This window comes from Mustela nigripes, chromosome 14 (genome assembly GCF_022355385.1).
Source record: "Mustela nigripes isolate SB6536 chromosome 14, MUSNIG.SB6536, whole genome shotgun sequence".
Lineage (NCBI taxonomy): Eukaryota > Metazoa > Chordata > Mammalia > Carnivora > Mustelidae > Mustela > Mustela nigripes.
The window spans coordinates 7,655,592-7,793,586 of NC_081570.1; the positions used below are offsets into that span (position 1 = coordinate 7,655,592).

Genomic DNA, 137,995 nt, shown 5'->3' on the forward strand with positions numbered 1-137,995 from the left:
GCAAGAGTACTGAACGGTTGGGAAGAACCCAAGAAGGGCCTCCAAAGAGCGAATCTTTTATTTCTTGTCCTGGGTGGTGGTCCTCAGAGCAGTGACTTGAATTGTTCAATAAAATGTACAATGAATTGTACAATTGCACAAAATTGTACAGAACTTGTGCAACTGTACAAAAATGTTCCGTTGAACTGTACAATGAAATGAATTCAGCAACCACAGAGCTGAAGAGAAAAAATGTGAAATTCTTAGGAGTGGAACCCTCAAGTGCACGGTTTCTTCAGCAGAAAACTGGGTGTTGTCTAGCGCCCCCTTCAGGATTGTTTTAGTCTATGCACTTTTCATCATCTGAGCTATTTTACAATTAAAAAAAAGACAACTCTCTACATTGTTGAGCTTTGGAAATTATGCAAATGACTTTTGTCCCAAAAAATACATATGGCGTCTAGCAGAGTCGCAGTTGGCTGCAGACCTCTGGACATCGACCAATGTTGTATCTACAAAGCTATTCCATTCCAGCGTTCCTGGCTGCCTGCCACCCCCACAGTAACATGGCACCGGCTCCCTCTTTAGAGAATGAGGCCAATAAAATCCCTGAAACACTTTCATTTTATATGTGCAGGAAAGTCGTGCTGATGCTCTTTGAAAAACTTTCTCCTTTCACAAAATCTGTGTTTTCCTGTGTGAACGTTAGACTTCCGTTTAAAAAAAGTTAATTAAAAAAGTTAAATTCAGGAGTGTCTGGAAGGCTCAGTCCATTAAGCACCTGCCTTAGGCTCAGTCATGATCCCAGAGCCCTGGGATCGAGTCCCACATTGGGCTCCCTGCTCAGTGGGGAGGGCTGCTTCTCCCTCTGCCTGCCTTTCTCTTTCTCTCTCTCTCTGACAAATAAATAAATAAAATCTTTAAAAAAAAAAAAAGTTACATTCAAGGGGTGCCTGGGTGGCTCAGTGGGTTAAAGCCTCTGCCTTCAGCTCAGGTCATGATCCCAGGGTCCTGAGATCGAGGCCCACACCGGGCTCTCTGCTCAGCAGGGAGCCTGCTTCCCTTCCTCTCTCTGCCTGACTGTCTGCCTACTTGTGATCTCTGTCTGTCAAATAAATAAAAACTTTTTTTAAAAAGTTACATTCAAAAGGGCAGGAAAGGTCACCCCAGTTCTATGTGAGGCTGCTATCATCAGGCCCTTCAGTACTTGGGTGGGACAGGGCCAGGCCAACTGCCAAGAGTGGGTTGGCAAAGAATGACAGGGGCATGCCCCCGGGCTGGAATCTGAGCTAGAGGAGCCAAAGGCTAGGCTTCCGGCAGCCTAATGTCATTCATTGAACTCAAAAGTGTGGAGCCCGTCTTCTAGAAGGTGGGCTCCCCCCACCACCAGGCCATTCTGCTGGCTGGCCTGAGGATGCTGGGGGAAGTGCTATTATTATTTGATTAGTTCACAAAACAAAGACCTGGTTGGAGCAACTGGAAGCTCCAACCGAGGACCAGCTTGAAGCAAAGTCCTCAGAGGGCGAGTAAATCTGAAACTGGAGCAGAGAAATAAACCAGGGAAGGAGAAGAGGCTGTCCCTGACATATAGCACCATCCTCGCGGGGACATTCCCACGTCTGGCTTCACATTAAGGAAAGCTGCATAAAATCCGACCTTGCAAGAGGCCAGGGACACGGGTGAAGTGGCAGAAGGCCACCCCTCCTTCTGTAGCTTCTCCAAAACTCCTCCTGGAGCTTCTGACCCTGGTGAAGATTGACATGTGGTTGGGAGAAAGATGTGGGTTTGGGGTTTTGCCCCCTCGCTTCTGCCACCCAGCTGAGGCAGCCCCATGAAGTTGCCCGACCCAGCCTTGGGGTGGGGACCACACTCCATCCCAAAGCTGAACCCCCTTGTTGGGCATCCTTGAGGAGTGGGAAGGAAGGAAGGGGACCGCACGCAGGCTACCTCTGAACTTCCCCCGCCCCCCCCCCCAGCGGTGGGAGACAGATATTGTTGACATTCAAGTCTTTGGAGGCCTCCCTCCCGAGTCCCTGGAAGGAGCCATTCCAAGTCTTGCTTCAAAGTGGCTGTCCACTGGAGAGGACAGGCAGTAGTCCTGATGCAAAGAAGAATGAGATTGTCTCTGTACCCTCGCCATTCAGTAGCCCATGACCACAACCCCGTCATTTGAAACCTCCTTGAAATCAAGCATCTTTTGGTCAGCTTGAGCCTTCATTTGTCTTAAGAACCCCTCCAAGAAACACAAAGAGGGTTCTGTTTCTTCTGTGTTCTGGAGAACTCGAGATCTGGGAAGCAGGCGCCGCAAGAAAGCCCGCCCCCTCAAGGCAGCCCCAGACCCGGTCCAGCCTCACACATTTGGGCCCCCCCTTCCCACTATGAGAAAGGAGACCACAGACCCCAGGTAGAGCCATTTGTGTGACGCCCCGTAGCAGCAAAGCAAGACGTAACGCCTCTCCTGACTCCAGGCACAACCTCCCTCAGAAGAGCGACCTTCAACCAGCCAGCCCGGAGTTTCCTGGCCAGCCCTCGGAAATGACCCGCAGACCCTCCGTTCCCCTCAAGACGTGGGCCTTGCCTAAGTGCGTTCCCTGCTAATGATTTCCTCTTTTCTGTTCCCTCTTGGCCTTACAAGCTTTTCCATTCCTTCTGTTCCATGGCGCTCCCTTCCATTCGCCAGATGGGTGCTGCAGACTCGCGAACCCCCACATGAAGCCAATTTGACCTTCAGATTTATGAGGATGAATTTTTTTTTTTTTTAACACCACAGAGATGTGAGGTTTCGGGCTTCCAATGGAAAATATCTGGTCTCAGCTCCCAAGTGTGTGTGGGGAGGTGCAGAGCTCCACAGGGTTCTCCCAACTCCACAGTGACCAGGTAAGGCCTTTCTGGATGGCTTAGGTAAGGGACCCTTAGCAGACAGCTGCTGGGGACCCCCACATCCTTGAGCTTGGCTGCTCTCTCCTGCCCCGGACAAATGTATCTAGAAGCATGTATCTAGAGCACAAAGGAAAGGTCAGCCTCTTTCCTTCCCCTCCAGCGCAGGTCTCAAGGGGCACTGTGGTGCCAGAAAGCACAGGTGGATACCACCATTTCTCAGCAGCCCCCCCCCCAGTGGTCCCCTACTCTTGTGAGATTAGCTGCTTCAGTCCTGGGAGCTCCAAGGAAGAACGGATGCCCAGGAGGGTGACAAGAGACAGACGCCCTGGAAAGGCAAGGCCCCTCCCTCAGCTTGAAGGAGAAAGTTCTGTAGGGAAGAGAAAAAGTTCCTCCACTTCTTAGGGTCCCTGGCAACACTAGGGTCTGCAAATCAACCCAACAAAGACAGATTATAGGAGATAAACACACACATTAATTTAATATGAGTTTTATGAGATGTGGGAGCCTTCCTAAAGAAATAGAGACCTGGGGGCACCTGGGTGGCTCAGTGGATTAAGCCTCTGCCTTCGGCTCAGGTCATAATCCCACGGTCCTGGGATCGAGCCCTGCATCGGGCTCTCTGCTCAACAGGGAGCCTGCTTCCCCCTCTCTCCCTCTGCCTGCCTCTTTGCCTACTTGTGATCTCTGTCTGTCAAATAAATAAATAAAATCTTTAAAAAAATGGAGACCTGAAAAAATGGCTAAACCTGACTGTTTTCATGCTAGTTTGACAAAGAGTGGACAGATATGACAGGGCAAAGGGGTGCACGCGCAGGGTAGCGAACTCGGGGAGACCTGGCAAGGCCTGTTGCTTGGATCCCTCCCAGTGTCCCTCAGTCCTGAGGATAAGGATGCTCCTTTCCTCCAAGTCTAGGAGGACCTCCTTCTCCCAGGAAGTTTCTGTGACCTGCTTTAGGGAAGATGGAAGGGCCACCTGTACTTGCCATGTTCTCAAACTCCTTCAGCTTTACAATTTTAATATACCAAAGTGCACCGTTTTAAGGGAGCGTGTCCTGACCCTGTGGGCTGTGTCTGAGCCAGAAAAAGAAGCTCAAAAGCCAAGTTTAACTTGAGGAACAGTCATGTTCTCTTGACCCAACTTCCCAAAAACCTCCCCGGGGACCCTCCTGGTGGAGGTTGCTGAGAGCAGCCACATCAGCCAGCTGAGGCTTGGAGGGTTTCTGGGAGAATGAATGGAGAATTTCTGAATGAAGCAGCCGTGGTGAGAGACATCACGAACACAGGAGGGAAATGAACAGACTTGAGGTTTTTGAAGGGTCACTGTGGCTGCTGGGTTGAGAATGGCTTGGAAGGGGTGAAGGAAGAGGTCAGGAAAGCAGCTGAGAGCCGGCTCCCTCCATCCATCCAGGAGACACGTGTCTCCTGCACGTACATGGCCCCTCCAGCCTTCCAGGCCTGCCTTGTGCAGTCTGCCCCCCGCTCCCCCACCCGACCTTCCCTACACATGGCAAGACTCCACGTGAGCATTCTCGGAGCTTTCCAGGACTAACAATGTGTGTGCCTGGATCTTCTTGGGGGATATTTTTAAGCATGTGGTGCTTTAGTCCCACAAAGCCAAGCTCCCAATAAGACTGGGAAGAAGAACCAGACCAGAAGCTGGGAGACCCATCCTGACCTTTATGGAGATAATTGGGTCCTGAGCTAGTCTGACCAGTGTCCTTATAAGAGGAGTTAGGATCCAAACACATGCCAACAGAAGTTGTAGGGACATGGAGAAGACAACCATCCACAAGCCCAGGAGACGGGCCTCAGAGGAAATGTACCCTGCAGACACCTTGATCTTGGACTTCCAGCCTCTAGACTGTGAGACCATAAATTTCTGTGGTTTAGGCCGCCTGGTCTGTGGTCCTTGGTTACAGTCCTTTGAATTCACAACCCTGAGATCAAGCATCATGTGCTCTACAGACTAAGCCAGCCAGGCACCTGGAGCTCCTTTTTCAAATGAGCCAGAAGAACATCATCCTGGCTACATCAAAACGGGGGTGGGGGGTGCTTGGGATAATACATTTAAAAAAAAAATTGGATCTCTCCCCTTACCCAGAATTTCCTTATGCTAATTTTTTTTTAATTGTTCCTGTACACCATTTTTTTTTAAAGATTTTATTTATTTATTTGTCAGAGAGAGAGCGAGCGAGAGCAAGCACAGGCAGACAGAGTGGAAGGCAGAGTCAGAAGGAGAAGCAGGCTCCCTGCGGAGCAAGGAGCCCGATGCGGGACTCGATCCCAGGACGCTGGGATCACGACCTGAGCCGAAGACAGCTGCCCAACCAACTGAGCCACCCAGGCGTCCCCCTTATGCTAATTTTTAAAAAGATTTTATTTATTCATTTGACAGACAGTAGGCAGAGAGGCAGCAGGAAGAGAGGGGGAAGCAGGCTCCCCACTGAGCAGAGAGCCCAATGCAGGGTTTGATTCCCAGGACCCTGAGATCATGACCTGAGCCGAAGGCAGAGGCTTAACCCACTGAGCCACCCAGGCACCCCTCCTTATGCTAATTTTTAACATACAGGAAAGTCAATGTGTCCAATGAACTCTCGTCCGTATCCCTACTACCTAGATTCCCCTTGGATTGTTGACCTGCTGCTCCATCCGTGTTGGATTCTCTCTCCTTTTAACGCAGCTCTCTGTTCACCACCATTCCTGAATCCCACGGTGCTGCGGACTTATCAAGAGCCTCCTGAGCAGACCCAGTGTGCTGTGTGGAGCCTGGGTGCTGACTGGGTCTGTCCACGCACAGACGACATTCAGCAGAAGCAAACTAGGGCAGAACCCACAGCGACTTAAACCTTCCCAGGGACTGGAAGGCCCAGAAGGCCCCACTCAGGAATGCCAAGGCCAAGTACACAACTCGCTGGGAGACGCTACAGGGGACCACCCCTGAGGGCTTGTGGAAGCTTTAAAAAGAGATGAAGAGATGGGAATTGAAAAGCAGATTTTCTTGCCAATATTGACAACTTAAACCCCATTCCTCCTATACACACCCCCCTCCACACACCCTTCCACACACCCGGACACTAGGGCTTCACACGCACCCTGACCCACACAAACACACAGGAAGGGCTCCTGTCCTGGATATTCTTGGAGGACACAGTTTCACTCTGATCTTTCAGCTGGGCTCAAATTTCCTCTCTCTATTCAGGGAAAAAAATCACACTTTCAAAACTGCTTTTGCTCCACAGATTGGAAGCCCCAGGAACTGGCTGATCCCAAGGCTCTGCGCGGCTTCACCGTGGTTTTATTTATGAACACCCTCCCTCTCTTGCAAATGAGAAATTGCGAAATCCTTTTTAAACTGAGGGCTCTTCTACCGACTGAGCCGGTTTTTCCAAAAAGCAGAAACCACTGACCCACTGACGGGTTTCTTTTGATATTTAGAGGTCAAGGATTAATAAAATAGACTTAACTCCATTGCCAAGCTTCCAAGGCATTTTAAACATGCCCATCTCGGTGAGATCTGGCACCATCATTACCACTTTATAGATGTGGAAACCAACATTTAACCAGACGATGATCAGGCCTGCTGAAAAACTCCCCAGTGAGTCAATTATAAAACACACACAGGCTGGGAACCAAGAAATGAATAGTCAACTAGTTGTGATATAGAAACATGACTTTCTTCTTTGCTTTGTGATGAGCAATTTAATTGATTCTAGGGACCAGTTCCTTGACCCCCTGGAACAGAATGCAAATCTTTGACTCTCCTTGCCTCCGAGAGGGGAGCCTGGCTCTGGTGTGCCTCTAGAGCCAGACCCAGTTCCAGGGCTCAGAGCATCTCATCTGGAGATCCTGACCTAGGGTCCACCCCAAGGCCTGAATAGAATCTGGGGGTCCTTGAATTTGGATGGGGGGAAAAATTTCCACTAACTTCTTTTTTTTTTTAATTTTATTTATTTATTTGACGGAGAGATAATCAGAGAAGGAACAAAAGCAGAGGGAGCATCAGGGAGAGGGAGAAACAGGCTCCTTACTGAGCAGGGAACCCGATGTGAGACTTGATCCCAGGACCCTGAGCCAAAGGCAGAAGCTTAACCAACTGAGCCACCCAGGCACCTTATGACATGCTTCTTAAAACGTTATTTAGAGAAGGGGGTCCATAGGCTTCTTCAACCACCATGAATAACACACAAAAGATGAAGAAACCCGGTGAGACAGACATTAGAAAGATGGGCTCAGAGAAGTTAAAACACTTGCCTGAGGTTGCCCAGCTAGGATTCACGCCCTGCTCAGTCAGGCTCCAGAGCCCACCTGCATGGTATGACTTCCCTTTCTCTGTGATGACTTAGACTCTGATTTTAATGGGCATCCAGTGCCTTCCCAGAGAGGCCGTGCAGGGAATGAAGACATCTTATAACCCAGCAGTGACTCCTAAATGTGATTTTCTCTGCGAAAACTTCTTTATTCCTCCTTGTTTGGAAAATGGGCTAGTTAGATTTCAAGAAGCAAATTAAGAGTCAAGAGCCCAGATTCTAGAAATGCTCAAATTCACTAGAGATCGGAGCAATGCAAATTACAACCACATCAGGAGAGAGCATTTTACACTCATCAAAATGGCAAAAATTAAGAAGGTGGAGAAGAGAGGGTAGAGTGGTGGCAACACAGCAGACAGGCAGGAGAGATCGAGATGCTGAGAATCCAGAAGCCACAACAGGTTGGGGGGAGCTCACACACACACACACACACACACGCACACACACCCCTGCCTTCCCGAGCTGGTCTTCTCTGGCAAACGGAGATGACATTACCTACTTCGCAGGATCGTTGTGAGGGTTCCAACCGCAGCTGACACTAGGTACTGGGAAGGACACCCGAGTTCAGCAAGGGTTCCATGAACACAGCACCGCCCCCTGGAAGCTCCCAGCGGGCAAAGACTTTTCTCTGCTCATTGGTTGTGTCCCCCCGTGCCCAGGATAATCGACCTCTCTGTAAGTCAAGTGCTCGATCAATATTTGTTGAATAAATGATGCGTTTGCGAATGGTACACGGAGAGGAAAGCTCTCAGCGCCTGCTGGATAGAATATTCAAATAGTGGGGAAAAAAAATGGGGGGGAAATCTCGGAAATGGTGACCACACAGAAGGAAGGAAAGTCAAGCGTGTTTCCGCTGCCTGAGCCAGCTGTCTCACTACGATGTGGCTCAGAGAGGTCCTTCCTCTGGTTCATAATAGGTAAACCGGGGGCAAGCTGGATATTTGCAGGGGAATGAGCGGTTAAAACGAGGGAGTCACACAATAGCACATCACCGTAGTCAGATGCGGTCACGCAGGGATGCCTGGGTGGCGCAGTCAGTTGGGTGTCGGACGATTGATGTTTGGTTCGGGTCAGGAGCGTGGGGTGGCGAGACCAAGCCCTGCCTCAGGGTCCGCACGCCTGTGGAGTCTGCTTGAGATTCTCTCTCTCCCTCTCCATCTCCCTCTGCCCCTCCACCCGCCATCCCCCTGCCGCCGCAAACACACACTCTCTCAAATAAATAAATAATCTTTTAAAAAAATTATTTAAGGGGCGCCTGGGTGGCTCAGTGGGTTGGGCCTCTGCCTTTGGCTCAGGTCATGGTCTCGAGGTCCTGGGATCGAGCCCCACATCAGGTTCTCTGCTCTGCAGGGAGCCTGCTTCCCCGCCTCTGCCTGCCTCTCTGCCTACTTGTGATCTCTGTCAAATAAATAAATAAAATCTTTAAAAAAAAAACACAAAATTATTTAAAAAAAGGAAGCCGTCACCCAGAGCACCGCTCAGCACACCTTTTTATAAAAGGCCAGATAGTGGGGTGCCGGAAGGTGACACAATCAGTAAATGTCTGCCGTCAGCTCAGGTCATGATTTCAGAGTTCTGGGATAGAGCCCCAGGTCAGGCTCCCTGCTCCATGGGGAGTCTGCTTCTCCCTCTGCCTCTGCCTCTCCGCCTGGCTTGGGCTCACTCCCTCTCTCTCTCAGAGAAATAAATACAATCTTTCAAGAAAGAAAGAAAGTAATAAAAAATAAAAGGCCAGATAGTATGGGATACCTCGGTGGCTCAGTCAGTTAAGCATCCGACTCTTGATTTCAGCTCAGGTCATGATCTCAGGGTTGTGGGATCGAGCCCCACATCAGGCTCTGAGCTCAGCACGAGTCTATTTCAGATTCTCTCTCCCTTCCCATCTGCTCATCACCCCGCACTCACCTACACTCTCTCTAAAATGAATTAAAACATATAATCTTTAAAAAAAAAAAAAACAGAGAGTAAATATTTTAGACTTTTGGGACTATAGGGTCTCTGTGGCAGCCTTAGATGATATGCAAATGAGTGGGCGGGGCTGTTTTAATGAAACTATGGACGTTGAAATTTGAATTTCATATGATTTGCATGTGTCACAAAATATTATTCTTCTTTTGATCTTTTTTCTCCCCAAACATTTGAAAATCTTTGATTCCACAGAAACTGTACAACTTGGCTGTACAGAAACTGTGGTGGCCCAGATCTGGCCCTAGTGGGTTGAGCCCTGTTCTAGATGTGTGTTCATGACATGAAAAATTCTAAAAACACGACAAACAAAGCTGGTGATCTCAGGCAGGATGACAATTCAGAGTCGACTACATATCCTAGTTTTCCAGGGACAGACAGACAGTTTGCACTAAGCTGTCCCACGTCTCTTTCATTCTCAAAAGTCCCAGATGGGGGGACACCTGGGTGGCTCAGTTGGTTGGGCCACTGCCTTCGGCTAGGATCATGATCCCAGAGTCCTGGGATCGAGTCCCACATCAGGCTCCTTGCTCCGAGGGGAGCCTGCTTCTCTCTCTGCCTCTGCCTGCCACTCTGCCTGCTTGTGTGCGCGCGCGCTCTCTCTCTCTCTGACAAATAAATAAATAAAATCTTTAAAAAAAAAAAAAGTCCCAGATGGGGTGATGAATATATGCACCCCTCCACCCCATTAGACCGTCACTTTTTTATATATAAATTTAAAACATATGCTCACTACTGTACTCCAACATCTAGAGCAGGGCTCAGAAATCATTTTCCTGTAAAGGACCAGATAGTAAACATTTCGGGTCTCATGCCATAAAGCCGATGCGGCATGAGGACAATATATAAATGGGTGAACATGACCGTGTGCCCCTAAACCTGATGGACGCTGAAATTCGAATTTCACATATCACGAAATATTCTTCTTTTGATTTTGTTTCAACTAAGTATGTAAAAACCAATTTTAGCTTGTGTGTCGTACAAAATCGGGCAACGGGCTGTTGTTTGTTGATCCTTGGTCGGGAATACCACCTGGCACATGGCAAGCACGGCATAAATGTCTGGTTTTGCTGAGTACATGCACTGAACAACCGCGCCTGCTTTGCAAAGCCAGGGGCAAACTTAAGGAAAGATAGCAAATACCTGTGTGAGGGTCCGGGGGAAGATGGAAGTGGATAGGGATTAGGAATAAGTGGGGGAAATAGTGAAATAAGAGAGACTTGGCTCAAATGGAAGAGGATAGTGGGTCATGATGTGCGGGGGGCGATAAACTCAACACCATTTCCAAGGCCCAGAAAGGAAAAGACAAAGACAAAGACAGAGTCCAAGAAAGGAAGGTCCTGACGCTGGAAAGCCTTGATTTGAAATCCCGGTGCTGTCCTCACTATCTGCGGATCTTGAGCAAGTTAACCTCTCAAAGGGTCTTTGTACAATGCAACCAAACACAGTACCTACTTTATAGAGCCATTGTGAGAATTACACGAACGCATCCATGTAAAGTGCTTGGAACAGTGTCTGGCACTTAGTAAATGGTCAATAAATCTGAAAATGTTGTGATTGTTTTCTATAAAGAATAGAAAAAGAGGGGCGCCTGGGTGGCTCAGTGGGTTAAGCCTCTGCCTTCAGCTCAGGTCATGATCTCAGGGTCCTGGGATGGAGTCCCGCATCGGGCTCTCTGCTCAGTGGGGAGCCTGCTTCCCCCCTCTCTCTGCCTGCCTCTCTGCCTACTTGTGATCTCTGTCAAATAAATAGATAAAATATTAAAAAAAAAAAAGAATAGAAAAAGACATGTTTGGGGAGCGGGTGGGCGAATGGGTGAAGGGGAGTGGGAGACACAGGCTTCCAGTGATGGAATGAATAAGTCATGGGGATGAAAAGCGCAGCATAGAGAATATAGTCAATGGTGTTTAATAGTGCTACATGGTGTCAGATGGTAGTCACACTCGTGGTGAGCACAGGAAAATGCAGAGTTGTTGAATCACTATGCTGTATACCTGAAACTCAGGTAACATTTTGTGTCAGCTAAATGCAAATAAAAGCAGTTTTTCCCCAGGGTTCCAAATAAGGCAGGATGATTGATTGATTGATTAGACCAATTGATTGATTAGAAGTGATTAAGAGGACAGGTTCTGGAGTCAAGAACACCAGCTCTGCCATGTACAAGCTGTGTGACCTTGGCCAGGTTACATGGTCTCTCTGTGCTTCAGTTTCCTTAGCTGGGAAGTGCTAATAATAGTCCTGCTTGCCTCATAGGTTTGAGGTAAGAATTATTCAAAACAGAGCCTTGTATATAACTACTCAAATAAATTAGTATGTTACCACTCTGGACCCACAATTTCTGCCCCAGGAAAAGTAACAAAAGGAGTCAGAACAAAAACCCCCTGCGGAATACTCCGAAAAGTCCCAGGAGGTGGGCTGTGGATTCTGAGCAAAAATTCTGTTCAGAAAACCTCTAAGATGAAAGACAAAACCACAATAAACAAACAGAAAATAATTATCCTGATGGAACAGACATAATGTTGTGTGCAAAAAAAATCAAGGAAACTATCATTAATGTCCTCAGAGAGTTAAATAAAATATTACTCCTGTGCAAAAAGAACCGTGGCTATAATTGAGGAGAAATCAACAAATAAGAAAGATCTCTGGGAAAATAAAAACATAGATTTTTTTTAAAAGCCAATAAAAAGATTGAGGGTAAAGTTGGAGAAGTTCCACAGAAAGTAGAATGAAAAGGAAAATTTGCACAACAGAAGAGAGTTGGTTTTTTCTCTTTAATGGTGGCTCACGGCAGCAACAGCTAGCTAATAAAAAGAAAACACTAGAGAAGCGATTGTTAAAGTAATACTACAACAAACTTTTCCAGAGCTGAAGAACAAGGACATCTAGAGTGAAAAGATTATCATATGCCTGGGACAATGAACAACAACAAAAAAGATCTTCAGGAAAACGAAATCATCATCTTTAATTTCAGGCTGCGAGTGATAAGGTGATCATAAATGTTTCAGGAATAACACGCAGATTATACAAATGACCAAGAAAGCAATTAGGCTTCCCAAAAGCAGCAAGAGAAGCTAGAGGGTAATGGGAAAATATCTTCAAAGTGTTGAGAAAAAAATGATTTTCAACCTAAAATTCTATATGCAACCAGACTGTCAGTCAAGTGTGATCATTGAATAAAGCCTTTTTCTTTTTTTTTTTTTTTTTTTTTTTTTTTAAAGATTTTATTTATTTATCAGAGAGAGAGAGGGGGAGAGAGCGAGCACAGGCAGACAGAATGGCAGGCAGAGGCAGAGGGAGAAGCAGGCTCCCCGCCGAGCAAGGAGCCCGATGCGGGACTCGATCCCAGGACGCTGGGATCATGACCTGAGCCGAAGGCAGCTGCTTAACCAACTGAGCCACCCAGGCGTCCCGAATAAAGCCTTTTTCAAACATGAAGGATATCGACTGTTGACAGAGTTGACTATAAGGAAAACTTTGAGAGGTTCATACAGCTTTTTGAGGATGTAGATTTGGATGTTCAAGGAGAAAAAACAAGGGGAAAAAACAAGGCAATTATTAACTCCAGGAAAAAGAAAAAGTTGCACAAGAAAGGATATTTCTTGGGTCAGTATTGAATAAAATTTATTTAGTTATAATAATGAAAACATTGAGGAGTGCCTGGGTGACTCTGCGGGTTAAAGCCTCTGCTTTCGGCTCAGGTCATGATCCCGGGATCCTGGAGGACATGATACAGGAATGTTTGAGATGAAAGCCTTCACTTATAATATGTCATCAACAGATAATCTCTAAAATGAATGAATCAAAATTTTGCAGAATAGATTTATTATTTAAATATATGTAAGTATATATATGAGGAGAATAAGGGACTGCAGTTTTTTGTTGTTGGTATTTTTGCACTAATTGGTTGTTTAAAAAGATAATTTAAAAAAAAGAAGACCTAGACCAAACCGGGAAGCGTATCGTAACTTTGGCAGGTTCTGAGGAACTTAAATTAAAAGAAAGTAAATTGTGATGAGATAAAAATACCTTGCCTTGGTATTATGTGCTTTTACTTTTCAAAAATGCTGTGATAACCCTACAGTAGCAATGAGGACAACTAACGCCCAAATTCTTGTTTGTAAATGCCTTCCCTGACTAAAAGGAATCAGAGCTCTTTAGAGGAATGGCAGATTCCAGGGCTGGTGCAGGGAATGTATAAGGTGAACTTTTTGTGCCAGAAAGCAAGAACATGGTCAGAAACTAATAGGGACACATTAAAATGAGCCAAAGCTAGTTTAAAGGGCTCCCCAGGCCACCATTAGGACAATTTGATCATTAAAAACACTAATGACTGTAACCTATTGTAAAACATTGAATAAATAAAATCCAAGAGTTCATGACTATCAAAAAAAGAGAGGGGATTGGTGTCTGGCTAACTCAGTCAGTGAAGCATCCAACTCTCTCTCTCTCTTTTTTAAAGATTTTATTTATTTATTTATTTATTTGAGAAGGAGAGAAAGAGTAAGAGGAAACATGAGAGGGGAGAAGGTCAGAGGGAGAAGCAGACTCACCGCGGAGCTGGGAGCCCGATGCGGGACTCGATCCCAGCACTCTGGGATCATGACCTGAGCCAAAGGCAGTGGCTTAACCAACTGAGCCATCCAACTCTTGACCTCAGGATTGTAAGTTCAAGCCCCATGTTGGGTGTAGAGATTACTTAAATAAAATCTTTGGGGTACCTGGGTGGCTCAGTCAGTTAAGCATCTGACTCTTGATCTCGGCTCAGGTCTGGGTATCAGGGTCATGAGTTCAAGCCCCATGTTAGGCTCCATACTGGGTTTGGAGCCTACTTGAAAAAATTTTTTTTTAATTTAAAAAAAAAGGAGAGAGAGAAAACAAAATTCTTGTGTTAACACTGGAGGTAATTATTACATCAACCTATTCTGAAAATTGATAAAAAGTAAGTATTTAGAAGGCATTGTAGTTCATCCCCAGCTGGTGAAGGAAAGTTCTTCTTTACAAAGGAATGTAGAGGGAATGATAGCATTTTAAAATTTGCCATTTTGCAACCCCGTGAAGTTACTGAACCAGGCAAATATCATCAGTGGATGCCAAATCCATTAAGGGAAAGGTTGTAGGTCAATGGGATATTGGCCTGTGCCCAAGTATCACCCAGAGATTACTTGCAAATTGCAGAGAGGGAAAATACGCTTTTTCTGGAGAGATCTGGTGGTCACAGTCATTTTTTTTTTTTTAAGATTTTATTTATTTATTTGACAGACAGAGAACTCAAGTAGGCAGAGAGGCAGGCAGAGAGAGGAAGGGAAGCAGACTCCCCACTGAGCAGAGAGCCCGATGTGGGGCTCAATCCCAGGACCCCAAGATCATGACCCCAGGTGAAGGCAGAGGCTTTAAGCCACTGAGCCACCCAGGCACCCCTGGTGGTCACAGTCTTAACCAAAAATCTAACTTAGCATCACTGAGAGTTAGACAACCAGGCATTATGTGTTCCTGACCGGATGCAATGAAACAGACATGCCTTTACTCACAAAATATTCTCGCCATTCTAAATGTGATCATGTCTTTAAACCTAACTTCCTGTATGCAGGAAAAATAGGGGAGAGAGGAATGAGCTAAATAATGCCAGGAGGAACCAACCAAATGAATCTAAAATGTACAACATTTTAAATATTTTAAAAATATCTTTATTTTAAAGTCAGATGTCTTTAAAAAGTCAGTATCCTGGAGGGGGAGATTCTTCTAGATTTAAAATGACTAAGGGAGGGGCGCCTGGGTGGCTCAGTAGGTTAAAGCCTCTGCTTTGGCTCAGGTCATGATTTCAGGCTCCTAGGATTGAGCCCCACATCTGGCTCTCTGCTCAGCGGGGAGCCTGCTTCCCTTCCTCTCTCTGCCTGCCTCTCTGCCTACTTGTGGTCTCTGTCTGTCAAATAAATAAACAAAATCTTTAAAAAAAATTTTTAGAGAAATCTAAGTCAAACCTAGACCAGTTGGAGAGGCAGTTTCTAATGTCGGTGGAACCAAAAAACACTGAGACTAAGAGAAAAGTAAATCTTGAAGTTACTCTTATTTAATTTAGAGTTCCATTCTGTACACTTTCTGAAGCTGGCAGAGCTGGGAATCTGAGGGGGGACGGGGAGGTGAGGCGGCGTGGACTAGTAACTGGAGTGAGAACTGAGGCCCGTTCCCAGGTACTCTGGTTCTCTGCCCAGTGTCCTTTCCTTCCAGTTGAGAATCCTCATCCTTATACGGGAAGCCACCACCCCAAAAGAGCTATTAGGGAGACCCTTAGTCCCTCAGCATCTTCCTAGCACTGGCATCCATGTGCTTTAGGTCTCCCGGGATCATCTTCTAATTAACTCTCTGTCCCTGGATTCTAGACCACTCCATGCCCACAGTGGCTGGCCTTCATTTTTCTTTTCTTTTCTTTTTTTTTTTTTTTAAGATTTTTAAATTATTTATTTGACAGAGAGAGAGAGATCACAAGTAGGCAGAGAGGCAGGCGTCGGTGGCGGGGAGGGGCGGGGAAGCAGGCTCCCCACTGAGCACAGAGCCTGATGAGGGGCTAGACTCCAGGATCCTGGATCATGACCTGAGCCGAAGGCAGAGGCTTTAACCCACTGAGCCACCCAGGCGCTCCTGGCCTTCATTTTTCTTGTGTGTCTTTTACACTGTAGTTTTGACACAATGCTAGATGAGGCATGAGAGCTCCGTCTATCTTTTCTGACCTATCGTCTTCAGAAAGCACTTAATAAATGCTCAGAAGAGGGGCGTCTGGGTGACTCAGTGGGTTAAGCCTCTGCCTTTGGCTCAGGTCAGGATCTCAGAGTCCTGGCATCAAGCCCCACATCCGGCTCTCTGCTCCGCAGGGGGCCTGCTCCCCCCTCTCTCTCTGCCTGCCTCTCTGCCTACTTGTGATCTCTTTCTCTGTGTCAAATAAATAAATAAATAAATGCTCAGAAGAGAAGGGATGGGTAGGAACAGACACATTTGGCTTTCTAACAATCCTCAAGCTTAACGTCTAAGAGCTATGAACAAAGAAACAAACAAACCCGGAGAACTTACAAAACACATTTTAAGCAAGCAGAACGTTTACCAATCATGACTGCAGGGCTGAAACCCAGAGATGAGCTCCAGCTAGAGCAGGAGGACTCCATTGTTCAGCCTCCCTCTGACCTTATCATTGATTCTCTTCCCGAAGGAGTGTTTGTTCTCTTCAAGACTGTGTTTGCTGGCCTGAAACTTCTGGGGGAAGGGACAGCTTTTGTGGTTTTGTCCTGTTTGATTTTTCTCCAGTTTCTACATACCCTGCTCCTCCCACCTATGGCTGGCCTCCAAGGCCCACAGAGCTGCCCACAGAGCTGCCCACACCGAATGCCTCAGTCTCAATCATGGCGCAGAGAACATGTGGCCCAGGAACACAGCTTCAGGGACAGATAGACCTGGGAGAGGAAATTATAGCTGGGTGACGCATTTGGGGATCTGTTTGACCTCAGGCGAATCTCACAGCCTCTGAGCCTCAGTTTTTTGTGCAGAGCGGAGAGATAATAAAATGAACTTCTTTTTTATATATATATATATTTTTTTCTTTTTTTTCTTTTGTTTTTAAAGATTTTATTTATTTGATAGACAGAGATCACAGGTAGGCAGAGGCAGGCAGAGAGAAAGTAAGGGAAGCAGGCTCCCTGCGGAGCGGAGAGCCAGATAAGGGCTCAATCCCAGGAGCCTGGGATCAGGACCTGAGCCAAAGGCAGAGGCTTCAACCCACTGAGCCACACAGGTGCCCCATAAAACGAATTTCTCCCCCCAAAATGGTTGAGTGGATTAGTTCAGATGACCGAAGCCTCCATGCTTCATCCGGTGCTTCAAAATGTTACTGACCATAGGGGCCCATGTGCCCAAACTCTGCCATCCTCTGTGTGCTGAGGTGCCCCCAAAGCCCGTAAAAGATCCGCAATCTGTCTTCCTCCAAGCTCTCTTCCCTTATCTCTGCAAATTGACTCAGCCGCTATCTGGTTAGCAGAAACAGCACCCACCAGGACTTAGCCTTGCCCGTCTTAGTGTTTATTCCCTAGGAGGCTGTCCGGGAGGCCGTGGAGCTCCTCCACTCCGGAGTCAGACTGCCTGGGTTCAAATCCCAGTCCCACCATTGACTGGCCCTGTGAGGTTGGGCAGGGCCTGTCCTATTACAGGAAAAGCACAGTGTTATTATTAGAGGCCTGGAGCTGGAGTATGTTACCATTAGAGTTAGGGTTCGAATCCCAGGTCCGCCATTTACTGCCTGGGTGACCTCATGCAAGATGCTTAACCTCTGTGTGCCTCGGTTTCCTCCTCACCTGTACATGAGAATTTTATCAATAGTACCTTCCGTACACGAGGCTATCGAGGTAGATGGTAGGCGCTATCATTTGTTTATTTGAAATAAAGTCATTCTTTCCAGGTGTGGAGCTTGCCTAGGGGAGTGGGGAGAGGATGCACCCGGCTGGCTTTTTAACCAAAGGTTGCTTGACTTCCCTGCTCTCTCCAGCTTCTCGAAAGTCAGGAAGACCCGGGACCCGGCTCCCCGCCCCCGTCTGGCCCCGCCCCCGTCTGGCCCCGCCCCTCCCCGCCCCACCTCACCTGGCCCCGCCCTGTCTCTCCTAGCCCTGCCCCTGAGCTAATCTCGCGCACTTTCAGAGTGCGCGAGCTCGGGCCGGGACCGGGGGCCGACGGTTGGTCCGGCGAAGCCATCTGTTACGCTACGTGGGGGGAGCCAACAGTCTAGGCTTTCTTGTTTTTTCAATTTTGGGGTTTTCTCCTCCAGATTTTTGGCCATATTCTAGCGTTTAAGTCCGCCCCGTTTGCTCAGCCTCTCAGCAGGGAGCGCTGCCTCTCTGGGGAGAAGGTCATCGTGCCTCCGTGCGGCGTCCTTCCCCTCCTGACGCGGAGCCGGTGGGAGAGGACGACGGCCGGCCGGGGGAGGAGGCGGCCCTAGCGCCATTTTGTGGGAGCGAAGCGGTAGCTGGGCTGCTCCTGGATCCCTCGCTGCTTCGGTTTCCCTGTCGGGCTTCCTAGCAGCGGCCTAGCGGGTGAGTCGCGAACGCTTCTCACTGAGGACACCCGGGGCGTCTCGGCTCCGGCGCGGCCCGAGGCGGACGCAGCGGGTTTCGCCCTCGCCCCGGGAAGGGAGCCGTGGGGCCGGGCCTGCCTCGTCCTGCCTGAGCGGCCTCGCGCGGGCGCGTCGTTAGGGCCCGGCGCGGGGTGGCAGCCGGCGCCGGAGCAGGGACAATTGGCCCGCGGTGCCGTGCAGCCCGAGGCGGAGCTTTGGCCTAGCCTCGGGCCCGAGCCGTGCCCTGGGCCTCCAGCACCCGGCCCGCCGGGGGACCCCGGCAGCCTAGGCCCTGGTTCCCCGCCTCTGTACCTCGGGCCGCGCTTAAAAACTTCTCCCTCGGCCCCCACGCACTGGCTTCTGGGAGGTGGCGGCCCGCGTCGCTAAGGACCTGTCGTCGCTGTCCTTGGCTCAAGTTTGGGGAGCTCCCCCCGGAAGTCCCCCAGTGAGGAACAGGGACGAACTTTTTTCCTGTCCTCTCCCCCTGCTCACTGCTCGCGTGCCTCCTCGACACGGCTTCTGCATCGTGTTCTCAGGGACATGTGCCCTGATCCCCCACACACGGCTCAGCCGTAGGTTCTCCTCGGCCCCCCAGGATGATTGACTTCTTTCTGGTGGCGTATAGCACAGCTGTAATAAATGAATAGCTTGTTTGCTGTCATCTCTGCGTCCCCTTCCTCCCCGCCACGCCCCTTGTCACCAGCGTGCTCCGGGGGACTGACGGGTTCCCGGTGCTGCATCTGATGCGTAGCGGGCCCTGGGCACGTGTCTATGGCAGGAATGAACTCACAAGGCACTGTCCTTGCCTTGGCCTCGTTTCAGTGATCACCGACACGTATAAGAACCCAAACCCTAAAGTTCTTCTAGAAGTCCTAGAACGTTGGGGTGGTAGTGTGTGTTCGGGTGATTTTTAAGGAAACAGTTTCTTCCACCTGAGTGAGTGTCATTAACATGTCTTTTCCCTTTAAGAAAGATAAGAAAAGATGTCCGAGTATATTCGGGTGACTGAAGATGAGAATGACGAGCCCATTGAAATACCATCAGAAGACGACGGGACAGTGCTGCTGTCCACAGTTACAGCCCAGTTTCCCGGCGCCTGTGGACTGCGCTACAGGAATCCAGTGTCGCAGTGTATGAGAGGTGTCCGGCTGGTGGAAGGAATTCTGCATGCCCCCGATGCTGGCTGGGGGAACCTGGTGTATGTTGTCAACTATCCCAAAGGTTTGTTGCCATTTGCTTTTGCAATTCTAAACTGTGGTGTTTGTATCTCCTCTGAGTTGGTGCAGCGCCTCATGTCACGGTGAAACCTCTCCTGTAACCCCAGTATTTATTTAAACTTTACTAATAGACTAGACTGGTTTGGAGCGTCTCTAGTCTAAATTAGTGAAAATTGGAGATAGAGAATGTTTTTCTAAAGAGAAAGCTATGTATTTAATTATCTGGACAAGTATGCCAAGTTAATGCTGAATTTAAAGGAAACTAAGACTGTTTTGTCAGAATCTTTCAAAGTGCCCTGATACTTAGTTCTGGTTTTTGTTCTTGCAAGCTTGTATTATTGGTTCAGTTAATCTGATTTTTCCCTCCTTAAATGATAATCAGTTGCAGGAACCCAAATCTTGAATTAGTGCACTTATAATTTGGGGTTTTGGTCTTATTCTCACTGCCACTTATCACTGGTGTTCTAAATCTTTAAAAAAAAAAAAAAGGCATTAAGTTTGTGGAGGAAACAGGTACATTTTAGTGGTAAGAATTTGCTTTAGTTACTTTTGCTTTGTTACTTTTATTATAACTTGATGTTGCAAAAAGTATCCTGTTTGGTTAGTATACAAGACTTTGCCTTCCACTTTGAGAACATTTTTAACAGTATCAAGTTAGTTTTTCTTAATATGCTGTTACCCAAATCTGAAATGTTGTTTAGATCGAGATAGGTCCCTGTGGGTTCATCAGTCCTAACAAATGTACCGTCTTGGATGGGGCAGGTATATGATAGCGGGGGAAGTTGTGCACCTGTGGAGGTAAGAGGGGAGATGTGGGAGATCTCTGCCTTCCTCTCCACTTTGCTGTGGACTTAAACCTGCTCTAAAAAATAAAGTCTAGGGTTGCCTGGATGGCTCAATCTGTTGGGTGTCTGTCTTCAGCTCAAGTTGTGATCTTGGGGTCCTGGGATGGAGCCCAGCATCATGCTCTGTGGTCACTGGGGAATCTGCTTCTCCCTCTCACTCACCAGTGTGCGCGTGTGCACTCGCTCACTCTCAAAATAAATAAAAATGAAAAATTTGTAAAATTAAAGATAGTTGTTTCTTAAAATTCATTCAGTTCTTCCACTTCCCTTCTGAATACTGTTTTCTTTAAAAATAACCCAAGACTTTTCTATTATGAAATCAACATGAGTTCATGGTTGAACGTTTAGAAAAGAAAGAAAAAGAAAATTGAAGTCACTCTTGAATATACAGCTGGAGATAAAAGTTGGATTGTTTTTTGGTATACAACTTTTTAAAGTTACAGGCATTAAATTAAGCAACTCCATTTAATAGGCACAAAGTGTAGCGTGCCTTTTTAGCCTGTTTTTTTCCCCCTTACTATATTTTTTTTAGAGTCAGAGTGAAGTAGGATTATTTTTGTTTCGCTGTGCCTTTTGAGTGGGGAGAACAAACCATCATAATCTTCAGATCACCCGAAACCAGAGGTGGGAGTTCTTGCCTTCACACCAGCAGAGCCCCTCAGCCGCTTCTCTACTCCCTCCGTCTGTCTGTGAGAGCTGACCTCACTCTGCGAAAAGTTTTCAATATCTTATTCTTAGAATCTTTTTGCTTATTGTTGTTAGGTGTAGGAGCTGATGTGTTTTAAGACATGTTAAGTGAGGAGTTCTGAAAGGTTTCTGCTCATTTTGTTTAGATAACAAAAGAAAAATGGATGAGACAGATGCTTCATCAGCAGTGAAAGTGAAAAGAGCTGTCCAGAAAACGTCTGATTTAATAGTGTTGGGTCTTCCATGGAAAACGACTGAACAAGATCTAAAAGAATATTTTAGTACCTTTGGAGAAGTTCTCATGGTTCAGGTAAACTTTGATTTCATAGAACGATTTTTCTCTTCCCATGAATGAACATCCAGAATTCCTGTAGTTTGGTGACACTGTTGGCCCTTCATGCCCAGCAGACGGTATTTTTGTGTTTATTACATGCATACATAAGGGAGGCCGAAAAGAGATATGGGTTGGGGTGCCTGGCGGGCTCAGTGGGTAGAGTACGCAACTCTTGATCTCAGGGTTGTGAGTTCAAGCCCCATGTTGGGCCTAGAGCCTACTTAAACAAAAACCAAACTTGGGTTATACGATTTCCCATTATGCATATAGCCTATATTTTTGCCTTTGATGTTATAAAATCCAGCTGCATAAAGGCTTAAGGGCCTGTTTTTCTTTTTTTAAGATTTTATTTTTTTGAGACAGAGCATGCGCAAGAGTGGGGGTAGCAGCAAGGGGAGAGGGAGAAGCAGACTCCCCACTGAGCAGGGAGCCCAGTGCGGGGCTTGATCCCACAACCCTGAAATTATAACCTGGGCTGAAGACAGGTGCTTAACTGACTGAGCCAACCCAGGTGTCCATAGCCTATTTCTTTGTAACTTACATTGCTGGGAGATCAAAAAGCACTTATTTTTAAAGGTGGGGGGACTTGGCTGGTTCATTTGGGGGTGCATGGGACTCTTGACCTCAAGGTTGTGAGATGGAAGCCCACATTGTAGAGAGATTACTAAAATAAACTCTAAAAAGAAAAATACTTTTTTTCTGCTTTTCCCACTTAGGATTTGTAAATATTAGATCTAATATATCTTTGCATTCTAAAACATTTTGTTAAAATTCTGTTTTGCGACATGATTATTTTTTTTTTAAGATTTTATTTATTTATTTGACAGAGATCACAAGTAGGTGGAGAGGCAGGTAGAGAGAGAGGAGGAAGCCGCTCCCTGCTGAGCAGAGAGCCCGATGTGGGACTCCATCCCAGGACCCTGGGATCATGACCTGAGCCAGAGGCAGAGGCTTTAACCCACTGAGCCACCCAGGTGCCCCCATGTTTAACTATTAACATGGTCTAGATCAATGTTTACCCTCCTCTTTTTTACCTCAAGAATAATTTGGTGTAAGTTTTACTTTGTTTTATTTATTTATTATTATTATTTTTTTAAGATTTTTATTTAGTCATTTGATAGGAGGGAACACAAGCAGGGGGAGTGGGAGAGAGAGAAACAGGCCTCCTGCTGAGTAGGGAGCCCAACCTGGGGCTCAGTTCCATCATGACCTGAGCTGAAGGCAGACACTTGAACGACTTGGTTTAAATTTTAATTGAGCAACTCCAGTCAAAGTGAATGCATTCAAATTACCAAGGACCTGATTTTGGGGTGGGGGGGTGTCTAGTAAATTTCATTGGTTTTTGTTTTTGTTTTTGTTTTTTTTCTCCCTAGGTCAAGAAGGATATTAAAACTGGTCATTCAAAGGGGTTTGGCTTTGTTCGTTTTACGGAATATGAAACCCAGGTTAAAGTAATGTCACAGCGGCATATGATAGATGGACGGTGGTGTGACTGTAAACTTCCTAATTCTAAGGTACTTTGCTCTTTTTTCCTGTGCTTTGGGACTTTTTGCTGACAAACTCCCTTAGAAGACATTGTAAAATGACACATAAAATGCACTTGGAAAAGGTGGTGGCTGGTGGATTCCTGAAACCTTTTGCCTTGTTAAAGCCTTAGTACCTGCATGTGTGCTGAATATTTTTGTTTGAAATCTTTAGTTTATTACCCCTCTAAAAGTTTTTTTGTTTTATTCTTGTTATTTTTAGTGCGTGAACAGTTTCTTACGTAGATACTCAGTAAAATGCAAGGGCGGTCAGAATACATGAATCTTATCACAAGGGCCTGACTAGGTTTCAGGCAAGCAGGACTGACTCGGAGAGTTAGCGTCTTTGCCAGGGCATTTCTGTCATTGGCTTTCCTTAATCCAAATAGCTAGTCGTGAACTTTAAACTTTAAAATGTGGGGGCCACTGGCAGGCTCAGTTGGTAGAGTGTGTGTGACTCTTGATCTCAAGAGTTGTGAATTCAGGTCCCGTGCTGGGTGCAGAGAAAACTTAAAAATTCGGTTTTTTAAAAAATGAAATGTTTTTCCTCACCGAAGTTTTCAAAAGACGTGCTGGTGCAGAAAACTAAGAATGTACCTACTTCGTAATGACTAAGAGGAAAGGCAGGTAACTTTTGTTCGATCCTCTTTTCTTGGCTCGTAGAATATTTCTCATAGTTCTCTTTTCTTTTGACTTGCCCAGCAAAGCCCGGACGAGCCTCTGAGAAGCAGGAAGGTGTTCGTCGGGCGCTGCACGGAGGACATGACCGCTGACGAGCTGCGCCAGTTCTTCTGCCAGTACGGGGAAGTGGTAGACGTCTTCATTCCCAAACCGTTCAGGGCCTTTGCCTTTGTTACGTTTGCGGACGATCAGGTATTTTTCTCTTTAACAATTTTGTCCCGGCTCTGTTAGGGAATTGTCTTGAACTTCTCCTGCGCCGCTAGTTGCCGTCCTTAGCTGAGCTGTGGGCTAGGTGGGTCTAGATGGTCATGGTAAACCCTTGCGATACGTTTTCAGTGTGAGGCAGTTAACTCAGAGAACTCTGTTTGTTGAGAATAAGCTGGCAGATCCCTGCTGCCTTCCAGGAGGTAAAGGCGGTTTTATGGCTTCGAAAGAAATGAGCGGTCGTTGCCTATTTGTCCTCCAGCTTAGACCGTGGCTTGACATCGGAGTGTTATCGCTACCTTGACGCGTGACACAGTGGTTTAATCTCCCTTATCTACGCCTCTTATTTCTTACAGGTTGCCCAGTCTCTTTGTGGAGAGGACTTGATCATTAAAGGAATCAGCGTCCACATATCCAATGCTGAACCTAAGCACAATAGCAATAGACAGTTAGAAAGAAGTGGAAGATTCGGTGGTAATCCAGGTGGCTTTGGGAATCAGGGTGGGTTTGGTAACAGTAGAGGGGGTGGGGCTGGCCTGGGGAACAATCAAGGAAGTAATATGGGCGGAGGGATGAACTTTGGTGCTTTCAGCATTAATCCAGCGATGATGGCCGCGGCCCAGGCCGCGCTGCAGAGCAGCTGGGGCATGATGGGAATGCTGGCCAGTCAGCAGAACCAGTCGGGCCCGTCAGGTAACAACCAAAGCCAAGGCAACATGCAGCGGGAGCCAAATCAGGCCTTTGGTTCTGGAAATAACTCCTATAGCGGTTCTAATTCAGGTGCAGCCATTGGTTGGGGATCCGCATCGAATGCAGGGTCAGGCAGCGGCTTTAATGGAGGCTTTGGCTCAAGCATGGATTCTAAGTCTTCTGGCTGGGGGATGTAGAGAGTGGGCGTGGTAGAGACTGGTGGGAATTCACATTTTTCTAAACACATGGTAAGTATATTGTAAGATACATATGTACTAAGAATTTTCAAAATTGGTTTGTTCAGTGTGGAGTATATTCAGCAGTATTTTTGACATTTTTCTTTAGAAAAAGAGGAAAAGCTAAAGGAATTTTATAAGTTTTGTTACATAAAGGGTTGAAATATTGAGTGTTTGAAAGTGAACTGCTGTTTGCCTGATGGGTAAAAACCAACACACTACAACTGATATCAAAAGGTTTCTCCTGTACTCTTTTATCCCTGGACTTGTCAAGTGAATTCTTTGCATGTTCAAATGGAAACCATTGGTTAGGACTACATTCTTTTCTCCTTGTTTTAATTTGAACCCCACCATATGGATTTTTCTCTTAGGAAGATCTCCTTCTCGGAGATGACGGTGTCACAGTGTTTGGTTCTTTCTGGTTTTGTTCTTGTTTTTTTAACGCTTGTCTCCCTTCACATGCACAAGTACAATACGAAGCCTTCATTTAATCTCTGCAGTTCATCTCATTTCAAATGTTTATGGAAGAAGCACTTCATTGAAAGTAGTGCTGTAAATGTTCTGCCATAGGAATACTTCTGTCTGCACGCTTTCTCATTCAAGAACTCGTCAGCACGCTGCACAGGCTGCGTCTTTGACGGTGGGTGTCCCATTTTTATCCGCTACTCTTTATTTCATGGAGTCGTATCAACGCTGTGAACGCAAGGCTGTGATATGGATCCAGAAGGCTGTTTGAACTTTGAAACCTTGTGTGGGATTGATGGTGGTGCCGAGGCATGAAAGGCTAGTATGAGCGAGGCCAGGAGAGAGCGCGTGCAGAGACTTGGTGGTGCATAATGGATATTTTTTAACTTGGCGAGATGTGTCTCTCAATCCTGTGGCTTTGGTGAGAGAGTGTGCAGAGAGCAATGATAGCAAATAATGTACGAATGTTTTTTGCATTCAAAGGACATCCACATCTGTTGGAAGACTAAGTGAGTTTTGTTCCTAGATAACCCACGTTAGCTGAATGTGTTAAGTGAAACGATGACTTGTACCCCCCGCCCCTTTGTCAACTGCTGTGAATGCTGTATGGTGTGTGTTCTCTTCTGTTACTGATCTGTAAGTGTGGTCACGTGAACTGAAGCTGGTGGGGTGAGAACATGGACGAGCTTGTGGTGTGCTTTGCGGGAGTACTTGGAAGCAGAGTTCACCAGTGAGCTCGGGGTGTCGCAAAGAAGGGTGGAAGTTCTCATGTCTGTTAGCTACCCATAAGAATGCTGTTTGATGCAGTTCTGTGTCCTGTGCTTGGATGCTTTTTATAAGAGTTGTCAATGTTGGAAATTCTTAAATAAAACTGATTTAAATAATATGTGTCTTTGTTTTGCAGCCCTGAATGCAAAGAATTCATAGCAGTTAATTCCCCTTTTTTGACCCTTTTGAGATGGAACTTTCATAAAGTTTCTTGGCAGTAGTTTATTTTGCTTCAAATAAACTTATTTGAAAAGTTGTCTCAAGTCAGATGGATTCCTCACCTGTCATGCATTGACACCTGATACCCAGACTTAATTGCTATTTGTTCTTGCATTGTCCAAAGTGAAAGTTTTTTGTTTTTTTGTTTTTTTGTTTTTTCTTTTTAAATCTAGTTTTTAATAAGTCTGGGTGACCGCACCTAAAATGGTAAGCAGCGCCCTCCGGCTTTTTACTAGTGCCTCTGTGCGTTTGGGTGATGTTCTATTTACATGGCCTGTATAAATCTCCATTGGGACTCTTGCCTTCTAAAACTATTCTTATTTGGGGGAGTGGGAAGAACTCTGTTAATTATTTTCAAATGCTTTGTAGCAAAGCATAGCAGTCGAAAAGAAGGGCATATCAGCACCTTCCTAGCTTGGGATTTGAAAAGTGGAATTAATTGCAGTAGGGATAAAGTAGAAGAAACCACAAATTATCTTGTGCCTGAAATCCATTACAGAGCCTGATAGCTTTAAGAACTAGCAGGGTGGGGTGTCTGTCTGGAAGTGTTAAGTGAAATGGGCTTTGTCCCCCACAAGTGGGGGACTAGAGTAACGTTGAATAAAATCGTTTACAAACTCAGATTAGACTCTCACAATGCATTGTGAAGTATGTAAAAGCAATAATTACTGATTCTCTGTTGTACTTTTTATGTAACTGCTGTGAGAGTCGAGCTTGTTTTCTGATGGAAGAATGTGAACGGGTTTGTGTCGGTAGTTCTACCTGATGCCCTTACCTGGTAGATGATGGTAAATAGGTTTGTCATTTTGCACGTTGCGTGTTTGAAACTTTTAGAAATGAAGTCGTCCTTTAGACTTGTGATCGCCACGTTGTTTCGTTATTCAGTTTCCTCTGTAAAAGGATCTTGCGTTGTTTGAATTTTTTTTTCTGCATCTAAATTGCATGATTTCCAAACCCTGTACCATCTGAATTTTGCATTTTAGCACTTGCACTATTACTCAGCAGCAGTAACATGGTAACACTTAAAATGGTATTCGGGGACCTCCAAAGACTAAACTGACAAGCCTCCAAGGAGCCCAGGGGTAAGTTCACTTGTCAATGGCATGGTTTTAATCCCTTTTTTACACTTGTTGTAAATCTAGTTGCCAGTCTTAGAAGGCTTTCAATGTGGAGCAGCCTTCTGTTAACATGTTTGTGGTACCAGTAGCTGTGGGTATTTAATTCTACCCTAGAAAAAAGAGAAAAAAAGAAAATGAAGTCTAGAAGTAAACTATTTGGCAAAGATTTGTTTTTAAAAGTCTATTTGGTCATCTCAATGCATTCATTCTCAAAACTTTTTGAACCAGTTGAATAAAAAATTTGTTGTCACCACAGTTTAGTGTCTGGAGTCTTACTGGAAAAATACAGTTTCTTTTTTATATGTGACAAAGGCGATGGAAAGTTACCATTCAAAAGTGAGTCTCAAGAAGTCCCCCCCCCCCCCCTTTAATGAGCACAAGAGAAATTGGGCCAAAAGTCAACAGTGAATTTTTACATGAGTGGTAGTTATTTGGCTAGAATGAAACCCTTTGTTAAATGTTAACCTATTAGAACTTCTTAAGGAGGAACAGCCAGTGAAAACGGCATTAGATCTTTAAGGTTAAATCGGCTTAAATTGTGTCCTTTGGAAAAAGAAGATGTACATGATAATTAGAATAATTTGTTGTTGAGTACTAGGTGAGTAGCTCTTAATTGTGTATGAGTTCTATACTTAGCTATTGTATGGTATGTGATCTGTTGTTTGTTAAGCATGCCCAAGTATTTCCATGTTCATTGTAAGAAGGAAAAAACCAACTATAGATTTATCTGTTAAACCACCACTTGATTCTGACGTATTTCTTCTTAAGGAAATGCCACATTTGATTCAGCTGTTTTCTATATGTGAATATTATATTCAGGTTATTTCCAAGTGCCAGAACATCCTCACAGCTAAATTAAATTCTTAACATTGGAATTACTAGATCAAAGACTATATGCATGCTGTCAGGGCTTTTCAGATATTTCCAAATTGTCCTTTAGAAAATGTATATTGTCTTCAACAGTGTGAAATAGTGCTATTCCATGTTCCTTTTTGTCTGCCAATTTGAATAAGTGAAAAATTCTATCTCATCATTTGTGCTGTTGGTTTTTAAACACGGGAGTCAGCATCTAAGCCAAAGTATCCATGTGTCCAGTTTATTTACAAAAAAAAAAAAAAAAAATCATGATTCAAGGCTATCCGTGAACCAGCTTTGCTATAATATATAAAGCTCTGTTAGAAATCAATAAGAACAAGCCCCCAAACGGTAGAAAATTAGAGAACATGAACAGGCAATCTGTAGAATGTGGATAAACCGTACAAAAGATACTAGACTTGTAAGTAATTAAATGCATATTTAACCAGTGAGTTTCTGTTGGATTGGCAAAGGTGATCCCACCTAATCATCTGTGTCCCCTTGAATCAAAGAGTAAGGGGTGAAAAACTGGCGAGTGAGAAGTGCCGGGAAGAGCGGGCTGATCCGGGGTGTGGCAGTGGTTTGGGGTTACGGCGACAACTGCCGCGTTCATGGCTCTCGGGCCACGTGGCTACTAAGAGCTTTTGCAGGGGAATCGTTGAAGACCTACAAATTAAAAATTACTAATTATGTTCTTGATCCAGGGAATGTAGTTAATAACTTTGGTGTAGACTCCATACTGATTTGCTTCCCCACAATTAATGGAACCCCAGGACACTATTCCTCCCACAAACCATTTCTGTGTCTCATTATCCAGAAACACTAACGCCCCCCCACTGTCCCCTCTGCAGCTGTCCTTGCCCCCACCTTCTAAGCCAGCGCAGAGCATGTTCTCTGTCACCCTCCCCCCCGGAAAGGCCAGCTTCTCGTACGCAGTGGTGCATTTCTGATGGTCGACAATTGGTACGTCAACAAACATTAGATTTCTGGCAAGAAAACCCCTCTGGGTTAACCCCCATCCTGATGCAGTTCCAGTGTCATCTGTCCTCATGAAGGATGCGGCTTCCTTTCCTGGCAAGCAGATGGGCAGGACGTTGCTGTTCATCGCAACTCTGTTCTTCAGTTTAATCAGCGCTATGTCGTTATCAAAGCCAGCGCCATGAGTGTAACCTTCATGTATAAAAATGGCCTCGGCCCAGGCTGGTGTGTAATGAGCCGACAGTCTCTTCAGGGTACCTAGTCTGATGTCCAAGGAGGAGGGAGCTTCCTTCTGCGCGTACACAGCGTGCGCCGCTGTTAGGATCCAGCTGTCCTGCAGGAGCGCGCCCGCTGCCGTGGTCTGGCCTAGTAACAGCACTTGCCAGGGGAAGTCCCCAAGCCGTGCCGCCTGCCCTCCGTATATACGACCTCCCGTGGTACGAGTTGATACTCCGCACACTGGGGAAAGAAGCAGACACACACAGCCTTTACAGAGACCCGGTGGTGGGTTTTCCCACAGTTGTTACCACTTCGGGATGTGTGATGTCACCCAAAAGTCAGGTCGGGTTGGTTGGGCTTCCTCCCAAGCCAGCAGGTGCTTTGAAAACACAGTTCGGAGACCCAATAAAACCTCCTGGCATTAGCTCTTCAGAGAATGAGGTGAGAGGAGAGATTAAGAAACTGATTTGTTTGGCTAAAATAATTTGGCCTCCACAATTTGGAAGATTACTTAATAGGGCAAACAAATTGAGCTGGTGTAGTGGGGGATGTGATCAGAAAGTGAAAGGAAATGACCTTCTCGTTGCTTCTGTTTTCCTGCTTGGATGATGGGGTGTTTACCATGTAGTGCTGGGAAAGCAGGAACTAAGGTCACTATCCCAGGATTTGCAAAATTCTTTTCACCTTTGAACATTTTAAATGTTTTAAAAATCAGAAAGTTGCAGTTGTAGCTAGGAACCTTCAGGAACAGAAATTACTATTTTTCGTCTAGCTGATTCTTCCAAACTTAATTTTATTCTCGGTGGCTAAGTGCATATGCTCATTAACGTAGCGACTGTGTTCCCTGTTGCGGCAGAGTACTGGCTTTAAAACCTACGAATGTTGTGTCAGCTAAGATGTAGGGGTTTTTTGTTTTTGTTTTTGTTTTAACCAATTTCAGCCAAATAACAGGGGTAATGAATATATTACTACCTTTCTGATTTTTTAAATCACTGTACTCAACCATATCCTTAGAGCCAATTCTGGTAAAAACAACTTTTTTTTAAGTCCTATTAAAAGGCAAATTGCATTAATGTTTAAAAACTAAGATGTCATTGAAAACAATTGCTTAGGGAAATAATGAAGTTATTAGCTTTGGGTTTTAATAGCAGTTTTACAGGGAAGAAAAGTAACTCCACAGCAGAACTCGAGTTTATAAATGTATAAATGCTTCAAGATAATTTTTTAAATCATTTAATTTTTTACGCTTGCCTAGTTGTAAGGTCAGAAATAACCAAGTGGCTGATGCAGTCAGCACCCAGCAACCTCTCCGTCCATCCAGAAGGGGGATAATGAGAACGTATTATTTGGAAATAACCACTTGGTTTAAGAGCCAAGTGCTGAAGCTGCATTTCAGCCGACCACAGCTAAAGCCCTGCTGATTGTCTCTCACCCAGTTCTACTTTCCATCAATTACGAATCTCTTGTATAAATGTATCCATTACCAGGCTCACAGACGGGGAGTGATTTTTCTCCTTTGGAGCTCGTCCAGAATCCATCAGCCGCACACACGTATTTACCTGCAAATCATTGGAAAAGCAAAAATGTTTAACTGCATGTATAAGGTGGTTGTCATTTGCTTGAATACCCCCTTGAAAAATGTTGATTCTTGAGCATCAGTGGGAAAGAGAGGTGTCTAACCATTTTACATGATTTCATAAATAGGAGGTCTCTGCACTAACCATGTTTGCTTGCAAAGTGGAAACCTTTTAGATGTGTAACTTGAATATGTATCAAGATCTCAAGTGCTTAATGATAAGGTTTTGACTTGTTAAATTAAACCATTTGGAATATATTGTGTGTTTGTAGTAGTCATTTACTAGATAAGATCTGTTTTCAGATTCCTGCAAATTGACATTAAAGTCACTTCAGCTGTAATATTTCACTTAGCGGGCGGGAGAAGTGCCTTTTAATCTTTTGTGTAGCCTTAGCCAAAAATGTCGGCTCAAGTTTATTTTCAGATCGTGAGGGATAGCACGCACCCCCAACTTGGCAGAGTCTGCTTACCGTCGTTAGGGGTCATTGTGTAGAAGACCTCGTTACAGTGGTACTGAATCACGGCTCTGTACGTGGTCACTTCGGGGCCTGTGACGTACTGCACTCGGCCCATGGGCAGGTCGTCAGGAGGGCCACAGTCAACAACTAGGGAACAGGAGGAGGAGGAGGCGGGTCGCACGGAAGGCGACAAGACGGGATGGACACGTGGTGCTGGGGTGCTGTGGCTCCAAGCCGGATCCGGGGCTCGCCCCGCCCCGCGCCCCCGCCGGGGTGGACCTCCTCCATCTCTCTCAAAAAGGACGGAATCGCCTTAGTGTGATTTAAAAGCCTCACCCTCCTGCCTGTTCTCGACTAAACAGCTCGAGTGAGGTGAGGCCCGTGGGTAGGAGCCTGCGATTCCCTTCACAAAGGAAGGGAATTTGAAACCACTGGAGTCCTCAGCACCTTGACTTTTTTTTTTTAAGATTTCATTTATTTGAGAGCACAAGCAGCAGGAGTGGGAGAAGCAGGGAGCCGGATGTAGGAATCAGTCCTGGGACCCTGCGGTCATGACCGGAGCTGAAGGCAGGTAGTTAACGGGCTGAGCCACACAGGTGCCCAGCACCTGACTTTGAACCTCAGGGTCTGTCGCGGAGCAGCTGCCGGCCCAGCCTGCACGGGCCTGCCCGGCCTGGGTCCCAGAAAGTGGTCCTCGGTTTGCAGTTCGGTTGGCCTTAAAGGTCAAAGACCCATACAAAGAAGGACCTGGCTTCTTGAGCTCCTTTTCATCCACGTGTAGGAGACCCGGGAGTCCTAATACCTGGACTTGGCGTCAGAATGCACACCTGTGAGGTCAGAACGTGTGAAACACTTGCCCAGTTTGGAGCCCAAGTGACTGAGTCTAGAAGTCCTGCTTCCCACAGTAGAGCTAAAACAAAATGGATTTCTCTGGGTATTTTAAAAGGTTACATTTAAGTAGTTTTCAGCGACTTCATAGCTGCGTGCGTGGTTCCGTGGCAAGAGTCTGTCCACCTCTCTGTAGAGGAGGCGCCCACACCTGCCTCACCCCAAGTGAGGTTCGGATCCAGACCTCTCCCAGCTCGACTGCTTTCGAACTGAGGATTGACAGTCTCACTTGGTGGAAGAGAATGTAAGTTTAGGAAACGATATTTAAATTCCCCAGGAATTCTGTAGAAACCCTTGCACAAAGTATTCGCAAATACATTTACAGGGGTGTTCGCTGCAGCGGTGTGTGAGACTGAAAATCTGGGAGACGGCGGTGGGCGCGCCGTGCTGTCCTTAACAAGGATGAGCAAGCGGCTCTGCTAATACTCAGATTGCTGTGGAGAGAGATCCCGACGATACGGAGGCAAAAAGCACAGTGCCGTCAGATTTAGCATCCCATTTTGGTTAAAAAATATAAAATAGTCTGTTAAGCATCTGCCTTTGGCTCAGGTCACGATCCCAGGGTCCTGGGATGGAGCCCCACGTGGCAGGGGGGCTCCATCCCCTCCCCCTGCTTGTGCTCTCTTTGTGTCTAATGAATAAATTTTTTAAAAATCTTAAAAATAAATTTTAGAAAAGTTTATAATAGTGAAATTGTGTATACAGCACCGGAAGGAAGGAAAGGGCCCCAGCCCTCAGTCGTAGTTTGGGGATTTGGGCAAGGTGGGGGAGGGGGTCCTCACTATGCTTTTGTAAACTTACTTTTTCTAATTAGCATGTATTTTATAATTGAAAAAAATATTTAAAATAAGATGTGATGCTTGCAAAATGGCAATGTGACCCCCTCACCGCAGTCTCGTGTGGAGTGCTCACACATAGCGACACCCATCCCTCCAGATGGTGTTCACGCACGTGTGAGGCAGGTGTGTGACGGGAGGGATATTAGGACAGTGGGATTGTGGGTATTAAACTGTCTCGTGCTCTCTTTCCCATCCTCAGTGAATATTTTACGCTTGGAAAAAATATTTTTAAAAGATGACACTCTTCCAAAGGAAATAATTTTGCTGGTAGCTCGGTTCCATTTTGACCCCGTTAAATGCACGGAGAGGCCGGGGAAGAGAAGCAAATTTGGAGTTCAGGCCCTGCTAAGGAGAACCGCTTCGGAAACCACCAGAAGCAGCACTCCAGGCAAAGCTGCAGAAGCGGTCCCAGGACCCGTGGTCACGTGGCCTTACTGCTGCACGTGGGCATCGGCTGGTCCCAAGATCCATCTTTCTGACAGACCGCAGCAAAGGATTTCAGGGGCAAAGCACCCTAAAGAAGAATTCAGCAAATATTACTTACCTGGTTTACATCAGGACGCCACACCCCAAGGCTGTGCTCCTACAGCGGTTCCTCTGGGTGGCGGTGGGTGCCCGGAGCGGGGTGCCACACCCGCGTTGACAGGACACATCCCTACAGCTCTGTGGGATTTGTCCCCTATGGGATAGCTCTCCTCTTTTAAGATGCATTTGGCTCCGCAGGAATCCCGTGGGCGCCTCTGCCGCAGATTAGGAATATGTCTCGCTTTCCCTTTAAGGCCAAGAACACGTCCAATCTCACAGGTTCCTGCAGATTTGCCACCAGTTCTTTATGTAAAGTGCCAAAGGGTGGTGGTGGGAATCTGGGTAAGACCGACCTGCTCCCACAGGGAGCGTGTGGGCCTGGATTTTTCTAGCCCGGGGCCGTTAACCACAGGCTGGTTATTAAAAGCACTTTGATAGGTTTCACACGTGTGCTCTCAGTTTTTATCGCTAGTGGTGTTTGCGGAGAAATATTTTTCTGAAGTTTATGAAAGATCACTTTGGCGGAAAGAAGCCTTTATGCTTCCAAGGAGAGCAGGATGATTTTTTTCTGCCCCAGATCAGAAACAGAGGTTTGCAGTCCGGGGAGCTGGGGAAAGAGCCTGCCCGGGGAATTCTGCAAGGTGGGGAAAGTGCCTTTTTTTTTTTTTTTTTCTTTTGATTTGTCCCTCCACAGGCCTGGATTGAATAGCTAGCTATCATTTCAATGTTATTACTTTTTACCGCTGGGATTCAGTGACAATTTTGAAGAACATAAAGAGGACGTGTTAATCTCTTACCTGTGCCCCTAAAGCAACACACGAAGCATTTTTAAAAATTACCCTCCCTCTCCCTTAACAGAGGTCACTATTTATAACTTTGCAGAATATACTCTTTCCCGGGGCCGTTTAATTTTGTTGTGGGCCCAGGAGTGGTGGCCAGGAAAGGTCATCCCGTGGCCGGGGGGACGTGCCTGATCTAACGCAGGCGGTCTCACAGAGCAGGACGATGGTAAATGCTTCCTTCGCTTGCTTCAGCCGCTTTTCGAGAGCTGCTGTGACGTGTGAACAGGGAAAAGCCCGTTTGAATCACCAGCTTTCAGTCAAAAGCCTTTTTAAAGCTTTTTAAATTTTTTTTTATTTTTAAATTTCTTTTCAGTGTTCCTTTTTAAAGCTTTTTGTTTAAAGGCGCGATTCTTAAGAAAAAAAAAAAAAAAAAAATCTCCCCAGTCATCTCTCTTCTACACTGAATTTGCTTTGCTTTGTTCAGTCACCGCCAAAAGAAACCAGCGTGCTGACTCCAGCTCTTTCCCCACTTTGGCACATAAATCCTTTGCTGATAGCACTACGTGTGCGCGTCAGGCCGACCGCGGTCCTGCGGTACTCACGGTGCTGTAGGGAACTTACTCGGAGCAGCTCGTAACCCGTCTCGCAGAAGACGGCGAAGCGGTCCTTCAGGATGTACTCGGCTTGCACCGGCGCGATGTGGCCATTAGGTGGCGCCACGGGACCAGGGCAGGGCTGCGCTGTTGGGGGCGGGGCGGAGAGGGAGGCCGGGCTGAGCGAGGGCTTTTGATGCGGTCTCCAGCAGGCCGCTCTGAGTTTAGCCACTGAAAGGTCCTGATTTACACGCGCAACCCTTACCCCAGGGGAAGAGCTCGCCGCAAGTCGGGTGGAGTTGGTCAGATTTAAAACCAAAGGCAAGATTGCACTGGGCCGCTTATTGCACAAATTAGGGTTTGGAGCCGGGGCCTGGGTCTCAGCCGAAGGTACCAGAAAGGCAGGCACACCGGGAGCCCGAGCGGCCGCCACCCCCTGCAGGGCAGCGTCTGCTCTGCGCTGCCGCAAACCCAGCTGGAGGAGGAGAGCGAGACCGCATTCCCAGCGGTTATTTTCAGCTCTCTGTGCCTGTTTCCTCGCTGCTAAGATGGGGAGGTGAGAAGAGCCACTCACCCTCCAGGGCTGTCCGAACACCAGATGTAAAGCACTTGGCTGGTGCTTGGCTGAGCGCTGGGCAAGAGTGGGCACAGGTGACACCCCCCCCCCCCCCCCCCCCCCGCCCCGCTGCCCACGACAGCCCTGTGGCACCGCCTTAGGCCTCCAGGGAGACTGCCCTCCACTCCCGGCCCTCAAACCCTGGCCTGAGGTCACCCCAAGCCTTCAGCCCACCCCCCACTGCTGCCACCCAGCCTGGGCCAGTCTCCTGCTGAGTTCCCTTCTCCCTCCAGCTGCTGGGCTCTGTCCCAGGGCAGCTCTCAGTCCCCTGCAAGCCCAAAGTCCCCACCTCCAGGGAAAGCCCTGGCTGCTGGCTGGCACCCTCCCTCCCTGGCACAAGCCTCCACATTCTGTCCGGGCCCTGCCCCCATCAGCCTGGAAGACCTGAGACCTCCCCTTTGAGTCGCTGTAAAACCAGCACTTCAGTGGCACAAGTTTTATGACTTTGACCTACAGGAAAATGAAAGACTTTCAAAAATGAACGGGAGACAAATTGTTCTCATAGCGCTGAGCTCCCTTCTCCCAACCAGTCTTGCCCCTTCCCACCTTTCTAACAGAGGTGGCCCAAGGGTTAATCTTTTTTAATCCAATTTTTTAATTTAAAAAACTACCCCCATCTCTATAATCCAATGACCACTTCCGCTATGCCACACCCTGCACCCAACGCTTTCCCTACATTAGGCCACGAATGGACACCTTTTGAAGGAGACATTATCCTTAATTGGAATCATTGGGACATTAGGGTTCAGAAAAGTTATGTGAGAGGTTCAGTGTCACAGAGCCAGGAAACAGGTTTGTGCCTGGGCATAGACCTAGGCAGTCCAACATTCAAACCTGAGCTCTGAGCTTCCTGGATAGATGGTTGAGAAGGATGGACGGATGGTTGGTTGGATGGATGGATGGTTAGTCAGTGGGTTAAGCCTCTGCCCTCGGCTCAGGTCATGATCTCAGGGTCCTGGGATCGAGTCCCGCATCGGGCTCTCTGCTCAGCAGGGAGCCTGCTTCCCCCCGGCCCCACCTCTCTGCCTGCCTCTCTGCCTACTTGTGATCTTTCTCTCTGTCAAAAAAAAAAGAGAAAAAATAGCAGACAAAGGTGGTGCCTGGGTGGCTCAGTGTGTTAAAGCCTCTGCCTTTGGCTCAGGTCATGATTCCACGGTTCTGGGATGGAGCCCCACATCAGCCTTTCTGCTTGGCAGGGAGCCTGCTTCCCCCTCTCTCTCTGCCTACTTACGATCTCTGTCAACTAAGTAAATAAAATCTTAAAAAAAAAAAAAAAAAGAAAGAAAGAAATAGCAGACAAAGGAGAAGCTCTGAAAGCAGAGTAGAAGTTTTCCTTCTGTAAGAGAACTTTATATTCACAAAAGAAATGTCCATTAAGAGTGTCTCCCTCTCCGTTCCAGGAGACGGACAACGAAATCACTAGAAACTCGTCCCTGGAGAAGGCATGTCTTTTATCTGTATAACAAACCTTATTTTGCTTACCGTAGCTTCCTCAGCCCCATGCTGCCTTCCCCCAGGCCCTCCTCTCTTTTGTATTTCACTGAAGATGGTACTGATGTCTTGAGTTCTAAGCTCTCATTCTCCTGTGGGTACTCGCCCATGCACGCCGGAGACATACACCTTAACGAAAGTGCTTGTTTTTCTCCTGTCAATCTGTCCCTTGGTCCTAGCCAAGGACTGAGGAGGCCGAGGGAGAATTGTTTGTTCCTCTCCTGCAGACGGACAAGGACTGAGAGCGGCCGAGCGGACGGGTGCGCGCAAGACGGGGGGAGGGAAGCGGGGGTGGGGAGAGGGATGGGGGTGGGTGGGGTGGCATTTCCCCCTGGGGACCGCTGTCTCACATCCACCCCCACTCAAACCTCGTATGTCTTCTGAAGGAGTTCAGGACACACGACCCCTAAACATGGCACCTGGCCATGGTGAACATGTTAAGCTGAAGGAGTCTGAGAAAACAGAAACAAGGGTCCCTCGGACCTCCACCCGCTCCCTCACCCGGCTTCCCCGTCACGGTCAGAAGACCCTCGTGTGCGGCCACGGGACAGGTGCCCTCCCTATCCCTGGAGGGAAGGAGCGTCCTTATCCCCAAAGGCAAAGGCAGCCAAGAAGAAGCCAAAGAGGCTTTGCTAAGTCCCCCCCATTTATAACACTGGCTTTAACCTGTCTTCTCCCCCATGACTGTCTCCTCTTCTGCAAAACCCCACACAAGCCTAACTGTTCCTCTGGGTCTTTCCTTCCTTTTGAAGTCTCCCATGCCATGTAGACCTCACATTATGTAAGTGTGGGTGATTTTCTCCTGGTTTTGTTTGTTTGTTTGTTTTTTAAGGATTTTATTTATTTATTTGACAGACAGAGATCGTAAGTAGGCAGAGAGGCAGGCAGAGAGAGAGGGAGGGAAACACGCTCCCTGCCAAGCAGAGAGCCTGATGTGGGGCTCGATCCCAGGACCCTGGGATCATGACCGGAGCCGAAGGCAGAGGCTTTACCCACTGAGCAACCCAGGCACCCCTGATTTTCTCCTGTTGATCTGTCTTTGTCAGTTCACTTTTCAGCCTCAGCCAGGAAACCTAGAGGGCTAAGGAAATTTTCTCCTCCCCTACACTTCCCGGCCTCGCCAGGCAGAGTCCCATCCTGTGTAACTCCTTGGCACTCCAGGAGGAGCTTCTGGTCAGGATCCAAGACCCACTCGCCCTCACCTGTGCTGGTGTAGTGGATCTTCCAGCCTGTGTGGTCCCCCGACTCATCAGTGACAAAGATGATGGTCACGGCATTGCTTTTAGTTTCAATCCTAGGGGGCAACGTTGTCCCACAAAATGGGCCATATTCCTCTTTGTCTGTTTGAATCTGAAAGCAGAAGGTGCCCTGTCACCTCAGGACCTGCCAGAGCCAGAGGAGGTCTAGATCCCAGGAACCAGACCTTGAGAGAGTCGTAGGGGCACTGGGTGTCCGGGTGCGCCTCCACATCAAAGGACCCCACAAAGTCCAGGATGATGCTGAACCCTTCCTCCAGGTGGATGCCGTAGGTGCAACTTGAGAGTTTGGGGTACGGCTGTGGGTATTCAGGGCTGCTGAGCACCCCCGACCGGTCGGCGAAGACCTGACCTGAACACAGGGCTAAGAGAGGACGGGTCACTGTGAGTGGGGGCCCAGCAGCCTGGCTCCGCCCCCTGGCTGCCCTCCCTGCCCTCTGGCCCAGTCAGATGGAACACCCCACCTCAGGGCTGAAGGAACAATCTAGAGTTTCTTGGGCTTCCTGGCTTTGGCTGAAACAGGTGGCACTTGGGCACACAGCCTCCAGGCCCCACCCACACTCCCAGGGGCTCCTGAACCTGGGGAGTCCTGGGCCAGAGTCAGGACTCTGGGGGTGATGAAGTGAGCAAGGTTAGATTCTGCCGAGGGGGAAGGAGACAAGGGGTCCCTCAGCCAGCCTGGACCCTGACAACTCCCACATTCATCCCCCACGGGGCTCCCACCCACACCAGCTGGGAGCAGTCCAGGCTTCCCTGGGTCTCCATGGGGAGCAGAGGGGCCTCCCTTGGTCCACTTTCCCTTTTACCCTGGGTCTGGGCACTGCCCTGGGGGTTAGTCAACGGAAATTCAAGTTCACACTTATCAAAAGCATGTCTGGTGCCCTCATTCCCCGCCAGGCCAGCTGGTCGTGCCCTTGCAGAGTGAGCTTCCGCATCAGCCCCGGGAGGCATCGGCCCATCCCCTCCCCAGCTGCAGAGGGCATTTGAGCTGAGAGGCTTCCAGAAGTGAGGGGTCCCGGCACAGCCTGCCTTCCTCCGTGTGCTGCTTCCCACGGGGCAGAGGGAACGGCCCCCGGATGTGGGGCACCAGCAGGCCCATCAACGGCTGTCTCCCTGGGCCTCTCGACTCTGGGTCAGGCTCCTCCAGCCCAGCCCACCTGGGACATGAGTGGTCCCCTGAACAGGAACTTGTCCAGTGTTCCCAACTCAGCCCCTGGGGGCGCGGTGGGGGGGTGAGAGAGCTCGGTCTCCCTGTGTGACCCCGGGGAAGCCCTCGTCCCTCTCTGGGTCTCAGTCCCCCGTCTTCAGAACGGATGGGGCATGGTGGGCAAGCCTTTTTGGCAACCAGTGGCCCCATGGAGGGGATTCCCACTGGCGAGGGTTCATCCGGGCTGTGATGAGGGAGGGAGGCCGGGAGAAGGCCAGGGGGGCGGGGCACAGCGCGGCCCTCCCCCCACGTGCCACCCAAGAGACACGAAGCCGGAGGTGGAGGTGGAGGCAGATTTATTGTTAGGTCCACGGAGGGGTGGATGGGGTGGACCGGGGGTGGCAGGTAGCGGCCGTCTCGGCCTGACCCAGACCGGAGCCAGAGGTGAGGCTAGGGGCTCTGCTCTGGAAGAGAGAACAGAGAGACAGAGAGAGCCACTGGGGGAGAGATGCCGGGCAGGGGGAGGCAGGGGCAGCACCGAGCCTTGGGGCTGCCCACTCCCCAGGGCACCCTTGGGTTTCCCATCTGGGTACTTGGCACCTGGCAGGAGCTCAGAGGAGGCGGGAAGTACCGGCCAAAGGGGTCGGCCTGCTGGGGGTCCAGCCACTCGGAGCACGCCTGCCCCCTGCCGGGAAGTTTCATGCAGGGACGCCTGTGTGAGCTGGGCCTATGTCCCCCGTTCCTCCAACCTGGGAGCCCCAAGAGGACAAGATGCCTGTAGCAGGCGCCCAGAGCCCAGACAGGGAGGTACATAGTGGGGGCCCAGCACAGGTGATCCAAGTGATGGGCTGAAGACCCGAGAGAGGGAGCCCAGGATGGAACGGGGGAGGGGGAGGGAGAATGGAATATGCAGGGGTGGACAGATGGCAGGAGGGGACGGGGCCCAGTAGGCCCAGGGTCGTCCCTCCAACCCCTGGGCAGAGCGCTGACGGCTTTTAGGAGCTGGCTGTATTCTGGGCCAAGGGGGTGCTGGGCTGGGCACAGTGTCTGCCCCGTACCTTCCCCGGCCCCGCTCACCTGAGCAGGTGCGCTTGTTCTCGTGGAGGACGTAGCCCCGGCGGCAGGAGCAGTAGAAGCCGCCCAGGTGGTTGTGGCAGTGGTGGTCGCAGGGAGCGGCCTGTCCCGGGGCCACCTGGCACTCGTCAATGTCTGGGGGAGGGGCGGGCCAGGCAGGTGGTCAGAGGGCGGGAGAGGAGGCCGTCTGGGGGCCTGGGAGCCGACAGCCTCGCGGCTGACCCAAGAGGAGCCCCATGTTTGGAGGTGGCTGGGGCCCGGCCGAGTATTGGACAGGCCTAGGGTCATGATAACCTCCTCAGAATGCCTGGAGGTAGATGTCACTAACCCCTTTTTCGAACGAGTGACAGGTTAAGCGTCCTGCTCAAAGTTTCCCGGCTGGTGCAGCCAGCTGTCGAGCCCAGCAAGCAGGGCTGTGACCCATGTTCCAGCAAACCCTGCTGCTGACTCCTGAGGAGCACAGAGAGGTACGGCCACCTGCCCAAGGTCACACAGCTGGTCCCTGCAGGAACCCCTATCTGACGTCAGGTGTTCTACTGGAAGCCCGTGTATGGGGAGCACCAGGCATGGGGAACACCAGGCTGCAGGTTCTCAGTGGGGCTCAGGCGGGTGGGGCTGCCCTTCCCATCCAGAGGTGGACTCACTGGGCCCTAGCGTCATGGGGGTCGGGGGGCGCCCTAGGAGGACATGCCGGGCTTAGCCCGTCCCCAGCTCAGCACCTCCGCACACCGTCGGGCTCAGCCGCAGGCGGGGGCGCTCATGGCCATTACTGATATTTGCCCTGGGGCTGGTGTTGGACGGAGGCGTGGACTCCGTGCCCGCTGGTTTGGCGGGAGCCCAGCCTCAGGGAGGTGTGGGGCCGAAGGGAGAGTCGGCCTGACCTAAGACTGAGTCACTCCCACGGGCAGACGGGCCACGTCGGGCCTCCCCACCCCGGCCTCCTCTCGTCTCACCCTCTGCTGCATAGAAGGCCTCAAAGCCCGTGAACGGCTTCTCGTTGGAGTAGTCGGAGCGGAAGGTCACGTCTAGGCTGGAGGCCGGCGAGTAGAAGGTGTCATTGCCTGGGGCGCGCTCCGTGTCCGTGCTCTCCTGCCCGCACAGCGTGGCCAGCTCCTGGGTCCCTGAGCTCAGCTGTAGGGTTGGAGTCACAGGAAGGGCGGGCGAGAGCCAAGGCCCGCCTCCCCCCACGCCCCCGAGGCCAGACCCTGCTCCCAGAGGTCCCCGTCCCCCTGCCCTCGATAAGGTCCCGGTCTCCCCGCTGCCGGCGGCACCTTGACGTAGTCATACTCGCAGAGGTAGGAGAGCTCCAGGTGGAAGTGGGTGAAGTAGAGGCGCAGACGGTAGCCGGGGGGCGCGGTCAGGGTCCAGCGCCGCTCCTGGTTGTTGGCGTACTCCCCGGGGAAGCCAGGGGACACCAGGCGCCCAAACACGGGCTCAGGCCACTGCGGGCCCGGGGGTGCGGCGGCCGAGCCCCACAGCAAGCCCAGGAAGACCAGCAGCCTGAGGGCAGCCGCAGAGGGGTGGGTGAAGGCCCTGTTTTGACCCCCCCAGCCCTGCTGGGGAGACCGTGGGGGGCTCCCACTCACCTCATTGTGAACCCGTCCCCCTGGCCAGGCCCGGTCTGGAGCCGCATCGTGCCTCACCTTTGATCTGTTTGTCCAGTGCCTGGGCCTGCCTCCTGCCTCCCTGACCCTGGGATTCTGGGAGTTGACCCCAGGACTCTGGCTTGTCCCAAGTTTCAGGCGGGGCGGAGAGGCCGCTCTGGGAGCCAGGAGCTGGACCTGGATGACAGATAACCCTGGAATAAATCCCGGCTCCGTCCTTCACCCTGAATATCCATGTTCTCCTCTTGGTGTGCGACTTCTGAGGGCCAGCGGGGACCTCCATGACAATGATCAAGACGATGATGGCTTCTAGGGAGAGATGGGGATGTGTCTACCTTGGCTGCCTCCCTCCTATGTCTACTTTTTTCCCTATGCAAGATGGGGAAGAGGAATTTTAAAAACACATGCGTGCACGAGTTGGGGGGAATTTGGGAGAGAGCGCACGTCTCTAGTTTGAAAGCCGGAAAAGGGGCGCCTGGGTGGCTCAGTGGGTTAAAGCCTCTGTCTTCGGCTCAGGTCATGATCCCAGGGTCCTGGGATCGAGTCCCACATCAGGTTCTCTGCTCAGCAGGGAGCCTGCTTCTCCGTCTCTCTCTGCCTGCCTCTCTGCCTACTTGTGATCTCTGTCTGTCAAATAAATAAATAAAATCTTAAAAAAAAATTGTCTTAAAAAAAAAAAAAAAAGAAAGCTGGAAAAGCAGATGGACAGGCGAGACCTGCCCTCAAGAAAGTAGCTCTAAGTTGGCATTGGCATTGGGATTGGGAACTGGCTTTGGAATGGACGGCACCACGGGTCCTTCTGGAAGCATTAAGAAGCCAACCAATCCCGTTTCCCATCCCCTGGCCCCAGCGGAAACAAGAGGGAATAGAAGGGGGGTCCCGGGCCCCCGAGCAGGGAGGGATGTCCAGAAAACAGGGCGATTGAGCAGACAGACTGAACGTTGACAGCCCTAGCCTTTTTCCTGATCCAGCTTCTAGAACCAGGCAGCGCCACGGGCAGGCTTCTCTCTTGTTCCTGGACAGCGTGGCCAGTCCAGGAGGAAAGACGCCAGGACACTGACTTGGAAGGTTCCCCAGCAAATGGTTCAGCCACCCCCCCTTTGGTGGAAACCCAGTCATGTGCTTAGAGACTCCAAATATCTTTTTAGTCCCCACTCTTACATATGAGCAGAACAGTCTAGGAAAACCTCAGACACAAGAACAAAAAGAACAGGAAACCATTTAAGAAGAACATTCAGGATGCCTGGGTGGCGCAGTTAGTTAAGCCTCTGCCTTCAGCTCAGGTCGTGTTCTCAGGGTCTTGGGATCGAGCCCCACATTGGGCTCCCTGCTCAGCGGGGAGTGTGCCTCTCCCTCCGCCTGTTGCTCTCTCCCTCTCTCTCATTCTCTGACAAATAAATAAATAAAATTTAAAAGAAAAAGAGCATTCAGAGAACAAAAAATAATTTTGGGAAATAAAAAGTATGATAGCAATGAAAAGCTCCATCGAATATTTGGAAGATAAGATGAAAGAAATCTTCCAGAAAATAGAGCAGGAAAGAAATGAAAAATAGTAATGATGAGAACATTAACAGATTTGTACCGCATGTCACAGGCTGAATAAGAGGAATTCCAGACGGAAATGAAGGAAAGAGAGGACAGGAAATTATAAAGAAAAGAAATGCAAAGAAATGTCCCCAAACAGAAGAACATGAGTTTGTTGACTAAACTTTATGTGTGATAGCTCAAAAGGCTGGAGAGAAAAATTATTTTCTACGCACTGAGAGAGAAGGAGAGAGGAAACAACAAACTGCATACAAAATATCAGGGAAAGAATTACTCTAGAGCTCCCAAAACAACACCGGAAGCTAGCAGCCAGCGTCCGACCGAGATGGCCTTCAAAGGCTCCTGCTTTGGGGGCACCTGGGTGGCTCAGTGGGTTAAGCCTCTGCCTTCGGCTCAGATCATGGTCTCAGGGTCCTGGGATCAAGCCCCGCATTGGGCTCTTTGCTCAGCGGGGAGCCTGCTTCCCCCTCTCTCTTTGTCTGCCTCTTTCACTACTTGTGATCTCTCTCTCCCTCTGTCAAAAAAAAAAAAAAGATTCTTGCTTTGGTGTCTTCACCCCTCCCAAACGGAGCAAGCCTTGTGGGCAGATTATGGCTGAAGCAGTGTGTTACTCTGGAGTTTGGCCCTATAAGACCTTGACCTTCCATCTGGCTCTGTTCGGGATCCGTTGCTCTGGGAAGCCAGTCGCCACATTATGAGGACGCTCAGTGTCCCTATGGAGAGGTCCACGTGGGGAGGAACGGAGGCCTCCTAGTCACCACCGCTGTGATTTGCTGGTCACGTGGGGAACCGTCTGGGAAGCTGACCCTCTAGCTCCAGTTAAGATCAGGTGACTGTGGCCGTGGCTGGCAGCTTTACTCCAACTTTATGAATGACTCCAGGCTGGACCAGGTCGCTAAGTCACTACTCTCCAAATCCTGACCCACAGAAAAGACATCACTCTGCTATGTTTGGGCTAATCTTCAACACAGCGGTAGACCATTGACACAAATGGCAAAGGGTAAATCTCAAAATGCTAAAGGAAGATGATTTCAATATAGAATTCTAGCCCCCCATCCTGCTCTATACCCATCAATAAAGCACGAAATTGGAACAAAGACATTTCATGGCTGTCAGAGTCTTAAAACTTTGTGTCTCTTGTCCCCTTCCTCAGAAAGCTCCTATAGAAAACACTTCACCCAGACAAGGGAGTAAACCAAGAACAGGAAGGTTTGGAGTCCAAGAAACAGGACTTCCGATAGAGTTCCGAGGGGGGTAGTCAGAAGGCTCAGGACACAACACTTGCAGGGTTTAGAGATTGAAAAATACTTTTTCTGTAGTTTTTGTTTCTTAAATGAGAGTCTTAGTTAGTTTCTGGTATAAGTTATAAAGGAGAGGGACACCTGGGTGGCTCAGTTGGTTAAGCAGCTGCCTTCGGCTCAGGTCATGATCCCAGCGTCCTGGGATCGAGTCCCACATCGGGCTCCTTGCTCAGCAGGGAGCCTGCTTCTCCCTCTGCCTCTGCCTGACATTCTGTTTGCCTGTGCTCACTCTCTCCCCCACCTCTGATAAATAAATAAAATCTTTAAAAAAAATTATAAAGGAGAAATGCATATTACATATATTAGTATTTCCTGTTAGTGAAAATTCCATTCAATGTGATCATGAACTAACTATAAATCGTAATGGAGCAGATACTAAGACCTCATGGCCAAAAAAGCTGATCAGCATTCTGTCCAGATCCTCATGATATGTATTAAGTCTAGAGATCTTTAAAAAAAAATAAATAAATAAAAATAAAGATCTTTTACCAAATCTTCAAGATTTGGTAAAAACTTCTTAGCTAAACTGGTGATGAATTTATTAACGATTAAGCAAATGCCAAACACCTCCAGGGGCAAGCAGCAGCAGCGCGGGGGATGGACTCAGTGTTCTGTCCCAGCCGAGAGCCGTGTTTCGTGAGCTGTGATGGCGCCAACATGGGACATGGCGCTGACCGAGGTGGTCGTTTGGTTATTGAGGGTGTGGTTGGGTCAGGGAAGGAAAGAACTAAATCCGTAGCTTCCCTAGTGGAAAGTCATCAGATGATGATTGAGACCAATGAGCTGGAAGGCAGTAAGACAGGAGGATACAGATGTGCAGGTAAATACCCAACCATCTGCTGGGAGCGGTCCATGTGGCTCGTCCTGCTGGAAGCCAAGTGGCCGGGGAGGGCCGCCATTTTCCTTCCAATGATCCTCTTGCAAATACTGGAGTCCTTAAACCCGGGCAGGCTTAGTTTTGATAAATAACTAAACTTCACAACTAGATGGCGGCGGTGGGGAGGGGGCCTGGCTGCCCGGTCAGCAGAGCATGTGACTCTTGATCTTGGGGTTGTGAGTTCGAGCCCCATGTTGAGTATAAAGTTTACTTAAAATAACGACAAAACCCAAAAAGTTCTGGACAGGATCAATTTTATCCTCGATGTCACAGGCGGGGCCTGTTCATGGCTCTCTCGGGGTTTCTGGGACCTCAGGGCTCAGGCCTCCTCTGCACCGAATGTCCTGCTTCTGCTTTGGGCCATCAGTCCCTGTCTCCCGTCCCTTCTGTCTAGACGTGGGGTCCAGCGCTAGTCTTTCCCGTGCACCCCTTCAAGGAGGCTTTACCAAAAGCTGGGGAAGTGGAAGGACTTCCATTGCAGACAACTTCAATGTACCGGTCAGGCATTCTTGATTCCCCAAGGACCCCAACTCTTTCTACAATTTAGGGCCCCCTCTCTCCTTCCTCTGACCGGACGGGCAGTCCTGATTCCCGAGAGTTCTGCAAGCACTGCATGACCCACGCTTCTTAGCCGAGCTTGTCACAGGTGAGGGACGTTGCCCTTAATGACTTTGCCAACAGGGTAAGCGAGCTGGGGGCTGAGCAGTTCATGCCACTGATCCAACAGGGGATGGAGTTGAGATTCAGACCGAGATCCAGAGCCCCTGCCAGCAGCCTTCCAGGGTCACCCTGGTTATGGACCTTCCTGGAGTTCGGTAAGATGAGCTAGGAGAGGAGTGAACATCTGGGGATGTCCCTGTTGGGGTGCGCTGGGATGCAGAGGAGGCACACAGGGCAGGTCAAATGGAGTGGAGTGGCTCTCTGAAGGCCAGTTGCCTGGTGTCCTCCGTGTGCTTGCTAGGTGTGTGGCCTTGGGCAGGTCATCTACCTCTCCCGTGCAGTTAAAGCACCTTCCTCATGGGCAGCTGCAGGGTTTAAGGAGGAGACCTGGGTTGGGTCAGACCTTCGTAATTAGCCACTGTCATCTTCCTTTAACAGACACTCTGCCTTGTGGCTCATGTCATGCCCCCACCTGGCCTCACTGGGAGTAGGGAGTCCTGGGCAAACCATTCCACCACGAGGCCTGGTTTTGATTGTTCTAGGGTTAGGGGGTGGTGGAATGGCAAAGTTAGCTTGTGATCACATGTTCAAAGGGGATGGGGGTGCGTGGAGCCCAGAGAGGGCAAGTGTCTTTCTAGAAGTTGGCTGTGCAGCTAGAGGCTTGTTCCCTTCCCCTATGATGACTGCAGTTCCAGTCCCGCCAGAAACTGCCAGGTCCAAGGTAGCTGCCCGTGGCAGGTGCAGGTCGGGGGTGTTCCGGTGCCCCACCTCCTGCCAGAGCCACTCCCTTGTCCCCTTCCTGCCAGGTCTTCCAGGTCGACCCATCCTCTGGCCATGCTTCTGCCCAAGGTAGAGAAAGGGGTTGGTGAGATCAGCTTTTCCAAAGAGCAGGGCCCTTTCCTGCAGATCCTGAGACAGAAGCGGGCTGGAGGCATCCCTCCCCCAATCTGCACCCCATTATGTGGCTACTCTCCTCCTAGGAGGGCCTCAGTCCTGGCTCGTGGGAAGGGTGAGGTGCCTGGGGAAGAGGAGGGAGATTCAGGACCTTGGAGAGGGGACAGTCCTGCACCCACAGAGTCCTGGGAAGGCCACCCACACTTGCTTTCTCAACCTCTTGACACTTTGCGGGGGGAGGGAGGGTACTTCTGGGAATTCACCAGAGCGCACTCCTGGGTTGGCAGGTGGGATTCCAACCTAAGTCTGAATCCTGAGTCAGGGCACCTGATATGCTTAAACAGGCCCAACAACTGGACCCCAACCTCGTACCTGCCCACTGCCTTGGGAGTGGCCCAGACAACCCTGGGAATGACCCTTGTTCTTGAGACAGCAAAGTCCCAGAGCGGCCCTGCCATGATCTTCTCAACCCCACAGCCCTGGCCCCGGGGGGTCTGTCACCTCTGCCCTCTGTGGGGCCTGGTGAAGGACTGACCACGGCAGTGTCTCTGGACAGACTTGGGTCCGGTCTCGTAACTGTGGTGCCCCCTAGTACCAGAGGCCAGGGGGCCGGTCCCAGGGGACACAGGAGGGCCAGGTCTTCCTGTTCACCGACACGTGGCAGACACCCGGAGGCCGGGCCCCATACATGGGAGCGCCCCACACGAGCTGCCGGGGGAACCTGCCTGGGCCCATTCAAGGTCTGGGGACACATGGTTCGGAATTTGTTATAAATACACGTGTTTGGTGAGTGAGGGGACAGAAGGTGAAGGCGCTGTACACAGCTGGTGGAGGCTTGGAGGCCGGACGCCACGCCGACAGAGAGACAGACAGTCCGCCCGGCGGGGCAGCCCGGGCAGCATTCTGGGGCCTGTAACACTTGCTTGGTGGGCACACCGGCGGGGCGGGGGGTTCTCATCCAGGGCTTGCTGCGCCCAGGCGCCCCGGGGACTCCCCGGCCTGAGGTCCTGGGCGGCGGTGGCAGCGCCTGGGCTCAGCTCACATCATTCAGGGCCTGGTGGGACAGAAGGCCTGCTCAGGAGGACGCTGGGTCCGGCCGGGGCTCAGGTGCACCCTCGGGAGGCCCCGCGTCCCCCGCCCTTCCCCGGCCCGCAGGCGGCTCACCTTGCGCGCAAACTCAGGCAGGACGAAGGCGGCCTGGTGCACGTCGGAGTTGTAGTACTTCAGCTGCATCTGCTCCACCTGTTTCTGCGTCAGCTGCTGCACGGGCTTCCGGAAGTCGGTGCTCTGGGGCCAGGGGCACGGGCATCAGGAAGTGTTCTCGGGCCCACCCGCAACACCCACATCCCCCCCCCCCCCCGCCCCAGGCACCCACTGCGGAAGGGCTCGAAGCTCACAGGATTTTTGCTGCACAGCATGAAGCCTATCTGGCCGCTGGGGTAGGTGGGGATGGTGCAATAGGCGTAGGCCACCACAGGGAACAGCGACTTGCAGAACTGCCGCATCTGCTTGATGAGGTCCAGGTGCAGCCACTGACACTCACCTGCGCGGGCAGCAGCGGGGCATCAGCCCCAGCGGGCAGGCCTGCTCCCCGGCCCACAGTGGAGGGCTGCCCCTCCGGCCCTTGCCCGCCCCGAGTCCCCCAGCGGCCCCCTCCGCTCACCCTGGCAGCAGAGGACACCATTGTCCTTGAGGGCCGTCTTCATGAGCTGGTAATAGGACTCCTTGAAGAGACTCTCTGCAGGGCCTACAGAGGCGGGGACAAGGGACAATGAGCACCTTCTGGCTGAGACCTCCTGATGCAGCTCTGGGGGCTGGTGAGCGCCGCGACTGCCCCACTACAGACCCACACAGCTGCCGAGGGGGTAGGGCCAGGATTTGAGCCCCGGTCTGTGGACTCTGAAACCAACCATGAAGAGGGTGCTTTGGAGGAGTGCAGGGGCCCGCTGCCTTAGTATCTGAGGGGGCTCCACGTTTCCATCCTGTTCCTAGGTGTTGGGGGAGGGGTTCTCACTGCCACTGTGTCAGGGGATGCTATACCCTGGGCCTGGGGTTGAGACTAGAGCCCATCCCCCGCCCTGATGCTGGCCTATTAAGAGCAGAGAGAAGACTGAAGAGGAAGCTCAGGCCTCTGTGGGCCGAGGCCATCGCCCTGCTCTCCTCCAGGCTCCCAATGCCCTTGTAACTTTGGGCAGCAGTGTGCTCTTCCTTCTCTGGGGAGCCAGGTCTGGGGTGGGGGAGGGAGCGACCAAGAAGGGAACGGTGCAGCTCGAGCTCTGGACCCCCTCTGTCTTCCACTCTGCAAATCAGCTGTGGGCACAGAGGGAGGGCTGGAGCCACTGGACCGTGGCTGCCAGCAGGCCCAAGGCCCATCCCTTGCTTACCCATAGGGTCTGAGGAGTCAGTGATGATGACATCGAAGGCATCCTGGTTCTGTTTCATGAACTCGAAACCGTCGCCCACGTGTAGGGTCAGCTTGGAGCTAGAGTAGCCCACAGCCATGCCCGGCAGGAACTTCTTAGAGACCTGGATGACATCCTGGGGAAGGAGGAGGGACCCAGCTGGGACGTGGGGGCTAGGGGCCCGCCAGTGCTCCCTTAGATAGTCTGGTCACTTGGGCAAGCCATTCATTTTGCGGAGACCCGGTATCCTGCTGCCTCCCCCGCCATCATGGGGGGCTGGCTCCTGCCTCCTGAACTTGCCTCCCACTATACCCGTTCTCTGTCCCTGGACCAGACTGTCCCATCTGAGTGACTTTTTTGCTGGGTCAGAGGAAGGGGAGTTCAGCCTCTGCCAGGAGGGCCTTCCCTTGCCCCCACATGGCGAACTGCTTCTCATCCAGGCCTCGGCTGAAACCCATCTCCTCCAGGCAAGTACCGACCAAGCCTTCACTTCTAATCTCTTGAGCCCGTCTTTTTCTCCCACACTCTGCTCCCCACCGTGCCTCTGAGGTCTCTTCCTCACTAGAATATCAATTCAGGGGGCACGGACTGGAGCTGTCCGTTCACCACTCTATCCCAGCACCTAGAGCGTTGGCTGCCACTTAACAGGTGCTCATTAAAAACGTGCTGAACGAAAAGGGTGGACACACAAGTAGTTGCAATGCCCCTGGGACTTGACTGAAAACCAGCGTAGTCTTAAAACTAAGAACGAAAAACTAAGTCTTATCTAAGAACCAGCATCTCGGCACACCTACTACCTGCCAGGCCCTTTCTACCTGGTTTTCCTACTGAATCCTTCCAACACATTTTTGAGAGGAACAAAGACACAGAGCACTGCTGAGCCACGCGCCGAAGGGTACACAGCCAACTCAGGGTGGAACAGAGATTTGAACCCAGAGCCAGGCACTCACCTCGTCAATCTCACACTGGACCACAGACTCCACGGAGGAATGCTTCAACACCTCCCGCAGGACACCTCCATCCCCACCCCCGATGATCAGCACCTAGGAGTGGCAGCATTATTCAGAAACACAGCCCCAAGCCTGAGCACCAGCCCCACCAAACAGGCTCCGGCAGGACTCTGGGGGGGGCCTGGGCGCGCACAGGGCAGAGGCACTCGCACAACACAACCCGAACAGATGGTTTCTCAACTCCTCTGATGCACAGACAGACCTCGTTACTTCATTTGCTACTCTCAGAGACGCTTTCCTGCCCCAGGAACCTGGCACGAGGTGTCCCCTTTTCCTGGAAACTCCTCCCAGGGCTGCTCCTTCTGATGAAGCAGGCCTCAGCCAGAACCCTTTGCTCCCAGAGGCTGTGGCAGCCCCCACCCCTTGTGAAGTGGGCTACTGGGCCCCACTTCCCTCCCCGGTCCTTGCTAGCACTTTCTGACAACCATTTAGGAAGCCCCTGGGCTGAGTTGGGCACAGCTGAGGCCTTCTGCCCTGTTCCGCGGGACACTGAGGAGTAGGGCTTCCCGGTTCCAAGCTGGGGGCTGCATCTTGGTGGGAGCCGGGGTACCTTGCGAGGGTTGGGGTGGCTGCAAAGGGGCAGGTTGGCTATCATCTCCTGGTAGGAGAACTCGTCCCGCTCCGTGCACTGGATGACGCCGTCCAACACCAGCACGTTGCCGTAGCTCTTACTGAAGGCGGGAGTGACAGTCAGGGACCTGGGTCCCTGGAGTGGGGGCAATGGGCCCCCACTCCCCCCACCCCGTGAGAAGAATCTCCCCCAACCTGCCAAGGGGTCCCAGGAGTAAGTGCTGGGGGATGACACGTGGCGAGGACCGGCAGGCAGGCCCGCTGGCTGGGGGGTGGGGGTGGACTCAGGGTCCCGGCTCTGACGTGTCCCGGACTGACACGTGGAGCTCGGCGCGTGGGGCCGGCGCAGACTCCCGCTCCCGCCCCGCCGGAGAGGACCGCCCGAAACGCCGGCCCCCTGCCCGGAGAGACGGGATGCAGGGTGGGGAGGGGGTCCCAGGAGGGGCCGGGCCTAGTTCCTCAGAACTTCTGACAGTTTTGCAGGGGGAGGGGCGGGGACAGAGACGGCCCGGGGGGCGCCCGGAGGTAAAGGGGTCCGGCAGGAAGAGGGGCTCAGCCCGGGGCTGAGACCGGGGCAGGAAGAGTCCCGGCTGGCTCCGGGGCGGCGGGCAGCGCGCGGTCTGGGCCGAGGGCCGCCGCAGGCGCTCGGGGGCCGGGGCCGGCGGTGGTACCTGCGGAAGACAAGGATATCCTGGTACCGCGAGCGCTGATGGTGTAGCAGCTGCTCCACCTGCAGCGACAGGGCCTGGCCGGGCCACAGGCTGCACGTCTCGCGGAACCAGCCCTCGTGGATGTCAGCGGGGCCGAAGGCGGCGGGGCCGTCGGGGCCGGGTTCCATGGCGGGCGGGCGGGCGGGCGGCGCGGGGCGCGGGCCCGGGACTGCAGGCCGCGCGGAGCCGCAGCACAACGGGACCAGCTCCGCCCGCCGCCCGTGCGGCAACCTAACGCGGCCAGCGGGGCGGGGCCCATTCGTAGGGGGCGGGACCCAGCCCAGCCAATGGAGGCGCGAGCGCGGGCGCGCGGCGACCCCCGAGGCCCCGCCCCGCCGGCAGTCGGAGCGCGCTCATTGGCTGCCGGTGCAGAGCGCGGTGCCCAGTGGCTGGGGCGGACCGTCCGTCGGCGGCAGCAGGGTAGTGCGGCTCGCTCCGAGGGGCCACGTGGGGGCCGGGGCCGGGGCCGGGCGGCCCGGCCCGGGTTCCGGCTAGGGGCGGGCGGGACCGGCGGAGGGGATCCGGGTGCGTTTGGGGGTACGGCGCCGGCCGGGAGGCCTGTACAGCCCCCGGGGCCCTGCCCCGTTTCTGGGGTCCGGGAGGCGCCGAGGGCCGCAGAGGTGCCCGGCGCGGACTTTTCCGAGCGCTGGGACGAGAGGGCCGCCGACTTGAGCCTTCGGGCTGCAGAACCCGGCGCGGGCGGCTGCACTGTCGGCGCAGAGTTACGTTGTTGCGCCGGGGCGGTGGGTAGGATGGATCTCTCGCCCCGTCCCTAAACGTGGCTCCTTGCTGGACTTGAACGGAGCCTGTGGCTCGACCAGGGCGCACTGAGGGTTTTTATGTACTTGAGGACCAACACAGCACCCTGACCTTAGGGAGATCTAGCCATTTTCTCTGGATTCTCCCACCCGTGAGCCCTTCGGCTGCTGGAAAAGGAGGAGTTCTTTTCTAAACGAGTTTCTAAATTTACCAGCCGTGTCCCGGAAGAGGCCAACACATGCATATTCAGCAACAAATAAGACTGGCACACTTTTTTTTTTTTTTACACAAATGGCTTTGCTCTTTGAAGGGTGGGCGGCAACGTGCTGTTTTTAGAAAAATGTCAAGGAACTTCTCTGAATCAAATTAAGCATGCTAATTACCAAATATTAAATGCTAATTGCTCTATATGCATAGTTCTTCGCATGCCAGGGAAGGGAGAGGAGACTGGGAGAAGCTACTGGGGACATGACAGGGATGTTTTTGACTGACATTCTGCAGCCTCCGCTTGGAGGTGGGAAGCATGTTCTGTAAAATCAGGTGAATAACACACTAGTGTTTATCATGTAGCACAAGCCTCAAGGCTTACAGCAACAACTTGTCTCGGTTAACTTTTCCAGGCTCCTTTTCCAGGGCAGGATAACCAAGACAATAGAAGAGTAGCTAGATGTCTCATAGGGAGCTGTTTCTCAACCGAGGTCATTTGGGTAAGATACAGTCAACCCCTCTGTCCAGTTACTGCAGGCTTGCCTGGGGTCAGTCCAGTACTAACTCCATCAGGACATTTACACCTCTGAGCTGTGATTGCCTGTTCACGTGTGTGTCCCCTGAGCCAGACTGTGAGCTCGAGGAGACTAGGGACGGTGTCCCTAGCCAGCAGCACTGGAGAACAGGCTGAGTTGGCGCTGGAGGCCCCGGGCGCTGGTCCAGGCACTTCGTAGTCAGCTGTCTTGGCCTTCTTCCAGGGATTGCACAGCCGAGACCAGCCTGGGGCCCTGGCATTCCAGGGGCACTGCAAGGCGGGGGTGGGGGCAGCAGAAGATCAAGTCCCATTCCTCCCGTAGGCTGAACGACGCTGCTCCAGCACATATATCCTCAGAGGAGAAGGACCATCAATGACACTTTTTCCCCTCCTGTAGAGGAGGTGACACCACAGTTTTGGCCTCAACAGCAGCAGCGAATGGGATCTCTGGGATGGTGTGGAGCAGCAGTAGCCCGAAGCTTCCCGGCCCAAAGAAAACAAAGGCCCCAAATAAAGGGCAGGCAGGAAAGTCCCTAGATGTCCAGGGCCATGATCCCATGTATGTCACTCAGCTTCGGATCACAAGGAACAAAAGCGGTGGTTGTCTCAGAAGTAGCCGGCTAGCGCGACATAGCCCAGTTCCGCTCACAACGGATACGGGACATCAGGGTGGAGAAACCCAAGGTACAGAATGAAACGTTTCCCTGAATTCAGACCCACGATTTAAGATTCAGTTGCAAAGCATTACTGTCAAGTGGGTCAACTATCTCAGCCTGTTAACGCGCAGGTGATTCACCCACCGGGAGGGGAGAGGGGGGTGCAGGGCTGCTGTGGAGGCAGAGATGGCAGTTGGACCGCTGCAGGGTGTGTCTGTCATGGGAGAGACTCTGCAGTTAACACCCGAGTCCTGTGTTTCAGGCACTGTGGTCAGCCAGGCAGGCGTGAGTGGGAATGAATTTGGCCACGGCATGGGATTACTTGGTTGAAAATGTTTTTGGCAAGCTAAGGCGCCACCTGCAGCAGTGTGGCCCTGGAGCAAAAAGCCCTCCTCCTCAGTTCTCTCTCTACCCCCCACCCCGCTGACCCTGTCACATCCTCTCCCGGGGCACAGCAGCAGTCCTCCCTGGCTCAGATTCCCCGAGCCTTTTGGACCGACACAAGGCCCTTGGGACACTCACGCATCCTCCCAGGGCCCTGGGGATCCAAGCGCTCTCCCCACAGCGTCAGACTCCAGTGGACGCAACTACAGCTGTTCTCCAGACATCCCCAAGGCTCTGGTCTCCATCCCGTGGCTCCATAGTTCTGGACTTGTGGTTTTGGGGACCAATAAAATTTCAAAAACACGTTTGGGGGCCGACATCCAGTGGCCAACTCTTTCTTTGGCAAGGAAGGACATTTAAAAAGGTCTCGGCTAGTACTGTCTGTGGTCTCCCCATCTTTTCATAAAACAAACAGAAAACACTGACACACATTTCCAAGTCAAGGACAAGGAATCCCCTTACCTCTCTAAGAAACTTAACATACGGTCTTTGTTCTTAGGTCAGCTCCGGTCAGTGGTGAGCCCTCTGCGGGCCACTCAGCAAAGGCCTGGGGTGCACAGCCCTGCTTACCCAGTGGTTCTCAGACTTGAGCCACCAGGGGAATCATCTGGAGAGCTCGCTGCAGCCGGCTTCCCTGGCAGCTCCCTCCTGGTTGGCAGGTGTGGGTGGAGCCCGGGGTTCTGCTCTCAGCAGGTCTCTGGCAAAAGCCCACAATTAGCACTAATTACAAGGTTCTCTGGACTTTCTCCCTTACTCTTCAAGGTCGAACCCAAATGTACCTTTCGGGAAGCCTCCTTAGGCCATCCTCAGTAGAAAATCATTTCTCGCTCTTCAAAATTCCCATCTATTCCACTATTTTTTTCTTTTTTTTTTCAACAGCAGAGACTCTGCCATGTCTGGGCAGACGGCTTATTGTGTCTCCATGTCTGTTCTCTCCCAGCTCTGTACCAGAATCCTGCACGTTTAGGGGCCTGTGGACACTGAAATGACTTTCCCAGTAGCCTTTGCTGTGGCACGTGACTATGTGCTGGCTGATGGGAAGCGGACACGGGCCGTATCCCTTTAAAGGGAGACTGCGTGTGCCTCTCTTTCCTTCCTTCCAGCTGAATGGAATGCGGACGTGATGGACGGAGCTAGGCCAGTTACTGAGCCCATGAGGTGGAAGCCCTGGGTTCCAGTGGAGGCTGGTAGCGCCACAAGTAAGGGTCAGAGTGAGAACTGCCAGTCGCCGCGCTAGCTCTGGACTAACTAGGACTGGAGAGAGAGAGAAAAAAACCTTCTGTTTTGCTAAGTCACCAACAGCCTGGCTTTTCTGACAGATGCAACCATTCTAGCCCCAACTAGTCCAAACTTCAGTCCACTGGGGCCTGGGCTGTGCTCTGCTGTCCTGCGTGACTGCCCTGGCAGCAGAGCGATGTCTGGGTTCACAGCCCCTCGGGGAACCGCACACAGCCAGCCCTCTCAGTAGTCTGCGAGAAGAACGTCTAAGAAAACAGGCTCCTCGTTTGAGTATTTGTGAAAACAGGGACACCTGGGTGGCTCAGTGGGTTAAGCCTCTGCTTTCACCTCGGGTCATGATCTCAGGGTCCCGGGATCGAGCCCCATCCGGCTCTCTGCTCAGCGGGGAGCCTGCTTCCCCCCCGCGCCCCGCCCCCCACCTGCCTCTCTGCCTACTTGTGATCACTCTTTCTGTCCTATAAATAAATGAAATCTTAAAAACAAATACATATTTGTGAAAACAAAAATAATGGTATTTTGTGCTTTCTGAATTTAATAGCCCATTCCAGGATTAAAGTCAAATAGAATTCTGAAGAAATTCCATGGAACATTATTAATACAAAAATGGAAATCTAAATGTTCAAAACCGGCAGCGAGCTAGAAGGAAGTTTAGAAGGAGGAACGACAAAAAAAACTTAAAGTGTGAAAAACTGTAGAAACATAAATCCAAGTTTGGAAATGAATCGATACGTGGTACAAAGCCTTGATACCAAGGCGTGGAGTTTCCCTCTCTGTGGCGGGATTACTGATCACGTGGTTTTGCTTGTTTCCTCATTCCACCAATGAATGTGCTATGACTTTTCCAACTGGGGAAAACGACATTAAAATACTTTTCCAATCGGGAAAACGTTAAAGGGAAACAAAGGAGTGAGACAGGAACGGCAGAGACGCCCGGCCCTCCGGAGGTCACGGCTGGCTCTTAAAGCTCCAGCAGCCAATCTTCCCGAGAAGGTCCACGCCATGCGGCCTCAGTGGCGTGACCTGAGGACCCCTGGAAAGGGAGAGTCAGTGCCCCATGGAAGCCTCGTGGAAGCCACCCTTTTCTGAGTCTCCTGTGACTCACACCCTCTCGGGGGTGGTTCTGGGTTCCCCCAGAACTCTCAGTGTCCTCAAAGGCACACTTACCCCCAGATGGCTGAAGCTGAAGCCCGGGCTCCGAGCGAGTTTCTGTCCTCTCCCTGCCAGCCCTGAGGTGGCAGCAAAGAAAAAGTCTGGAATCCGCTTTCTTCCAACAAGAATTATTTTTAATGGTTTAAAAAGGGGTCCGTACAAAAAGCAGCAGCACCACTCGGTGCTTCCAGTCCTCTGGGGAGTTCCAAGGGTCTCCTCCGCCTCTATCTCTTTGGCCAGCTGTGCCTGAAACCCCTGCAGAGACAGACGGCATGAAAGCAGACGAGCCACTTCTCCCCGTCTGGCTGGAGGTTTGCTCTCAGCCGCTTCGCAAAGCACTGCAGACCTCAGGGATGGCCAGCTGGGGCGGCATGGTTCACTCGGGGCCCCTGGAGAACTGAGCGGGGCAGCAGCGTGTTCCCCACACTCTGGCAGACAAGAGGGGGCTGCGGAAGCACTCTGCGGCCCCAGGGTGGCTGTGCTCGCCAAGACCGAAAGGCAGCTTGCCTCGTCAACCAGGCCACACCCTAGGGGTGAGTCCTCTGGTTTTAGGCTCTGGCCTGAGCATGAAGGTTTCATGTTTTTAACAAAAAAATATTCTTAAATGACAAGCCACATTTCCTCACTGATTTTTTTCCTCCCTCATTCCTCAGAAATGGGAAGATCTGGGAAAACTCCGAGTCCGTCGGCTCAGAGGGGCCCCCGGGAAGCTGTACAGTAGCAGGCGGCGAGGGGCGCAGACACAGCTGCTGCGGGGGACGGCCCAGGGCAAGGCCCTCCCTCCTCCCATCTCCGCTGCCCGCCGGGCAGACGGATCCGCTCGAGAGGCTCTCTGAGGCTTTCCAGCTGGGCCCTCTGAGCCCATACGCTGGCCTCCCCCACGTACCTGTCTGACTTTCCGGTTGGAAAGGACATGCTTTTGTTTCCCACCGACTGCTTAAGTTTTTTGGGTGCAACGCATTTCTGAAAAGATAAACAGCCATTTCAGTCGAGGGACAACCTGACCACAGGACACATGCAGGAAACCCCATAGGAGCCCAGCCGGCCCGTCCAAGACTCCAGTACCACTGGTGTGCCTGGTTTTCTGAGAACTGGGCCTTTCTGGGTGCTTCTGAAGGCAAGGCTGTCCGCAGGGGCTACCAACAGAAGAGGAGGGCTCCACACAGGTCTCACCCTCCGGATGCTGAACTTGCAGCCACGCTTGGCTCTGGCTGGCAGCAACACCCACGGGGCAGAGGCAGGCCTGTGCGGGCCCCCGAGGGAGTGTCTCTGGCCTACAGCTCATCCCCATGGCAGCCAACAGCAAACACCCCTTCAAACCACATGCCAGCCCTTCAGCCTCTTTACAAGCTCCTTTTTTATTGCTGGACTAGCTGATGGGTATTGTCTGTACTCGAGGAGAGAGGAGCTGAGGGAAAGGAGAGGCCGAGGGAGACGACTCCCAGCCAGGCCGTCTTCCCAGCAAAGGCAGAGGGAGAAAAAGCCCCATGAGCAGGCGAGAATTCTCCAGATTTTACTGTCTTTTTAATGGTATCTTGTATTTTGCATTTGAATTTGGAACCAAAGCCTAGCTGACATACACAATCCTGTTAGTTTCACATGTCAAGTGTGTTTCTTACCTTGCCGGGCTGGGTCTGCTTATTTGGATCGAACTGGGAAGGTTTTGCTTTGCTGTTTCCTGGAAGGTGAGAGCAGAGAGACCCGTGAGCATGTATGTGAGTCGATGTACCCACAGGGCTGCCCGCAGGGCCGGCGCACAATGTTCAGGAAGGGTGGGCGGTCAGCTCGCCACCCCTGTAGGAGGTTCAGGGACTCGGGCTGACATCAACTCATGTGTCGTGTCCCCAGTGGGAAAGGGTGGCCCCAACACCAGGCTCCTCTCTCACAGACCTAGTCCCAGCTCACGGGCAGGTGGCTAGAGCACTAGCTCCTCTTACATCAAGGCCATCCAGTCTGGTCTCTGTGTGCCCATCAGGAAGTGCCACCGGCAGTCTCTTGGGCCCTGGAGTGACAACCGTGCCCTGCCTTTCCTCTCTTCAAAGGGACATGTTGCCAAGGAGGCCGCTCTGCCGTCAGGAGTGCCATCCACAGCCCCGCCAAGGCAGATGAACTCTCCCCGGCTGAGACCAGAGAGCCCCCCGCCCGGGCTTCAGGTTTCTTCCCAAACTCCTTGCCGTGTTTGTATGTCTGTCTGGGCCCGAGCTACTGTGAGGAAAGATGGAGCCGCTGTTAGAGGGAACGCCACCTTGCACAAGGACCAGTGTGGCCCCGGCGAGGCAGCTGCGCTCAGGGTGGGGGTGGGGTGGACGGGTGGCACCTGACGGCCCCACAATGCCGTCTCCCTGCATGGCTCTCAGAGGGCTTGGGTGACAGTTGTGTCTTTCTCGGGCTTCGTCTGTGCCTAGCTCACACTTTCTTTCCTCCACAGCTTCCTCCCTCCTAACAGGGCCAGACGTTCCTTAAAGGGCACCAGTCCCGGCCTCACCAGCAAAAGCCTTGAAATCTGACTTGCTGTAGTCATAAGGGGTGAAATCTTTTTCTGGTGGATCCGGGTCTTTTGGCTTCTTGGAAGTTTTGAGTCGTTTCTTCTCTTGTTTCTGCTCTGTGGTCCTCGGGTCACTTGTGGTTCGCTCTCTCTTCTTGGCCGCACTCTCCAGCTGTAGAGTGAACACACGGTGGGAAGGATGCACGGGAGCGGACGTGACAGCCAGGCCAGCGGCCCAGGGCCTGCCGCATCCGTGGGCGCGGGGACAGGGAGAGGAGTGCAGGCGGCTGGGAGCCTGGGCGGGGCTAGCGCCAGGTGAGACAAGTTCCTCGGTGGAGAATGATGACATCAGGTCTTTTACTGAAAAGCACAAGAGGCTTGGCTATTAGTGGGCCTCAGGGCCTTGTCTACCACTGGAGTGGGGGGGGGGCGGGGTCTATTTACCATAGATTCATCACAAAGAATCATCTAAGAGGAATTACAATATAAACTTCTTTGAGGGGAAAGGAGGCAGGCACTGACTGACAAGCCAAGGTGGACAGGACAGACGCGGAAGTATTTAATCGGAAGCGCAGGACAAGCCCGCCTGCCATGACCAGGGGCTTCTCTTTTCTCAGATGGGAAAGCAGAAGGGCCGGCACGTACGGCAGCCTGCTGTCGGACAGACACGGCCTGCTCCGCGGTCGCCTGGTACTCCTCCTTGGCCTGGTCCCGCGCGGCTGCAAGAGAGCACGGCCTGTGGAGCTGCGGCCCCAGCAGCCAAGCCTCCCTCCTCACCTGGCGGCCACGGCCATGGCCACGGTCCCAGTCTCCCACGCTGCCCGCGCACCCCGCCCCAGCCCCTGCAGCTCAGGCTCGGAGGTTCTGCTCACACGCAGGCTGACAGCCCACCTGCCCCTCCCCCGACACCCCGAGCCCCGGCAGCCCGTGGGCCGCCGCTCTGAGGGGCCACAACCCAAACATGTCAAAGACCAGAACAAAGCCACTTTCCCAACCAGCTCCTTGTGTGCTCTCACTCTGTCGCTGGCCACCCTCTTTTAGTTGTTCAGGACCAGCCCTTCTGGCCCCTCCGGCTCCCCTGCTCCTCTCTTGTGCCACACACCACTCGTCATCAAGTACCATTGGGGTCACTATGGGGTACGCCGGCTTTGGGCCACTTCTTGCCCCCTCTGCTCCCGTGCTGGCCGAGCCGGTGGCCCTCACCTGGCCTCCCACCCTCGCCCTCTTTGCTGGGCCCTCCACGGTCTTGGAGCGAGCTTTTCTGGTTGGTGCAGGCCACTGCTCTGCTCAGACCCTCCGCAGCTCCCCGGGCCACTCGGAGTACAAGCCACGTCCTTACAACTGTCCTGCTCTCCCCCCGTCAGGCACACTGGCCTCCTGGCCATTCCCCGAGCATGCCCAGACAGCAACCGCCCCCGGGGCCTGGGGCTCGCTGGGCCACCAGTATGGACCACTCTTCCCCTAGAAGCAGCCCGTTTCTGCTCAATGTCACACTCATCCAACCGCCTTCTCTACACCTGGTGGGGAAGCAGCACCCCCTCACCGCGGGAGGGCCAACTGCCGTCAGAAGGGACGGACGCTTATGGGTGCACTGCCCGCGACCCCCGGGAACGGCAGGCTCCACGGGGCGGGGCAGGGCTTTGTTCACGGCCGTACTGGCATTCTGTGGAACAAACAGAAGCTACTGGCATTCTGTGGAACAAACAGAAGCATGTGCGAGGCCGGCTCTTTGGCAGACGCCCCGACGGGCTGAGACACAAGGAGCCGAGGGCTACCTGTTTGCTCCGCCGCCTTCTCCTTGGCCGTTTCTTTAGGCCCTTTGTGCGTCTGCACCTGGCTTGCCAGCTTCCAGCGGTTGCTGATCTATAACGAAAACAAACCAAACGAAAACACTCCAAAACTCAGCCACCGAGGAATGCTTCATTTTTTTAACGAGGGGATGCCGGGCATACTAACCTGGTGACGACGCACATTTCTTAGTCATAAATTCCAAATCTCATGACACACAAAACAGAAATCTCATGCTGGCTTTGTGTATAAAATCCTCATCGAGAAAGACAAAGCACAACTGGGTTCCGGGCCCGGAGCCGGACGCCTTCCTGCCCATCCTCTCTTTCAATCCCTCCCGTAATCCTGGGACAGAGGCATCCTCGTCACCCCCGCTTGGAAATGGGCAATGGGCTCAGAGAAGCTAAATGATCTGTCTGGGGGGACACGGTTAGCAAATGGTGGAGCCGGGCTTCAAGGCAGGACTCCTGGAGTCTGGCGAGCTGCTGTCTGATACCACGTCGGCCTGTGGCGCGAGAACATGTCTCGCTGGTATTGGGCAGAAGCACGTAAGGGACATGTGGCTGAAGGGCCACAACCCGTGAGAAGAGAAGGCAAAACCATCCATCTGACTCCCCATTTCAGAAGACAGCAGGCCGACCACGAGCGACAGGGTACAAGCCCGTCATGGTTCTGGCCTGACCCTCGCTGCCTAATGGAAGAGCGGGGGGGCGAGGGGGGGCAGAGGGAGCCAGGGTCCCCCCAGCCTGTCTGATCAGAGCAGGTCCTCCCTGCAGGAAGGAAGAAGGCTTTTAACAACGAACACGCTGACCCCCGGGAACATCTCATGGGGCTCCAGGGAAAGTGCTTCTTTATTCTTATCCATAATACTGCTAAAATCAAGCCAAACAATAGAAGACAGAGTGTTTTACAATTTAACCTGTCACCTGTGAGAGCCTTAAAGTAATATATTCACATGTGAAAATGCGTCAGGCTGAACACCTAACATCCGGACCCTTTGCTACGTACAAATTAAACTTCAACTAAAAACCAAACACAAAAACCAAAGACCTGTTTCTTAAAAGGTTCCCAAAGGCTTCTGAAAATCAGAAATAAGTCCTAGTCCCTCTCTCCAGAAATGCTTATTTGTATTTATATATAAAGCATTTTTTGTGTTCATTTTCAGGAGCCTCAAGAAGGGTTTAAGACAGAAACCTAGTTCAGATAATTCAGAAGTCCCCTTTCCTCAGAAAGTCACTCGTGGAAAGGGTGACCAATACACTTACTTCGTAGATTTTTGACGACGGATCGAACTTTGCTGCCTGAGAAACGTGAGCGCGGTGTTCAAGGGAAGGCAGGAACTGGAGGAATGGAAGGAAACTGTCATTCGAATGCGCTCAGGCCCTGCACAGGGGTGTTCGGGGGGTTTCATCACGGGAGGTCTGATTCGGAGCATCCGCCTGGCCACCGCTCACCGGCACGCGAGCGAGGTGTCCTTGCTGGGTTCATCTGAGAACACCCCGACTCTACCCCCACCCGGACACCAGGGACAGCTGACACATGCTGGACTCAGGGGCTCCCTCTCCCCAAAGACCATCAGCAGCTTTTCCGGGTGAGAGGCAGAAAGCTCTGCCTCTTCTGTCTGCCCTGAACACTTGCGACGCCTACTTACCATCTTAAATGGATTTTCAAAGGACGCCATTATGTTCTGGGCTTTCTTCTGGGCAACCGTTAATGGGCTCTTTCTAGCTTCTTCAACACTCGGCTCCTGCAGGGATGAAAGTGAGCAGCTTATCCCATCATCGTTCTGCGGCACTGCGAGCGACGGAATGATCGTGACAGCAGTAAGAAGGGGCGCCCGGGTGGCTCAGTCGGTTAGGTGTCTGCCTTCGGCTCTGGTCATGATCCCGGGGTCCTTGGATCGAGTCTCTCTTCCAGCTCTTTGCTCGGCAGGGAGCCTGCTTCTCCCTGTGCCTGCGGCTCCCCCTGCTCCTGTTCTCTCTCTCCCTGACACATAAACAAAATCTTAAAACAAAAAACAAAAACCAGTAGAAACCAGCTAACTCTTTAGGTCTTTCACGCAAACGAGGCACTGTCACACCCTGTGACGGCACCCAGGAGGGCTTTTAAACACACATTTATTGAACCAGTGAATTGAACTGTGTCCTTACAACTTATAAGGTAGGTAGTGTTATTCTCACCATCTTACAGATGAGGAAACTGAGGCACAGAATGCTTAAGTCTTCCAGAGCCTAACAGCAAACAGGGCAGAATGAGGACTCCCACCCAGGTCTGTCGGGCTCTAGAAGTTGAGGTTATAGGGAGACATTCACAAATTAAGAATTATAAACTGTTGTGGGGGCATCAGGGCAATGATGTGACTGCATGTTGTACAAGTGGATTCAGAATGTGTGCTATCCTTCTGCTTCCTCCATGGTGACGGTCCTGCCACACAGAGCACGGGGACACCACTGCCTCTGTCAGCCAGAGTGCGTGCTTCTGGGCTCACGTGGCCTGAAGTTCATGCTCCTTTTTTTAGCTGCCCATTCACCTTGCTTCTTTAAAGCTCCTGGACTTCTCTGCTCACGAATTACTGAAGCAAGACCCAATCTAAATGTCTGTGATGACGTGAAAAAGAAAGTCAGCTCTGAGGTAGTACATTTTGTGGGCGACACGGCGCCTTCCCGGCGCTGGGCCTGCGCTCTGGTGTGAAGGACCGGCTGTGGCCCGTGATCCTGGAAGCTATGGACCCGCCCAGTTCCCCCGTGAACACCTGCTACGCTGGAGACTCATCTTTATCCAAACGAATCGTATGCCTGCTTCTTTCTTCGCAGAAATTATGATTTTTCCCTTTCGCACGTCTGTTGTGTGCACCATTCAGAGTTTTCTCTGCGGGCTTTCCTTTCACGCTGGTCTCTGCAGCGCCCACCCCTCTGGACCAACAACCGCACCCGGGTCCTGCTTTCCCGAAGAGCCTGTAGTTGAAGCCCTGGCAGGAACGAGACACCTGCTGGGCAGGACAGACCGGGTAAGCTCTGTCACAACTGGGTGCGTCGTCTAGCACTACGTGGTCCGGGACTGGACAGAGTCACTGCCTAGCATGGCTCAGCCCCTCTGTGGGGAAGTAAGTTCCCACCCAGTGCTCTCCTACCTTGCTCTCATCAACCACTATGAGGAGAAATGCTTTCTAAGCTGCCTCTTTCCCAGCCCAGGCCCGTGCCAGTGGTGCTGGCGGGTGCTGCAGAGGGACACATGGTCCCTGCAGTTGGGCAGAGCGCTCAGCCCGTGCCTCCCCTGTGGCTGCAGGGGAAGGTCCCGCTTCGGAGGCACTGAGGCCCACGCCATCCTCCCTGCTAGGCATTAGCAAGCGTCCAGATGTCAACCCTTCCTTGGGCGTTTCTCCACATGGAGCTCCACCCACCACCAGCGGAAGCCCGCAGATCTGTCTCCACGCCTGTCCCCACGGCTGCTGTGTGTTACCTCTGGTATGGTCGACACAGCACTCGTGGCAGAAACTCCTGACGGGTCTACACCCAACCCCCTCCCAGCCCATGTTTCCTAGCACTCACGTTAAACAGCGTGATGACGGCAGTAGCAATAAGGCATCTGGTATCTGGCAGGGTCTCCTCTCTTTGGTCGGGGAAGAGGCTTGCCTGTTTCTGTGCTGGCGCAGGCCCTAAAGGGATGAAATCAGTAAGGTCAAAGCCTCATGGAGAGTGCGGAAGGCAGTTTCCAGAATGTTCCAGAGACCTCTACATTACCGTTGCTGGGGATGACAGGGTAGCCATCTGAAGAGGCGTGGGAGCAGTCGTGGGGTCCGAAGAGAACATTCTCCAATCTCTGCAGCAGAAAGCAAGCAATAGCCCTCATGAAGGACTTGCAAGTGTGCGGAAGCTTTCTGCCACGGTGCTGCGGGCTCCCGACTGGTGCCCTCCCCCAGAAGAGAGACGACAGACACAGCACTCTACCTCGGGACCAGGCAGCGGGCCGCTCTTCCGCACGCCAGCTGCAACTTCAGACTGAGGAGGAAAAATAAAGAGCACCTGAGGAACGGCGCCCCAGCTCTGCGGCCACATGTGCCTCCCCCAGCGCGGACTGCGGCCCTTCACCGGATGGGTTTTACGAGAGCCCAGCGATGTTCTTTCGTCCTTCAGCCCATACAGTGCCTGGCACTATTATCACTTTGTGCTCAGTCATAGTTGTTGAATGAAAGAATGAAACCCTTGATCATGACCAGGCACAACGCAGAAGATTTCCAAGAGCCTGAAAGGGCTTCTCCTCTAGGAGAAGGGTTTCTCTCTTTATTTGGCCCCACTGTAGAGCTAACACAAGATTCTTTCTAAAGAAATTTTAACGTGAAGACTGAAATGTATTTATCCTCAGTTTCTTCCTTATCATTCTAAAGGAACTGATTTTAAGTCTTCCTGGATCCACACTCTTTCCAAGAAAATCCCAAATACAATTTACCAATATTACTACTGAGGCAACACAATGAAAAACTGTCCCCCAAATTAAAATCGAATTGGGTGGCTCAGTCAAACATCCGACTCTTGATTCCAGCTCAGGTCATGGTCTCGGGGTCGTGAGATCGAGCCCCATGTTGGACTCCATGCTCAGTGCAAAGTCTGCTTGAGATTCTTTTCCCTCTTCCTCTGCCCTCTCCCCTGATGGTGCACACACGTGTGCTCTCTCTTGAATATAAATAAATGAAATCTTAAAAACAAAAACAAAAATGAGGAGCTTTAGCTTTTGATAATCATAAAGCAGACACGTCGGGACACCTACGTGGCTCAGTTAGTTAAGCGTCTGCCTTTGGCTCAGGTCATGAACTCAGGGTCCCGGGATCAAGCCCTGGTTTGGGCTCCCTGCTTCCCCACTGAGCGGGGAGCCTGCTTCTCCCTTCCTCTCTTTTTGCACCGCCCCCCCAGCTCTCTTTCTCTCAAATAAATAAAATCTTAAAAAAAGGGAGGGGGGCGCCTGGGTGGCTGAGTGGGTTGAGCCTCTGCCTTTGGCTCAGGTCATGATCCTAGGGTCCTAGGATCGAGCTCCGCATCTCTGCTCAGCAGGGAGCCTGCTTCCCTTCATTTCTCTGCCTACCGCTCTGCCTACTTGTGATCTCTGTCAAATTAAAAAAAAAAAAGGAAAGACCTGTCTAGTGGCTTTCCCAAGCCCCATTATTTTCTTGGGATTTTATAGAATGGAGACCAGATCATGTACGGGGGAGATTATGGGGGCCAGAAGACACAACAGGTCCGCTGGCCTGGAACCTTCAGCAGCAAAGCTTCCTACCTTGAGCAAGGGCATCTCCCGGGCCTGCTGGATTAAAAGATGTATCTCATTGAGCTGCTGCCGCACGAGAGGTGGGACAGGGTTACAGCAAGCTATGATGCCTTGAGGTTCCCTGAAGACAAGAAAGCACACACTCAACTCATTATGTAGGGACACAGCTCCCCCACAGGCTTCCAAATGAGAACAGAACGCTACGGCTAGGGTGACGACCTGGGAAACTCTTGCCCAGTGGGGCAGTCTGGGCCTGCGGCCTCCACATGTGTTCTCTGTGGCCCCAAGCTTGCTGCTGGCGCCTCTGGCAGCTCGCCTCGGGCTAACTGGGAGAGCTGGGAGGAGCCCCACAGCTCTGCGGAGCCACAGCACTGCACCAGGCTCAAGGGAAGACAATGCACCTGGGTTCTTTGCTTATCCTCCAGTTAACATCAGAGAGGGCTCAGAACCGTCAGGAGTCTCGGTTTGGAAGCAATGACAGCTGGGAGACTCTGAGACGCTTTCCTCCCTTCCCGGAGGATGCTGGGGGCTCAGACTTGCACTGGATCTCATCTGAGGCAAGACCGCTGAAACGGCTGCAGCTCAGGTCTAGTTCCTGCAGGGCAGCCGGAGGGCACGGATTCTGGACTTGTGAACTTCCTTAGAACACAATCTACTGAGTCAACAGCCTTGAGGTATTAACGATCAGAGAAGCTGATCTGAGGGATAAAATGTCTCTACTGAGAAAGTCAGGACCTCGTTATCAGTTCTTGGAACTCACTTGGGCAGTTCTTCAGCGATCTTCAGCATCATGTGGTTAGGCAGGACGTATCTGGAACAAAACACACAGTGCAATGGCCTTAGAGTCAGCCAGCCAGCCCCGGTAAAGGCTACAGCCTGGGGGAAACCATAACCATCTTCCATGGTGGAGAGAAAAAAGGCATTATTTCCTCGCGACCCAAGCTGCTTGCTCTAGAAAGCGGGTATTAAAAGAGCGTCTGATCCCCTTACCCATAACTTTCATCCTCCCTACGAGCCGTTTTATCCCTCCAGGCAAACAGCAGCTGAAAGGCTGTCAGCTGCTGGGTGTTGAGATGCTTCTTCTGCTTCCTGTACAGTTCAAGATAGGACTCGTCCGTGAAGATGGGCTTGACGAATTTCTGCCAAATATTACAGAATAGTCAAGATCAGTGGGGATCCGAAGGGTGCCCTGGGCTCTGAACGTGCGGCTCTTCTCAGACACACGGGGGACAAAGCGAAGCGCCGGGGCCTGGGTGGAGACAGAGGCCGCACCTTAAGGCAGATGTCCCTGCTGCGCTGCCACACGACCTGCAGCTGCACGGGCTGCTCGTTGCCCCGCTCCCACAGCTCCAGCCGCATTTTATCATAGATGTAAAGCAGGTAATGGGTGTCGTCCCGGGCGTAGTGGAGCATTTCCTCGGGCAGAGGTCTGGGAATGGAAGGAAGGAAATGATTTTGCGGCTCGCCCCTAGAAGCGGCCACGTCACCTGCCCGCTCTGTGCGGCCGAGGACTCTGGGTGCCTCTGATTATCACAGCCAATACTATAATTATATCCCTAGTCCTGAAATCTTAATGGGACAAGCCTTTGTCTTCACAGCTGGGGAGAAAGGGCAGCAGGGTTACAATGCAGTTGAAAAGAGGGGCCCTGCCATCCTGAGTTTGAATCTTAGCTCCGCACACCTGTCCTTGGACCAGTCACGTAAGCTCACTTTCCTCCCTAGTGAAGTGAAAGGCTGCTGTGGGGACCACCGTGCACAGCACCCTGGGAGCTCTCGTGCAGTGCTCGGCACAGGACAATGGCTAAATGACAGGGAGTGGCTTTCAGACTTTGTCAGTTTTCATCTTCAGTCTGGGCTTTACCAGATTCTCTTTAGAAATTCGGAAATGCTGAACTGGAGGGAAGCCGAGTGCCTTCTTCAGACAACAGCTACAACCTCAGGGAGGAAGCCTGACAGCAATCCAGCAGAGCCCAGACTCCAGAAAGTGCGGCAGGACCCCGCCACCACGCTCTCACACCACAGTTCCCATGCGCTATAAGGTGCAATCACTTACGTCCCTCAGAATTCCCTTGAAGCTCTGGGAGATCATCACCACCCCCCCACACACACACACCCCCTTCCCTACCAGGAAGTTTCAAACGAGACACTGGCAGGGACACAGATACTGACATGGCACGCCTCTTCCAACCACTATCTCTGTGAAGCGTGGGAGCCCAACACGTGCTCCACGTGGTTGCCCTAAACCTTCTAGTCAGGCTTCTGCTGCTGCCCACAGCTGCAGGACAGACCAGCGCCAGGCAAGCCAAGGTGCCACCATGGTCACCACCCGCACGTGGGTCTGTGTGGCCAAGAGGCTCAGAGCAGCCACCCGCCCGTGCTTGTCAGGCACACACCGTATTCTCCAGTCGGCCAGCTGGTACTGCTTGTTCGACTCCACACCGCAGTAGAGTTTCAGGAGGTGGTCCAGGGAGTGCCGGCCCAGGTTCAGGAGGCGTGCTGCCTGATGGGTATCAAACATATTCACTACGTACAAGCCGAAGTCTTTCTGGAGCCATTCAATGTCTGAGTCAGCACCGTGGAAGACCTGGAAACACAAGCAGTCGTGAGCCACCATGCGTTCAAGGCCACTTGTGCTCTGGAATGAGCCTAGCCTCTAGGTTATTATGACGCTGGAATCAGAAGCCAGAAGGAAGGTTAAGATGAGTTCAGTTTTAAAAGCTTCTTTTTCTTTGGACCAACGGCCTCACGGGCTCCTAACTGCACACTCTTAAAGTCTGAAATGGCTTCCAGCCAGTGATTCTGAGAAAGCAGCTCTCTTAGCTTCAAGGGTGGTCATTAAGTGCAAAGGATCCTGATGGCGCAGGCTCGCTGCAGTCGTCAGGAACATGACGGAACGTCCCTCGGGGTGGCAACGAGCCACAGTTTAAGCTGCTCTAATTGGGGCTTAGAAACAAAAGTGGTTTAGTGCGTGGGGCCGGGATGTAGATCACAACGATTTCTCCCAACCTCACCAGGTCTCTGTTGACATAATGGAACAGTAAACCGAACAGCACTTAAATCCTGGGCTCAAAGGCAAGAGCTACAGGAGGGGCTGACCTTGACGATGGCAGGGTCTGTGAGGCTCTCGTTGAGAATGTACATGTCGCTGCGAAGCTCCAGCGTGTCCACGATGAAGTCTTCTGTTCGGGTGGAGATCTGCATTAGGCAGGTCAGCCCCAAGAAGCTCCTGTACGAGTGGTGCTAACTCCCGGAGAGAGGGGAGAACAGGGAAAATGGATCACACCAGGCTTGCCTTGACTGATTTTGGGAGGGCAGCTATAAAAGCAGCTCTACGACTGATCGGTTTTTGCCAAACAACAGCAACAGCAGCAAAAAACCAAACCCAGATCTGTTCATCTTTTTATTTTTTTATTTTAATTTTTTTTTAAGATTTTTATTTTTTTATTTGACACAGAGAGAGAGCTCACAAGTAGGCAGAAAGACAGGCAGAGAGAGAGGGGGAAGGAAGCAGGCTCCCTGCCAAGCAGAGAGCCCAAGGACCCTGAGATCATGACCTGAGCTGAAGGCAGAGGCTTTAACCCACTGAGTCACCCAGGCGCCTCCAGATCTATTACTCTTAATTTTATACTCCTCAGGTAGGGAGTAACTCCTAGAAAATGTAGAATTTCACTCCACATCATTCACAACTTACCTCTAAGTCTACCGCGAATTCTTGGCAAGTCAAGAGCTTTTCATTGAGTTCCACCAGCTCATCCAGGGAGGACACGAAATGGCAGGGCGTCTCCGCCACAGGCCTGTATAACTGGGGCACAGAAGCACAGGCAGAAAAAGAGAGGAATGTTCAGAATCACCCTTCACTAGAGCATAAAATGCATCAGGAGCTCAAGAGATGAACTGACATTGCAACCTTTTACTGTAAAGTCACTTAAGAAAAGCCCGAATTGTGTTGATTTGGTTTTTCCTGGGTTCCTCAGAGAGTGTCCGTGAACGAGGTCTAGGTGCTAACCTGAGGCTGTGGCTTTTGCAGGACTGAATCCGGTGGAGTGAAGTGATCCAGCTCATACTGATAAGGATGTGCAAACCTGAAAAAGTGAAAACAAAAAGAAAAATCCTTTTGCTGAATTCCATGGTTCAAGGAAAAACAACTGCTTTAATCCAACGTGTGAAAACAAATGAGCAGAAGCCATTGTGAAAATAATTTATCGCCATAAAAAGTACCATGATTTTAATAATTCAAGGGCATCCAAAAACAGAAAAAAAAATCAGGTCCAACTGGTTCACCCTTAACAACATGATCACTAGAGATCTACCCTTCTGTAAGGACGTGAGCTCTTATTTCCAAACGCTGCACAGCTGCCACTGCGGAGGATACAAAAACGTACAACAGGGGCGCCTGGGTGGCTCAGTCGGTTAAGCCTCTGCCTTCAGCTCAGGTCATGATCCTGGGATCAAGCCCTGCGTCGGGCTCTCTGCTCAGCGGGGAGCCTGCTTCCCCCTCGCCGCTCCGCCTGCTACTCTGCCTACTTGTGATCTCTCTCTCTCTCTCTGTCAAATAAATAAAAATCTTAAAAAAAAAAAAAAAAAAAAGTATAACGTGCAGTTCCCTGTGGTCTGGCAAACAGACCTGTGAGGTCAGAGAGGATGGGGCCCATATCACAGTTGGTCAGATGCCAAATGCTCTCTGTTTTTTTTTCCTCTATCATCTACTTGCATAAAAATCCCAAGTCTGTGAGTTCATTGAGGGCAGGACTGCCTCTCATCACCTCTGTTTCTTTAGCACTTGGCCTGTGGCCTCGCAGTGCAGAGCGAGGCCTGAAGGAATGCTGCCCAGCCAGACTGTGGCTACATGTGAGAAAAAGACCAATGCTAGCCGAGTTCTTACCACCTGCTTCCTTCATGCAAGGTCTATTTGTATTTGTCTATTTTAAGCAGGTTTTTTTTTTTTTTACAGATGCTTATGCTGCCAGTGAAAAACGCCTTTTCTTTGCTGAATTGACTAGGGGTCCCTACCTCACGGTTTGGGGTCCCCACCTGCTAAGAAAGGCAGAATAGCAGGGAAGAAGGACCGTTTAAGGACACCTGGGGTTTCAGGCTCTGGCTGTGTGGGAAGGCAACACGGCACCCCTTGTTTTTTCTTTACATCTGGACTGGGGGGGCCAGAGCGACCGCTCCCTCTCAGGGCTGCCATGAGTGAGGGTTACCCGGGATGCTGCCCAGGCAGGTCCTCTGTGAACACAAACAGGAGGTTTTACCGATCGGCTGTTAGGATAAGGATAACAATCACCCATTCCTCACATTCTTTGTTACACTGATTATTTTACAAACATGAAACTGAGGGAGAAGGTAGAAAGTTCAACAAATGCTTACATGTCCTGCTCCACCTGCTGGGTTCTCTGCTGATGGATGAAATCCGCCAGCGCAGGGGGAACGTCCAGGTCTTCCGGCCGGTCCTGCGGGCGCTCCCTCCTTTCTTTAGAGAGTGCTGGAGACCCAAGCAGAGACAACGCCGCCATCACAAAGAGGTGAACACACTCACAGCTTGCCTAGTTACAGAGCAGGTCGGTGGCTCCTTTTGAAGAAAAGAAGGCGGGCGGGAGACATCTTCCCCCCTCCTGAGGCAGACATGTTCCCCTTTCCTTTCGCATGCCTTACCCTGAGGCAGGGGTTTCTGAGCATTGGGCTTGATGAAGATCTTGGGAAGAAACGGAGTGTTGGAGTTGTCGACCTTCTCTCGGAATTTAAGCTGAGGCCGGACGATGTTTTTTGCGTGAAGCAACCGGAAAGTTTCAGATTTTGTTTTTTTGCTATACTCTCCTGCCTGTGGTAACAAATACAAAGACTTTTAAACACAGCCACTGGATGAATTAGAGAAGTAAATTCCAAAAAAGGAAAAAAAGAAAGAAAAGAAAAAAAAAGAAAAGTAAATACCCATTTGTCAATGGGAATGCCCTTCTGAGCGCGTTCACGGAAGAATGTGCGTGTGCGTGCGAGAGGTTGTGGGGGGCAAAGGAGACAAGAGGTCATCGGGTTGTGAGAACAAGTTAGGCAATGGCCAGTGCTGCATCCAATAAATCAGAAGAGAAATGCAGAACAGGATGGGCAAAGGCCCTATTATAAAGCAGATCCTTGAAGCTCTAGCTGATTGGCAAAGAAGCCCTCACCTTCCGGTTCCAGCTGGACACTATCGTTTTGGGAACCTGCAATCCTGCCGGGAGGACCGGCTGTTGATTCTTATTCACACCTGATGCTTCATCCAGTAAAATACCCTAAGGGCAGAGGATGTCATAGGTTAGCATCTTCCTCTAAGGATTAATAGGTTAATTACCTAAAATTCTTAAGAAACAGATTCAGAGAATTACGTGTGAGAACATATATATACAAGGGAGCCATCCCAAGTAATTAAAGCATTATTTGCTCAAAGACAGAGCTGTAACTGGCCACTCCCCACGCTCGATCAAATCCCTTTACTGCTCTCAGTTGGACTGAAAATTAAAAAAATGATTCAACAGTGGGATGTGGCCCACAGAAAGAATATAAAAGACCCTAGATTGCACCTATTAAACATAGAACGATGGTACTCGGACAGTGAAGGGGATTCTAATCTACTCTTCAATCGAAGCAGGGGTGCGGTGTCAGTTTGGGAATCCAGGTGACAAAGAGTAGCATGGTAGGACTTGAAATCATAAAATACGAGAAACTGCTGAAAGACCTGTGGGCATTTAGATTATGGAGAGATGACTTCAAGGACAGGAGACCGAGACTGAAACATCTGCAGGACTGTCACATGGTTGACGGTTAGTTTTGTTTGGATCATCTCTATGTTTTTCTGTAATGCTCTGCTGTAGAATTAGGTCTAAGTAGACAGTCAGCTAGATTATACGATACACATCTCCTTCCAATCATGCGAGTCAGGCTGTTTAGCAGATTGTAGATAACAGTTTAAAAAAAGGGGCGGGGGGCTAAATTTTGGTTGGGCTCTGCACCCAGAAGCCTCTTCTTTTGCAATACAAATAGGGATTTGCAAATCTGGAACGCAGATTTGTAATAGGCCTCCACTGAGTGGTGATAGGTTGAAGTCATATATTTGAAGACAACTGTGTTATCTTTGGGAAAAAAAGCCAATTGTCAGAAAGGGAATGTTGTTGGAATAAGAAATGCTATGCTTTTCATTTCCTCAGATGCTGGAGTTTCTTTTTACATTTTAATAATACAAAAAGTTCTTCATTTGTTAACTATCTTTTTTTTTTTTTTAAGATTTTTATTTTTAAGTAATCTCTATGCCCTATGTTGGGGCTCAAACTCACAACCCCAAGAATAAATGTCACCTGCTCTTCCAACAGAGCTGGCCAAGAAGCCCCATTTGTTAATTATCTTAAGAGTAATGTGATGGGGCACCTGGGTAGCTCAGTCGATTAAGAACCTGCCTTCGGCTCAGGTCATGATCCCAGGGTCCTGGGATTGAGCCCTGCAATGGGCTCCCTGCTCAGCGGGGAGTTTGCTGTTCCCCCTGCTGTGCTCTCTCGCTCTGTCAAATTTAAAAAAAAAAAAAAAAAAATCTAAGAAAAAAAAAGAGTAAGTAACACTCACCACTCTTTCCAGAATGACATCATTGGTATCAACTAGTAAATCAAACTTGTCCTCCAACTCCGTCACTTTACTTCGGTCCTTAATGTTGCTTCGACACCCATGGTACTGCATTACCCTACTCATACTAGGAAGGACAGGAAAACCAAGGTTACTTTGTAAGCTTGTATTCATTTGTTCCCAATCTGGGAGAAAGCTTGAAAGCCTTGGCTCAGAGTGTTTATATATATACATATATATATATACATATATATATATATACACATATACATATATGAATATACATATATTCATATATATATATGGGTTTTTTTTAAGATTTTATTTGTTTTAGAGACACAGAGAAAGAGAGAGAGAGCGTGTGCGCACAATAATGAGGGTGAAGGTTAGAAGAGGAGGGAGAGAGAGAGAATCTGAGGCAGATTCCTTGCTGCACGACACAGGGCTTGAGCTCATGACCCAGAGATCATGACCTGAGCTGAAACCAAGAATCGGAGGCTTAACTGATTGAGACATCCAGGGGCAACCCCTCCCCAATACTTTTTTGATTAAACTAGTGTAAGGGCCTATTTAGCCAGAGCAGCATTCTGACCCTGCCCTGCCCCCTTCAGGGAACTTACTTAAAAACAAGTCCCGGAAACCAGTCCCAGGTAATAAAGCCTAAATACAAAGGTGGGTCAGGCCAGGTGGAGGTATCCAATCGGTGGGGATGCATACTGTCTCCTAGCTACCAAGGAGTATGGGCCTCGCCCTTTGGGCGCCAATTCTGACCAAGGTGATAGGTTAGTTCAAGTATCTACTATAGGGTAAATTGTAATTCAATTGGTCACTTATGTGTGACCTAGCAGGACTGTGCAGCTTTCTCTGTGTGTTTTACAATCTCATTGGCCACCTGTGCGTGGCCAGGCCCAACCACATGGCCTTTGCCCTTAAAAGCTAGTCTGTAAAGAAGAGAGAGGTTGCCTCTTTGCAAGAGACGGCCCTGGCCGATCAGTTTGATTCTCGATGCTTGGCGTGAAATAAAGCTTTGCTTGACCTTCACTTTGCATCAGTCTCGCTCCTTTGACCATGGACCCAACAGTAGTAAAACCTGCACCCTTATAGCAGAAACACTGCTATTTGTGCGGTTTGGGGCAATCTCCTAAATCTCACTAAGACTCCCTCTCCTCATCTGTTAGTTAAAGGGTTGGAAGAAATAACCTCAAAGCTTTCTTTAAATTCTAAAAAATGTATCATACTATGTAAACAATATACTTGCCTTCATAGCTTTATCATGAAATCTAAAACAGATGCTCTAACTCTGTCATGCAACAGTTAAACAAAATCACTGTGTACTATGTTCATACACTTATTAAAAAGGTAATAACCACAGCGCTGCAAACTGTGTGATAGAATCCTGGATCTAGGCTTTTAAGTCCCACCTTAATTCAGAAAGATTCACTGTCTACGTATAGGTGCATAAGTCAATATATTTTTTAAAAGTTAAACTCAAAATTTACCAAATAACATTTCCCTGAACAAAATCCATTGTCTCTTTTAGAGATTTTTTTAAAAAGTAATTTACACTCAAAATGGGGCTCAAACACACAACCCCTAGATCAAGAGTCACATGCTCTACCTATTGACCCAGCCAGACTCTCATTTTTATATTTTATAGCTTTTCCTTTTTTTTTTAAATTTACTTATTTATTTGAGAGAGACAGAGACAGAGAGAGAGAAAGAGAAGCAGTACGTGGAGCCTAAGGGTTCAGTCTCACAACCCTGAGATCATGACCTGAACTGAATTAATAATCAGATGCTTAATCAACTGAGCCACCCAGGAGCCCTTAGAGCTCTTTACAGCACAGAAAAATAGTTAAGAAAAAACTAATTTTAGGAAAAACTACCTATTTCTCTTTATTTATTTCTCTCAACATGAGAAAATCCTATATAGTACTTACCACTGAAGCAACCTGTCTCCCTGTGTTTCACAAAATGCCTGGAAGCCAGGAAAACTTCGGTAGAAATCATACTCATCGCCAAACTGTGGTAGGCCCCCAGATGCCTTGGTGACTGCCACTACTGACCCGAGAGCAAACTGTCAAAAACCAGAAAAAACAAGCATGTTTCAAATATGGATCCCCATTCACTCCGCAACTCACTTTTCTCAAGCCACAAGGCACCTGCGTGGCTTGTGGCTTGGTGGGTTAAGCCTCTGCCTTCGGCTTGGGTCATGGTCCCGGGGTCCTAGGATGGAGCCCTACATTGGGCTCTCTGCTCAGCAGGGAGCCTGCTTCCTTCCTCTCTCTCTCTGCCTACTTGTGATCTCTGTCTGTCAAATAAATAAATAAAACATTTAAAAAAATCTGCTATATATAATACATTGTGCTAGATGGTGTATTTCATATATTCAACAAACATTCATTTAATGCTGATTTTACCCCAGGCTCTGAGGATACAACAGTGAACACAGACCAAGTTTTGGAGCCTACCTTCTTGTGTGAGTGGGGAGAGAGAGAACAAACGCATATATGATAAATATTCAAAACGGCCTGGGTCTGAATGTTGGCTCTGCTACCTATTAACTGTGATCCTGGGTTAAGTTATTTATCTGGATCTTAGTTTCCTTCTCCAAAAAACAGGCATAATAAAAGCGACCACCCCATAGAGTTGTGAGGATTAAATGAACCAATAAAATCACACTGGGTGGTGCCTGGTGAGCACATTAGTGCTATTATTATTACTGTTCAAATTCGGTTCCATGAGCTTCTACAAGAATTCACTTCTGTGTTTTCATGTGGGCAACATCTAAAACAGAAGAACACTCTAGATCCTTTGCTGACCAAATTATAATGGCCACTGCCCACAACGGGACTTGTGTCTGTTTCCGTTAGTGCCAAGTAGTTCTCTATTTTAACTGTTGTGTGGTAATGAGAAAAAAAGTCTCAAGTGGCTGTCCTAAAGAAATGATGGTCGGGCATGTGAAGGCCAAATGACATCACTGAGAGCTGTGTAATGAGTGTTTTCCAGGGGGAGACCAGAGAGAAAGGAGGTGGGAACTTGCGTCATGGTGGGGGACACATGGTAGCCGGTGAGCAGGTCCATGACCAAATCAGGACCATGGCTAGTGGTCCGGGAACTACCCCAGCCAGAGCCAAACAAATGAATAATGACAGGGACTAATGATGACCCACTTAACTGAGTGGAGTTTGGGGGAAGACACAATGCAAACTTACAATTTATGTTAGTTTTCTGGTTTTGTAACAGCTATGCATCAGCTGTTTAAACCTAGTTTTGTTTGTTCATATAAAGAACATTACACAGTCCCCTCAGTGTTCCTTCGAGGAGGCACTGATAAACGGCCCTAGAGGAGGCCAGCTCGGTGGCCGCTGTAACAGGTGACATTAAACCCAGGGTCTGGGATTATGCAGGACTGCACCACAGACGAGGAAAAGGGGATCATCTTGGCCGCGGGAGCGGAGGACGCCGACTGGTGTGGCCTACAGCAGCCGAGGCCCTTCGGAGAGGTGATTAGGTGGCTCAGACCTGGGCCGGGACGAGGTCGCGAGGGCTGGGGCATCAGGGTGACAAGGAAGCCCTTCCCACGACGCGGACACGGCTCTCCACACTCCACGCAGTTGCATGGACTCAAATGTGGGAACGAAGGCCCTGGGAAGCGGGGCGGCCCTCAGTGTCCGCGTGCGATCTCCGCCGCGGAGGGGAAGTGGCCGGCGGGGGGAGCGGCCCCTCGACCCCCGCCCCGGGCTCCGCAGCGGGGCGCGCGCGACCCGCTGGGCGGCCGCCGAGAGGGCCCGGACCCGCCTCCGGCCGAACGCGGGCTGCTCCCGGTGCCTCCGGAGGCCCTGCGAACTCACCTTCACGAAGCTGTCCGCGTCCGGGAAGCCCGGCAGCACCATTTCCCCGTCGGGGTTGGCGGCGCTCGTGGCAGTCGGGGCCTTCGGCTCTCGGGGGCTGGGAGGCGCCATTTTTCCCGGCCTGCACGGCTCTTCTCGCGAGAGTGCCTCAGGCCGACGCGACGTGTGCCCACCGCGCATGTGCAAAGTTGGTCGTTCTGCGGCCGAGCTGGCGGTGGGGTGGGGGTCAGTTACCGTCCCGGAGCTCCTCGGCCGGGGAAGTTTACATTTTCTCTTTAGCCTCACATCATCTGGATAACCTTGTGATTTAGGGTGGGACCCGGGGGGACGCAGTTAATCTCATTTTTAAGGCCAGCCTCTCCCAAGCTCTTCTGGTGCCCGCCTCACGTGCTTGATCTGGGCTCCTGCGATTAACCGATCCCCTCTCTCGGACACGGGCTGTCTTCGCCCTCGGCGCTGGTTCATTCCTGCCGGCCTACACGTATGCTGGCGTCGCGGTCAGCTCCAGAGACATGAAACATCACGCTGCGCCTTCCAGCCCCTTGCAGGCAAACTGTTAGAGAAGGCTCTACGCGCCCCGCAAGCTCACGAGCTCTCTCCAACCCCTCCAACCAGACGTTCCTGCGCGTCTACACCACTGGAAACACTCTTGCTGAGGCACCTATTGGGAACTCACACATTGGTGAAAAGAATTCGGGAAGAGCTGTTCTGAGGAAGGCAGTTTTGGCAGCTCAGGCGAAGGTTGGGAAGTCTAGTGGGGTGGGGCCTTCCTCCTAAAATCAGGAGTGGCCCACCCTTAATTCATTGGGCTTAGTAAGTGTGCAATAAATGGTAGCGGTTCCCGTTAGAGCATCCTGTTAACAGGAGTAGGAATACCCTATTAACAGGTAACTTGTTTGCACTCTCCCCACCCTCCGCACCTCCCCCCGCACTGGCAGAACAGAGACCCAGCCTAGTTCTTCTTTTTTTTTTTTTTTAGATTTTATTTATTTATTTGACAGAGAGAGATCACAAGTAGGCAGAGAGGCAGGCAGAGAGAGAGGAGGAAGCAGGCTCCCTGCTGAGCAGAGAGCCCGATGCGGGACTCGATCTCAGGACCCTGAGATCATGACCTGAGCTGAAGGCAGCGGCCCAATCCACTGAGCCACCCAGGCGCCCAGCCTAGTTCATTTTAACAACAAATATTTCTGGGGCGCCTGGGTGGCTCAGTGGGTTAAAGCCTCTGCCTTTGGCTCAGGTCGTGATGGGATCGAGCCCTGCATTGGGCTCTCTGCTCGGCTGGGAGCCTGCTTCCCTTCCTCTCTCTCTGCCTACCTGTGATCTCTGTCTGTCAAATAAATAAATAAAATAAAATCTTTAAAAACAACAACAACAATGAATATTTCTGAGCCTTATTCTATATGCGTCGATCTGATACCACATATCAGGCTATGCTGTGTGCTTTACGTGAATTACCTCATCCTCAAAACAACCTTTCGGGCTAGATCATAACTATAATCCATGCTTTCAGAGGAGGAAGCAAACACAGATTAAGTAATTTGTTCAAAGTCACCCGGAGAGTATGAGGTGGAGTTGAGATTTCAAATTAGGTAATTGGACACCACAGCCTTATTTCTTTCAAACTACTTTACATTCCTCCAAGAATTTTAAGGCCTAACCTATAGAACAATACCATATGATAATTATTTTTCTCTGATTTATACCGCTTAGCATAATACCCTCTAGTTCCAAGCACCTCATTGTAAATGACATTTCATTTTTAAAAAAAATTTTACTTTTAAGATTTTATTTATTTGACAGAGAGAGAGAGATCACAAGTAGGGAGAGAGGCAGGCAGAGAGAGAGGGGGAAGCAGGCTCCCTGCTGGATGTGGGGCTCGATCCCAGGACCCTCGGATCATGACCTGAGCCAAAGGCAGAGGCTTTAACCCACTGAGCCACCCAGGGGCACCAAGATATCATTTTTTGATGGCTGAGTAATATTCCATTGTATATATACACCACATCTTCTTTGTCCATTCATCTGTTGATTGAATGGCTCTTTCCATAGTTTGGCTATTGCAGACACTGCTGCTGTAAACATTGGGGTGCACGTGCCCCTTTGGATCACTACATTTGTGTCTTTGGGGTAAATACCTAGTAGTACAATTGGTGGGCCATAGGGTAGCTCTACTTTTTAACTTTTGAGGAGCCTCCATCCTGTTTTCCAGAGTGGTTGTACAATCTGGCACCCATCAGCAGAGTAAGAGGGTTCCCTTTTCTCCACATCCTTGCCAACATCTGCATGGAATTTAAGAAACAAAACAGAGGAGCATAGGGGAAGGGAGAATACAATAAAACAAGACAAAATCAGAGAGGGAGACAAACCATGAGACCATAGGAAACAAACTGAGGGTTGCTGGAGCAGTGGAGGGTGGGAGATGGCGTAACTGGGTGATGGGCATTAAGGAGGGCACGAGATGTAATGGGCACTGCTCGTGTTATATACAACTGATGAAACACTGGACTCTACCCTGTAACTAACAATAGTCTATATGTTAATTGAATTTGAATAAAATTACAAAAAGGAACTGTACCAATGTGTACAAAGACCCCAAAAGTCATTCTTTGCCACATCCCTCCCTTCTCACAGGGTTACATGAAACCATCCTGGATTGATGGTTAATGAGACTGTCCTTAAAGCTTCCATTAGCTCATCTACCTTTGGTAATTCACCTCAACAAAGCTGGCAGGTTTTGTCTAGATGTAACTTGAAATCCGTTGGATTGACTAAAGATCTTAATACCAAGGACTCCTAAGGAGTGCGTCTTTCTCATGGATGGCCACCATTTTCCGGAGCCCATTCATTCCCATACCCTTCATCTTTCGTGAATGTCAAAATCACTGGTTGTTGACAGTTATTTCATATAGAACCAAAAATGTTATGGTGAGCATATTTTCCAGAGCAAAAGAGTTGATGCATGGTTTAGGATTGTAGAAAGGTATGAGACTAACTATGAGGGTTCAAACTTCCCAGTATTACTATTGACATTTAAACTCATCTTTGGTTTTAATAGAGGAGTCCTCCAATAAATGTCTATGGGGCAGCACTGTGGTCTGAGTCTCTGGCAGATTTGGGGGGTACAACGTCATGCGAGACAGGGTTCCTGGCCTTCCGATGTGCGTGCTCTTCCTAATGCAAATTTTTAAATAGCTTTTATGATTCAGTATCTCTCACTGGGTAGCTGTGGCCCACAGAAATTTAGAAATAGAAAATTTACTTGAACTGAAAATGCTGTTTTTTTTTTTAAGATTTTATTTATTTATTTATTTGACAAAGATCACAAGTAGGCAGAGAAGCAGACAGAGAGAGGAGGAAGCAGGCTCCCCACTGAGCAGAGCGCCTGATGCGGGGCTCAATCCCAGGATGCTGGGATCATGACCTCAGCCGAAGGCAGAGGCTGTAACCCACTGAGCCACCCAGGCGCCCCGAAAATGTTGATCTTTGAAAGCACTCCATCGGCACGCTGTCTGTGGAGGGATCTCTGCTTGGCACTTGTCAGCTCCATCTGGCGCCCTCTCCTCCCCATTACTGTCGGCCTCTGTCCTAGGTCTTACAGCGCCTCTTTACCTGTTTGACACTGATTATCTGTTTTAAAAATACTACTCGGCTTCTACTTCTGTTTTAGAACTTTACATGGTTCTCCGTTGTCCATGCATCAGGCTCAAACTCCTTGCTGTTGAGCCGAGGCAGGTCACAGGCTGGCCCCGCACTCTACCATCAGGCCCTCTTGTAGCAGCTGTCTTTCCCTTTGCTCTCCATTGACCACTCGGCCAACTACACTGAACTCTGAGGTCCAACTGTGTGTAGCTTCGTTTTACATATCAGAAATGGTCTAAGACTTGCAATCGAATAGAGTTCAAGCTCATACTTGCCATTCCTGCAGGATATTGTGCTTTCAGACCGACTTCCTGCTGAATGTCTTCATGTGCCTCATCTGATAAAGTCCCGCTCGTCCTTTAACACCCATGGCAAATGTCCCCTTTCCCCGAGGATTTCCTGGCTTGGCCAATGGAATTCCTGCCTCCCGCTGAGGCTCACACCCTCCATGTAGCTCTTCTCCCCACTTGGCTTGGGGGAGTTACCAGCCCACTCCCACGCGATGGCGGCCCCGCCGTGTCCGGTCTGTGAACACGGGGAAGGGGACCACGTCAGGTAGCTTCTGTGTCTTGCATGGTCCCTCGAACCACCTGCTTAGTGAATGATGGCTGCTGAAGGACACCCGCTTCCTTTAGAAGTTCGTACTCATGAATAAAAAGACAGCCATACATGTTTTTTAAAATTCTGATGTCATTTATTGGCACAAAAATTATTCAGATACAACATGGTGTCTAGAATGGCTACACTGGATACTTTGTGCATTTAGTTTAATATTTCTTTTGCTCAGAACTCCCACAGGTCCCAGACCTTCCCTCTCTGTGGTCGGCACCTACAGGACCGCATTTGTTTCCAAGCCCTTGCTCTAAACACAGAGCGTTCGGACTTCACTGAAAACATCCCAGGACCGCACCGGGGAAGGCTGCTGCGGCCTCCCCTGCTGCACCCTGCCCTGCTGCACCGTGGTCTCTGTGCACCTGCTCCGCGAAGGCCACCCAGCCATCAGAAGCAACTGCCCTCCCAGCATTCGGGTCTTGGATTGCAGTGTGTAAGTCACAGCATCATGGGTGAGGCAGCAGACAGACACTTTCCACCCATTTTGGCCCATCTTACAAATGATGCTGTCTGCGGACCAGTGAGGTAATGGATGGGTGGAAGTGACCGAGTCAGTTTCTTCTGGTTCCTAACACGTGTCCTCCACGGCCTGAGGCTTCTTGACTGTGCAGAGTTGGCTGTATTCTTGTTGAGAGGAACCACTACGCCATTCTTCTATCAGCAACGCTTATGATGAGTTCTCTTGTGAGTTAAGTCAAAACCCGTATTTCTAAGTTATGGATTTTCTGTTCCCCCAGTCAATGGCTTGATTTGTGTATTTTTACCGTGTTGACTGTCCTGGTAACCAAATCAAGCCTTATGTTTCTGACAACGTGTTCTTCAACAGCAGCTAGACAGTTGGTTCAAACCAACGTTTAATATACAGTAGTATGTTTCAGTTACATTTCAAAGTATTTAATGAAGTCAAGCTCTCTGACCGTGGTTTCAGTTAAGTGGAAGCATATACCCAAGTACAAAAGCCTCAAGAGAAACGCTGTGGGCATGTCTAGGCCTCGTGTTACCAGAAAGGACACCTAAGATGACAGAGAGAAAAGGAATATTTTAATAATTTGGCCTTTTTCAAAAGCTTTACACGGACATACTGAAAATGGAGGTCTGACAACCCCCAGGGCATTCCTGAGATCTCCCACAACTAATTGTGTCAGACACACTCATCATTTCCAGTCAAGGGCTGATGCCTGCTGAGGCCCCAGAAGGACACTTCCCCATCACCCTCCTTCTCAAGTTTCTACCTTCAAGTGTGCCTCAGGCAATTAATCAAAGCAGACCCCGGAGTGGTCCTTGAGGTGACAATCCCAGATCCTTTGCCTCTCCTCTCTCTGTCGGTGCTCTGGCTTCTTCTCCTTGGTCCTTCCCTTTATCTTGGAATTGACAGCCAAAGTCCAAAAAGAACCCCACTCCTCCCCTCAAAAAAGAGGGACTCACCTACCATTCTTAAAGTAATTTTAATTTAATTTGGTGCTATTTCCTAAATAGGAGCCCAAGTTTCTCAAGTTCCTGCCTTTATAGAACGGTGAGTGCACACAGTGGATACAAACATTTTACGAGATCTGACACTATGATCCCCTTTTCTGGATAACTCCCCAGGTCCTTCCTGCCATGCCAGGACTGGGGCATGGGACAGGGCCCTGCGTGTGTATCCACGCCTCGCGCACAGGCACTCACCAGCCGATGTAGCACTGACAGAGGTTTTCGTGGGACGTTGCCTGTTTGATGAGCAGTTCCACCTGTGTTGGGACATCCAGGGTTTCGTCATGAGAGAAGTCTCGACCTAGGACAGGAGAAACACACACAGTCCTTCTGCATCTGGTTTTCCACTCCATCCTTGCCCCCGGGTCGGCTGGCCTGACTGCACAGCACTGCTCAGTTTTAATTGTCCCCAAGGATGAAGGCTGCCACGTGACGTGCACACACACGAGCCTCCTCCTAACAGTGACTTGGTTCAAAGAGGGGAAAGGCCTGCAGTCGGCCGAGTCCCGCAGTGGCGAAGATCCAGCGGCTGGTTGGTACAGATTCCTTCATCTACTGCCATCATCAGGCAAGTAGATGAGAAACCGGGCTCAGTTTCAGTCCTAGAACCTCCATTGTTGGGCCTTTCCTCCCACAGGAAGCCCGCTTCCGCCACAAACCCATCAGCTCAGCCCAGAACGGGCACTCGCGGCCGGCTGATGAAGCCTCTTTGGCACAAGGGCCATTTCCCCTCTTCCCTTGGCCCCACATGTCCAAGCGGCCCTGCTGGCTTCTCGCTGTCAGCTCACCGCTTGTCTTCTACTTTCCAAGCTCATCATTCACCCAGCTCATCGCTCTGGACCCCAATGTGTCAGGCAGTGCTCGATGCACTGGATCTGTTCCACAGGAGCTCCCTCTCCGGTGCTGCTGCGACCTGGGAGCTGTCCCTCCTTCCCTGAAGGCTAATTTCACCTGCGCTCTGATCCCAGCCTCTTCGCACAGTCACCTACCCACCCCCCCAGCCCTCCACCCCTGCCGGGCCTGTCTTCAAACGTTTGTAAATTCGTTTGTAAATTTGTTCTCCTCGCCCAGGAAGTAATAAAAGGCTCTCATGTGCTACCCCTGCTGGAGCCAGCCCCCACCCCCTTCCCCACGCACAAGTGTGGAACTCAGCTCCTCTGCCTCGCTCCCTTCTCACTCTCTTCAACCCCTCGGGTCTGGCTGCCAGGCGCTCAGGAGGCCACCAGTGACTCGGAGCCGTCCTCGGCGCCTGCCGTCCCTCGCGCCTCCTCAGCCATCCTTTGGATTTTACCTCCAGAAGACCTGGAGGCCACCTTCCTCGTCTAGTCAACTGTCCAGCCACAAATGTGGCAGCAGCTCCCTCCCTCACACAGCCGCCCTGGCCAGTGCAGGGAGGATTCCCCAGTGCAAACCCACTGGGCCCCTCCCGCCTCCCCGTCCCCCACTTCAAGACCTCAGGGTCTTCCCATTGCCCTTAGGACGAAGGATGGAAGTAAAAGGCCCTGTACGATCCCACCAGCCCACTCCGAGCGTGGGCACTCTGCTTCTGTGCTTCTCCCATCTCGCTCTCTGAGGCAGGCAGACTCCTCTGCATTCAGACCGTCTTTCTTGCCAGATTCGCTCCCACCACAGGGCCCTTGCATGTGCTGATTCCTTTACCTGGAACACTCTGCCTCTAATTATGTTCTCCTTCAGATTTTAGCTCAAGGGTTGTTTCCCAGGGAAGCTTTCCTGGAACTCCGGCACTTAAATTCCCTTGTGACTGGCATCACAGCCCAAGCCCTTTCTTGCACCTAATACTGCCCCTGTCGATGCCGACCCCAAGGGGGCAGGCAGTCTGTCGGCTCTTACCAGCAGTTTCCTCAGCATCTAGCGCATCTAGGTGTTCAACAAATAAATACAATCTATCTGACTTCAATACTTCTGTGCCAGGCCCAAATGCTGAGGACTGGCATCCCATGTCTCACCACATTCTGAGAAAGACATTCTTCCAGATGAACAGATAGAGAGGCCCAGGTGGCACACAGAGTCTTCGGCCCCCTTGGCTGCCACCTCCCGTCATACCATCTGGTCTACAGGACGTGTCTCGTTTTCAGAAGTATGCAGTTCTCTCCTTCCACACTCTCCACTCCAGAATAGCCCGGGAGTGCAGGAAGGCAGAGATCACACTGGTCAGGTTTGCTCCAGTATCAAGCCATGATGATGAGAAAAACTTGCCTGAATTTGGCTGACTTAGGACCCCAATGAACTTTATCAGCCCTGTCTGGCATAAGGAGATTAACATCACTTGAAATGAGTTTAATGGTCATTAGAGAATCAGAGAGCGTCTCCAGCCGACAGACTCAGAGACCCTCCAGTTAGCTGCAGAGTCAAAGTTTAGGCACAGCTGGGAAGGGGCTGACCTCCCACTCTAGGGGAGAAAAATCAAGATGTTATGTTCCTTTTAAGTAAACACACACACTCACTCACTCACCAGTGAGCTTGTCTCGAACCCTGTTTATAATCTGTATAGCTTTCTTATTTAGGGCCTCGGGTTTCACCAAACCGTCTCCGACTGAAATACACAAAGGGAGAAAGAACAGTGAGACTGGATGGTCACAACAGATTCAACAGATGCCCCCGCTGTTCGCAAATACGCGCTTCTGTAAGTGCTGGTAGCTCTTCCTCTGCGCCTATGTCTTCAGAAGAGAATGAGAAATTCACAGACCCTTGTCTGCTCAAAGGTGGGTTTGCTGCTTTATCTTACCGACCCCTCCCGGTGCAGCGCGGCTGCTGTGTTCTTAATGAGCTAGTCATGGCTGCGATTCCTGAGATCGGACTTACTGAAAGAATGGATAGATTCTGGCACTGTGGTCCCCGTTTTCTTATGGGCGGGCTCCCCAAGTTCCACACCGTCCAAAATTTCTAGGAAGAAAAAAAATTGATTGGCAGAAAATTCCAGCACCAAGAAGCCACTGTCGCAATCATTAGCTCTACTCGCTCACAAGCCACAGTCCCTGGACGCGCACCCTGTGACCTCTCAGGGGAAAGGACAGGAAGGATGGTCACTGTGTGTTTAAAAGGTTTTACATCTCCAAAGCGCGACCTTTTAAACAACATTTATAAAACGTTCTGACACAGAGCACAGGAGTGCGACGGAATCCCTGGCAGAACTTGCTGGAACAACGACTGATGATAACATAGAGAGCACCACCTTCCAGGAGGCCACACTCATGACCGAAGTGCTATTCTTCAGAGGAATTTATACATCCTTTCTGGGCAGAGAAAGACCTCAGGCTTATAGTCACCCTCCACTGGCTGTGGCCTTCAGGAGAGAAGAGTCTAGAAGCAGAAGTATGAAGTTATCTACACATTGTCCTTGTACACCCCAGGCCTTCAAAATGAAGCCAGGGCTGGTAATACTTTTATGAATGATCACTTGGAACTTAACATTTAAGCCAAAGAAGACCAGCCAGGTCTACTACCATCTGGGCCCACCAGAACCAGCTGTCCCCGTTCCTCTCGGCATGCCCCAGACAGCAGACAAGAGCCCGCTCCATAGCGTACTACTGAGGTGGACCCTGGGAATGAAACCCGTTAAGTCTCATATACTTTGCGTGAGACCGGTCACCCACAGAAGGCACCCCAGACACCATGAGGAATTCAGGCATCGTTCGTAAATGCTGTCATGATGTCCAGGCCAGAGTCCACACCTGTTCCCAGACAGGACCTCAATTTCCTGCCCAGAACACCCTCTTTCTTCCCATCCACACACCCAGTAAGGCCAGCTTAAGTCCCCCTGACCCAGGAGCTCCCTAAACGACCGCTGTTCAGAGCGGTACCTCCTTTCTCTCAGCTTCATGGGCTCTCCTCCGAACGTACCTGCTGGATCACACAGTGGACTTGACTGTTCTCGTATTAGTTCCTAGGCCATACAGTTTGGTTGATTCTATAATGTCATTCTGATGCTTCTCCACGGTAATCTCTATAGGTCACATTCTTTTAACATTATTTGTTATAATATTTATCCTTAAACATTACTTGGCTCAGCTAAGCAACTAGTTGCACATGTTCCATAAATATCTGCAGAGAATACTTTTTTATTTTCAAAGTGTGAACTACGTTGGGTGTTGTTCGATGTTATGAGGGAAAAAGGAGAGGGCCAGGGAGGGGGGTGAGGGGAGTGTGTGAAATAAAGTTAAACAGCTTTACTCTAAGACCTTTGAGAGGTTCCATTCACAAACTGTGTTCTGGCTCTTGGAGGGGCATTATCTTCCTGGGACCCTGTTCTGTGGACCCACTCTTGGACAGTGTTTCCTGTGGCTTCCCTGCCCCTCCGCCAGCAGTGTGAATACACTTCTACTGCTTCTGTCCTTTTTTTTTTTTTTTAAGATTTTATTTATTTATTTGACAGAGAGATGGAGAGCACAAGTAGGCAGTGCAGCAGGCAGAGGGAGAGGGAGAAGCAGGCTCTCCACTGAGCAGGGAGCCCGATGTGGGGCTTGATCGCAGGACCCTGGGATCATGACCTGAACCGAAGGCAGATGCTTAACCAACTGAGCCACTCAGGCGCCCCGTCCTCCTATTTCTGAGCTATTAACAATGCTCTAGGACCATGTGATACAGTTAATAATTATCCCAGTCCAGACACCACTATAGGGCATACTAAATACTGGTTAATATTCAGATATGCTTTTAATTGTGGTTTTTTAATTTTTGTTTTAAAGATTTTATTTATTTCTTTGTCAGAGAGAGAGCACAAGCAGGGGAGCAGCAGGCAGAGGGTGAAGCAGGCTCCCCACTAAGCAAGGAGCCTGATGCGGGACTCAATCCCAGGACCCCGGGATCGTGACCTGAGCTAAAGGTAGATGTTTAACTGACTGAGCCACTTAGGCATCCCTAATTGTTTTTATAGATTAAGCTCAGATAGTTTGATCAAAATTTCTGGGCCTTAGATACCCACTCTGTCGTGAGAGGCATGGAACTGAAAAAAAAATTATGCTCAGTAAATACTTCTAGACCAACTTTCTGAAGTTAACTGTTAGATGCTATTTTAGCAGGGAGGGAATCACTGCAGGACTGTGCCCCTGGTCAGAGCCTCTAGAAAACCCGCTTCCTGGCGTGTCACCACCTCTGCCATGCTTCCTCACAGCAATCACAAAGCTCGCCCTGTTCAAGACACACTCTGGACAAAAGCGGGCAGAAGCTGCAGTCTCCCGGGGGAGGGACTCACCTACTGACTGGCCAGCAGAGTAGGAATCCGTCCTCGTTCGGGACCGCTTGTTGCCTTTGGTATTTGCTAGGGAAAGAAACAGAGAGAGGATAAAAAGGGTTTCAAACTTTGACTTGAGAGAAACTTGGTTGACATGGTATTTTCTTACCACCATCAAAATGCAATTTTACTAAAAGCTAAAGCCCCCAGGAGAGGGCCCAGGATGGATGACTCGGGACTCAGCGGGTGTTAGCATGGGTGTGCAATCCTGTGGGACTGAGGATTCTGTGTCGCTGTGTCTGAATTTAGACACTGTGGACCAGATAACAGAAGGTGACAGTGGGACATGGGCGGCGGGTGAGACCCCTGGGTCGGTCACCTCTTCTGAGGAGGAGCAGCAAAGGGGAGACGGAGATGCTGCTGCCCCAGATCACAAGAGTCCAGCTTGCTACTCTGCATGAAGTCCAAACAAACAAAAATCACCAGGGCTTATCCTGAAAGTATTATAATTAATATTTAAATTAGTGGTTGGCGTTTTCTGTTCTAGTTAATAAGAAATCATACTTGAAATTCATTTCCAGCCACTGGACCAGCTCTGTGAAAACACAATGCAACAGCCCAGTAGCCCAGCTCAGGCTCCACGCCCGCAGGGGGCAAGGCTGGTGACATGTAACATGTCACCTACTCCCAGATCCGAGGGGACGGGCTCCCGCTCCGTGGCACTTGCTGATACTCACTGTCCATCAGCCTCCAGTTGAGCAAGGGGTCATAGACAAAGGCCTCCAGCACGGCCATGACACTGTCCTTGTGTTCCCGAAGCACTTCCATCACCGTGTGACACGTGATCCTGTAGTTGCCATCCAGACCGGTGACCTGCAGCACCAGAGCCACTTGTCACGGAAGTCAACGGCCCCGGCTCTGCCCCGATGGCCTCAGGACCCGAAGCTAGTTGAGAGGGTCTATCACCCACACTGAAGAAGCAGACACAAGTCGCTACTGGTGTATCACACTGGGAACGTGTTCAGAGCAAGGGATCAGGTCAGGCCTGTGATTCATACGACACAGGGTCTGACGTGAAGCATGGTGAGACTCTCAAAGGTTGATCATTTGTAACAATATGGAAAATAACCAGAAAACATCCATAGAACCAAGGCAGGTGTTCTGGGGAACTGATAAGACCGAACAAGCCAGCCCGTGTGCAGTGCTGGGCCTGTGTTGGCCCCATTCCAAAGCAGCTTGTTCCCAAGACCCACTCACCTCCATAGCATTGGTCAGCATTCTCGTTAGTCTAAACGGAATCTTCTCTGGGAATTTCTCCCTGGTCATAGCAACCTATGGGGACATAGAAGAGAAAAACCAGGTTGAGTGGCTAGATTGTTTTTGTTTTCCTTTAGTTTTATATTTTATTTATTTAATTAATTTTTTTTCCAGGCTAGATCATGTTCTTTAGATAAAGCCAGGCAAAGGCAGGTAGCTTTTCTTTGCATTGATTTCAATGAGGACAGAGAAATGAAGGAGTTTTAGTTTAGTGAGGGGACTTGTCACAGGGATTTAAAAGATAACTAAACACACACACACACACACACAGGGATAGAAGGAACAAAGAAAAAGGACAAGTGTGCATCACAACAGGCCCCTGCCCGGCAGGCCAATTCAGGGACGAAGATTCCACCACTCAGAGGCGTGTGCGCAGTGGCCCTTGCCTCGAAAAGGGTTAGAGTCTGACTACGGCAAGTACCAACCAGCACGGACTTCACGTCTTAGTTTGACTTTCTGCGGCTTTGCTAGGAGAGGCAGGGATCCAGGGTGATGCATTTTGCACTTAAATTTGCCTGGGTCTGAGGGTGAGGGGGGCGGTCATCTGGCAAGGTAAGCCTGACCAGGTGTTCTGGAACACGCAGTCACCTCAAAGCAGTCCCCGAAGTCGATGTGCAGGATCTTCCCGCTCAGCCGGTCCAGCATCAGGTTGGATGGGTGTCTGAGAAACAGGGGAGCACGGAGGGTCACTAGAGCGGCACTGATGAATAAATCAACAGGGATGGGACAGTCCAGGCCCCGCCCACAGGCCAGAGCCAGCCCCCACCTGCCTCTGGAAACACAGTGTTTCTGGACATGGCCCCGCCGATTTGTCATGTAATGTCGCAGGCCACTTTTGTGTCACAGGCAGACACGAGTACCTGTGAGGTATCATATGGCCAGCAAAGCCCAAGTTATTTTTTTTTGGGCAGGGAGCCAAAGCTTATTTACCTTTCGTTAATTTTTTTAATTAACATATGATATATTGTTTCTCCCAGGGGTACAGGTCTGTGAATCATCAGTCTTACACAATTCACAGCACTCATCACCCCTCCTCCTGCAACCCTCGCTTTGTTTCCTGAGATTAAGAGTCTCTTATGGTTTGCCTCCCTCTCTGGTTTCATTCCATTTCATTTTTTCCTCTCTTCCCCCATGATCCTCTACCTTGTTTTTCAAATTCCACATATCATGAGATCATATGGTAACTGTCTTTTTCTGATTGGCTAAATTATTTCTTATCTGGCCCTTTACAGAGAAAGCTTGCTGATCCCTGTTCTAGGTCCGCAACGGGAAGAGATCAGTGTGCATCACAGTTGCGTTCCTGACATCTGTGGTCACAAGATGGATCCTGTGTGGCAGCGCTGGTGTCTCAGAGTGACGAGGCTCTATCTTCACCCCTCAGCACCCAGCACGTGGTCCCATCTCCTGGGCCCCCATGCCCATCTAGGAAGGGTCGTCTGGCTTTTGTCACTAGGAATTCTCCTGGCTCTTTTTTAAAAACAAGAATTTATTATTTCCGTGGGAGAAAATTATTTTTTATTCTCAAATATTTGCATGAGATGTGATTCCAGGAAAGAGTAGACACCAAGGAACTAGTTTTTCAAAGACTTCTAGAGAGTCAATTTCTGAATATTCCTTAACTACTTTTTCAGTCAGTGGATAAAATTTATTATTCAGAAATATCAGAGGGACCTACTCTGGTTGGTTTCAAGAATATTTATCTCAGCACAGTGGTGACTTATAAGTGTTTACGGGATCAGTAAAATCTATCAAAAAATTTTTTTTTAGTAAGTTCTACACCCAATGCGGGGCTTGAACTCACAAACCCGAGAGATCAAGAATCACACGCTCTAGTGACCGAACCAACCAGGCGTCCCTGTGTATATATATTTTTTAAAGATTTTATTTATTTATTTGACAGACAGAGATCATGAGTAGGCAGAGAGGCAGGCAGAGAGAGAGGAGGAAGCAGGCTCCCCGCTAAGCAGAGAGCCCGATGTGGGGCTCAAACCCAGGACCCTGGGATCATGACCCGAGCCAAAGGCAGAGGCTTTAACCCACTGAGCCACCCAGGCGCCCCCCTGTGTATGGTTTTTAACATATTAAGCCAGCCTGTAAAGAAGGTGGTGCCCTAGAACTGAGGTTTTTCCTCTCTTTAGTTTGCTGGGCTGTTCTGCTGCATGGATAATAAAAAGGGACTAAGGTTGATACTGCAAAGAAGATCCAAAGTTACAAAATACAATTATTTACCAAATGGTCATAGATCTGACTGGAAAACAAAAGGAAACTATTTAAGAAAGGTACCATGTAGAAAAAGACCACAAAACCAAAATCAACTTACTCACCTATCTCCCAGGCCCAAAATATACCCGACCATGGACATGACCGCTAAGGAGCGGGTGTAGTTGGTTCTTCGGTCAAACCACACCTGGAACACAGGAGCACACGTGAACCAGGGCTCTAGAAGCTAACTAGCTTCAACAGAATTGCACTGCAATCAGTTGTTTCCTTATGTCCCATCAGTAATCAGCTAATAACATAAAATGGAATAAAGATCTCAATCATAATTGTAATGGCAGTAAACTATGCTTGTAATAACCTTAGAGAGGTACAGAACACAGATGAGTAAAAAAGTTAACCTTTGTGTAGGAACGTGAAGAACCGAATAAATAAAAATGTCCATTTAAGACGGTAAAAATGTAATAACTCCCTAAATTATTTGAAACATTTAATGTAATTCTGCTGAAAATTCAGTAGCTCTTTTTTGGGGGGACTGTGACAAAACAACCCCAAAATTTATCTGGAAGAAGAAAAAATTTAAATAGTCAATGAGGAGAGACTTTTCATTAACAGTTGTATTAACAGGGGTGCCTGGGTGACTCAGTGGGTTAAAGCCTCTGCCTTCAGCTCAGGTCATGATCCCAGGGTCCTGATTGAGCCCCGCATCAGGCTCTCTGCTCAGCAAGGAGCCTGCCTCCCTCTCTCTCTCTGCCTGCCTCTCTGCCTACTTGTGATCTCTGTCAAATAAATAAATAAAATCTTAAACAAAACAAAACAAAACAAAAAACCACAGTTGTATTAATAGTATGGTACTTGAAGAGAAATAGGTTTTAGAGAGATCAATGAAATAAAACAGAAGCCCCAGAAAGAAATCCAATGGCAGAGAATAGCTTTTTGTATAATAAAAATGGACTTTCTTAAACAGTAGGAAAAGGAAGGATCATTTAGTAAATACTGTGGTGTTGGCTAATCATCTCAAAAAAGTAAAATCTGAATCTTTAATCTTAAATTCCGAATTGGGTTGAGGATTTAAATGGAAAAACAAGTTTTATAATCAGTACAAGTAAATGAATGTAGAAAAGATACACAATCTTGAGGCAGAGAGGGCCTTTCCAATATAAAGCTGAAGGTAGAAACTTCAAAAAAAAGGATAAAAATCTGGTAACTTCCAACTTTTAAAAGTGTCTACACATCAAAAACAAAACAAAAATCCCAAACCAAGGAACATACCAGAACAAAAATTAAAAAACCAAATAAGCAGGAAATTTCTAACATACGAAATAGGGTTAATATCCTTCTTATAAACGCAGCTCAAATGCTATCGCAAGAAATGGGAGAAACACAAAATTACTAAATCCGTATCGGCTGAACGGCACGGCTCGCCCAGATAATCTCAGTAACAAAAGACGGTGCACAGTACACAGCTGCTCGTCCCGAAGACGAGTCCACCGGGTGCAGGTGAGCAGACCAGAAAGCAGCGCCGGTGCGAGGAGCCCGGCTCGTACCTCGGAGCTGGGGCTTTTGAGCCACAGCAGCTTGGCCAGGTCGTCGCCAGCGGTGTTGTTGACGGCGTGCTCGAACACCTCCACCTTCTGCATCAGTGTCAGGTGATCGTAGTCCGGAGCCATCTGCATGGGGACACAAGCGCTCTGCGAGCGGCCCTGGACTGGTAGCTTCAATCCAGGGGGACATCAGGCTCTGGGCCCGGGCAGAGCTGGGTTCTGATCTCACCACACCAGCCCAAAGGAGATAAGAACAGTGCGGGGTGGGGGGGGGGGTGGCCAATAGAACCGGGTGACCTTGGGAACGCCAGGGCTCAAGGGTGAGATGTCAGGTCCCACCCGAGCTTAAGTCTGCTGGCGCAAAGGAGAGCGCGGGAGGCATCGCGGTTTTGGGTGACGGATCTCTTACTACTTGCGCCTCTACTGCCATCATCTCCCTGGGTGGCCCGTGTCCCGACCCCATCAGCTGATCCCCTGATCAACAATACCATCCTGTCTCACCTAGAAGGCTGGACACCTGATTTCTGGGCTCTACGGTCCTGTTCCTTAGAGGTAATCTGCGTTAGGACTCGCTTTGTCTCCCAACCAGATTTTCCGGTGACACGGACTTTCCACACATACACAGAAGGACGAGAAGAGCAGCTCTGTAGAGTTCCTGACTGGTGAGTGACGTCAAGGCCGTGAAGGCCTCACCACGTACCCGCAACATGATGCGATGCTCGATGTTGAGGAGGATCTTCTTCTTCTCTCTGTAGTCCCGGATGAGGGCGTGCAGCGTGTCGCAGTGCGGGACCCAGCCGATGAGGCCCGAGTTGGTGGATAAGGGGATGACGGCGTATCTCTGGATGCTGGCGCCCCCGGAAGGCAGGGTTGGTTATCGGACGTAAGCAGAGTCAGCCTCCGACCCCCGCACAACACAGGGGAGCAGGCTGAACGCCCCCCACGCCCACCCCTCCAACTTAATATCCATGTTCTTAACGGAATGGGGAAGAGAGCGGGGCGGCCATGCAGCATCTCTAGTCTAATGGCCACGGGCTGTTCCATTCTGGACCCTCTGGTGGTTGTTACAGGTGTTTCCCTTCAAAGCACGCAAGCGTAGGGACAGCTCTTTGCTGTGTTCAACGCCTTGGCTACTGAGGACTTCCTGCCAGGTACGCTATGTCTAGAACTGCTTTCGTGGAGGGACACGACCACATGGGAGGGATGTAAGGAAAGCCCAGATGACCCGTCATGCCGCTGCCATGCCACTACTCCCCCCAGCCCCCACCACCGCGTCCTGACTACCTGAGGTTCTTGCGAAGAGACGTCGGGTCGTTGGCCAGAAGGGTGTTGACCAGGCCGAAGAGCTGCATCACTCGTTCGTCCTGCCGCAGGTCTTCGTGGCCCTTCAGGAGGAAAACAAACTCATGCCCGTTGCTGCCTGTGGGAATGGTGGGAGCTGTTAGCACAGACCAGCCCTGTACCCCCAAGCTCCTACGTGTACCCTACCCAGCCCCACTTGCACACAAACATAGAGCACCCTAGAACTCCTGAAAAGAATGGCACCGCTTTTGATCGTCCCCCAATGAAATGCTGGTCAAATTAAAAATAAATAAAATTAAAAACAGCTGTCTTTGGAGATCAGGACCGATTCCGCAGGGATGGTCGTTCTGCGTGCTCCCCCACAACCACTCTCCGCCCTGCTGTCTGGATTGGGCCCATGAAGCCTGACCCCTGGGAACTGTATCACCTCAGCTCCCAGTTGGGCTTGGCCAATGGGGGCACTGGCAGGAGGGAAATCAGAGGGTGGGAAGAGGGAGAGGCCAAAGGGTTTGCTCCTGACAATGGTCCAGGCTCCAGTTCTAGAAGTTTCCAGTGTTCCTCCCCCTGGGCTACAGCTCCAGTGGTGGATGGCCTCTCTTTCTAGGTTATGTGTTCTCGATGGGCTCCTTGCCCTCTCGGGTCTGGAGGGTGGGGTGAGTCATAGCTTCTCACTGTTGGCTCTCTTGACTCTGCTCACAGAAGGAGACAGGTCCTTCATTCAAGTCTCTCATGAAATACTGTGGAGAACCTGACTGACCCATGGTTGAGTATCAGGAGACGCCAGCCCACGGAGAGATGATCTCCTGGGAACCACGACAAACTGGGCTGGTGAGTAACTACTGCATTAAAAAGCATGAGCTGTATTGAAAGTGAGAACCCTCAGGGGGCCGTCAGAGCATCCGGGCCTCCCGTAGCCACCCCAGGTAGGCCACAGAGCTCACTGTGAGAACTCATTTCCACATCAGTTTGTTCCTTTTACATAGCCATTTCCCACGGAGAGAGACCATGATGGTGAAGGAGAACATTCGAGAGCTCAGGAGCCCTTTCTTCAGCCCTGCTGGTCACCTACCACACCCGCCCCCAGATGCCCCTCTGTTGGCCCTGTCAGTCCCCTGCAGCCACCTGCCTCCCCCCATGCCCACGCCGCACACGTCTGTGGCTCCCTCCGCCTGCTCTGCAGGGCGCTCAGGCCTCCCACGAGCACCGCAACGGTGTGAACAGACGAGGAGTCTGGGGGTGATGTGACGGGGAACCCGCTTGTGCTCTGTTTCTCTCTCCATAAGCCAGGGAGAGAGGCCGCATGGGAAGAGGAGTGGTGTGAACGGGGAGCGGAGACCTCAGAAAAGGGGAGGGGCTCGGCCAGGATTGGGGGCCGCAGGAGCAGGAGCGCAGGCGTCCTTACCCATGAGCGTCAGCTTCCGGGGCCTCTGCTTGGAGGTGATGACCTGCAGCGACGGCGCGATGGACTGGATGCGGACGACCGGCTGGTTGGGGTCGTACGTTCCGGGCACGGCCAGTTCGAGGTCCCGGCACATCAGAAGTTTGGGGGACACATACTGCAGCTCTAGAGAGGTGAGCTGTGAACAAGTGCCACAGGGGTCAGCTGGCTGCCGCCGGGGAAGGGCTTACATGCAATTTGGGTATTTTTTAATAGATTGCTAACGGCAATGACTTGTCCTAGAATTTGCAGATAAAAGTAAAACCAGAGGCTTTAGAGTTAGCGTCAGAACGTTCGCAAAAAGGAAAACTTAAGGGATGATGATGGTGAACACCGCTAGAGCCCGAAGATCCTACCTGGGGCAGCTGCTTAGAGATCCGTCTGAACACGTGATAATAGAGGTCCCAGGCTTGGGTGAGGTCCTTGACGTTCCCGGATTTCATGTACTTCCTGCACCACTCTTGCGCCTCCATTAGATCTCGACCATATGCCTGGACGGGGAAGCAGGGCACGTCTGTGAGCCGTCAGGTGTGGACTATGCCCCGTGTTGAAGCCCCAAGCAGACGGCACAACTGCTCAGCCGCACGCGACGGCTGGACGGCTGTGGCCCTTCACAGGGCTCAGCAGGGCAGTGGGGAGGCCCCGTCCTGGAGGCCCCGTCCTGGGACGGCTTATGGGCAAAGGAAGGCGAGGCAAGATGAGCTCAGCAAGGATCTCATGGTTCTCCAGTTCTCCTAAGTTCTTAGAAGTTCATGACGATTAAATTGCTGGTGTTTCTATATCCCGTGGCCTCCGTCAGAATATGTTCTAGTCACGTCAGGAGGAAGGCCAGAGGGAAAGGGGTCTGGTAAAGGCTTTGGGTCATGTCACGCCGTGCTTTCTCATCCCATACCTGATTAAAAGATGTCTCCTTCAGAGTCTGGGGGCCTCGCTCCATCATGGCGTGCAGGGGCTCCAGCACCTCAAACATGCCCTTCACGTTCCTCTCCCCGAAGTACAAACGGGAGGCCTCTTCCAGGCCTTCGTGCCACATCTCGTGCCAGAGGATGGCCACGCGGATGAGCTCCTCGCTCACCTGGACCAAAGGGGGCAAGCGAGAGGCAGCGAGGATGAGCTGACTGACTGAAAGGCTGACTGAAAGGGAGAAAGAGCAGGTCGTCCTGCCGGCAGCACCGGCGCGGGCCGGACTCACCATCATGGCCTGCTGGACCAGGGTGTTACTGTGCTCGCACATGTTCTTCAGGATCTTGTTGGCTGCGTTGTGGCGGGCCGTCGTGGTGGACTTAGAGGCCACGGTCAGGGGGTAGATGAGGGCCTGCGGCAGACATGGAGGGAACACTCGCAAACTCGGACTTTCCGGAAGATGAGAGAGACGGAGAGGACGCTGCTGACACTGATTCGAGTCCATCACTCAGATGAGGGGAAGAAGGCCCTTCAGGAAGGCCCCTGGGCCTGGGCCTGCCAGCCGGACAGAGGGGATGCCTGGTTCCCGGTTCCTGCCTTATGCCCCTAGAGCAGCTTTAGGAAAGGCCGGGATCCAGATCGAAAGGTCCACGGTTCAAGGAGGAACTGCCCGGGGGCCCACGTACCTGGGGGTGGTACCGGCCAATGTCTGTGAGAAGCTGGTGAATGAGGCGGCCCACCAAGGGCCTGGGCGTATCGATTCTTGCGATGAGCTGCGGTATGACCTGGATTCAGAGAGACACGGTGCACAGCGCGTGAGAGGCAGAAGCAACTACTTGTTATTCTGGGCAGTGACCAGCTCTCGAAACCTGCTGTGGCAGATGCTGTGGAACTCTGAAAGAGTTCACTCCCTTCAGTTCTCTGGGAGAAACTAAAGACAATATGGAGTGTCGACCTTGGGACCCATCCCCCATCCTTTACCGCTGTCACTGATCACCGCATGATCCCAGGAGGAGACAGAGCAGGAGGGAGACCTGAGCCCACCTTACCTGTAACCAAGTGTCGATCTGGATTGCTTTCACCCCCTCCACTAAGGCTTCATTCACATCTGGCCAGTGACCATAGTCAAACCATAAGGTGAGGACTCTGGAAAAGACAAATAAGAAAATCACAGAAAATCGAGTTTCCCAGTTTTTGTTTTTTTATTTTTGTAATCTTTAAGACTCTTGAGAAAAGAATAATTGGCAAAGGGGCGCCTGGGTGGCTCAGTCAGTTGTGCCCGACTCTTGATTTTGGCTCAGGTCATGATCTCAGGGTCCTGGGATCAGGCCCCACATCGGGCTCTGCGCTCAGTGGGGGTCTGCTTGAGGATTCCCTCTCTCCCCTCATTCATACTTTCTCTCTCTAAAATAAGTAACTCTTTAAAAAAAAAGAATAATTGGCAGGGCCTCAAATCAGTGGTTCTACAGTGTCTGGTCTCGGGGACCACCCGGGAAGGGTGTGTGGTTGGTGATGGTTATTAATACTTGGGTCAATCTCTTCTTGCCCTTTTGGCTAAGATCAAGTGGAATACTTGGGTCAACACCAGGAGGGGCATCCCAAGTGAATGCTTATTTTATTCCAGATAATGTAGAGGGCTCAGCATCATCTAAGCTCAGAGATCTAACGGAGGAGCCCAGGGACAACCTATGGATTATCTTCACACACACAGAAAGTCACCTGGAGCCCAGCGGACAGCGTAAATGCAGGACTCAGCTGCCCCTGTCACCCACAGCCTCTGGACTGGCCGGTCTGGGCCATTTGTCTCGGCCACTCTAAGTGGCGTCTCGAAGCTGAGGCGAGGCACCTGGGTCGCTCAGTCAGTTAAGCATCTGGCTTTGGCTCAGGTCATGATCTCAGGATCCTGACATCAACCCCATGTTGGGCTCCCTGCTCAGTGGGGAGCCTGCTTCTCCCTCTGCCTCTCCCCCATGCCTTCTCTCTATCTCTCAAACAAATAAAATCTTTCTTTTTTTTAAACAAATAAAATCTTAAAAAAAAAAAAAAAAAAAAAAAAGCTGAGGGGCTTTCAGCACTGCGGCCACAAACAGCTCTGCGGCCACAAACAGCTCTGCGTCTCCGGCCCTGCCGGAGTGCGCGCGCAGCCTTCTCAGGCCACGCCTCCTCGCCGGCGTGGGCAGGTGGAGGCCGGTCCCCCTTCTTCTTGGACATGCTCATCAGGGTGGGGCAGGAGGGCGTTCCGAGTAATTCCGTGTCCTGCTGTGCACACGGCCCATCCGGGGCCCTGCCCGCTCTGATACCTCAGTGTGTCCTGGAGGTTGTTGCCTCGTGACAAGGAGATGGAACGGAAGAAGCCCTGGACGGCAGGGACGGTGTACATCAGGAGGGTTTTGGACAAATCCTGTTGGAACACACGCATGTTAATGGACGCTCTTGGCTTAGTTTCTCTTCCGTAAAAGGGGCCTCACAGCATACGAACAGTACCTGACTCAAAGAGGTTATGAGGTTAAATTAGTTACTGCAGGAGAAGCCTCTCGATGAGTACTGGCTCACAGCAAGCACTCAGGAAATGCCGACTGTGTCACAGTCGCTATCACCTTGGACTAATGGTGGGTTCTTAAACAGGGGTGGCAGGGAGAGCGGGCTGAGAAGGAACACGCGCTCTCTGGGCCCGCCAGCTGCCCCCATGCGCTCTGAAAGGACAGCCAGAGGGGAGGAGGTGGGACGGGGCGGTGGGCGGAGAGGAAAAAGCAGAGGATGGATCCCGCCGGCCTGTCCTCAAGCGGGCCTGCAGATGCGCACGGCCACCCGCACGGCCACCCGCGCGGCCACCCACACGGCCAGGTGCAGGCTTTAAGGGGATGAGCTCATTCTCGTGGGAAGGATGACTAGAAACTCAGTCTCCGGCTTGGGGGCTAAGGCAGGGCCTCCAACACAAACACGGGCTCGAACACTGCCGGCTGGCAAATAAGCCACACCACCCAGCTTCCTCTCCCTTCAGAGCGAAACCCAGGACCCTCCATGTGCCGCCACCCCCCCACTCCTCGGAGCACCCGGTGCCGGGCTCAGCCCTCGCTGGGGGAGGAAGAGACAGTACCTCAGTGACCTTCTTCTGCAGAGGAGACGGGGTGGGGCTGTTCTCGGTGCTCTCGGCCTCGCTCTCACTGTTGCTGCCCTCGGTGCTGGTGGCGGTGGCGGTGGCGGTGGCCGTGGCCGCGGTGGTGGCGGCGGTGGTTGTGCTGGTGATGTTGGCCCCGCTGGCGTGCCGCAGCTTCTTCTTCTCGTCACGGGCTTGGTTCTGATGCTTGTAGTGCAGCACGGCTTCAAAGTTCATCACTGCCCACGCGTGCCAGGCCTGCGTGGGGCGAGAGCCAAGGAGGAGGAGGCCTGAGCGCCAAGGCCTTAGCGGAGTGTGAGGCCAAAGCTGAGGCAGGGCGCTGGGCCTGCCCTTCCTTCTCAGTGGCCAGCAGAATAAAACTTCACCAAAAACACTCAGGAGTGGGCCTTTTACCAGATTCAGCCTGATTCCTTCATTACTGTGGCAGGACCGTGGTGAGGGCCGCGGGGGGTCGGGGGGGAGGGGAGGAGTATCCGAAGAGCAGCGAGCCAGGTCCTTGTCTCAGGGGCCTCCTGGTCTGGTGGGCGCCCAGCAACCCGAGGACAGGCAAACGTGAGGGAGCGATGAGAGGCAGACAACAGGCCGGCCAGGGTCGGGGAAGGCTTCGTGGAGGCAGGTTTCTGGGCTAGGGGCTGAAGAGCAGCCCTCGATGGGCAAAGCAGGGACAAGAGGACAACAACAGGGACCTCCCAGCCTGGGGAGCTCAGGGACGAGGATGCAGGGTGGCCAGCACAGGGCAGTTCATAAGAAACAAACAGATCTGACTGGCGCCTAGTCCGTGACGGACAGCAGTAGGCGGAACGTTAGCAAAGGGCAGGGTCAGATTGTGGATGGGCTAACGTATCAGGCCAAGGAGGTCCCGTTTCATTCTAGGTTTTAAAGATTCCTTTGGCAGCCGTACGTGAAACATCATTTACGAGAGCACACGTGTAGAGGCGTGATGGTGAAAGTCTTAACCAGGTCCCAGGTCAGTGGGAAAGGGAGCACACCAAGAGGAACACGCCATGGGGGAAATGTCGCTCATCTGCCCAGCTCTCCCATCCGGCTCGTGTGTGGCCTGTCAGAAAACCAATGTCCACTGACTGTTTGCTGGGAGAAGTCTTTGGTGCTTATTTTGGTAAAGAAGGAACCACCCACGCTCTGCGGTTTAGAGCTGCGGTGACCTGTGGTGCAGCACCGCCTCGTGCAGACAGCACAAGGCACACCCTGATCTGGGGCCTCGCGAGTTTGCAGTGATGGGAGAACTAAATCCTGCAAGGGATATACTTTCTGGATAATCGGGAAATTCCTTTGCATCCTTTGCTAAAATCTTTCTTCCTACACAGAGTAGGTCGATCATAACCGACCTTTATTTGATGAGTCAGGATTCTGCACTGACCCAGCCTGTGTCCTCACACTTTCATTTATTCAGTAGCTCTGTTTTACCCACTCTGTGCCAGGCGTGGAGCCAGGGGACAGAGTGAGCAAGACGGAAACAGTCTCTGCACACACACAGGACCGCACCATTATAGTAAGACAGCATAAACCCAAAAAGACCCATATAAAGGAAAGCCTGAAATTCCGGAACCAATTTTTTTTCCCTTGTGATTTATTTTCTAGAATGTGAGGGAAGGAAAGTAACCTGGTTAGGAGACACTTCCAGCTGGTAAGGTTCTAGCTAATCCAGAGTTTATCTGGTTATTTTTCTAGCCTAGAACTGGGGCTGACCTAGATAGTGTAATTATTGCTGCCGCCACGAAACAGGGATTTTTCTGATCAGAATGAAGCATGCTTCAATCAGGGTACAATTTTTACTGTACTGTTCTGTGTCTTCAGATATATGTTTTGATCTCAGAGGGGTTAATGCACAAAGTATTAGCAAGTTAAGGAAATGCTGGAAAGAAATCAATAGCGTCTGGTGTACCAAGCAGCTATTACCGGGAGGTAGGTCCCTCAGGGAAGACCTAAAAACTAAGGCTACGTGCTCTTCCCCAAACCCCTCCTCTCCCACTCAACCACATCTTTGATACATTTCCTAATTCTGTTTATCTTCCTGAAAAGTTCCCTACGCCATAACAGGATGTTACCCAGAGCTTTCCAATAAAAACAGAGAAAGTGAATTTCTTAGAGGCGGAGCAGGCAGGGATGGAAATCAGGAAGAAGCCGGGTAGGAACAGATGACCCAAGGGAAGATAAAGTTCCAGAGATTAACCGTGCGTCCAGATGCTCGTGGGCAAACATTCAGCTTAGCGTCTAGAAGACAACAGCATTCCCCCGTGCCACACGCAGAATAACAGCGTGATAAAGTGTTTCTCCAATAAGACTCTATCTATCTTCTTGTACAGTGAAGCCCGTATGGGGGCTCTGACAGACTGGCTCCTGGTGTTCGAACAGGTGAATCCCCAGCCCAGATGGGAACCAGCAAGGCTGGGAGGGGCGGGGTCCCCCCGGGGGGGGGTGGGGCTACCTTGTACCAGCTGCGGTCGTGCTCCGTGGCTGCGCTGTAGTACTGCAGCACCTTGGGGATGGTGCTCTCGTTGATGCCCTGCAGGTTCAGCTGCCACTCCCCGAGCTTGAGGAAACACCTGGGGACAGAGAAACGACCCCATGCCGCTACTGCACATGCTAGCTCCCCCCGCCTCCCAGTAAGGAGAACGGCCCATTTTGTCGGCGGAGCACATCTACACTTGCGGCCGGGAAGCAACGGGATGGAAACACAGGGCTCTCAACCACACAGGAGGGAAGAAACCGGCTTGAGGGGTGCATTTTGAATGTATCAGCTCTTCTCCTTGACCCATGTTTCAATGCCAGCGTCGACCAGTACCTGCTACAGGGTAGGTCTATACGGACCTGCCTGCCCCGATTTTAGTTTTTGGTGGGGGTGTTGGCTGCTGAGTAGCTCTTCCTCTTGCATGCTACTGGCTTCCCCTCCCTCATTTCTGCCTTTTCCTCAGTTTATAATAAATGAAAAACTACGTATCGACATATTATATTGTATCACGCACCATGTTATATGTTATAATGATTTGTATCATTTATAACAGATCGTATTTACCATGAGAACAATAACAGCCCATGTTTACTGATCGCTACTCTCTCCTAGGTACTGCTCTAAACGGTTCACGTGTTTATTCTATTAACCCTCACACTACCTTCTACCACCCCAAGCAACAGGAGCCCTCAGCATTCCCTTTTCATAGGATGAGGAAACTGAGGCACAGAGTGGTTAAGTGACCCATCCAGAGTCACACATCAGAGCAGCAGCAGAGCTGGCATTGGCCACCAAGGGGTCTGACTCTCAGGCCAGACACCAGGAAGGCAGCAGCACCTGGATGCCTTGGAGCTCAGTCCTGGGCAGAGAGCAGCAGAGGCCCTAGCTCAGCACGATCTGATGGCTGCCCGGGGTTCCTACTGCAAAAGGCGAAAGCAGAGTTGGGAGCTCGCTGCCCAGGGAGCCTTGAGCGTTCCTGCCACGCTGCAGAGGCTGCTGGGGCGGAGGGAGTTGGGAGCGCGACCGGCCCCGGCCAGCAGGGACCCCTCACCGGGCCATGAGCTTGTGCAGCTCCTGCTTGTGCTGCTGGTCCTCGGTGGCGATGGCGTGCTGGGCCTGCTGCTGCATGGTCTGCACGAAGTGCTGCATGTGCTGGAAGGCGTCGATCTGCACAAGACAAGAGCACGGGAGCCGCTCAGCATTCGGCCTGGCCTCACGAGAACCCCCGATCATCTGAAGAGCCCGTGAGCCGGCCCTCACTCCCAGGGGAGCACCCTGGAGCACAGGGCAAGGGTGCCCTGGAACAGGTGGCCCAGGGCATGGCACTGGGAGATGGCTGGGCTTTTCAAGAAGACTCCTACTTTCCCAACTCAAGCTTCAGCTCTCCTTGGCTAGCTGTACTGCTATTTTGATAAGCTCCTTGCCTGATTACCCCGAAATAACAATCTATAGGAAGAAATGTGAAACAACTGCTTACTTCTCAGCAACACACAGGGGGGAAACCAGGCTCCTTGGGGGATTGTTTTTGGGCCTATAAAACTTGCGTACTTGTTTAGAACTCTAAGTACCTTGGACACTCCAGCAGAGCCCAAAGTATAGTTTTAAAGGTCCGACAGAACCCTCAGTACCCAAATAAGAGCACAGACACGGGGTGAAGGCCCTCATCCGTCCGTCTGAGCGAAGCAGGGGGGAGGACGCTGGCTGAGCAGACAGACATCTAGGTGAACGGGGTGGCTTAGGAGCAAAACCTTCACAGCATCCTCAAGCCTTTCCATCTGTCTACACTACGGGACCTGATACAAAGTGAGCAGAACCACGTGGGTTAGGAACAGGGAGCTGAAAGAGGGAAGGGCAGAGACACAGAGTCAGAGATCTGGGACTAAGGTACCAGCCATCTCTAGAAGCCCCCAGGTCCACTCACGCCAGCATCCTGGTACGTGGGTCCCCACTATTTTTAAAGGGCTTCAAAGTGGAGACAGAGCATACAGACATGAAAAGCTCCAGTGGAAAAAATGGTGGAATGAAAGTCCACCACGACGGTGGGAGGGGGGAGCGGTATGCGAGAGAGTGAGAAAGAGGCGATGTGTTCTTTGCTGCAGAAGGAAATGGGGGGATCAACATTTCAAATAAATAAGGTCAGAATGGTCTCCTTCCACGGAAACACGTCAGTCGCGACCGTCTTCAAGGAAAGTACAACTCATGGCTTGGAGGCCAGAACCAACCTCAGACACGGTTCAACATAAGGAATTAATTAGCATCAACAGACATGGCTCACCCCAGAGCCAGCATGATGAGACTAACAATTCGTCAGGCAGCTAATCCGCACACGGGGACAGGGCGATAGGCAGATGTTCTGACAGTTAACAAGACACCTGTCCCCCCAACCCCCCACCCAGACAGCTGCCTTCATGGGGTTCCATTACTCACTCTGGCTTTGAAAAATGAACTACATTAGCAGCCCGCCCCTGAGAAGTGATACATGTTTCTGTAGTTTTTTCCTCTCTGAGAACTGCACTGAGCAGACTTACAACTGATTAAGAAGGAAAGGAAGAAGGGAGACACAGCACTGGAAAGATCCAGCCCGAGAAGGGCGACTGGTAAGCCGCTGTGCGGAGCGGGTGCCCGTCAAGCATGTGAGACCGAGTGAAGCAGGAGCCGGGATGCCAAGGCTGCTCGGAGCCCACACGCTCCGCGTCGCGGGCAGTCCAGGCACACAGCTTACTTTCCTTTCAGGAGACTCAGCCAAGCGCTGAACAAAAAATAAACTGCCCAAACCAGGGAGGGCTGCATAGCAGTTCGGATTTGAAGCTCAGTATTAAGTAAATCTATCCAGCACCGGAGAATCGATATCCTTCTACTGCACGGGGTGGAGACCACTTATTTTGAAGGAATTCAAAGTGTTCTACTAAAATACGCTCTTTCCTCCACCTCTGGGAAGTGAGGAGGGAAAAATGGATTGTTTCTCTCTTATAGATGAAGGACTGGGCGATCAGATGAAGGGTTTCTCTTGGGCACAGAGTTTCAGCTGCGCGTCGTACGCCCGGTTGGCGAGCAAGACCCAAGTCTTCAGCTTGGTGAGGTTTCACGGAAAGACTAGCCTGTCTCTAGATTGTGGGAAGTGGCTTGTCTAGGAAAACACGGGACATACCCCTTGGGCCTGACGCCTTCCTGCAGAGCAGGATACAAGGCTTACCGAATTGTCTGTAGTGGAGGAAAATCAAGTTGAGAGAGGAAAAGGGGCTTGCTCAGTAGTGCGATTATTACGTAGCGGGTACTCTGAGCACCTGTGAAGATGGGACAGCCCTTGGTCTGGGCTTGAAGTCCAAGCACCTGACTTCAAAGAGGTTTCTGGATTTCTAACGCCTGTCGTTTCATGGCTTCCCATCGGAGGCTGGGCTCTGAGAAGAGGCGGTAATGTGTAGAGAGGTTGGGCTGTGGTCATTTGTTGAAAGGAGCCACTCCCTGGTTGAGACATTAGCCAAGAGGCCCTTGCTGCCTGCCTTCGGCAGGACTTTCAAACACTTGGACTCTGTACCCAGGAAGGAAACCAGACCAAGCTCAGATCCAGCACCTTCTGTTTTTCTCATTTGCCTGGAGGAAGGTTGGACTTTGAATGAGAAGTGTTCTGACCCGGGAAGTTTGCAGAGACTTACAACCAGACCAAACCAAACTCCCAAAAACAACAAAAAGAAAACAAGACCCCAAACTATGCACGTGGGCAACGGAGTTTGGCCATTCCTACTAAAGTGAACCCCTGTTGAAAACCCAGCGCTGGGGTGCAGGGTTCCCGATCCCACTGTGGGACGCTTTTGCAGTCCCAGAGTCAGCCACCCAGAAAGAAGTCAATCTGGAGACACTGTCCCGGGTTTCCTTCGGCGTGCCTTCTACAGCCTCGGCTGCACGGGTGGCTCCGCGCTCCTTTCTCCTGGCAGGCCTTGCCGCGGGCCACAGTGGGGAGAGGAGGGCTAGGACACTCCCTCTGTTTGGTCAGCTGCACAAGGAGCCAGAGCAGGTGCTGATTTTGCCTCCAGGGCCAGCGTTTTGTTAATCATCACCACCATCCAGGGAGACCATTTCAAAAAATAAAACCAACATCCCCCCCCCCTACCCCCGCCCCCTGGGAGCCACAGCTATTTCCTTGTCCAGGGAGGACCTGTCTGTAAACAAAGGAAGAGGAATTCTATGCCGGCTCCAAGTAGACGCTCCCTACTGGATGCAGCCTGACACTCTGGGTGTTGCTGCTTCTGGATCTCAGCTGATGACTGGGAAGGAGACGAGAAGTTGGAAAAACCAAAGTGGTCTTGTGAAATGTCCAGTCTGTGTTTTCACAAATATGCTGCCTTTTGGGTACTGAACAGCCCACCTTTTCTTGGGAGGCGGGGGGGAGAGGGGGGCAGATATCGTGCCCTTTCTATGTTCCCTGCATACTCTGCTAAGAAATACAACCGTGACCTCACACAGCAGTTCCATCAATGGCATCCAGGAGGCCCTCGGATACAATTCACTCTGGAAATCGGACCAAACAGCTTCCTAACAGGAGCAAAACCCAACATGGCGCTTTGGGTGCTGCTCCCTTTTGGGCCCCGAAGGCGGCGAGAGGCCGGGTAGTGGGCGCTCGGGACGCGCGGTCTGCCGCCGCGTGGGTTTGGATACAGACCTTGCGAGCACTCTTCCACATGTTTTTCATGTAGGCGTAGGTCACCTGAGGGTGAACTGTTGGCAGAGGATGGTCCAGTTGCCGAGATGGATCCACTCCCAGGAGCAACACTAAGGTTTTATGAGCAAGGGCCTTAAAAACAAGACAGGCCGGGTTATAAACAGGACGGGGCCAGGAGCGCCGTTCCGTCCCCAGCCTCCCACCACACCCTGTGCGGGGGCCACTCACCAGCCTGCCGCTCTTCCCACACAGGCTGGCATACTTGAGCCAGGTCCTCATGTCCTCATGAGGGCTGACCACAAGTGACCGCACCATCAGGATCTTCTGCCAGTCCTCCACGATGCGCTGGCAGCCCTGGAACATTTGGGAGGGAGAATCAGGCATGTCCTCTGCTATAGCTTTAACCCCCAACAAGCAACAGAAAGACTTGCCTCGAACCAACAAAGAAATTAATTTTTACAACCTCCGCTTTCTCAAGAGACGGGTGCTGTGAAGAAAAACACTTCTTAGGAAACTCTCAAATCCAAGGGTCAGGAGAGTAACAGGTCTGGTGCTCGAGTCCTGGCCCTGCCACCTTCCATATGTGGGACGCTGCACACGTTACTTAACCGCTAAAATGAGGTAAAGATAGTACCAACTTTATAGGGCTGTGATGAGGACGACATGAATTAAACCTTTTAAATTTCTTTTCTGGAGTATAAATAATGCATTTTTTTTTTAAAAAAGCCAGTCTTCTTTTTTTGATACAGCTTTTATTTATTTGAGGGAGTGAGAGAGTGAGCACGAGTGGGCTGAGAGGCAGAGGGAGAACAGACTCCTGGCTGAGCAGGGAGCCTGATGTGGGGTTTGACCCTGACACACCGCGATCAGGACTTGCACCAAAGGCAGACACTTAACTGAGTCACCAGGTGCCCCAATAATGCATTTTTAACTTTGTATTTTTTTTTTGCTTCAGCTTCTCTGGGGCTCAGTCGATGGGACATGGACTTCTGATCTCAGAGCTGAGTTCGAGCCCCATGTTGGCTATAGAGATTACTTAAAAATATCTAGAAAAAATGGATCATTCAAAATTTGGAAGATGAATTAAGCATAAGAGAAGTTTAAGTAAATTCTTAAACGACGCTGCCTGTGAGCAGTGGCATCGTCAGTCTTGAAGTTATTAATGCCTAAACCTGCACGAAGACTAGCCGAGATTCCTTCTGCTTCATTTTCACTGGTCTCTGATCAAAAACTGCATATAGAAGGAAAGTGCCTCATTCACTCATACATATAAATTCTTTTTAATTAAAAAATGGAATTCGATGTTATTAAAAGGGATAGGTAATTTTCTATCGAAGACTTCTGAGGGTAAGTGGACCTCTCCTCCACCTTCACTCTAAGAAGTCAGACTCAGAGACAAACCACCCGGGGAGCAGGGCTTGTCCCTCTGTGGGCAAATCTGTCCCTTTGAGAGACAAATGGAACTAAAGGAGCCGTCCTTCACGGAGGTGAGTCTGACCGTCTAGCAACAATGGTTGCAGGCTTTTAAATATGACAGGATCCAGTGGGAGCCTGAATTAAGAACCTAAGGCAAGTCAGGCTGACCCCTCAAATTGCCCCAGGGGAGACTCTGGCAGGGGATTTCAGCTTCAGTGACTTGACCACAAAATGGCCATTCTCCAATAGAGGTGGCTCATGGAGCACTTGGGACAGTAAGCTACCCACGAGAGCCAAGTTTGTACCACAAACTTAATGCTTTATTTTCAGGTCTTGGACCATATCTTTCCATCCCATTAAGTGTGACAACAGCGATTAGGAAAGTTATGAAAACAGGAAAAAGTACATTGAGTGACTGTTTTGGGATCTTCTCACCATCTGCTAGTTTCTTCCAGATGCTGAAATAATCCGGCTCCTTGTAAGCCAAAAAGCATCTTGTTGTCTCAAGGTGGGAAAGTCACAAAGGCCTGAGATGCTGACAGTGTCTTGGAGATGGTGAAGTTAAACACGCGCTTCCCTTCCCCAAGACGTGTTTATTCCACTCCCCTCTGGGCCTCTATTTGGATAAAGCCTCCCTTGTTAGAATGGCAGAAGACTCATCAGATCTCTGATTTGGAAACTCTTCAACCCATTACGGGCACTTAAAAAAAAAGGTGGTGTATGTGTGTGTGTGTGTGTGTGTGTGTACAAGTCAGGTGGGAAATGCTTGCTTTGTGTAATTCTTTTCTGGTGTCCAACTGACAATTTTCCATCAAAACATTCACTGGGCATTTCATAATTGCTAATAAAACATATGAAAGAACCGCATGTGCTTACTTCAGAGCACAAACGACTACATTCACACACGCCCTTTGCCCGCTGATCTTTCCTTGCCAGTGGAATGTGCCCTGAGCTTCCCAGACAGGAACGCAGCCTGCAGTGAAAAGGTCTTGTCACAGCCTACTGAGGGGCCTGGAACCACAGACCCTGACTGGCCCGGAGACAGAATTTGGAAGTAGGTGTGGATGGGCCAAGAGGAACAGTGTAAAACCAAGGACACTGATTATGATGCACAGGCGACAAGCAGCTTCCGGAGCAGCGAGGGCTTTCTCTCCTTTGCAAATGAACTTGCCCTCCTAGCGACTCAAGGAATGAGAGAACTGTCCTTTCCAAGAACACTTAAGACTGCGGACTCCCAGACCTGGAACTGACTGCACCTCATGCTCAAATGATCAGAATGTACAAGGAAAACACTAATGGAGGACTTGGAGAAGTTTCTCCGTGAGGGAAACTTCGGCTGAAGAGAGGCTGTGCATGTCTGTGACGGGAGGGACTGTAAACGGCAGGGGTTAGTCGGCTGAAACATTAGGCAATCCCGTTTGAGAAGCCGATGCAGGCGGCCAACAAGTGCATTTGGAACAGTGGTTCTGTGTCGGCCACATACTGGAAGCATCTGGGGCAGCTGAAGAGATAGAACCTGGGTCTATCCCCAGAAATTCTGTTTTATTTGGTCTGGGAAGTGGCCTGTGGATCCAGATTTTAAAAATCCAGGCAGGTCATCCTATCGGGCAGCTGAAGCTGAGAACCACTGATTCTGAGGTTACGGTTCTCAACAGGCTGTCTGTAAGCGTCATTTACTGCAGACATTTTCTTGTGTTACTAGAGAAGGGTAAGAGGAGGCCGCAGAACCGGTCACCGGCTCACAGCGAAGGGCTGAGGCGCACAGCCTCTGAGTGCTTTGCGGCGAACGCCACCCCAGCCTATGCGGGGAGGCAGGGAGCGTGTGCTGAGCGAGAGGAGGGCGGGCGGGCTACCCCCGGCTTTCTAGCAGCCTTACCTGCAGTCTCTCCCACCAGATCTGGCGGATGATCTCCCGTCGCTCGGGGACAAGCTTGTACTGGATGACCTCCTCCAGCTCGGAGAGCATGTGGCAAGAGACCATGGCCTGATGGAAGCAAATCACATTCCCACTTAATACCGCACGAACAATCCAAAAGCCGGGATTCATTTCAGTCATTCCTTCTGGTGACAGGGTATCTGCTCAGAATACATAGGCATGTTCCCAGCAGCCAGGGAGTCCTCACTCGGCCACGCTGAAAAAAGAACTGGAATGAGCCTCTAAAACGACCCCGTGCAGAACGTTCGACACTCACCCCATATGCCCGACTGTAACTCTCTCCCGCCATAGCGGTTAACTCGGCATCTAGCAGGTCTCTGGCTTTGTCAATGCACTAGAAGAGAAAGAGAAAACCACAGAACTGAGCTGTGGGCTTGGGGCTTGGGCCGGGGCTGGGCTGTTTTTTTTTTAGGCTTGCCAGCTAGCTGGAGGTCATTCATTTTACTTAAATTCTAGGAAGTAAGAGGAAGGCTCCCCGAAGAAGGGAACAAAACTTTTACCAAACTCTAAGGCTAAATAAGAATGTTAATCCGATTTCTCGGAAGACACAGAATGTCTAGGAACCTCAAGCTTACCACCCCGAATCCCGGGTAACTAGGGTGGGAACACGCGGGCTTAGAGGCAGAAGCACTGTGTTCCTGGTCTCCAGAGGACAGCTGCGCACCTGCTCTCTTTCGTCTTTTCCTCGCGCACATTTGTGAACCTAAACTGGGCACACTCTCACTAGCCCCACGTGGTCGTCACTGGCTTCTGAGTGCCTTGTCCTCATGAGGGAACGCCTCCACTCCTGGCATAGGAACGCCCAAACCTGCCATGCCATGGGGGCTTCTGTGCCTGCGACGTGGACGGCCCTGGCCTCAGTTCTGCTCAGGCCTGCGGGACTGTGGCATAGGTCTTCTGTTTTATCCACTAAACACCCTGCACGTGGAGCTTTTCTTTCTTGAATGTTTGAGATTGGGGACCGTGTCCCCCGCCCTCAGGTGCTCAGGTCACTGACCCCAGCACCCCATCCCAGACAGTCCAGGGCTTGTCAGGATGTGACTACATCACTCTTTTATTCTGGAGGCCAGCATGGGAGTCTCAAACCCAGTGCCAGCTCTCCCAGAAGCTCATCCCTGTGTGGCACTGCTGCAGAGCTAGAAGAAGCCGTGACTGACCCCTGCTGCTGGGGGGTGGGGGGGCTGCTGCTGTCTCCACCCTCCTGGGGTGAGACACATGGTTTCTCTTTACTACGAAGAATGCTAGGAAAGTGATCAAAGCATGCAATGTTGACCCGAGAAGCTCACTCCAGAATAATGTAAATGTTAACTTCCCGAACTCCCCGGTGCTCTCTCAGAGCAGAGAGTGGCCCTGACGGCTGTGCCGGCAGACTTCTGAGTACTCTGCTCTACAGCCTAGGCTCCCATGAGCTCACAGGGTGGAGCAGCAGAGCGGACACACATCAGCCCCTCTCTGCAGGCACGGCGTGCCTAGGAACTGACAGTGCACATGTAATTCTCTTTTCTTTGCCAGACGGTCTGAGCACACCTAAGTTTTTACCTGTTGTGCCAAGGAGAAGAGGTCCTGATGCAGTGCCAGCACGGCTCTGTAGAACGCGCCATCGTGGGTGTCCCGAGGGATCATGCAGGTGTACTCCTCCATGCTGTCCCACTGACCTGCACACGCACGTGAACACACACACACACACACAGAAAATCGTCAGCTTGCTGGGCTAAGGCAGCATCTCAAACAGGCCTTGTCATTGTTACTTGCATTTAGCTTGGGGTTCAAACAAGACAAACTCGTGCCTGATGTAGCAAAACCCTACAGAGACTCTCTACACTCTACAGGGTTGCGCGAGCCAATTTAACAAACAAAGCCACGTCTGTCTTCCAAACACAGGACTCCAATGCTGCTCCAGGGAGTTCTGTGAACGATGGGAGAAACCGAGTGACAGAAAGCCTCCGAGTCAAGAGGTTTAATGTAGCATCTCATTAACCCAGAGAACTCTCAGGTTTCCTGAGGTGAGATGGAATGGCTTTCTTCTCTATTAGCAAAGCAGCTCACAGTTCAATGGTACGCTGGAAATTACATTTTCCCTAAACAACTGAAAGTGGCCGTTACCCAGACAGGGGGCAGGATTAGACAAACAGTCTGCCCGTCTCACTCCGGCAGTACCTGTGCCTCAGGGGGGAGGAGGGATTTTAAGAGGCTCTGTCATAAAAGGAAGATGGGCTCGGTCCTGCACGGTGGTCTCTGTGTCGGGGCAGACCGGGGAAATGGCTGCATCCGGGAAGAGATATTCACTTCCCCTGATGGGGCAAGCATGTATCACATGCCAACATTTCCAAGGCCATCTGCAGAAAAGACAGCAGCCTCATTAGCCGCAAACTGCGGGGCCGCTGACTGTACAAGGCATTTTCCTGCCTTTCACTCCAGACCATCGGCTCATTCATTCTCGATGCCTCTGGGCAAAAGCGAACGGCAAACGATGACTCCTCAGGAAGCAGTTTGTTTTTGAAAAATGTTCTGGATCCAGCCCAGAGCTCATGAACGGGAAGGATAGAAGCTCTGTGAGTCAGGAGGGATGGAATGGAGGTAGAAGGTTACGTAACCTTCTTCTGGACTCCACAGGTGAAGCTTTCACTTGGGACAGCCTGTGGGTGCTTTCCCCTCCTCCTGAGAACATCTCCGGGATGGACAATAATCCTCTCACAGCTGGGGCCCGGTGTCAGAAGCCTACACGTGTCTGTGGGGGCTAAAAGGAAGTCTCTGCCTTAAAATACTCAGGGAGTCGGAGTAAGGTGGGGGAGTGTTGAGTAGGAAGGAGAGCGGAAAATCCAATACTGTTAAAATATTTATAACTGTTGGAGAAGGTGAGGGCATATGGGGATTTGCTATCCTATTCCCTTCACTTTTGTGTTTTAGGAAAGTTCTAGAATAACAGTTAAGAAATAAAAGGGGACAGAAAGTTGTCCTCTCTCTTAATTCCTGCTAGGGACACAGACATGATGGGTGGCGCTCCCGCAGCCATATGGGATCACGACATAGACTCAAAAACGGAGGAGGCCTCAAGCAAAGCAGAAAATATGGAGAGAGGCTAATGATAGTGGAATCAGGACACTAGCTTGGAAATTTCTAGTTCTAGATTTTATTTAAATAAAGAGAGAAAAATGAACCAGTAATTTATATCACAAATACCAAACAAACCTCATTAAATAATCTCAATTTTGATGCTTGCTCACTGGTTTCCTTGGATTCCCCAGGATGGGTCATTTTTACCTGCATCTAGTAAGTCAGTCACGGTCATCAGGTAGAAGGGACAGGTAGAATGGGGACAGGTGGATACAGATTTCTGGATGCTTTTGTGGACCTGACGTCTCTACCTGGAGCCACAGTGCCTTCTTTCTCGAATGCGAGCCCCCAGCCTCCCTCTCCCTCCCTTGACCGGGGTGCCCTCGGGGGGAAGGCCTCACCTAAGCCCCAGGCAGCTGCGGCAGCCATGCGGGCCATCTTGGCTTGGGTCTCATCATTAACCAGGGTCCACTTTTCACAGCACTGCTGGTGCAGCTGCCCCCTGAAGGAGAAGAATCATACAGCTGGGTAAAGAGAAGCCACCGCCATAACCTGCTCGGCTTCCTCTCCAGCCCCTGGGCTTATGCTGGCGCTACACAAGGACTGGATGACAGGGGCCCGCCTGGAACTGGGAACCTTTAAATAAAAAAACACTTTTGACTGGGTCCTAAGATACAGGAGAAGTGGTTGGTGATTTGTTGTTTCTATGGGACTTTACCAGAGACATGGACTGTGCCTAATTCTATGTGATCTGAAATGTCCTGAGCATCTGGCCCCCTTCATAAATATTTAAATAGCTTCTGTCCTATGCCAAGGAACTGCGGGCTCTTTCTCCCAGCAGGCCTACAGAGAAAGCAATCTGAAGACACACATCTGGACATATTCATTTTGGGTTCAACGCTGGAGGGAGAACGCGCTCTTGAAAGTGTGATACGAGGAGCACCTGGGTGGCTCAGCAGGTTAAACCCTCTGCCTTCGGCTCAGGTCATGATCCCAGGGTCCTGGGATCGAGCCCGGCATCGGGCTCTCTGCTCAGCAGGGAGCCTGCTTCCCTTCCTCTCTCTGCCTGCCTCTCTGTCTACTTGTAATCTCTGTCTGTCAAATAAATAAAATCTTAAAAAAAAAAAAGTGTGATACGAATGGCTGCAGTCTGAGATGAGACTCAGATGAAATCAGCCAGCACGGAAGGAAGAAGGCTCAGCCATGGTCACACCCAGAGGTCCGGATGCTCACGCTTGGATTCTGCGAAACTACGGTGAGTGTGGGTCAGAACAAGGAAATACGGAGATGGGAATGGTGCTCCACAGACTTCGATACACAGAGAGCGCGGACGGCCTCTCAGGGAAGATGGCCTGCTGCTGACTGCGGCGCGGTTGCCTTCCCACGTTCCCCTTCTCAATGCAAGGAAACGAGCCCTGGCCAGTGGGAGAACGGGTGAGCTTGGAGACTCAGCTAGGACGGTCTAATCTTTCCTGCTTTCCAAAGGAGATGCTGCAGGACTTTTTTATTTTTATAGGATGTTTTAACTTGGTCTTGGCAGTGGAGTCAAGAGAAAAGGTACAAGTTCCAAGTGGCCCAGCTCAGAAGCCGTGGGGCACGGGAGCTACACCACACGTGACAAAGACGCCGCAGTCCGCTGGTACTGAAGGGCTCCAGGCGGAGCTCACGGAGAGGCAGCCTGGAGACCGCATCTAGGATGACTGCTCAGGGCTGTGATCTGGCACCGTGGCAAAGGCAGTCACTAACTTCACCGTCTCTCCGGCGCATGCTCATGAGAGTCGGGGACACAACATTCTAGTGCAATACACAGCTCAGATCAAAAAGAGGAAGTGGGCAGCCTTCACGGCCTGTGCACGACTGCAGCTCAGTGATGGGAGCGGGCTGGAAGCCATCCACACCCAGAAACCTTCCACCACTGGCCCCGTGAGGGCTCACCCAGGCGCAGCAGTTCTCACGCTGCCCATGCGTCACAATCCCCTAGAGGCTCCTTCCAATGGACCGCTGGGGGTCACCTCGAGTTTCTGACTCAGGAGGTCTATAGTGGGGTTAAGAACGTACGTGTCTAACAAATTTCTAGGTGATGCTGCTACTGTGGCATGGGGGCCACAGTTTGAGAACCACTGGCTCAGCAGCAGGTTTTTGCTGGGGTCCCTCCTCAATGGAGGGGAGAAAGCCACCTAATCACCGAATGGTCCTTCCAACCCTAGATTTCAAATGTGGTTAGCTGGTGGCTACAGGTAACACAGCATCCCCTAGTCTTTTGTCAGGACCACCCAGTTCTAGGCCACGGGTCTGGGGATTTAGCTTTGCTTTTCATCTAGTGGCAGGGAGAGAGTTCAGTGTGAAACACCACTAACTGTGACCTCAAAAGACAAAACGGAGAGCAGCATCTCCCCCCCACAAAGGAGACACAGGCACCGCCTTCAGGCCACGGCTGTGGTGAGAGCCGCCAGGCCACAAAGAGGCGGGTTCCTGTCCCATTAGCACTCCTTACGCAGAACAGGAGCGCAGAATATACTAAATCCTAACACTCAGAGGCAGGGAGAAAACAAAATCAAATCAATAAAAAATATGAGACTATTTGTGGGGCCGACACCAGGCTCTGTTTTCTGACACCTCTCACCGCACACCAGGGAACGCTGGGCAGAAGGCCCACCCTCCAAGGCTTTGACTCTCCCACCTAGGCCAGTGGCAAAAAGCTCAGAGAGCATTCTTTTGTGTGGAACACCTCCGTGGTTGGCTGCCTAATGTTTTGCCCCTGAGCAATCTGTTCTCCGGGGCCCAGAGGCCATGTTCAGGAGCAGTGCGGGGAGGGGACTTACATTTGCTGTGACAGCAGGTGTGGCTGTGCACACCACGGGGCTGGCCTGGCGGTGGGCGGCTAGCTCTTGTAGTTAGCTTCCCGGGGAATGGGGTACGTTCTCAGCTCACTGGTAAGCCCTGATCACTGCAGGTCCCGTCTCTGCTGAGCACTGGCCTCAGTCACGTTCACAATATATACCCGAAGTGAAAGCCATTTACAGATTGCACACTCAAGAGAGCTGACCGAACCAACCAGGTTAGGACCCTGCGGACCATCAGGAAAAGAATTCTGCCTCTTTTATCTCTTTTTTTATAATCTCTTGCAGTCTGCTGCATTTGTAAATCCCCTGGTCAGCATCAGCAGCTGCTTATGCTTTACAGGTAATTATGAAACTGGAATGAATCCAGGAGAGCAGAGGTAGAGGGGCCGAGTCCTGCCATGGCAGGAGACCCGGATCACTGGCACTCGGGACCCCTCAGGCAGGCCGTGAGACTTCAGAGTCAACTCCCCTGAGTGTCACAGGGGATTAGACAGAGATACATCGAAAAGTCTCTTCAACACACCCAAGCTATCCCTACTTAACCCATGGAAGGAAGTGCTTGTCTCTAACTCCTAAAGTGGGGGAGGGGCTGGGAGAGGTCTCAAGGAGGAAGCGACAGTACAGACGGGCTCTGAAAGGTGGGGGCAGTGTCTAAAGGTAGAAAGAGGCGCAGAGGAGGAGGTGGGCACTTCTGGAAAGTGAATGAACAAATGCAGACAAAGATTCTGTGGGGTTTGGACAAGAGAAGTTGGGCCAGAATTCGGATTGTGAGGTCAAGTTCGCTGAGATACGTACGGGCTGGAGTCACAACACAGAAAGACTCGGATGTCAGACTATGACATTTACCCGTAAACCCAAGGGCAGCAGGGAGACACAAAAACATTTTAGGAATTGATTAGAGTTGAATTTTAGGAATGGTTATGCCTTGTTCTTTCATCCTTCTCCTAATAACATGGTTGTAGGATAACCAATTTGAAAATGGAAAAAAAAATTGTTTTTGAAATAATGTGGTTAATTCTCAACATACTACACTTCTGCTTTGGATGGTACTGGTGAGGGGAATGTTCTGTATCTGCACTGTCCACGGTGGTAACCGCTAGCCACATGTGGCTACTGAGTACTCGAAATGTGGCTAGTGTGACTTGAATTACTAATTTTATTTAATTTTAAATAGCTACCCTTGGCTAGTGGCTACAGTGCAGTTTTAGGTACCTGCTGGATGTCAAAAAACAAAACCCAAACTCAGAAACCTTGGTTGTACAAACTAATGAGGCAGATTGGATAGGCTATGCTTCCTCATGGAGGTGAAGGCGTGTGGAATGCTAATTACAGAAATAAGTAATAGCTCTTAATCCCCCTCATCATGGTTAAGCCAGACAAGCCAATTTCAAGTAATTTTAGACTATTATCTGTATATATGTGATCCAATGCCTAAGGCTAAAATCGTTGACATTAAATTTTCATGCAGTACAATTACATCTTCTATCTTAGGAATACAGTAACAACTTTCTATTAAGAAATAAAAATAGCAATTGTTTACCAAAGAATATCTATAATTAGGTACAGAAAGAATGTGGAGTGGGAGAGCATTCTTTTTAGAAGACTTCCTTTGATTTTTTTCAATAATATTCTTTAAACTGTCCAAGGTATCAAATTTCAAAACAAATCTAAAGTTGCCTATTTAAATAGCCTGAGGTTGACTAATCCAATGGAGCATAACATCGCCCTTCAGAGAGGCAGCACCTGTAGGCTGTGATGTAAAGGTGGCTCACACGTGTTCAGTGAGACAGCAAGCTGCAAACGGTGAGTGGAGTTTACCATCATAACGTATACGGGTGCGCAGATGCGGACCGTCGCCGGAAGTCCACATGGGGACCCGGTCGTCTCAGTGGCTGGGGGGCTAGGGGACAAGGAGAAGACTTGACTTGCACAGTTCTGACACTGTTTTTGTACTACTGAATTTTGTGCCATGTGCACATTACCTTTTCTAAAAAATAACGCTTTAAAAATAAAAAGTGAATATAAAAAGGTAGACTAAAAAAAAACAACCTTCAGGGACGGAGATCCCGAACGCAGATACAACTGGGGGGGCACAGGTCTATGCAATTCTGCCTCCCCCGTCTCTCTCTAATCCACTCTCCGACTTTGCTCCCAGAAGGGTTCTGTGTGTCACGCAAACCAGCCAGCCACGGACCAGTCGAGTCCTTCGATGGCCTGTCAGTACCCCAGCTCCTCACCTGGCCTATAAGCCCCACACCGTCTGGGCCCTGGCTCCCTCTCCTGCCTCACCTTCTACCTTCCCACATCACACCTGACCTGCCGAGCCATACTGACCCTTCCGAACCCTGAACACACTGTGCTCGCTCCTTCTCACTGTACCCGTTCAAGTTAGGGATCACTTCCTCCTGGAAGCCTTCCAAAACCTTCCAAACCTGGATGAGGGCCCCTTCCTATTTCCCACAGTCCCCTGCGCTTCCTGTTTACGACTGTATTCACTCTGCACCACAGCAGCTCAGCTGTCTGGCCACTGAGCTTTGGGAAGGCAGGGGCGGTATCTGCCTTGTTCCCTCAGTGTCCTTGGGGCCTGGTGTGGAAATGGGCCATGAATAAGTGCTCAGTAATTACTGGCTGGATGGATAAACAGGGGGACCTTCAGTCTCATGTCTCAGAGAAAGTCTGGATAATCTACACATGGGGAGACGGTGTGGCATTTGAACTACTTAAAACTATAAAATATTTCACCCCCATACTATGGTACTTTGTTTCAACTATTTTAAAAAACTGCACTAGATGCTAGCAAACAGAATAGGGGCCATTTTTCCTTCAAGGTCCCCCCAAAACTCCCCAGACCAAGACGGCGGCAGGTGTTCTCAGCTAAGCATTACTGTTGCTTCTACCTGGGGCACCCCCTCCCCATCTCCTTCAGCTGTCCCCCAGCCTTAGCCCTTCCTCCGGGGAGGAACGGCAAGGCCATCCTGCTCCCTCGGTGGCCTTTCAGAGTCGTCTGCTCAGACCGCTGTCACTGTACTCTCCAGCTTTGATAACTGTCTGCAGTGTGCTTGTCTCATGAACCTCACGATGGAGGAAGCCTTTATTTTCTGTCTTTAATCTCTGGAGCTTCGTAGAGTGCTGGGCATGTAGTCAGCATCCCATAAAGACGAAGCATCTGAAGAGGGCAGAGATTTGTTCTTGTTTTCCAAAACCATTAGCAAAAGCTAATAGAGAAAAGAAAACAGGCTAGAGAGTAAGAACCTGAGGTCCTCACAGTCGTTGGGCAAGAGGCAGACAGAGGAGCAGGTGCAGACCGTAGTGCCTCACCTGAGCCTGTCTTGTCCTAGAGCATTACAAGTCGAAGTTTAAAAAAAAAAAAAACCAAAAAACCCCGAAAACCCCAAACACCCAAGTGGTAGAGGGTTATCGGGAAAACACCAGGTAAAACAAAAGTGAGTGTCTCAGGTGAGAACCGTTCCTGGGGGAAGCCCTGCAAACGCCGAAGGCCCAGTGCGGCCGCGCTCACCACTCGCCCAGGGCCTCGAGGCAGCGCATGCGGCCCAGCATCAGCTCGGGGTCGTCCTTGTTGGTGTCCATCTTCTTATCGTAGGCCACGAGCGCGTCCTCCCACTCGTGCAGTTTCTCGTACCAGGTAGCCTGGATCTCCTGCCAAGTGGAAAAGACAGAGGACTGCTGTGGGCACGGAGACCAAGGAGGTGTGTTTTGCGATCCACAAACCGCCTTTCCTAAGGCGCTGGATGCTTCACCCATCCCCGTGTGTCCCGGCTTTGGTGGAAAAGAACGTCAGACTATCTGGAGGTATGCCTGGTGGGGGTGTGAATGCGGGGGACTTGGCACGTGGACAGAGCAGCCCTGGGATGATAATCTGAGCGCAGAGGGCAGGCCGTGTCCCCACAGCTCCAGCACGTGGGGACGCAATGACAGGGGACATCATCTGGGACAGCGGGAAGCCCCAACCAGCACTCCTGATGTGGATGCCAAGGCCTTGATCCACTGCACTGTGGACGGTGGCCACAGGACCGGGACGGCAGCTGCTTTCCTGAAGGGGCCTGAAAGACCAGGCGTATCTGCATAGCTGCTGGAGGAAAATAACCCGCTTTTTAAAAGCTCCCGATTCTCTGGTTTTTAAACTTTCAGGAAATAATGGTTTAAAGCACAATATAACACGACCACTTAGAATTCTTTGGAAAACTTTTCCTCCTTCCATCCAATGTTCCCTCCTGCTCAGCGCTTGGCAGCTTTACCAGCGTCAGGGGCCAAGGGCTGGTTTCCATTCCCCGGGCAGATGGTGTGCCACGCTGAAACGCAGTGCCGGCCACGTGAGGGAGACGGGCTGCAGACTCCGGCTCTCTAGGTGGTCTGGGGACGGACTCTCTGCCTGCCGCCCACTGACCCCCCACCTCCGTCTGTCTTCTGGGCTTCTCCATCACCAGCTTAGTAAGAGGCTATTTCTCGACCAGGCCAGCGTAGTGGCTCTCCAGGGGGTTTTCTAACAGCAAGATGGGCCCGCAGTGGAATCTGTACGATACAATGCTGGGCCCACGTGAGTTTCCCCTATTACCGCCCGCTACTTTCTAAATGGAACTGATATTTGAATAGGTACTTGTGCTGACAGCTACTGAGCTGAGCTCTCTGAAAGGACCTTTTCTTCCTGAACCTCTGCAAGGAGGTCACTTCTATTTTTGGTTGTGAACTCGTGCCCAAGTCCCCTCGTCTGTTTTTGGCACAGCCCATCCCCACTACAGCCCAGCGGCCCTCTCCTCAGTGTCAGTGAATGGTAGAGCTCACTACCCCACCGCCCCCACCAACGGGGGCATGTCTGGCTCTCTGTAAGGTCGAACTACCTAAACTGCCTCTTCCAAGCCTGTTGAGAAGAACATGAAAGAGAAAATGTAGTAGAGTCGCTGTCTTTTAGAAGAGTCACCATGAAGACAGTGTCCCATGAGAAACGCTTAGACTGAAAACGAACACCAGTCTTCCCATTTGGGATTTCTAGCCTGCGCGGGCAAGAGAAAGGGGGCTGGTGACTGGCGGATGGCACAGGCTCGCCATGAACGAGTGGAAAGCAGAGGGAGCGGGGTATGGCAGGTCAGGCAGGGGGCAGATTTTGAATTGCCATAGATTGCAGAAACTATAAGGTTTAAGCAATGAATCACACGAGAGTCTAATGAGATTGCTGTTACATAAATTGTGCTGAGAAAGCACAGGCTCTGCCAAGAAAAGGCAAACCGTTGTCAAGCTTAATTTGCTTCAGCTACCTAAAGATAACAGAAAATCCACCCTAGGTTTAGCAATAATCCTGGAGCGGAGGGTCCCCTTTAGAATCTAGAGATGGAGGAACTTCCCCTAAAGGTTGGTCCTCTGAGCCGCTGGGTAGAAGCTATCCGCTGGCAGATCACCCGAAAGCCAGACGGTCGTGAATCCTTGCTTCTCTGGGCACTGACTGCGGCCCAAGCTCTAAGGACATTGAAGGAGGGGGCATCTTTGTCTGGGGGGCTATGTTAAGTGCCCCCTTAGCCAATCTTCCCTCTATGAATGAGGGTAGTGACAAAGGTGGGTGAGATGTCCCTTCTGCTCTGTCGTCAGGAGAGCTGTCGTCTTGGTCTAGTGACAAATCTGTCCCTGAGACGGCAACATACTCCCTGAAAAATTTCAGTCCAATTTCCTAGCCCCTGTGTGAGGCAAAAACCTGTGAAGCAGCCCCGAATTTCTACACTCTAATACACCGGGCTCTGGGTTCTGGCAAATCGGAGTATAGTTAGCCTATACGACTAACAAAAGGTTTCCTCATCAAATACACAGATCCAGAACTTCTTCATCTTCTGGGAAGTCAATGCCATGTTGATTAAGTCAATGCTTCATACGTGGTTAGGAAGGTACCAAAGCACCCTCCCAGGACCACAGAGGGGAACGGGAACATTTGAATACTGGTGAGGCCAAGACGGCAGGAGAGAAGCTGTGTGAGCAATAATGAAACGGACCAATTCCAACAGCATGGCTAAGTGATAGTATGTTGTTTTATGGAGAACTGGCTATGGGTTCTTCTAAGGCGGGTACGGAGCATTAACTGTGGGCTGGTGGCAAGGCTCGGGGCCACGGACGACACGAAATAACTCAGGCCGGGGTTATATGGACGAGGCCAGACTGCCTGGGTTCAAGTCCTGGCTCAGCCACTGATTCACTATTGGCTCAGGCAAGCCTGTGACTCCACTGGGACCACAGGCCCCTTGCCCGAGGAATGGGCTAACCGCCAGACCTCTAGTCGCAGGGCCGGCATGAGGACCAAAGGAGACGGAGTACCGAGAGTGCGCAGCCAGGGGCCAGGGGCACACCAGGAGTCTGAAATATATCAACTACTCCCTATTCGTCAGATTCTGTCCTCGTGATCTGTATTTGGTTTGAATACAGTCCACAGAGCCATGGTCTCCTTCGATACACGAAAGTCAGCAATGGACATCATCGATTGGGAGAAAAAAAAACAAAACAGCAAAAGGAAGGAACTTTCTCAGGGTTGTGGCCGAGTGCCTCCCTTGCTACGGCTCTACTTCTTGCTTTCCTAAAAGGCACGAGGCACTTACCAGCTCTCCGAAGTGTTTCATGGCGTACTCTAGCACCCCGGCGGCTGCCTCTGGCTGCTGCAGCTTATTGTTAATGCTGGGGAAACAAAAGGAGAGCTGGTTATTCTCAACGTGTCGGGGGGTGGGAGGCGCAGGGGTCATGGTGGGCGGGCGGCGCCGGAGAAAGCGCCTTGCAGGTGCACAGGCGGCACTGACTGTGTCTGAGCTCCCAGCAAGCCCAGCCCGAATGACTTTACTGGCAGGACGCTGGCATCTTGATCCCACACTCTTGGTTTTGAGGGGCAGTGTCTGGCAGACAGGAAGGCTGGCTGGCTCCCGGGCCCTTTCTCTGATCGGCACAGACTGGTGTCCTCTCGGATACTGTCCGTCAGGCAGCATGTGTCTGGCTTCTAAGAACTAGAATCCCTGGGGCCCCAACAGAACACAACCAGATGAGGTCCCTCTGAACTTGGACATCTCACTTCCTCTCATCAGCTGCCTTCAGGAATGAGACACAGAAGTGGCGCTGAGGCTGGGTCACCCGTTAGTGATAGCGAACCCCAGGGACCGTGGCCATGCAACCATCTTGACTGCTCCCCTGCGAGAGCCCATTTCCATCAAAGTCAGATTCTTCCTTAGATCATCTTCGAGGAGCACCCCTGGCCTCTGCAGTGGGCAGCAAAGGGACCCCACCCAGAGTCCCATGGGACGATGCTTTTCACCAACAACACACTACTCTGCTGTAATCGGTGGGCAGCGCGTGGCCCCTGAGGCCGACTGGGGGAATGTCACCTATTGGGACAACTAGGCAGCAGCAGCGACGGGCTGAGCCTAGAGCTGGTTAACCAGAGAGGCTGCGGAGAGGTCCCGGAAGCTGCACGAGCTCAGACCCTTGCTCCAACAGCATGTATAAGGGGAAATGGCAACGAAGCCAACGCTTATGTTCAGGAAGGAAATGAGGGATAAACGGGCCTGAGAAAGTCACGGGCCAACAGTGATGTTATCCGCTCCTAAGTGGGGAGCAAACTCTGACGGTCCAGCTTGGGAGTCTAGACTGTTCTATTGAGCAAGGGATCTGGTTTACTGCCCTAAGTACAAACTGTCTACTTGACGAGAATTAATTTTTAAGTGGTTTTGGGAAATTCCAGGATTTGGGTTTAATGTGGTAATATGGCAAGAGATTGCTGGGATAAATATTATTTTTTAAAATTCAAGTTCCACCACATTTATTCCAATAAAACCACAAAGGAACTGCCCATAATCTGTCAAACCAGAGAAGTTCACATTTGTGAAAGTAATAATCTAATGCCTCATGTTTACAAAGCACATTTCAAATAATCTTTCCGATCTATCATTCCGTTGACCTCACGCATGTCCGAGAGGGTGGGCAGGAAAGGTATTAGCAGTCTCATTTCACTCCTGGGGAGACTCAGGCCCAAAAGAGCAGCAATTTTCCCCAAGGCCCACCATGCATGGGGAGGGACGTCCCCAGATGATCTGAAGCAGCCTCGTGACTCTCCTTTGGTAAGGTGAGTATGGGTTGGAGCAGCTTTGGCTGCAGAGCCGGAAAGCCTGGGCTTACACTTCCGGAGGCCCGGCTCTGCGACCATAAACAACATACCACATGTAAATACATACAATTATAGAGTCCATACATTGTTTTTGGTGCCAGTGTGGATTACTGGGATGGCCATGGCAGAAATATTAACTGCTCCGATGAGGAGGACAATGTGTTCCTTGCCAAAAGCATAAGATGTTAACTCTAAGAATCAGACATAAAAATCCAGGAGTTCCAATAAATGTCTTCCAATCTTGTGTTCTGGAGCAAGAGCTATTTTCAAGAACAAATTACAAACACTGCCGAAGCTTGCCTCACCCCAGACAAAGCAACACAAAACTGGAGACAAGCAAAAAGCGCTCCCCGTTCCACTCTCCCACTCATCATGCATAAAGGAGAGCGCCCAACAACAAACGGACCCAAATCAGCAAGTACTGATTAAGAACCTCAGAGGAAAAATTTAAGTTTTACCTTAATATTGCTACAGCTTTGATATCCCTCCTCTAAGGACAGACCAACAGAGGTTTGCAAATTAAAAATAGACATACACACAAAAACAACCCAATCTCATCATATGGCTCCCACTCCTTTAAGGGAAAGTTCGAGTAAGTCCCCTGCACGAGGCTTCCCACCTAAATGTGGAGGCTGCAGACGGAGCCCAGTGGGAAGGAAAGAGAAGGGCTGGGTTCCTTGGAGGGAACTTCAGCAAGTACCGGGAAACCTGGAGGTGTGCCACGAGACTCCTGATAAGCTCTGCCCAAGAGTATGGACAATCAGAGCAACATTACAACTTTGTCTAAATGCACTGAGACATAGCCATGAAAAAGGAGTGGGGTCAGCCTGAGAGAGGGTCCCTTTCACATATGAAATCCCTGGCCTCTGACTCAAGGACCTTAAGGGAAGGAGAAGGTACACACCTACAGGTGACTTTTGGAGCAGGGATTTTAAGCTCCCCAGCTGCTGCCTCCGTTTGTTCTTCCTTCCTCCCTGTTCCCCCTTTATTTTCCTATAGGATTTTCTCTCCAAGCTACATTTCTCTCTTCTTGCCTCCCATGGAGCCTCCCAGGCGCGCTACAAGGCTGCTGGAGGGCACGGCGGCTTGTGCAAAGTTCCAGAGGTTAGCTGATCAAACTCCTGGTCCTTGGGAACCTCAACTTTTTCTCCTTGCTCCATGACCTCTGGCATTCCACTGAGGGAGGCAACATATAATAGTAACAACAGAAAGACACCTGAGTTTACTGAGTGCTGACTGCGTGTGCCAGGCACTGGGGTTACCGCTTAGATGTGTAATCTCAACTCAGTAAGCTAGACAATAATATTAATATTCCCATTTTACATATGAACCAACCGTGGCCCGGGTCACAGGCTCCCATACCATTCAAAAGGATCTTAGGTAATAACTAAAGGTGTGCTGTCGGCGTAGAGGGCCGGCGCCTTCTACCCTTGAATCAGCAGGCCCGCGTGGACGGCCGCGCGGTGCAGGAAAGCGAGCACCAGACGGTGCCTATCAGTGAGCTGATTCTCTCCGTATCACTTGCCGTGCAGGAGGAGGCAGCCGTGCCAGGCTTCATCCCTTCACCCCTCAAGGGATGCTATGGCTGATGCTCCCCTCTACCCCTGAGCTCCCAACTCCTATTTCTCCTTTCCTCTCAGAAGCTGTTGATAGGCCTTGAAGGCTCCCAACCAAAAGACCAGCCGGGTGGCCCCAGCGGGCTTTTCCAAGGCAACCTGTTGGAGGCTGCCAGGCTCACGGACAGAGCCCAGGCTGCAAAGCGTGGGGAAAATAAGCATCTGTCAGGAACTCAGGAGCTAAGTGGCCAGTCTCCTGCCTGTTTGGGTGACACGTGGCTGTCCTCTGAAATAGTCCCCTTTTAGACTCAGATGCGGTTTTATGAGACTGAAGAGAGAGACTGTATGTCTGGCTCGTGGGAAGACATCACCTTTGCTCAAGCCCCCTCAACGGGGAGCTCTTGTTCTATGGGGCCGCTGGGAGCCTTCTATAGTCCATTCTCTAAACGCTTCCTTGCGCCCCTCCGTCTCCCCCGATTACTGCTGCAGGCTTCAGTAGGGCGAGCGGGGCCAAGCAGCAGACCCTGCTGACATCAGTCCAGGTAAAAAGATCTCACGACCAACAAGCTGACGGAGCTGGAGGTTAGGTGGCAACGTGCCCTTGAGAACTGCCTGGAATGACAGGGCGACAGATTTCCTGTCTACCCCTGACGAGCGCGGAGGCTCCAAAGGAAAAGCGAGCTCTGTGAGCTGGTGGCTGCCGAAGCCCACGGCCGTCCCCACGCGCCGTGGGGGTCTCTCTGCATCCCGCTCCGTCTTCCAGGGGGAAAACTTAATGGTCACAAAATCTACAGAGCCACCAGAAATAGCCAATCCGTGTCGTAAATGCCAGCACCCACCGCCGAACCTGGCGTAAGAGACCGTGAAGAGACAGACAAACACTGGGCAGGGACAGCCAGCGGGGAGGAGGCCATCAGAGCCTTTTCACTCATTGCCCACCTCCCCTTCTCTACCCCAAGATGTAATTTTTATTAAGGGAAGCTGAGTTAGAACTAGAATCTGGGAAAATTCCTGGCACGGAGAGAAACGTTTTCTAGAGCTGAGCTGAATTAACGAATAAGGACGAGTGCCTTCCCTGGCACACACGTGACGCCACGCGCCTTTTTTCCCCACTGTCCGAAAATTCCTCCGCAGAAGCAGGGAAGTGCGAGGGTGGCAAAGCGACTCAGGCGTGAGGGAGCTTCTCTCGTGGCCTCCACGGGCGCCCCAGCAAGAGGGGCGGCTGAGGAGCGAGGGCTGGGAGGAAGTCTGCTCCCTTCTCCGGGACTCTCCCCTTCGAGCTTTTCCTCAGGGCTTGTCACGGGCAGGGTGGGACCGACCGGAAGGGTCAGGGGCCACCTGCTGGAGGTCTTAGTGCTGGCCCCCAGCGCAGCACTCCAAGGGGTTCTGACTTGGCATCCAAATGCCCTGAGGAATTCTGTTGTTTCCTGAAGGCGTTTCAAAGTCATTGCTCCCCACAGGCTTCTGGACTGATGTTAAATCCAAAGTAATTTGACCTGATAACTAATTCCTTCTTGTGTGGCTCATCCGATTATCGACCTTCTCTCTTAGCCTTAGTGACCTTCAGGCTATTAAGAGCGAAGCCCGAGCCTGTTGGAAAGTCAGTCAAATAGGGAGCAGCTGCGGTCACATCTGGGAGACCACTTAGGCTTTCCTAGTGCTCCCATCAGGAATTTATGGAAACGTTATGCACTTGCTTCCCAAATGGCTCTGGGCCTCCTTTCTCCTGCCTATTTCTCGTGCAGACCACAGTCTGTGTTTTATTTGGTTCCTTGTCAAGTAAGAATTCTCTGGATTCCCTTAGCGCCGGGCTGGTGACACACACGCGTAGCAGCTGATGGGGACCCTGGCAGCTCTGACCGGGGAGCTTCTGACCAGCCAAGATGCGGCCAAGCTGGACACTGCTTTGGGTCCTCACCACTGCATCGAGCAGTTTATCCTGCTTCTCCTAGAGAAGGGGACCACTTCAGACCATTCCCTGTCCCCTCTCTGAGCCCCGAGACTTAGCTCTATGCCCCAAGCATGATTAAAAACAGAACGGCTTGATTCCTGCACAGATCCAGGAGGAGCTGAAGCTGGCTGGGCCCCGATGGCTTTATCAGGCAGTTATCGTGGGACTCTGGGGAACTCAAGGATGTGACAGCCTCTCCCTGAAGAGGGTAAGTGAAAAGCAAAAGGACCGTGGTGAAAACAGAAGGCAACATGAGAGCATCTGAAGCGTGACACAGACAGAAGCCCCGAGGGACAATTTAAGCGCAGGCAGGGGTAAGGCGAAGGCAGGCTGGTTGGCCCCAGTCACCCACCGGAAGCCAGAGTCAGGAGATGACAACTGTACCACTGGCTGTTGGAGTCAAACTTCCATTTTCTGCTTCAGGAACTCAGGAAAAGTCACTTTACTCCTTTACTACATATTAACAAAGAGAAGGCCAGCCTTGTCAGGAGGTTTCAAAGCTGGGACATTAGATGTCCCTGGGGCTCTAGGGCACCTCAGGCATCAAGATAAAAAAGGTGTGATGCAGAAGAGGGGGCCTGCCTGGGACATGACATGGTTTCCGGACGTCTCAGTGCAGAGTGTCTTAAGGATAAAGGGTTTTGCCTGGTCTTCACCCTTTCCCTCGGTCACAGCTGACTGTCATGTACGACTGTCACAATACCTAAAGGACATGCTAAAACTGTATGTGAGAAAGCGGGAATTCTCAAGAATAAAAAAGACAGAATGCCAACAGCTGTGTGGGGACAGAGATCAGGGACAGGGAAGACCTAAAAAAAGTCCTATCTTTCCAAGACTGGAGAGGGGACATATGTCTTTTTGTTCAATGTCCCTGCAACTTAACCACCTTTTAAAACATACTATTTTTACCTGTGCATATTCTACATACATAAATGGTGAGTAGAGCATCCATTTAATTTTGTATTTTGCTTTTCGCATGACAGAGACGTTTCCCACTCGATCCAGTCTGGATAATTACTTTGAACAGTTCCATGATTTCGTCCTGCCCATGGCTCCCAGGCCTGTGATGGGTCTCTCGGGTACACCTTCTTGGCTGGGGCTGGGGGCGGGCAGCACTCGCACTCCATCAGCGGCCCCGGCGCTGCTCGGGAGCTCGGGAGTACTCTCCCATGTACAGTGAGTGACCTGCCCAGGAGCAGTCTGTCTGCGAGGCCGGCTCTGGGAAGCAGAGCGCCCATCCTCTAAGGACGGACCCAGAACTCAGCGAGAAGCCAGGCAAGCTGCCCCATTCAACCCCTCACCTCTAGGCACCCCTGTGGCTGGACGTGGGGGCTGGGGGCCCGAGCACAAGGTGTAAGTCCCTGTAAGGCCTCGAGGCCCGGAGTATCAAGGCGCATGATTTGTGCCGGCCAGGTTTCCAACCCCGGGGCCCGTCGGAGGCGAGCTGTAAAAATGACGAATGGCTGTCACATTTCCAAGGCTCCGGCTGATTTAGGGAGCCATTGGCAGACACATCACTCCCAGCATGTCAGCCAGTTAATTACTTCCAACTTTATCTTTCTTGTCAACACTTCTTGACAAATTGGCCATTATCTTTTTATTCTACAACAATGAGCACTGCTCCTTTTCTGGTGATGCCTGGAGGTTTTTCTCCTCCTTTCCGCTTCTTGGTATCCAGAGTGCAATGAGGAGCTCCTGGGAGAGGAGCAGAGAGAGCAGCTGTCCGGAGGGGAACAGCAGCGGGCTGGGTGCTCGGGTGAACCCAAGGCTCATTTTCAACTACCTAGACTCCCCGGCAGAGTCGGTAATTGACTACCATCCTGGTCTCCTGGCTTCCCGGTTTCCATGAGCTGATTCAGTCTCTTATGGGGATGGTGCTAGGACACAAAAGGGACATGAGCTGGCATCTAGGGATCTGGCAGCGCTGAGCTCTCGCCTGGCAACTGGGCAAGCAGAGGTGAGACGGCCTTCTGCTCCATTAAGGAGAGAGATGCCACACTGTGGACGTGCCGAGGCCCATACTGGAATCAGGAAAGAGAGAAAAAATAAGCTACTTCTGGGTCGAGACAGGCTGACAAAAGATGCCCGTGACACGCTATCACTGAGCTGCCAAGATTCATAGTCTCGAGATGACCAAAAAGTTCTGGAGAGACCAGCAGTGTCACCACCAGCACAGGTGGCCATCGCCAGACAGGCTGTGTCAGAGGCGGGTAAAGGCAGAACTCAGCACCTACTGTATTCCGTCAGTTGTGAGACGCACACTTTGACATCTCTGAATCATGATATGGGAGGTCTTTCAAGGTTTCGGAGCACTGGGACATGGTTTAATTGCTCACCCTGGCCCAGGGGTACATAACACTCAGAAGCAGCTTCTCTAACTCACAGTCAGAGAGGTCCCATTAAATTCCAAGGCATCCTGGAAGGTGAGCCAGATAGAGAGGAGGGGCAGATGTTTACTACTGAACTACTGCAAGCTTCCCCCTTTGGCCCTGGCCTGCAATGAAAGACCCTCCGTCCTTCTGGTCAGCTTTAGGAGAAACCCCAGGACTCCTCCCTTGGTCCTGCTCCTCGTTGATGGTCAGTTTTCTTGCCCATCTTGTCTCTATAAAGACAAGCTGTTGTACAATGAAGCTGTAGGAGGTCTTCAGAATGGCCAGAAAGAAATGTATGCTCTACTGGTGACTAGTGAGAGATCTGACCTCTTGGGTCTGGCCTGATGTAAGAGGGCATTACAGAAAAAGACAGGCTCAGAAGATCCGGTCTGTGCTTGTGCTCTGGCCACACAGGGGCTTGCCTGGTCCATGCACCTTCTGTTACGTGTGGCTGCCCCGGAGGGGGAGAGATTCCTAGGAAGCACACGGCACTTCTGAAGTCTACATGAGCCCAGAGGCTTGGAATGTGTTTTTGTCGAAAAGTGAGGAGCTTTGAGCAAATCCTCACCCCTCTGGCCAGAGTGCTTTTGCTTCCAGCAGAGGTAGAGGAAAAGAACAAGACTGTGTGCCTTTTCTGGAAGCCAGGGAACAACGGGAAAAGCAAGACTCATACATCCAAGCCACACCGTGGTGATACCTTGGGAACATGTGTTTAGAATTAGGACATGGAGTGCATTTTATCCGCCCTTCAAGCCCCTTGCCCAGACTGCAAAGTCCAGGCACATTTGCTATTAACTGGTTGCTCTGGCCCAACTGGCTCAACTTCTCGAACATTCTCAAAGAATTACAGTCCCGTTTTCCCGTTAGTGCAGCCTACGTGAGGGTGGCAGAGGTCTGGCCTGAAGGGAAGCTCTGCATTCCCAGGGCAGCTGGGTACAAATGTGTGGTCTTATCCTGCACCTTGGACAGGGCCTTGTCTCCAGCTAAGAGTGAGTTTCTGTTACTGCAGCGTCATGGGCATTTCATCCCTTTCGGGGACAGCAGGATGTGTCAGGTCCCTGGATAAATTATAGGAAGTACAGCTGCCCAGAGATGCAGCTGTTTTTATGGGGACACGTTACTTTGTTCTGTCTTCAACATGAACTGCTGCACATGGCCCACCCTGCTGCCCACCCTGCGCCACCCTGCCCCCGCCCCAGGCCATGATGATGGCTCACTAACAGGCCAACACAGGTTGAAATAACCGGACACGCCAGTTACACGTGCCTCCGCCACAAGGCACAGCAGGACAAAACCTGCCCCCAAAGCTCTGTGGTCCTCCTGCTGGTCATCTTCAAATGTAAAGAAAGAGGAGTAAGACACAAATCAATGGTTTCCAGGGAGACAAAGTGAGTATTCAGTAAGGACACTGCCTCTGGGTATTGATTAAGATACAAGGTGGGATGGAATGCGGTCAGAGCTTCCAGGTCCCACTTCCTTTGGTTCTGTGACTGAGACCGACAGAAGAAAAATGGACTCAGAGCAGGACAGAATGTGGTAGCCAACGATGAAGGCCTCACCATGACAAAGTACTGCCAGTGGCCATGGAGAGAGACTCTAAGTCTCCATGACAGGTGTTTATGTAGGCGAAGACAACCTTCTGCTGGGAATTCATTCTTTCACTTGACAAGTTCCAGGGAAGGATCTCCTTGGGCTCAGGCCTTGTGCTAAGAGCTGGCTGCTAGAGCTACTGTGGTAAACACGACAGATACGGTCTTCGCTTTCGCAGGCCTTACAGGTCAGTTAAACAGAGACGCAAACAAAAAAACAGACCCCAAGGTAAGCGCTGTGCAGGGAAGTACCATGAAGAAAACACAGTGCTCCGATGGAGACTAATGTTGGGGGCTTGGTTTAGATTCAGGAGGGCAGGGAGGGCTTTTCTGGTGAGATGATGACCGTATTCCTAAATAATAATACCTTGAAAAAAAAGATCATTTTAGAAAGAGAGAGGAGGAGCGGGAGGGGCAGAGGGAGAGGGTATCTCCGATTCCACGCTCAGCATGGAGCCAGATGTGGGGCTCGATCTCCCAACCCTGAGAGCACAACCTGAACTGAAACCAAGAGCCAGATATGTAACCGCCTCTGCCACCCAGGCCCCCCTAAATACTAATACTTTCTATCGCTGGACACTGACTATGCGTCTGCCACTATTGTTTCATGTGTCCTATTTTTGAGTCAGCCTCCTAGCTGAAGTTTAACCACAATTATATACAAAGTATACACAGGGTACAGTTTGAGAAATCATCACCAAGTAAAAGTACCCTGGTAAGTGCCATCCAGACCCAGAAACACAACACAACACACAGCCAGCAGCCCAGAAGCACGGAGCTTTCTCCCGACCATGGCACCCTTCCTCTTCTCTGGAGGCGACAACTGTCTGACTTCTGACACACAGCTTTGGAACATCACCTAAACACTCAACATGAGGTTGCGAGATACATCTATGCTGTCGCGTGCTACGGGAGTTTGCCCTTTGACCGCCGAAGACCACTTCGCTCTATGAATATACCACACCTTACCCATCTGGCTGCGGATGTGCATTTAGCTGCTTGCCAGCTCTTGGCCAGTATGAGCGCGGCGTTCCTACAAACGTTCCTGTATGTGTCTTTGGTGCAAGTGTGTCTGCATTTCTGCTGGGACTATACCTAGAATAGAAGTGCTGGGTTACGGGATTGGTTCAGCTTTCGAGGACAGTGACACCTCGCTCTCCAAAGGGGTTTTCCCAATTCACATTTCTGTGAAAGTATGTGAAAATATCACGGGAAATATACAAAAATCCCCACCGCTCCACATATTTGTCAGCACTTAGTACTATCAGTGGTTTCCACTGTAGCCACTTTAGTTGGGTGTTTAGTGGTGGCAGATGGTTTTAATTTGAATTGAGCTTGGGCAGCCTTTCATGCGTTCACTGGCCTTGTGGAGATCCTCTTCTGTGCAATAAGTGCTATTGGCATCTCTTGCCGATCTTTAAGTAGGTTACCTTTTAAAAAATTGTTGGGTTGGGGCACCTGGGTGGCTCAGTGGCTTAAGCCTCTGCCTTCAGCTCAGGTCATGATCTCAGGGTCCTGAGATCAAGCCCCGCATCAGACTCTCTGCTCGGCAGGGAGCCTGCTTCCTCCTCTCTCTCTGCCTACTTGTGATCTCTGTCAAAGAAATAAATAAAATCTTTAAAAAAAAAAAATCGTTGGGTCACAGCTCTACATATCCTCTGCAGACAGGGTACATAGAGATATGTCCTGCCTTTTTACTCTCTTCACAGTGTCTTCTAATGAACAAGGACTCCTATTATTGCATTAGATGATGTTTTCTCGGATGGTTGGTGTACTTTGTATCTTGCTTAAGAAATCTTTGCTTATCCCCAGATGCTAAAGATAAGATCTTTTGTTAGATCTTTAGTTTTTAAAACAACTAGAAGCTTTAGTTTTTACCTTTCACATGTAGAACTCAAACCTCCTCTGAACTTGGAAGTTTTGTGTGTGGGTGTGAGGTAGGTAAGTCTACCTAGCTGACCTGGAAGAACGTACTGAAATGACTGTCCTTTCTTCCCCGTTCTGTGGTGCCCCCTTGTCAAAAATCAAGTGTCTGCTTATGTGTGGGTGTTTCTGAACATTTGATTCGGCTCCGCTTATCTGCATGTGAGTCTATCCTTGTGCCAACACCACACTGCCCGAATTACTTACGGTAGCTTTGTGATAAATCTTGGTTTCTAGTAGTTTAACTCCTCCAAATTTAGTTTTCTTTTCATTTTTTAAAAAAGATTTTATTTATTTATTTGAGAGAGAGAGAGAAAAAGAGAAAGCACAAGCAGAGGGAGAAGGAGGCTCCCCACTGAGCAAGGAGCTCTATGTGGGACTTGATCCCAGGACACTGGATCATGACCTGAGCCAAATGCAGACATTTAACCAGCTAAGCCACCCAGGTGTCCCCAAATTTAGTTTTCTAAAAATGCCTTAATTATTTATTTATTTTTAAAGATTTTATTTATTTATTTGACAGACAGAGATCACAAGTAGGCAGAGAGGCAGGCGGGAAGGGGCGGGGGGAGCAGGCTCCCCGCTGAGCAGAGACCCCGATGCGGGGCTCGATCCCAGGACCCTGAGATCATGACCTGAGCCGAAGGCAGAGGCTTTAACCCAGTGAACCACCCAGGTGCCCCATCTTAATTATTTTAATCCATTGTTTTAGTTAACCAAAAATCCTGTGAGATGAAGTAGTTATGATTTTCATCTCCACTGAACAGATGTGTAAACCCAGAGGAATAATTTGCCCAGGGTCATATAACTATCAAGTGATGGCAATCAGATTCGCCTGATTCTAGGCCCAACTATTTCAAGTCCTTCATATGCTGCCTTCTTAGTCCCCAAGCCAGATGATCCCTTCAGGGCGTTTAATATGAATGAATTACAATTTCAAGAAATTCTAATGTTCTAAGTCACCCATTTCCAGTTAAAAATCTTGTTTGCCAACCACAAAAAGCCACTTTCACGGTGAGACTTGGGAAAACACAGCAACAAGAGGTAAAAGCTGCTTAGATTCCTTCCAGAGCTCCTTCTGTCTCCAGAGTAGCAATCATGCCCCTCATTCGGACTCCTTAGGTCCCTAGGGCCTGGCTCCCTCCTCCTCTCTGGCTTTAAACCCCACTCCCCCTGCTTAAGCCTACACTCCATTACTTGTGTCTTCCTACTAAGTCAAGGTCTTTCACAAAGCTGCACCTTGCTGTGAGGCCCCCCCTCCCACCCCTGGCTACCTCCTCCTTTTTCTCTGAAACCTGGGCATCCCTCCCCCGGGGAGGCCTTCCCAAATTCATCTGGGTTAGGCACTCCTCCTCCTCTGTGCCCCCGTCCTCGAGTGTCACACTGTCCTAGAGCTCAGCTGTCTGTTTCTCCAACTAAACTGTGAGGCAGTTGAGGCTGGGCCAGCACGGTCACTGCTCTGCAACTCCCATGCTGGCTCACAGACCAGTGTTCGCTACCGAATCCAAGGGCAGCAGAGACAGACTCTTTTGCTGGGTGCTACAATGAATAACAGATTCCAGGAGGCCGGAGAGCATGATTTCTAACCTGTCTGGAATGCATGCACTCTTCGAGAAGCTGAGGGAGGAGACGGATGTACCTTCTGGGATGGATGTGGGCTTTTAGCTGAGACAGAAGTAAGACCGAATGACACAGGGTCAGGTATGAAATGGCTGCATAGAGTAAAGAAAGCTGTGGCTCACTGACAGACTTTAGAAGGAAAATATCCCCATTTAGTACACAACTAAACGAACAAGCCAGGTTCTTCTGACAGGAATTCATTCAATAAACTGAGAGTCTGGTTCTGAGGGTCATTCTTTCTCCCCCTCACCAATTTTGCCAGTGATGGCTTAAGAGCAGGCAAGGACAGGAACAAATTAGAATAGGAGGAGTCTCTCCAACCAGAACATTTTTAAGAAAATGAGACCTGACACTCCCATTTGGGTAGAAGAGACCACCTCGAGGCCCTTCCCCGCTCTGAAACCCTCAGGCTGCTCGAATGCCTCTGGTCCTTGGTGCCAGCCCAAAGCAGCACAGCCCAGACTGTGAAGTCTTTGAGAACTTCCAGGCTGAGTGAAAGCTCACTGGCTTTTCTCATTTAGAATATAAGTTTGTTTTCATAAACATCTTTCCCAGGAACACCAAGCTAACCCTCTTTCACCACCAGCAAAATAGAGAAAGGGAAAAACTGCAAGGTGTCCAACCCCTTGCTTTCCAGATTTTTCTCAGTTAATTCCCATTTTTATGGTCACTTTATTCGCTGAAGGGCACAGAAGGGAGTAAAAAAGCCTTTTGGAGAAGGAAAACCGGTCTAGTCTGCCACATCCTTCCTGGTTTTTTCTACTGGCTTAGCTGTACTCAAAACAAGGGTTTACTTTTTCCTTCTTTCAGAAATTCAGAATCTAGGACATCACAGGGTTGTGGATGTTTGGAGAGCTAATAATCTGGCATGGGGAACACTCTTAATTTGCTAATTTTTAAAAATCTGGGCAGGCTTTACTGACATTTGGGCAGCTTAGGTGATGTAAGAAAATCTTCAAATAAGGAAAGCCTCTGTGCCAACTTATACCTCATGTTAGAAATTGGTTTTCAGAAAATACATGTCAGAGAGCAGGCATTCATGCTAACAGCTAGATGCTTCTGATCCAAACTTATGAACCTCTAGAACGGATTGCTCCACAAATGACTGATTCACTTTCTGCCCGAATATGAAAATTTATTCATAACAGTTTCCTGTTTGGGCCGGGGTAAACGGCCACTGGGAAGGACAAACAAAAAGCTGGCTGGGGATCCATGAGGCCCTGGTACTCTGTCCTATGTGTTGCTGTGCAGTGCTGAGATGGCAGGGTCACACGTGACGCTCCACGTGGCTTTGTGGGTCCTGGGGCACGAGCTTAGCGTGGGCTCGAAGAGCCTCATGGGGTTCCCCGGGCCGTTGGATGCTGACAGCTGGGGCCGGGTTCATGTTAGTGAACGCTACGGGGCACAGCGTAGTGCCCAGCTGGGCTGGGCTGGGCTGGGTATTTGCGCAAACAGAGTGGGGACTGGCGGCCGATGCTGGGCAGGGGATGACAGGTTGCTAGAGGGGCCAGCCAAATCCTCACCCCTCAGTGGGCAAGGAGACTAGGGAGGGGGGAAAACAAACCCTGATCTACCCGAGCCACTCCCGCTTTTTCATTTAGAGAGGAACAAACTGTTTGGTAACTCTAGCTTCCCGGGGAGCCAGAAGTCCCAACTGGAAAAGGACTCTGGGGGAATCATGGCAGGGAAGGGAGGGCTGGTTGGTTGTCAGGTGCCAGGCTCGTGTGTGAAGGCCCCACACCGGA

At 50.8% G+C, this 137,995-nt stretch overlaps 5 protein-coding genes across 12 annotated transcripts in view; 1 reads left to right on the forward strand and 4 right to left on the reverse strand.

Annotated features, from left to right (window-relative positions):
• The first annotated feature begins 17,844 nt into the window (after positions 1-17,844).
• Positions 17,845-27,458, forward strand: TARDBP (TAR DNA binding protein). 5 transcript variants are annotated; one of them, XM_059375451.1, is made up of 7 exons: positions 17,845-18,196; positions 19,186-19,437; positions 21,112-21,275; positions 22,673-22,813; positions 23,525-23,695; positions 24,064-24,190; positions 25,134-27,458. In XM_059375451.1, the coding sequence occupies exons 2-7, from the start codon at positions 19,200-19,202 to the stop codon at positions 25,187-25,189; spliced, it is 897 nt and encodes a 298-aa protein (XP_059231434.1). In that variant the 5' UTR covers positions 17,845-18,196; positions 19,186-19,199; the 3' UTR covers positions 25,190-27,458. The 5 variants fall into 5 exon arrangements, 3 of the variants coding, with proteins under 3 accessions (XP_059231434.1, XP_059231433.1, XP_059231432.1); XR_009399539.1 differs by having other exon boundaries at positions 17,857-18,196; positions 24,064-26,292; positions 27,069-27,458; XR_009399538.1 differs by having other exon boundaries at positions 17,857-18,196; positions 24,064-25,273; positions 26,003-27,458.
• An 815-nt stretch (positions 27,459-28,273) lies between these two features.
• On the reverse strand, positions 28,274-42,193 carry MASP2 (MBL associated serine protease 2). Of its 3 annotated transcripts, XM_059375446.1 has the most exons (11): positions 42,087-42,193; positions 41,772-42,000; positions 41,454-41,631; positions 40,504-40,635; positions 38,447-38,643; positions 38,226-38,373; positions 34,945-35,063; positions 33,452-33,530; positions 31,302-31,436; positions 30,740-30,814; positions 28,274-29,495 (listed from the first exon to the last, which is right to left on the reverse strand). In XM_059375446.1, exons 1-11 carry the CDS (start codon positions 42,131-42,133, stop codon positions 28,732-28,734), a joined length of 2,103 nt encoding a protein of 700 aa, XP_059231429.1. In that variant the 5' UTR covers positions 42,134-42,193; the 3' UTR covers positions 28,274-28,731. The 3 variants fall into 3 exon arrangements, with proteins under 3 accessions (XP_059231429.1, XP_059231431.1, XP_059231430.1); XM_059375448.1 differs by lacking the exons at positions 28,274-29,495; positions 30,740-30,814; positions 31,302-31,436; ... (2 more) ...; positions 38,226-38,373; positions 38,447-38,643 and adding an exon at positions 39,766-39,890; XM_059375447.1 differs by lacking the exons at positions 28,274-29,495; positions 30,740-30,814; positions 31,302-31,436; ... (2 more) ...; positions 38,226-38,373; positions 38,447-38,643 and adding an exon at positions 39,947-40,111.
• Positions 42,194-46,064: 3,871 nt separating this feature from the next.
• On the reverse strand, positions 46,065-52,227 carry SRM (spermidine synthase). Its single transcript, XM_059375452.1, has 8 exons — positions 52,035-52,227; positions 51,344-51,464; positions 50,734-50,826; positions 49,766-49,919; positions 49,045-49,128; positions 48,779-48,924; positions 48,546-48,668; positions 46,065-48,435 (listed from the first exon to the last, which is right to left on the reverse strand). The coding sequence occupies exons 1-8, from the start codon at positions 52,199-52,201 to the stop codon at positions 48,415-48,417; spliced, it is 909 nt and encodes a 302-aa protein (XP_059231435.1). The 5' UTR covers positions 52,202-52,227; the 3' UTR covers positions 46,065-48,414.
• Positions 52,228-57,114: 4,887 nt separating this feature from the next.
• Positions 57,115-78,124, reverse strand: EXOSC10 (exosome component 10). Its single transcript, XM_059375456.1, has 25 exons — positions 77,973-78,124; positions 76,059-76,195; positions 74,122-74,245; positions 72,696-72,800; positions 72,187-72,352; positions 71,902-72,016; positions 70,541-70,616; positions 70,226-70,336; positions 69,631-69,774; positions 68,928-69,118; positions 67,807-67,963; positions 67,525-67,673; positions 67,295-67,345; positions 66,544-66,655; positions 65,223-65,273; positions 65,016-65,094; positions 64,824-64,930; positions 62,927-63,022; positions 62,541-62,615; positions 61,263-61,350; positions 60,133-60,206; positions 59,488-59,659; positions 58,622-58,680; positions 57,889-57,965; positions 57,115-57,257 (listed from the first exon to the last, which is right to left on the reverse strand). The coding sequence occupies exons 1-25, from the start codon at positions 78,081-78,083 to the stop codon at positions 57,227-57,229; spliced, it is 2,658 nt and encodes an 885-aa protein (XP_059231439.1). The 5' UTR covers positions 78,084-78,124; the 3' UTR covers positions 57,115-57,226.
• Positions 78,125-82,283: 4,159 nt separating this feature from the next.
• The window catches only part of MTOR (mechanistic target of rapamycin kinase), a 126,310-nt gene continuing 70,598 nt past the window's right edge, over positions 82,284-137,995 (reverse strand). For both annotated transcript variants that reach the window (XM_059375478.1, XM_059375479.1), the window contains exons 29-58: positions 123,690-123,765; positions 120,617-120,756; positions 114,658-114,758; positions 112,742-112,857; positions 111,459-111,536; positions 111,143-111,250; positions 108,079-108,204; positions 107,851-107,982; positions 104,245-104,360; positions 103,170-103,287; positions 100,703-100,960; positions 99,906-100,006; positions 98,655-98,751; positions 98,292-98,390; positions 97,895-98,017; positions 97,595-97,777; positions 97,059-97,193; positions 96,667-96,841; positions 95,247-95,382; positions 94,663-94,810; positions 93,966-94,088; positions 92,526-92,608; positions 90,790-90,862; positions 90,142-90,216; positions 89,622-89,757; positions 88,906-88,971; positions 86,517-86,597; positions 86,167-86,247; positions 83,889-83,994; positions 82,284-83,236 (exon numbers count right to left, since the gene is read on the reverse strand). In XM_059375478.1, coding sequence (XP_059231461.1) covers positions 83,221-83,236; positions 83,889-83,994; positions 86,167-86,247; positions 86,517-86,597; positions 88,906-88,971; positions 89,622-89,757; positions 90,142-90,216; positions 90,790-90,862; positions 92,526-92,608; positions 93,966-94,088; positions 94,663-94,810; positions 95,247-95,382; positions 96,667-96,841; positions 97,059-97,193; positions 97,595-97,777; positions 97,895-98,017; positions 98,292-98,390; positions 98,655-98,751; positions 99,906-100,006; positions 100,703-100,960; positions 103,170-103,287; positions 104,245-104,360; positions 107,851-107,982; positions 108,079-108,204; positions 111,143-111,250; positions 111,459-111,536; positions 112,742-112,857; positions 114,658-114,758; positions 120,617-120,756; positions 123,690-123,765 — 3,406 coding nt within the window. In that variant the 3' untranslated portion in view covers positions 82,284-83,220. The remainder of the gene's footprint in view (positions 83,237-83,888; positions 83,995-86,166; positions 86,248-86,516; positions 86,598-88,905; positions 88,972-89,621; positions 89,758-90,141; positions 90,217-90,789; positions 90,863-92,525; positions 92,609-93,965; positions 94,089-94,662; positions 94,811-95,246; positions 95,383-96,666; positions 96,842-97,058; positions 97,194-97,594; positions 97,778-97,894; positions 98,018-98,291; positions 98,391-98,654; positions 98,752-99,905; positions 100,007-100,702; positions 100,961-103,169; positions 103,288-104,244; positions 104,361-107,850; positions 107,983-108,078; positions 108,205-111,142; positions 111,251-111,458; positions 111,537-112,741; positions 112,858-114,657; positions 114,759-120,616; positions 120,757-123,689; positions 123,766-137,995) is intronic.

What these genes read in the sequence shown, in the direction of transcription:
- TARDBP (XM_059375450.1), top strand. Translation starts at nt 19,200, where the DNA reads ATGTCCGAGTATATTCGGGTGACTGAAGATGAGAATGACGAGCCCATT. An exon ending in GTAAACTTCCTAATTCTAAG is followed by an intron (nt 22,814 to 23,524) that starts GTACTTTGCTCT and finishes TGACTTGCCCAG; the next exon opens with CAAAGCCCGGACGAGCCTCT. An exon ending in TTACGTTTGCGGACGATCAG is followed by an intron (nt 23,696 to 24,063) that starts GTATTTTTCTCT and finishes TATTTCTTACAG; the next exon opens with GTTGCCCAGTCTCTTTGTGG.
- MASP2 (XM_059375446.1), bottom strand. Translation starts at nt 42,133, where the DNA reads ATGCGGCTCCAGACCGGGCCTGGCCAGGGGGACGGGTTCACAATGAG. An exon ending in GCGAGTATGACTACGTCAAG is followed by an intron (nt 41,632 to 41,771) that starts GTGCCGCCGGCA and finishes CCAACCCTACAG; the next exon opens with CTGAGCTCAGGGACCCAGGA. An exon ending in GCCCCTACGACTCTCTCAAG is followed by an intron (nt 38,374 to 38,446) that starts GTCTGGTTCCTG and finishes TTCTGCTTTCAG; the next exon opens with ATTCAAACAGACAAAGAGGA.
- SRM (XM_059375452.1), bottom strand. Translation starts at nt 52,201, where the DNA reads ATGGAACCCGGCCCCGACGGCCCCGCCGCCTTCGGCCCCGCTGACATC. An exon ending in GCCACCCCAACCCTCGCAAG is followed by an intron (nt 50,827 to 51,343) that starts GTACCCCGGCTC and finishes TGCCACTCCTAG; the next exon opens with GTGCTGATCATCGGGGGTGG. An exon ending in TGCTGTGCAGCAAAAATCCT is followed by an intron (nt 48,669 to 48,778) that starts GTGAGCTTCGAG and finishes CCCTGGCCCCAG; the next exon opens with AGCACCGACTTCCGGAAGCC.
- EXOSC10 (XM_059375456.1), bottom strand. Translation starts at nt 78,083, where the DNA reads ATGGCGCCTCCCAGCCCCCGAGAGCCGAAGGCCCCGACTGCCACGAGC. An exon ending in CCCTGTCATCCCCAGCAACG is followed by an intron (nt 64,931 to 65,015) that starts GTAATGTAGAGG and finishes TCATCCCTTTAG; the next exon opens with GGCCTGCGCCAGCACAGAAA. An exon ending in CGTCGTCAAAAATCTACGAA is followed by an intron (nt 61,351 to 62,540) that starts GTAAGTGTATTG and finishes TTTTCGTTATAG; the next exon opens with ATCAGCAACCGCTGGAAGCT.